This window comes from Pinus tabuliformis, chromosome 5_1, assembly GCF_031772625.1.
Source record: "Pinus tabuliformis cultivar Carrire ecotype Pingquan chromosome 5_1, CPIR1, whole genome shotgun sequence".
In the NCBI taxonomy this organism is placed as follows: Eukaryota; Viridiplantae; Streptophyta; class Pinopsida; order Pinales; family Pinaceae; genus Pinus; species Pinus tabuliformis.
In genome coordinates this window covers 629773373-629899761 of record NC_142305.1, presented here as the reverse complement: position 1 = coordinate 629899761, position 126389 = coordinate 629773373, and the positions used below count along the sequence as shown (strand labels likewise).

General features: G+C 40.2%; 2 protein-coding genes across 10 annotated transcripts; one reads left to right on the top strand and one right to left on the bottom strand.

Annotated features, from left to right (window-relative positions):
- Positions 1-25262: 25262 nt before the first annotated feature.
- LOC149166526 (1-acyl-sn-glycerol-3-phosphate acyltransferase-like) lies at positions 25263-115130 on the top strand. Of its 9 annotated transcripts, none has more exons than XM_089432651.1 (7): positions 25265-25489; positions 25684-25755; positions 26132-26957; positions 32913-33062; positions 114061-114186; positions 114299-114391; positions 114525-115130. In XM_089432651.1, exons 3-7 carry the CDS (start codon positions 26553-26555, stop codon positions 114756-114758), a joined length of 1008 nt encoding a protein of 335 aa, XP_089288777.1. In that variant the 5' UTR covers positions 25265-25489; positions 25684-25755; positions 26132-26552; the 3' UTR covers positions 114759-115130. The 9 variants fall into 9 exon arrangements, with proteins under 9 accessions (XP_089288779.1, XP_089288777.1, XP_089288773.1 ...); XM_089432647.1 differs by having other exon boundaries at positions 25684-25861; XM_089432649.1 differs by having other exon boundaries at positions 25644-25755.
- On the bottom strand, positions 102369-105202 carry LOC149166527 (uncharacterized). The gene is made up of 2 exons (XM_089431359.1): positions 103373-105202; positions 102369-103262 (listed from the first exon to the last, which is right to left on the bottom strand). Exons 1-2 carry the CDS (start codon positions 105162-105164, stop codon positions 102829-102831), a joined length of 2226 nt encoding a protein of 741 aa, XP_089287485.1. The 5' UTR covers positions 105165-105202; the 3' UTR covers positions 102369-102828.
- Positions 115131-126389: the final 11259 nt, after the last annotated feature.

Below are 126389 nucleotides of genomic sequence, written 5' to 3'. Positions count from 1 at the left end.
GCTGTTGCCCCAATTTACTTTGTTTTTGTAAGTGAATTCGTAAGTCTAGGTAATTCATCATTCCTACATTCATCATAAACTGCTACATATTGTTCTCTTTCATACATTCATGAATCAATGTAAGTATGTGACATAATTTTGAGAAAAATCCATACTAAGCATATCATCAAAAGGTTCATTAACTGCTTCCATGCCCCCTAATTTACACAAACCATTAATTAATGTAAAATAGGTGATGACTGATAGCTTGATACCTTTCCTTATTAATTTATCTTGCAATTTGGAGGTCTTTTCCATGTCACTTTTGTGGATCATTTCCCAAACTAAGTGCTTTGTTATCATTTCATCATGGCAAAAATGCATAACATTGATGAGCTCCCTTAATTCAAATTTGGATGATTTTTTGTCTTTGGTTCTACTTGCTTTCTTCTCCAAACTTTTGTAGGATTTTAGATGAATTTTGTTCTTTGACTTGCTTAGGAGCCCACTTCATTCCACTTATGTAGTCTCGCACCATGTGTCAAAAATTGTTGCATTAATAACATTCTAAATTGAACCTCAATAGTGGTGCAACTAAATAGTAATAACCATTGGGGATTTTGTCTTGCCTACTTGCAATCTTCTTCTGAGGGCTTTGATGATAACCTTTCCAATCACCCTTGCAGTATGCTCTACAATTTCTAGCTTTATAACCAAAATTAGTGCATGAATAATAATAACCAGAAAATATTCTTATGTATCTAGATGAATAACACTCCTGAAGATCTTTTGAAGTTGCTCTTTCTTGGAGGAGGATCAGCCCTTTACTGATCCTTACAACTATTTGCATTGTATATGAATCCCTTGAAATCATCTGCATAAATTCTTGGTGAAGTGGTTCTTCCAAATCCATCTTGATTTCCTCTCTTGCTTTCACTGGTATTAGAAATATGAAGGATATGGTTTTCAAACTTAGGGTTTTGGCATGAAGTCTCACCTATATAACCTACACTTGATTTGTCAAATGATTACCTTTGGCAAATGAGGATGTTATCTAATTCTTGAGAACTTTTCAAGTTCTTATTGAGCTTTTCCTCTTCATTTATCAAAGGAAAGGATCTCTTCTTCAAGTCTTTCACAATCTTCTTCTTTCTTCATTAGTTGGATCTTCATCACCTCTTCTACTCTCTTTGCTTCTCCTGGCTGAATTTTTAGGGAGTTGACTTCTTCTTCATGTCTCATTTCTTGTTGATGCAAATTTGCTTCAAGCTTTCTAAAGTCCTTAGATCTTTCTTCTTCTTGGAGCCTTAGGAAAACAACTTCTTCCTTTGTATGGTCAAGGCCTTGATTCTTTTCTTCAAGCTCTTTATTTTCTTTTCTTAATTAATTTATTTCTTCTAGAGCAGCCTTAGTTTCACTTCAAGGTTTACTTCATCCTTTTCTTGAAAGTCTTTTCATCTTCATTGTCTTTTATTGTTTTGGTGTCTTCATTTATTTCCATTAATTTATGATCATCCTTGTGCTCTTATTATGGTTCAACAAGCACATAGCTAGATTCTTCTTCGAGTTTTTGTAGTTTTTCCATGTCTTTTAGCTAAAAAGCATTGACCTACCTTGATTTTTACACAATTTTATAGACTAGTCAAGATTGTATCCATTGCTTTTGTATTGTATTCCTTTGACTCCTTGGTAGTGTCTCCATTAACAACTGATTCCCATACCTGATATCCTAGGGCCATCAAATAGAACTCCATTCTTTTGCTCCATAGTACATAGTTCATTCCATCGAACAATGGAGTTTTTCTAACTTGATTTACATATGTTTTCATGACTGGGGAGGAGATATCTTCATAAGTTTTGGATCCTTTCCTTCTTGACTTTTCCATTTGTTTTCATAATATCTACCTTTTAGTTGTCAGGTTGTGCTTGAAGGAACTGACTATGATACCAATTGTTGGAAATACCAATAGGGGGAGGGTGAATCAATATGCTTTACAATTGTTATATTATTCTAGTTAAGATCATTAATTAAATAAGAACACAAGATGTACAACAAGAAAATAATTTTATCAATAACAATGATGAGGAATCTAATCCTCTACAAATAAGTAGCTCCAACCTGTACAAAAAATTTCTAACTCACTCAAGTATCCAACCTTGATCACAATGAGGCTCATGCCTCTTATGAGGACTCTAATCCTCAAAGACAATGTAGGCTCCAACCTATTTTTCTACAAGACTCTAACCTTGTATGAGGACTCCAATCCTCTAGGGCTCCAACCCTCTCAATTTATTTCAATCCTTCAAGGTGGCTTCAATACTACTTCAATTCTTCTAAAATAAACTTCAACAAGACTTGAAATATCTCTTCATCAATACTCCAACAATGCCTCAAGGATGTATCCAATACTACTCTAGCAATGCTTCACATACTACTCCAAGATATACTTCAATAAATGCTTCTAGCGCCACTATAATTGGCCTCCAAGATACTTCAAAATTAGGTTCAATTCAAGGTCAACTTTAGAAAGGCTTCAAGATTCATTTAAAGTGTCCCCAAGGCTCTTCATGTTTCAATAGTTCCCAACAATACTCCAACAAAGTCTTCAACAATGCTTTACCAAGGCGTTCTTCAACAATGTTCAATGCTATAAGAATACCTTCAATAATGCTCCAAGAATGTATTCAATGATGCTCCAAATAGAGAAAAGGATGTCTGTTATGAAACTAGCTCACAAAAAGATAGAAAAGATAGATCAACAACTTAGAAATCAGCCTCTTCGAGGGGGCAACCTCCTTTACATTACACAAATGAACAATTCTTGGATGATTCAAATGAAAAAACCCCCTTTCTATATATAGGAGTCTAAGGGGTCACAATATGACCAAAGGCGACCTAAGAATAATAATATAAAGACACAAAAATAACAATAGTGGGCTTCTATGGGGCACAATAATAACTGTTGAGATTGCAATAAGATGATGGAGCTTAGTGAAAAGAGTCGCCTTCACTAAGTGGGCCCACAGGAAAATTATGGCGCAAGTTCTATTTTTGATCCCAGCAGGGATGATCACAGTGTGGGTGACCACAGTATGAGTGATCACAGTGTGGGTGACCACAGTGTGAGTGATCACAGTGTGAGTGATCAAAGTCTATTTTTAGACTAGCTTTCAAAAATAGAAAAGTCAAATATTATTGTCTCATAATAATATTTGGACTATAAACTTGATCTTATTCTCTTGGAGCACTTCAGGATGAGCTACGGATGTGGTACATGCAGATCCTAGAGGGAAATACATGGTTACCTATGGGATGACTAATATTTGCATGCAGGACTTCAGTTAGAACTCAAGTGAGTTAAGTTTAGTGGACTGGAGGTGCAGTTGATGGAGTTGTGTTCAGTTTAGCTTTGTTAAACTGGTTTTATTTAGTCTAACTGGCAAATAGACTAGAGATGAGTTGGGTGAATTAGTTATTAATTAATTCACAAGTTATTAACTCATAATGCAACTATAGAATACATTAGTTAACTCAGTTGCATGTCAGTGCATGTTCAGTTCAGCAGGGACAGGTGTTAGAGGATCAGATTGCTATCAGTTGTGACTATAGTTGTGCATGATGATTTGCACAATCAGAGGGATTGAGTATGCCAATGAATTGGCCAATATCAAGAATTGTAGCCTATGCTCACGTCCAACAGAGTGTGAGTGATTCTTTGCAGGTGAAATACGAGTTTGGTAAACCATTCTCATCAGTTCTTGAGCAGGTATTGAGCTGGAGAGGCAGGCAAGCAGTGGAATAGATTTCGAGATCAGATCTGAGTTGTATTGTGTGTAACAGGTGGAGCTGGTACTGGATTGCTTGTGATAAGCATTGTACTTTGTAATGTTACATTTTCTCAATCATTAATATACAGATAATGTGGGGTTTTTAGCGAGATGCTTTCCCCGGGTTACATACTGTGTTAATGTGTGAATGCTCTTGATGTTTTATTGTTATTGATGCTGCTATATTGATGATCAACATAGAGGAGCTTATGTATTGTGTATGTATTCCGCAATAGTACATGATCAAGATAATCTCTGTTGAATATGTGTTAAATTATTCAAAATTTCTACATGGTATCAGAGCTGTTGATCATCAGATCTACTATTCAGGAAGTGTTTACATTCTATTTCTTCAGGCAGAGTTTGTAATCGAGCCAGGTAGCCTCTGGATTCATCCTTCCTTTGGAAGGTGAGATATCCGGTGAATGCCCATACAGTCAATCTCTGTACGAGAAATATTGTGTTCTCACGAATCTTAGATCTAAGGCGGTTGAGTTGGTTGCTGGTGGAATTCGAATTTACAACAGTGTTTTCTTGGTGACAACGCAACAATGTCTTTCAACGGATTGCGATTGGAGTATGCTCTTGAGGGCAGCTCAAACTATATTGCATGGAAGGATAGGATGGAGGCAGTATTGGATGATAATGGGCTGAAGGAGTTCATAGAGACGGATGTCCCAAAGCCTATTGATGCTACTCAAGCTAATGCTTGGCAAAAGAAGACCGCAAAATGTCGAAGGATTCTGTTGGAGGGCGTGAAGGATCACATTGTGTCCAGCCTCCATGGAAAGGCCACTCCATATTTGATGTGGAAATCATTAACAAAATTATTCTAAAGCAAGAGCGATCAGAGGAAGCTGGCGCTCAAAGATAAACTCAGAAACATCAAATGCGAGAAGGGTGACAATATTCCCAAGTATCTCACGAAGTTCACTCAGTGTCGAGATGAGCTGGGAAGTGTGGGGGTTACTGTCGATGATGAGGACTTGGTGAGCTTATCTCTCCTTGGTCTTCGGAAGAGTTGGCATTCCTATCAGGACTCTGTCAATGGTCGGGAGAAATTGCCAGGATGGGAAAGACCATGGTCAGATCTTGTGCAAGAGGAGATCAGGCGGAGTACTAGGGACGGATCTTCGTCAAAGGGAGCTGATGAAGAGAATTATGCTTTGGCTGCCAAAGCAAAGAAAGGGAAGAGCAAGAAAGCTTCTCAGTCTGGTGCGAAAGGCAAGAAGCAGGATATGTCCAAGGTGAAGTGTTTTCATTGTCACCAGCACAGACACTATGCCACTAATTGTCTGCAGAAGAAGAAGAATAAGCAGGCTGCTGGATCTTTAGCAGGAGAGGCTCTAGCCTCACAGTTTGAGCTTGATTTTTCATTGATCGCATGCTTGGTTTCAAGTGTGATGGGATCAGTGTGATTCTTGGACAGTGGTGCATCTTTTCACATGACGGGAGATAGAGATTTGTTCTCTGATCTGGAGGACAAAGATCTTGGAGTGCACATCGAGATGGGCGATGATGGTAGATACAGTGCGACCGGTATCGGTACCATTTCCTTTGAGAGGGAGTCTGGTAAACCCTTCGTATTGAAGGAAGTCATGCATGTTCTAGGATTGAAGAAGAATCTTATCTCAGTGGCGATGTTAGAAGACAAGGGGTATGATGTTGTTTTCAGCGAGGGAAAGGCTTTCTTACGTAGCAAGACAACTGGTGAGACCTGGAAGATAGGGGTTCGAGTGAGGAACCTTTATCAGTTGCATGTAGATGGATGCGCAGCAATGGCGGGCAAGGCAGAAGGATTGGTGAGCCGGGATGATGGCGAGTTGTGGCACAGGAGATTGGGTCACCTTCACCATGGAGCCTTGAAGATACTGCAACAGATCACTACAGGGCTTCCTAAAGGCACACTTGCGCAGTCAGATCAGTGCAAGGGGTGTACTTTGGGGAAGTTTGTGAAAGCCACCTTTCACGAGAAGGATAGTTGCGCCACGACGATCCTTGAGAGAATTCACACAGACGTGTGTGGACCTTTATCAGTTGCTTCGAAAGCAAAACACATGTATTATGTGATTTTTGTTGATGATTTCTCTCGTAAGTGCTGGATCTTCTTCATGCAGAAGAAGAGCGAGACATATTCAAAGTTCTGTGAATTCAAAGCACTGGTCGAGAAGGAGTCGGGGAAGAAGGTGAAGGCTGTTAGGAGCGATAATGGTGGTGAATACATCTCGGACGAGTTCAAGGATTTCTGCAAGGCAGAAGGGATTCATAGAGAGCTCATAGCTCACCATAACCCACAGCAGAACAGGGTAGCTGAGCGGAAGAACAGAACGATTGTGGGTGCTGCACGGGAAATGTTGCATGATCAGGGCCTACCCCTTCACTTGTGGGCGGAAGCATGCAATACAACAATTTATGTGCAGAACCGTTGTCCTCATAGGATACTTGGCATGAGTACACTCGAGGAGGCTTATTCTGGTAAGAAGCCTGATCTTTCTCATTTGAGGATTTTTGGTGCTAACGTTTACATGCATGTGACGAAGGATGCCAGGAAGAAGTTGGAACCGACCGCAGAGGTTGGGATATTTGTGGGGTACACTGATACGCCCCACAACTATCGTGTGTATTTGCCAGACAGTGGTAAAATTGTTGTGCGACGGGATATAAAATTTCAGGAGGAGAAAGCCATGAAGTGTTCGCTTGAGAGGGAGCTACACTTGCATGCAGATGAGGAGCTATTAGTTCCTAAGGATGAGCTTCAGGACGTGGATCAGCCACAGGATGAGGTTCATGGAGTGGAAGAGACCACTCATGCAGCGCCAACCATCAGAGGGCGAAAGCGCTTGACAGAAGCTGAGCGACTGGCTCAAGATGCAGAGAAAGTTGTAGGACCACCTACAGCCCAACGCAGGTAGAGACAGTCACCTGATCGGTACACTGGATACATGGCTCTTATGAGCAAGTGTGTTGTGATTGAGCCATCCTCTTTCGAGGAAGCTGTGGAGGATCCCGCATGGGTAGACACCATGGTGGAAGAGTATGATTCTATTGTCAGAAACAGTGCATGGGAGATTGTTCCTAGACCGGAAGGGAAATCAGTGGTGGGTTCGAGATGGATCTACAAAGTTAAGCAGGCCGCTGACGGGAGTGTGGAGAAGTACAAGGTAAGATTTGTTGCCCGAGGCTTTTCACAGATAGAGGGGATTGATTACGAGGAGACCTTTGCACCTGTCGCAAGGTATTCCTCCATACAGACAATTCTTGCTCTCTCAGCGCAGATGGGATGGCACATTCATCAGATGGATGTGAAGACTGCGTTCCTCAACGGAGTCATTGAGGAGGAGGTGTACATTGAGCAACCCGAAGGCTTTGAGGTCTTCAGCAGCGAGTCGCATGTGTGCAGGCTCAAGAGAGCGTTGTATGGGTTGAAGCAAGCACCACGTGCTTGGTACACACGGATAGACAGCTATTTCACAGGACTTGGATTCTCCAAGAGCGAGGTGGATCCTAACCTATACCAGATTGTGGTGGAGGGTAAGTTTCTTATCATTGTACTGTATGTTGATGATTTGATTCTAACGGGTGATGAGCTGTTGATACTGTCATGCAAGAAGGATCTTGCTACAGAGTTTGATATGAAGGACTTGGGCCTCCTTCACTATTTCCTAGGATTGGAAATATGGTAGAGCAGTGGTGGACTGTTTGTTTCTCAGAGCAAGTATGCTCGGGAGATATTGGAGAAGTTCAACATGCATGGCTGCAAGCCTGTCGATACTCCTCTTCCTGGAGGTTGGAGGAAGGAGGATGCCACTTCGGGAGAAGAAGCGGATGCCATTGTTTATCGACAGTTGGTGGGGTCGCTGATGTATTTGGTCAATACACGACTTGATATATGCTATGCAGTTAACCAACTTTCACAAGCTATGGTTAAGCCTACCAAGCTCTTCTGGAAGGCGGGCAAGCATGTATTGTGCTACTTGAGAGGCACATCGGGATATGGAGATTGGTACAGACAGGAGGATGCAGATTGGGCAGGGAGCTCAACGGACGACATTAGGTACTATCATATCAGAGATTGTGTGCAGCGGAGGATCATGTTGCTTTCATACATTCCAACGAAGGATCAGGATGCTGATATTCTGACGAAGGCTCTCACCAGGAGCAAATTCGAGTACCACCGAGGCAGGATAGGGGTTGTTGATAATCCATATCTTGTTGAGAGGGAGTGTTGAGATTGCAACAAGATGATGGAACTTAGTGAAAAGAGTCGCCTTCACTAAGTGGGCCCGCAGGCAAATTATGGCGCAAGTTCTATTTTTTATCCCAGCAGGGATGATCACAGTGTGGGTGACCACAATATGAGTGATCACAGTGTGAGTGACCACAGTGTGAGTGATCACAGTGTGAGTGATCAAAGTCTATTTTTAGACTGGCTGTCAAAAATAGAAAATTCAAATATTATTGTCTCATAATAATATTTGGACTATAAACTTGATCTTATTCTCTTGGAGCACTTCAGGATGAGCTACAGATGTGGTACATGCAGATCCCAAAGGGAAATACATGGTTACCTATGGGATGACTAATATTTGCATGCAGGACTTCAGTTAGAACTCAAGTGAGTTGAGTTTAGTGGACTGGAGGTGCAGTTGATGGAGTTGTGTTCAGTTTAGCTTTGTTAAACTGGTTGTATTTAGTCTAACTGGCAAATAGACTAGAGATGAGTTGGGTGAATTAGTTATTAATTAATTCACAAGTTATTAACTCATAATGCAACTATAGAATACATCAGTTAACTCAGTTGCATGTCAGTGCATGTTCAGTTCAGCAGGGACAGGTGTTAGAGGATCATATTACTATCAGTTGTGACTATAGTTGTGCATGATGATTTGCACAATCAGAGGGATTGAGTATGCTAATGAATTGGCCAATATCAAGAATTGTAGCCTGTGCTCACGTCCAACAGAGTGTGAGTGATTCTTTGCAGGTGAAATACGATTTTGGTAAACCATTCTCATCAGTTCTTGAGCAGGTATTGAGCTGGAGAGGCAGGGAAGCAGTGGAATAGATTTGGAGATCAGATCTGAGCTGTATTGTGTGTAACAGGTGGAGCTTCTAAGCATTGTACTTTGTAATGTTACATGTTCTCAATCATTAATATACAGATAGTGTGGGGTTTTTAGCGAGATGCTTTCCCCGGGTTACATACTGTGTAAATGTGTGAATGCTCTTGATGTTTTATTGTTATTGATGCTGCTATATTGATGATCAACATAGATGAGCTTATGTATTGTGTATGTATTCTGCAATAGTACATGATCAGGATAATCTCTGTTGAATATGTGTTAAATTATTCAAAATTTCTACAATAACAATATGGAGACAATAGGGGCACAACAATGACAATAAGGGTTACAATGACAATAGTAATGGGGGAATCACTAGTATTATAGGGACCTAACATGCCCCTCTCCTTCAAAAAAGTGTTGTCCTCAACACTTGAGCAGTTCTAGATGCTTTTGTATAAAATTCTCATCCTCCCATGTGGAATCTTCAACGGGTAAGTTCTTCCACTTGATGAGATACTCTGAAATTGATCGGTTTTGTAACTGTCAAGTTTTTGTTTCTTTGAATGCTTCAGGTTCCAATATGATTTTTCCTTCCTCATCAAGTTCTTGAAATATTGTTTGAACTGGGAGCTTGTCACCTATAACCTTCTTAAAGCATGACACATGGAAAACTGGGTGCACTCGGGAAGCTGCAGGAAGCTCAAATTTGTATGAGGGACATTTGTTGATATGGTTGTAGCCATAGGAATACCCAATCACCTACATCAAAACTTCTTTCACTGTGATGTTGATATGCTTGCTGTTTCATTCTATTCAACGCCAAGGTGAGGTTATCCTTTAAGAGTAACTGGAGAACTTGTTGTTGATGCTCGATGTGATCTTCCACTGCTTGAACCTTAGAATTTTCTCTTAAATATGATGTGATGGATGGCGGATGATATCCATAAAGTGCCATAAATGGGGTCATTTTTGTTGCAGTATGGAAGGAAGTGTTATACCACCATTCATACAGAGGCAACCATTTGACCCATTGTATCTATTTATCAGATACAAAGCAACGAAGATATCCTTCCAAACATTTGTTTACTATCTCCATTTTCCCATCAGATTGAGGACAATAAGATGAGCTATGAGCTAACTGAGTACCAAGACAAGAAAATAATTATGTCCAAAAGTGAAAATTGGATCTCTGTCGCTTACAATAATCTTTGGGTTTCCATGTAGCTTTTGAATTGTTTCCATAAGTGCAGTAGAAACTGTACTCGTTTTAAATGGATGAGATAATGCACAAAAGTGTGCATACTTGGTAAATCTGTCAACTACCACCATGATAACACTCTCTCCTTCGAACTTGGGTGAACCTTTGATAAAATCCATTGAAACCTCCTCCCAACGTTGGCTTGGAATGGATAAAGGTTGTAATAGACCTGGGGTCTTAATTGTTTCAACTTTACTTTGTTGGAAAACCAAACATTCCGCCACAAATTTTTGAATATCTGATTTAAGGCCATCCCAAAAAAAAATCCTTCTTAACCCTGTGGTAAGTTTTTAGAAATCTTGAATGCCCTCCTAAGGGAGAGTTGTGCAATTCCCTAAGAATATTTTGTTTGAGTTGAGAATTCTTACATAGGTATAACCAATCTTTGTACCATAACAGATTATTTTTCCAGCTAAATCTATCAGATGTACTGGGATCTTGTTGTATCTTTTGACTGAGTGCCCACACTTCTTCATCATTCTTCCATTCATCCCTTGCTTCATTTATCCAATCTGGTTGGATAATAGAAATGGCGCAAAGAAATGCTTCCACATCCTCATCCTTTCTTTAGAGTGCATCTGCCACAACATTTTGCTTCCCTTTTTTGTAGATGATTTCAAAGTCATAACCCAACATATTTGTGACCCATTTTTGTTGCTCTTCTGAAGATAATCCTTGTTCTAAAAAGTATTTAAGACTATCATGATCTGTTTTTACCTTGAAGTGTCTTCCCATTAGGTAGGGTCGCCATTTCTTAAGTGCGTGTAGTATTGCCAACATTTTCTTCTCATAAATAGCTTTGTGTAAATACTTTCCTTTGATTGGACGACTTTCGAAAGTAATGGGTCTTTCTTCTTGCACTAAAACAACACCAATTCCATTTCCTGAGGCATCACATTCCACAATAAAGGTTTTTGTGAAGTCCGATGTAGCTAAGACCAGTGCTTGGCACATTGCCTCTTTAAGATGTTCAAAGGCCTTCGTTGCTTTTGGATTCCATGAAAATGCATCTTTCTTCAATAATGTTGTTAGAGGTGCTGCTATTCTCCCATAATTGTTAACAAAATTGTGATAATACCATGTCAACCCGATAAATCCTCGTAGATGCTTTATGGATGTGAGGATTTTTCATTCCTTAATGGTTTAATTTTGCTACGGTCTACCTTAACACCTTCATGAGATACAATATGACCCAGATATTCCACCTCTTGTACTCCAAAGAAACATTTGGAGTTTTTTGCATATAATTGTTTCTCCTCCAATATTTTGAGCACCCTATCAACGTGTTGAACATGATCCTTCCAAGACTTGTTGTAGATTAGTATATCATCAAAAAAATAAACAAATTTTCTAAGGAAGGGTTTGAAAATGGAATTCATCAAACCTTGAAATGTAGAAGGTGCATTGGTAAGGCCAAAAGGCATGACCAAAAATTCATAATGACCCTCGTGAGTTCTAAATGTTGTTTTTGGAATGTCTTTAGTCTTCATTTTGATTTGATGATATCCTAAACAAAGATCCAACTTGGTGAAGTAAATTGATCCATGCAATTCATCCAATAATTCATCAATGACAAGAATGGTAAATTTATCTTTAATAGTGAGCTTGTTGAGCTCCCTATAATATGGACACATGTGCCATGATCCATCCTTCTTGTGAACCAATACTATTGGAGCAGAGAAAGAACTTTGACTAGGTTGAATTATACCAACCTCTAGCATTTCTACAATCGTATGTTCAATTTCAATCTTTTGGGCATAGGGATATCTGTAAGGCCTGATGTTTGGAGGAACACTTCCTGGAATCAAATGAATAGCATGATCATGATCACGAATAGGTGGGAGGCCTTTGAGTGATCCAGGTGGATGTTGGTGGCCACCCACCTATCCCACTTGGACCCTCACAACTGTCTCTTTCAGCTTTTCAGTTTCCGTAATTGTAGCACAATTTACTATTTTTGGGTCCTGAATTTCTGGAGCCGTTTTGAGGCCCTAAACGATGTTTTTTGGGAAGTCTGGGAGCAACATGCATCCATAGACCATGTTTCTCTTCTCGAATAGATCTTTCTAACGAGCTATTGTACGCGTCAAACGAAGATCGGGTGCCAAAGTTACGACCCCGGGAAGTTGATGTACCAATTTACCCAAAACGAGGCCCACAATTTGGCGTTTCATCTTCTAGGGTCAGGTTTTTCGATATTTAGGGTTTTCCATTGTTTCTCAACAATAAATAGGCCTTCGAGCCTCATTGTGACACAGTTCAGAGGCATGTAGCCGCACATCTCTTCTTAGAGATAAGCTACCATCGCCCTAGCTGGTTTATTTCCATTGTTGTTTGTAAGCATATTTCAGTATTTTACATTAATGAAATGAAGTTTTATTTCTGTGGCATGTCTCTGTTCATGGTTATCTCTGTAATTTTTTGCGTTCCTGTTTAAATCCAGATCAAGGGTATCAGAGCGGTCTGCTTTTTTCTCTATTTTTATTTGCATGTCCCCAACGAGGTCGGGATATAAGGAGTTAGGGCTTGAGCTGGTCGAACCTTTCCAAGACCGGCATCGCAAATCTCGACGGCCTCCCATGGCGGATGAAAAGAAAGACGAGGGGGCAGTAAATCCTATCAAAATCTTGCTCGAAGAAGCCCTCGAGTGATAAAGGAACGCGATGATGGAAAACTTTGCCTAGATCCTTCAACATGTACCCAGAGGCGATGCATCGGCTTCCAACAGCTACTCTGGAAATGCCACACCCTTTAAGGTACAAGTTAATTTTGAAATCCCCATCTTCAAGGGTCAAATAGATTCAGATGTCGTAGATAAATGGTTAAATCTGCTAGAAGGATATTTTTCTGTTCATGAATTTTCGAGTCGAGAAAAGATCATTTTCGCTCTTCTCAATGCAGCCCCCCATGTCAAGGACTGGTGGGAAACCTATTGCGAGCAGAAGGATGTAAATACAGGATCACTATTTTCAGCCGCACCCACTTGGAATTCATTCCGAGATGCCATCAAGGAAAAGTACTACCCTATCAAAAGCTATGAGGACAAATCATAAAGTGGACCACGCTGCGGCAGGGATGGGACCAAGATGTGCCGGAGTTCACAAACATTTTTCATACCCTTTGCACACAATTGGGTATCAAGGATTTTGAGTTACATTTGGTACTCAAATATTGTGGCTACCTACACAAGTACATCTAGGAAGAGATGGAGTTCCTGAACATCTCCTCGCTCGGCACAGCGTACTGATACGCTGTCAAAATCAAGCAAAAGTTCAAACAGAAGAAGCAAGACTTTGGATCTGCAAATCTGAAGACCAAAGGACAAAGCCAAGGCGGGGTGACCCAAGACAACCCGTCGAAACTGCAAGAAAATAAAAACACCACAAAGTCGAAGAAGGACACGGGAAAGTGGTGTGAGTTCCACAAGAGCCCCACTCACAACACAAGTGGGTGTCAGACCAAGGAGTCGCTCATGGCTAAGTTGAAGGCTTCATAATCATATGCATGTTCCAACCCTGAGTTAGAACCTGACAAGGGGAATGGCAAAGGGAAGCAGATCATTGATGCGGAGCCCAGCGTCACTGTTGCCACCGCCAAGATCCAGAAGAATGAGCCTGAAGATCTACAGGAGGGGGAGCGCCTTTTCCACTCACAGATGTGTGTGAAGGGTTTGCTGCTACAATTCATTGTCGACAGTGGTAGCCAAAAGAACCTCATTTCAGCAGAGGTCATGAAGTGGTTGTGCCTACCGACTACTCCACACTCGCAGCCGTACAGTATCGGGTGGCTTCACGAAGGACGAGATCTCCGAGTTCGCCAGCAGTGTCGCCTGCCCTATAGCATCAAACCCTTCACCAACGAGGTATTATGTGATGTTGCACCTCTGGATGTTTGTGATGTATTATTAGGCCAGCCATACTTATGAAGGTGACATGTTGTGTATGAGTCAAGGCCTTGCGCTGTTATTATTACTTTGGGTAATTCATTATACAGGATACCGGAGGTAGCCCCACCTACCGCCACCTCTTTGATCTCTGCTAAGAAATGCAGCAAGATCATCTCCCAGACTAGGAAATTCATTTTCTATCTGGTTCGCTCCCAAAGTAAGGGGAAGATCGTCACCACATCCATGACCTCCACGAAGGGTTCCTCCACGCAACAACAGCAACAGAGGGATACGGTCACGAAAGAACACAAGAACAACTTCTCCTCACCCACAGGGGTACCACACAAGCTTCAAGTGGGCAACAAAGTCTGGTTGCATCTGCAGAAAGAACAGCTTACAAGAGCCCATCAGAAACTCCAACCAGGTCGACATGGTCCTTACACCATTACCAAGGCTGTGGGAAATAATGCTTTGGAACACATCATTCCTCCATTCCTTCACCTGCACCAAGTGTTCAATGTGTACCGCCCTCGACCATGCTTCCCACCATTACTGGACACATCCGAGATTGCAGAACAGTTCACCAGGGACCAAGTTCAGCAGATGGAGGAACTCAACGCAATGGGGACCATTGCTTCCTAAGGGGGGAGGAATGATCCAGGTGGATGTTGGTGGTCACCCACCTATCCCACTTGGACCCTCGCAACTGTCTCTTTCAGCTTTTCAATTTCTGTAATTGTAGCACAATTTACTATTTTTAGCAGTTTTTGGGGTCTTGAATTTTCGGAGCCGTTTTGAGGCCCTAAACGACGTTTTTTTGGAAATCTACGAGCAACATGGGTCCATGGACCAACATGGACCCATGTCGCTCTTTTGAAAGTTATAATTCTCGGATAGATCTTTCTAACGAGCTATTGTACGTGTCAAAGGGAGATTGGGTGCCAAAGTTACGACCCCGAGAAGTTGATGTACCAATTTACCTAAAATGTGGTCCACAATTTGTCGTGTCATCTTCTAGGGTTAGGTTTTTGGATCTTTAGGGTTTTCCATTGTTTCTCAACCATAAATATGCCTTCAAGCCTCATTGTAACACAATTCAGAGGCATGTAGCCGCCACATCTCTTCTCAGAGATAAGCTACCATCGCCCTAGCTGGTTTATTTCCATTGTTGTTTGTAAGCATATTTCAGTATTTTACATTAATGAAATGAAGTATTATTTCCGTTGCATCTCTGTGTTCATGCTTATCTCTGTAATTTGTTGCATTCTTGTTTAAATCAGATCATTGGGAGTCTCAAATACCCTGGAATGATTATCCAAAACTTTTTGGAGATTTGGAGAAATAGATGATTTCGATGTGGGAACCTCTAGTGAACATAATTATGCAATTATTCCTCGTTGTTCTTTCCTTAGAATCTTTGTCATTCCGTTAGAGCTGATTATCCTTCCCGGTTTCCCTACAATACCCCTTAATTCAACTTCCTTTTCTTCTGAAGAAAATTTCATGAAAAGTTCTTGAAAATTAAAAGCTATTGTACCCAAGGATTGTAGCCATTGGACTCCTAGTACAACATCAACACCACCCATTGGAATGGAAAGCATTGGGCTATTCAATACATATCCTCCCATGGATATCTTGATATTATGACACTTTACTGAGCAAGTTATGGTTCCTCCACTTGCAACCATCACTTGACACTCTGGTGCTGGATATAGGAAGAAATTCAATTCTTTGGCTATCTTACAATGAATAAAATTATGGGTACTGCCTGAATCAATCAACACTATTACCTTTTTCTTCTTGATATGCCCTTCTATCTTGATAGTTTGAGGAGTGGTAATTCCAGCCAATGCATTACAAGATATGTTCAGATTCATTTATTCTTTCTCTAGGGTTTGTTCCTGGTGTATATCCTGTTCTTTTGACATTTCTTGTTCCTTTTCTTCCTCCTCTTCACAATCGATGTAAAATAATTTCTTCTCAGCACACTTATGACCTTTAGTGTATTTTCTATCACAACTGTAACAAAGCCCTTTTGCTCTTTTTTCTTCCAATTGTTGTGGTGTCAACCTTGTAGGTTGTGGATGGCTAGGGCCAACAACACTTCCATCTTTATGATTGTGAGTGACAGGCTTCCTTGTTGCCATAATTTTGCTTTCCATTTTTCTTGCCAACCTGAACGCCTTCTCCAATGAATCAGGTTCCCAAAGGCGAACCTCATGTTGGATGTTATCCTTTAAATTCCCTATGAACACATCAATCCTATACTCCTCTGGAATATCTTTTACCCTTATATTCAATTTTTGGAAGTCCTCAACGTGCTCCATCATTGAACCCTTTTGTTTGAGATTTATTAATTGGCTAAAAAAAGTATTGTTTTTTGTATCCTCATAATGTGCTATCATTTCATTCGTAAAAATAGCCTAAGTGACAAATTGTTTACGAGAGCAAAGCCATCGATACCATACAAACCGATCTGGTTCCAAATATAAATTTGCAATTCGTACCTTTTGTGTGTTTTGGACATTATGGAGATCGAAAAGTTGCTCCATCTATAGTATCCATGTTGCGCGATCCTTCCCCATCAAACTTCCTCATATCGATCTTTGGAACATGGTGGTTCTTCGATCCCACGTTAGAGTCTATGAAATCATGATTAACATATGTTTTGTTCTCATCATGAGTTTCATTTACTACCCTTTCGCCATTAGTAAGCATTTCTTGTAGAATTTTTTTCAAATCTGTCTTCAAATCTTCCATCTTAGCTTCCACGCCATCCATCTTAGCTTCCACATCATTCATCTTAGCTTTTATGCCTTTTTTTAAAACATCCATCTTAGCTTCTACACCTTTCTTTAAACCATCCACCCTAGCTTTCACACCATACATCTTAGCTTCTACGTCTTTCTTTAAACCATCTATCTTAGCTTCTGTTACTTTTTGTGCAAGTGAAATTTGTTGCACTTGGTCTCGTAATTTTGATATATCATGTTGCATTTCTTCCTCTTCTTCATGAGTCATGCTAGATCTTTCAAGTTGCTTACTAGGTGTTTCCATTTTCTTTCTTCGGGGCATCAATTACTGATAATAATGCTTCACTATTCCCTTTGAATTCCTTCAAACTAATTTTTCAAACCAAACTTATGCAAAAATTTAAAAAGAAACTACACACCTTTTTTCACTTTGTAGGAGCTCGATATTGAAACGACTATAACTCTGTAATTTCAGATCTCCAAGGTCTGAAATTGCGACCTCCAGTATCCCTCTGTGCCCTCTTTCCAATGCCACCAGTTTGATCGAAATTGGATTCTCCAAGAAAGAGTTATGCCCCACCTCCCAAGATGACCTACTTATATACTTTTTCAGTAGAGCGAGCTTGTACGAAGTGCCACATGTTATTGTTTCAACCTTCGGACCTAAAAACAATACATAGAAAATTACAGTCCGTCCTCTTTTTGTAGCTTCTTACGAAATTTCAATCTGATGCTTAGAGAGAAAGTTATGACGATTTTCCCAAGGTCACCTGTTTAGAATGTAATTTGGGAGTCTGCAAAAACCCTAACTTCCTCAGATTATATCTCCAAAACTATAGTGATACAAGATCTGAAATTTGAACCCAAACTTCACCAAGATTTTAGCTCAAATGGGTTTTAATTTCAGAGTCTGAACCTTCGTAGAAAAACAATTATAGCGAAACTTCCACAATGACCTGTTTGAGATGAAATTCTGGAGCTTCTAAAAACCCTAACTTCCTCAGATCATATCTTCGAAAATATAGCGAGAAAATATTTGAAATTCGGACCCGAGGTACATACTAATCTCTTATCAAATGGTTTTTTTTAGCTTTTGAAACTTTGTAGCTAAAACGTTATAGTGAAAATTCCACGATGACCTGTTTGGAGCAGCGAAACCCTAGAATCCAAAGCTCTGATTCCAAATGTTATGAAACCAACTCACAAAAAGATAGAAAAGATAGATCAACGACTTAGAAACCAACCTCTTCGAGGGGGCAACCTCCTTTACATTACACAAATGAACAATTCTTAGATGATTCAAATGATAAAACCTCCTTTCTATAAATAGGAGTCTAAGGGGTCACAATATAACTAAAGCCGACCTAACAATAATAATATAAGGACACAAAAATAACAATAGTGGGATTCTATGGGGCACAAAAATAACAATATGGGGACAATATGGGCACAAAAATAACAATAAGGGTTACAATGACAATAGTAATGGGGTAATCACTAGTATTATAAGGGCCTAACAATCTCTGCTCCAACAGGTGATCTATATCAACTCAACAAGTCTGCTTCAATAAGGGTTTGAGGTCTTCACAATACGTATGCTCCAAAACTATCTTCAAGTCTTCAACAAAGCATCCAATAACAAATCCAACAATGCTTCAACTTAGCTCCAAAGGATCAACTTCAAGAACCAAATCCATTCTCTAAAAGATGAAAAAGGTATCACCCTCAAAAATTTGTTCCAAAAGTGTTTCAGGGTTGTTCCACAAGTGGCTGATTAAGTCTGCTCCAAGACAGAAATTCACCTTTTTGTGAGCTACAGAAAGTCACCTTTCTTTGATCCGCAAGCTACAAAATTTCTCCTTTATTTGAGGTATGCAATCTATAGAAAGTCGCCTTTCTCTGAGGTCTACAAGCTACATAAAGTATCCTTTCTCTAAGGTATGTGAGCTATAGGAAATCACCTTTCTCTAAGGTCTGTGAGCTACAAAAAAATTCCTTTCTGTGAGGCTTGTGAGCTACAAAAAAACATATTTCTCTAAGGCCTACAAGCTACAGAAAATCACCTTTCTATGAGCTACAAAAAATCACCTTTCTACGAGGTCTGCAATTTGTTCAAAGGGGGGCCAAGAATCTACTCCAAAATGTATGTTAACAATAGAGAACTTTTGATCCAAAAGGAGGCTAAAAAATCATCCAACACATGGGATATTTAAAAAGAGAAACCAAAATTCTTCTAGAAAAAATCAGATCCAACTCCAAAAAAAAATTCTTCTTTTAGCTTGCCACCAAGTTCATGAGTTATGAACTTCTTCTTCTTCACTTCAGATCTAATGCTTGTCTTACTTTTCTTGGCCAAGCTAGATGGTTGAATGGAGGATGTATTGCTTCTATTTATAATCGTTTGAACATAATTTGAACAAACATGTCTCTTAGGGAGGCCGACTTCAGCTCATGTGAGTCGACGTGAATGGAAACAAAAAAATATGGTTCTTTAACGTAGAAATTCAATATCTCTTCAACAAATAGGAGTTAAAGGGTGAGTCAATACTCGTTGGAAAGGGCTTGAAGTCCTTTATAAGCCTATGCCACAATATTCTCAATATGGTGTCTCCTTTGACATCAATAACAATAATTCTTCCAACATAGAGAGTTAAGATGGATTTATGTTGATTTTAATTTCAATTGTTTTTTATTAAAAGTTAGAGGCATTGAAATATTTATTATGATTTACATTAAAATATACTTTTTGTTATTAATTTTTTTCTTGAATGTCATATGTTAACTCATGTTGATTATGTAAGGAATTACACATCTTCCTCATACTATATTATAAAAAGTGCATCTCCGAATAATAATAAAAAAAATATTTTACTTTCAATAATTTTTATATATAAAAAGTTGATTTTGAAATATTTTATTTATGACAAACATTTTTTTTTATTAATATATTTTTAATGTGATATATGTCAACTCCATATTAAGCACTTCTAAAGTTACATATCACCCTAATACTAAGATATAGAAAACACCTACACCCATTTAGGAATAATAATTTTTTACCTTCAATTAAATGTTATATGTGTGTGTGTGTGTGTTTTACCTACATATATATATATATATATATATATATATATATATATATATATATATATATATATATATATATATATATATATATATATATATATATATATATATAAGTGTATAACAGAATATTTTATTGTTATTAATATTTTTTTAAATGTCATATGCCAACTCCATGTTGAGCATGAAGGGAATTACATGTGTCTCTCATACTAAGTATTATACTATTAAAATGTTATAACATATTCTATTACATTTCTATTAAAATATATGGTCAAAACATATAGCTAAAGTACATAGGACAAAATGCTACAAGGAAGATACCTTCAGAGGTTTTAAACCGAAGAGGGCTAAAAAACCATCCTCCTACCAGATCCAACAATGAACCTTCTAAAATTTGAATGCAATACTTCCTAGGATTTCTAAGTTTAGAGTGAGATATTAAAACAAAAAAATTGTAAGATTAGAGCGAGATCAAGCTCCCACTAGATCCAAGGGAATCAAGAGAGCGTTGGGTGCCACATTTTGGAGATTTCTTTCTGCGATCTTTTCTACTTCTGTTAGAGGAGGAGAGGAGTGAAATTTTTTTTAAACATCTAAATAAGAAGGGGAGGAAGAGGAAAGAGTAGCATCCTCCTTCCTTTCCAAATATTGATTTCATCTTTTCTAAAATTGAGTTTTTGGCTTATAAGGGTTCTAGATTTTCCCATGATGGAATCTCTTTCGCGATGTGAGAATTGATGTTCTCTAACTACACTTGATCTATAGTTGTCAGGTCAGAATGGAGTGTTGGATGAGGTCCTAGATGGACTTATGAATCCTCATCTTCTTCCCCCAAATATTTCAATTCTCCTAGGTGGTGTTACTTAGGTTTGATGATTGATTGAGTCTTCCTATATTGATGTTTATTTTTCTTTCTTGAAACTTATTTGAATGATCCTTACTCATCATTATTTTGATAAGATGACATTGGCTTATAAGTGGATGAGATGCTTGAGCATTGAGACAAATTTTCACAAAGTGCCCATACTCATGGAAAACATTGCATTTAATAGGAATTTTCTCATAATCCAGGGCTTGGAGATGGCTCCAACCTTCTATGTCAATCTGAATTTCCTTAAAATACTCTTTGCAAATTCCATCTCTACAACCCAACTTGTCTCCAATATCTTTAAGGATATTATCACCCCAACACGGGTGGGACTATTGCAAATCAATTCCAAACACCAAAACTCCAGAGGGGTAGATATGGAAATCTAATCTAGATAGGTATAGAAGAAATTTCCATGTTGGGGTTAAAGTTTAGAGTCCAATGAGAGAGAAGAATTCCCTTGGTGCCCATGAAGTATGGTCCAAATATGAAGATTTGAACCCTATCCTCTTTCAAAATAAAAGCATAAAAACCTTTTCCACAATACAAAATACTAGATGGCTCATGAGCTACCAAATTTTTAGAGATCCAATCCAAAATTGAGCTAGGAATGGGCCAAAGGCCAAGAAACTTACCAATTAATATTTTTCTTAAATGATAATGATGTTATTTTTCACCAAAGAGAGCCCCAAGTTAAGGGAAGGGATTGCTTTCATCAATTTTGCAAATTTGCTTTGCTCAAGACACAACCAACCCATTGAAAAAGTACCACTGAGCAGAGAGGCATGGCCTGCAACAATGGGATTAGCAAGATCCCCCATTAAGAGACAATAATGTCAGGAGTTCTTCAAAACTTGATTATTCTGGAGCGACAACCAACTCTTGTACCACAAGCTTGCAAAGCAACTTGGCAACACTATCAATTTAGATCAAGCTAGAGTCCACATGCTTTTGAATTGATGGTGAATAAGTGCACTATTAAGGCATTCCATGTGAAAATGTCATCGTTTCAAAACCCTTGTGGGTGTTTATCCCACAAAAAAAAATTAGATCAAGATAGCAACAACCAAATCCAACTACATGCAAGCATGAAAAGTCAAAACTCACAAAGAAGAAACCGTAGATCCAAACTTATAGAGCAAAGATCAACCCAATGTTTGCACATTTGAACTACAAAGTCATGGTTCTATGCAACTCTCAACCGAGGCGGAGCGACAATGGCTAGGAAACCCAAGCCACACATGATGTGAGACACCAACTCTCCATATCCAAATTATAACAATAATAAAATTTTGACTTTTAATTACTTTAAAATTTACCACGCAATTGCCATATAAAATTGATATTGAAATATTTTTACTAATGTGAATGTTGAAATATGTTATTATTTCAAAATATCTTTTTGTTATTATATTAAGGAAGGAATTACACATCTCCCACTTGGGGAGATGTGTAATTCCTTCCTTAATATACCCTTATTATGGATTATTGAATATACTCTTGGTGTTATATGGCAGCTAGAAGGTTTGATCTTGGCCTTTGTTGAGATGACTCCAACAAGTTAACCATGAAAAAAATATGTTTTTTAAATGTTATTTGTGAACTCCATGCTAAACATAAATGTAACTAGCCTAGCCATATAAGGACTCTTACAAAAACTTTGATCTTGGGTCTTGTCTAGATTACTCTAACGAGTTACCGATTAACTATGGTTAAAATAAAAATATTTTTTAAATGTTATCTATCAACTTCATGCTAAGCATTCGTTTAACTAGCCTAGATAAACTTAAGACACTAGTGCAAGTAAAAAATAGAACTATAGTTTAGCAAGAATTCAAATCCTAGGATTTGATTTTTTTATTAAATATTAATCACATACATAGACTTAATTAGATAGTGTATGACATATTGTTGATTCAATTGGCTACGATGTGTAAATGAAGATCAAATGAAGAACCTCATAATATTTTACATAACATGATTTTACTATTTTATGAAGTGAGTGGCATCTATAAAAACTAGAATTTTATTTTTTCTCAATTACTCTTTCTATATAAATTAAATTACTTTCATTTTACTTATATATTTGAATGAGCAATAAAATATTATATATAATTAATATTGAAATATTTTTTTCATTATTAATAATAAATTTTTAATTATCAAATATTAAAATAGAAGAAAATATATATCTTTTTATATTAAAAACTAATTAACATTTAAATGTACTATTAATATTTAATATATATAGAATTACTCTTAAAATTTATATTAATTTATAAAAATATAAATGATTTGAAAATAATAATATCCTAACACTCTGATTTGAAAAGTTTTTGTATTTTGTAAAGTATTAAGAGTTACAAGTTATGGTTAGGAAATGGAGGATTGGTTGGGTGAAATTTTTTTGTTTGATTCGAAATGGAGTTATATTTAAAAGAAATTTTAATTTAAAAAAAATGTTATAATTTAAAGTCATTTTTTAAGTTTGAATTAAAGATGGTTTTTTTAATAAAATAAAATTTTAAAGGATATCGATTATTTTTTATTTTTTATTTTTAAATTAAAAAAATGAATATCTCAAATCAATAAAAATTAATAATCATCCATTTTTATTTAATATATAAAATATTATTTTAACATTTCATTGAAAATTAAATATTTTTTTTAAAATAACAATAAAGGTTAATAATTATCATCATCAATTTTTATTTAATAAATAAAATTTCATTTTAATATTTTATAATTGAAAATTAAATATTTTTTAAATTGCAATTTAAATATTTTTGAATTTGTTTTGTTTTCTACTATTTATATTAATTTAAATAGAAATATATGTAAATTTCAAAAAAGTTAATTATTTTATTTTGAATTTGTTTTCTAATTATTTATATTAATATAAAATTAATAATAATAATAATAATAATAATTTAATGTGAAATTAGGAGAAAATTATTTCAAATTGATTAAATATACAAAGATAATAAATTTATTTTTATATTATAGAAAACCAATTTATCATTACAAAATTGTAAGATTTATATGTTAATTAGGTTTATTTTTCGTGGTTGAGTAGAATGGTAGTTATTTTTTTACCCATGTTCAATTTCTTGCAAGTGACATGATGATGAGAAATATTGTTATAATAGCTATGTGAATTATTGTATTGACCTTCATTCTTGCTCTCTCAGGTTGAGAGAAAATAATTTCCCTTCAAAAAAGGATATAACTAATTTATAAATATTAAATAACAAAAATGAGAGAGGATAATTTCCATTAAAAAATTATGGTGATGATGACGATGGTGATGGTTAATGTCCATAAAGACCAATATGGGCTATCCTACCTTAAGAAAATATGCAATTAACTTACGCTCTTTAATATTTTATTTCTATGATCATATAGTTTTGTTGGCTTAACGAGTCATGAAGGCTGGTAGTGTGGGTAGTGTTGCAAATGTTTTGAAAAAGAGAACAGATGTGACTAAGGATCGGCACTCCAAGAGAAAGTGCTTTCATCTTCAACTTTCTAAGTATTGTAAAGTGGGCAAATTCTTTCAGTTCAAGGTATTTTGGGAATAGACTAACACCTAGTTTCACTTAGAAGATCATGAGAATTAGTTCTTATCTTTGGAATGTTCATTTTCTTCTTAGCATTGGTCAAGACAGAAAGATAATTCTAGTTAGCAAGAATGAGGTTGATCACCTCCTTATAATATCTTAGCTTTCTTTTTCTCTCAACTCCTTTTCATCCCACAACTTATCCTTAAATCTAGAAGTAATGGTATTTTTAATTTCATTCTTATTCATCAATATGATCTCCTCTTTTATCCTTATGCTAACCTTGCTTGTTTCAAAGGTGGTGGTTTTGACTAGAGTTGAAAGCAATTTTGGGGAGCCTTTTCGCATTGATGTTGTACATCTTCTTCTTGTACATCAGATACCTAAACATAGCCATGCTTTTAATGGGGGAGAGGCTAGCTTCAATCAAAAGAATATAGTAAAGAGTATTTCCATTAATCTTGAGATTGTAAATTATAAATTGCTTTTAGAACATTTCAATCTTTCTGTACAGTTCTCTAAATATATTACAACCCCAAACTTCACTCCCATATAAAATAACATAAATAACAAGAATATGTAAAAAAACATCTTTTATTCCAAACAAATTTATAAAAATTATATAACAAAAATTACATTAAAACATATTTCAATTAATATTTATTCAAAATCAAAATTCAACTTTATCGTTTATGAAAATTTCAAATATATATCACTTAATTTATTTAAAAATTATATTTTCATAATTTAATATTTATATTTAAGATTTATTTTATTAACATAATTTTATAAATAAAAATTTATTAAAATCTAAATGTACATATGAAACACGTGCATTTTTATGTAGTGATCATAAAAACTTATTAAAAAACACTGCCATACCCGGGAAATTTAATGAACATGCTAAGAAAAATTGAACCACACAACCAAGATTTCTTTAAAAACACAACCCTTTTTCAACACTACTGAGCCAAGAACCTTCTGGTCCCAGGACAAAATTAGAACCCCAATTCCATACAAATCTCCAAGGAAGTGACCAAACATCGTCATGTGCGCTCCCAATGGTCCAGATTGCGCCACTCTGTTATGTTATCTTGCGCCCCTCTATTAAATTATAATCCGAAACCCTCGTCACCGACCAAAAACTTCATTGGTCATTACACGGAAACGTGCTCTGTTCAAACTTCAACTGGAGTGGCCAAAGGTTGCGAGGTTTTCATGAATTCCTTTCAAAAATTTCAGTGCCTTCGAAGATTAGTATTTATTTTTTACTAGATTTCTGTGCTTTTAAGGATTTAACAAATTTTTAAAAAGATTTCAATGCTTTTGAGGATTTGACAAATTTTAAAATATTACAGTGCATTTGGTAACGCATGACGCTGAGAGACGTTTCTGCAGTTCCGAAGGAAAGCATATTTAGGTGATTTTCAGCTGGGAAGAGCAAACTCGATGCCAAAGGATTCCGACGAGGTTTGGTTCAAGAAATTTGAGTTGATAACAGCTTTTCTGCGAGAAAAACCGTAACAAATATTGGTCCATTAACCAGTTGTGACCGCTCACAGTATGAATATTTGAGGTTTCAACGCTTTTGCCAGAAGTTTTTCCCGCAGAGTTTGAAATTTTTGATAATTTTTATTTGCGAAAGTTTTCTTTAAAGATGTATTACGTGCGTTTTTGAGATTTCGACGCTTTTGCCCGATTTTTTCCGCATATTTTGAAATGTTTGGATTTTTTTTTTCACCGCAAATGTTTTCATTAAAGATTTGCGTATTTCATTAAAGATTATAATGATGCAAAGTATTTGCACAAAATCTTAATGTTTTGCTCTGGAAATTTTGATTGTCAGGGAGCTCTCTTTACAGGTCCGTGCGCCGGATGTGAAGAGTATTCGCCATTGAATGAGGTGCAGAGGAGAGTATTTTGGGTCCATTGAGGAGGCAGGTTCTTTGAAGCATTCAGACGGGGAATTGATTATGTTTTGAGCTTAGTACATTTTTTTTTTCAAAAAGAAAAAAACTTGTGGCCATTGAGATTCTCTGATTACGGGGATTAACGGAGCGCTAATCGTTCCCACTTATTTCCGGCTGCTTTAATTGAACTTTAAAGTAGTCGGAACAGTGATCAAGCTCGGAATAGGAACTAAATCCGTGTGTCGCGGATTCGCCTGTAAATTTCATGCGTAGTAACCGGCCCGGCAAGCGAGTACATTTTGTTTATCCGAGTAGTAAAATCTTTGTCGAGTTCGATTCTATCGGAAAGAATTTTTCATGGCGAATTCTGGGGTCGCAAGACGGAGAGGCTACAGCCGATCATTCAATTTTCTTCATACTGCCGATGCCTTTAAGGATTTATATACTGATCGTTTCTCGAAGGAGTTACTATCTGCATACGTAGAAAAACTTGCCAATCTCCTGCCCAAGGCCTCCTCATTTAGGGGAACGGAGAAGTCAAAAAATAGTAGCTGTCCAGATGGATGCGTCTCACAGCCGTCTTATCATGAAGACAACAGCTGGGGAGCTGTGGCTTTGTCCATTGTTAAGATTGTGGCATGCTTTCTCGCGATGATGATTACGACTTTCTTCTGGGCGATAGTAATGCTAATACTGCTTCCCTGGCCTTACGAGAGAATCAAGCAAGGAAATGCCTATGGCCACGTTACGGGTAGAATGCTGGTAGGCTTCTTTTCCCTTGTTATGTTTAGGTTCTTCTCCAAACTTTCCATTTGCTTTCATTCTTAAATTACTATTTCCCTGTCCTTCCGTCACCGTGTCCTGATAATCTTGAAAGTTTTATTAATGAACATATAAAACTTTTTGTTACCCTCGACTGGTTTGAGACTACTCTCCATTTATGACTTTGGGAATTTTGATTTGAGAAGGGATTCTTGAAATGAAACAAATATCTGTTCATGATTTGTACAAAAAGATGCAATTACGGGAAGTTTTTTTAATCATGTATCAGGAAATTTTTGCCAAGCGACAAGAAGGGACGATTTCTATAGTTTGCTTTTGGTTGGAAAACTGTGAAGAAACGGCTCATTGCGATGAATAAAACCTTAGGAGCTTTCCATTTCCACCTGAGATCGTACCGTTGTGAAGATGTGGCTCCGAAGTTCATTAATTTTGGTCCCCTGTTCCATGGCTTTTGTTGATAATCAGTACTTGTCTTGATCGCACTTCATAATCTCTAATATCGGATTTCAAATTTGCTAGGTTAGGGTCTGATGTAATATTTGCATTATTACACACTATTTGTTTCGAGGAAACAATAATGGTCTACCTGTTATTAGGAAGCGTTTACGAACTTGAGGTCATTCCCCAAATGATTCTCTTTCAAGCTTGCACAAATACCAGAAATGCCAATGATTATAGCTGACTGAGACCCATAGGGGCACAGAGAAGTATAGATCTTGGCATGCAATGGTTTATTGAGTATTTTAATTTAATCTTTATAATTATGTTCATATAGAGATCGATTTTATTTTTTTCAAGTCTGTAACTTTTTATAATTATGGCACTGACAGAATTTCTGTTAACAAGAAACAGAATATAAATTGTAAAGTAAAAAAGCTCCTAACAGTGAACCCAATAGGCATAAGCACAAGGAGTGCTTTAATACTATTTAACATCCACAAACATTAAAATGTGAGAAGACTGTACAGTTTCAAAGCACAGTTTTATACAACAAATGAACAAACAACATTATTGAAATGAAACTCCAAATACGAAGAACAGACCCAGCAGTCTACTCATTAAAACCTATATCCTTAAGAGCTCTAGTACAAGTCATGCCAATCAGAGATCTATTTAGCGGACCATGACAGGTATCTCCGTGCAAGTTGCTTGCCCATCTTTCCCATCCAAGTCTAACAACTTTCAATTTTGGCTAGGCAGATTTTCTGATGCAGGAGCATCCTTCGCTGACTTACTATCCTGCACACTCATTAAAAAACCGTTTATAAATATGGTTGATTTCTTTTATTTTCTAATCTATATTACGATGCTTGTAGTTGATTTTTCTCTTTTCAAAAGTCTGGTTTACATGACTATGTTTGCTTCCACTTAATTCAATCACGCCTTGAAAGGAGCACTATCTTATTTTCTTGGCATATCTGGCATGGCAGGGAGGTTGAGCAGTCCATTTCTTTCATTGAACCTTCAATTATTGTAACCAAGTATATGATGTTGTAGGACCGCCGTGAGGATTCATACGGATCTTAACAGGATATGCGAGTCTGATGAATGGTAATCATACACTGCATTTGGATTGAACGAAATCGTTGCCATTGAGTTGACTGATGAACTCCCACGCTGAAAACAAAATGGAGTAATGACAAACCAAAAACAAAAGAAGAAAAAGATAAAAGACAAAGGTGCAGCGAATGAATGATAATAGCTGGGTTGGATCATAGACAGCTGGGCTGTTGGTGACTGTTTTGTCCTTTTCATTGCTGAATTAATAAAACCAACGGCGAAAAATAAATCGGTTGTGGTGACTGTTTGTCCTCTTCTTTCCTGAATTAATAAAACCAGCGTGGAGAAAATCGCATGTCAAAAGGAAAAGGACAGCTTATGCTCAAGAAACCAATTCACTGGTCGCAAGTGGCTATGTGAGAGATATAGGCGTTTTCTGTGTCCTGCACAGAGTGGTATTTATGAACTGTTTGAAGCACGCATCAATTACGAAAGAGAAATCATGTTATTAATTATCCATTGCTGTGCGAGTGGAGCTAGGCTTGTAAATTTTAATTATCGGATTGGAAGGTTGCAATAAAATTAAGATTTTGATTGTTGTTGAATCCAGTATCCTAGGTGCCTTAAATTGCCTCCACATTTAACATTCCATTGTTGATGCAAACAAAAAATATTGTTGAGAATAATGGATTATTAGTCGCTTCCTTTTACCAAGGCTGATTTTGGTGAATATGCTGTCGATGGATTTGTAGGCAGAAAATCCTGTGGGTTTTACTGCTTACGTCATCCTCTTCCAACTGGCCACTTTCCTCAACGTCCCTTTATATCTGGTCAATAATGTCGGGGGTGTCTTCCAATTGTGGGATTAAGTCTTCCAGAATCATGAATAAAGCATGCCCTTCATCAAAATCTTCCCGCCCTTCTCCGTTCCATCAGAGCCTCAGTGTAGTGTTTCTTTGAGTTAACTATACTGGCTTAAATGGTCGCCGTACTGGACACAGGAAAGCCATCCTGGAAATCTAACAGAGAAGTCTTCCCCATAATATAAACTGAGAAAATGATAACATAGGTTTTCTTTCTCATGGCAAAGCTAGTTTTGCAAGTCTAGACGCTCAGGGTTTAACCTGCTCTTGTAACTCAGACCTCCATACCGCACATTTCTTTCTTTTGTTTGTTATCAGAAAACTGCATGAACTCCTACAACAGATTGCTACCTAGTTATTTGTCCAACGGACAGAAGATCCCATCCTTGCTTTGGCCCCACGAGGAGCCTTGCTTAGGCCCCATGAGGAGCCTTACTTATTTCCATTGCTATTTTAAGGAGTGTCTTGTACTATGCGACCATCATTCATGGATTTCCTTTCGTTTTTATTAACTTTGGGAAAGATTCTGATCGCTGTTCAAGTCCTCTTCAGACTTGAGTCAATTGTGCTATTAGCTATGTCACATGACAGTGGGTCGGATTAGGTGGATTTCCCTTTGTTATTGTTAAAATTGTGCTATTAGCTATACGCTAGATGATTCCATTCCCTTTGTTTTTGTTGAGTGTGATCGTGGGAAGGGTTCTGACCACTTTTTCGGACTTGACTCAATTGTGCTATTAGCTACGTCACATGACAGTAGCACAGGAAATCGGTCGATTCCAGAATGGGACACAGAGCACACATTTTGTAAATTAAAACGAATTTTAATATAATTAATAATTATAAATAAAAAATAAACATAAAAAACGAATTTTAATATAATTAATAATTATAAATAAAAAATAAACATAAAAATCATATTGGTATAAGTTTTTTTTATAAATAAATACCCATGGGATTTGAACCAGTGACCTATCACAAGGAGTGCTTTAATAGTACACTCATTCACCATTAATCTAAAGCCCATTGGTATAGTTAATTATACATATAATATACATATTTTATTAAATAATAATTTAAAGAATATCGTTATAAATTATTAAATATTATAGATTTAATTAGATTTAAGCAAAATTTATATTGTAAATAAATGTCTTTCGAATTAATCACATCATTTAAATATAACTAATAAGAAAGACATTTATTACAAATTTAAATTAAAAAATTTAATAAAAAATATTTTATAATAATAATAATAATAATAAATTATCAAATATTATAAATTTAAATTAAAAAAAAAAAACAAATAATAAATAGTTATTACAATAATTGTATATATTTTTTTATTGTGATAATTATTTAAATCAGTAACCTATATTTTGAATCTTGGCCTATTAACTTATTTTTTAATATTTAAGAAAATTAAATTTTTAATTAAATAAAAGCATGGGGGTTTAGGCAGTGCATTATATTAGATATCATTTTTGAGATTCAACTGCTTTAAGTAAGTCATTCATGTATGATAAATAAAAGCAATTTTACTTGTTTTATTATATATTTAATTATATTTACAAATAAATTTTGAAAAAATAGACATCGTAAGTTGTAACCATAAAAAACTTTAATACTAATTTATTAAAATTTAAATTAACTAAATATCATTGAAAAAACACTTTTTAAACCTCTGTTCCCACCTTAATGTCCGAAAAATATCCTAGCATATCACTCTGATCCACAAAATATAAACATGAGACGCCCAAAAAAACGTACCGTGACTTAGATTATGAGTTGAAATGTCTCTCGCAATGTTAATGTGTTGGTTTTTTATTTATCCAATTGAAACATGTGTTAGTTTATAATGGCACAGACCGGCTGAAGTTCATTGTGCTACATCGTTTGTGTCATGGCCATATGGTCCATTTGGTACCCAGAAGCTTTATCGCAATCAATGTATGCGGTGTTAACTTGGCGACAGATCTCTTTCATACGCGAGGTTGTGATTTGAACTTAACATCAATTAAGAGATTAAACATGTAAGTTGTCAATTTGAAGAGAATTTCTCAATAGCACTTACATCATAAGTATTTTTTGTTTATCATTAATATATTTGATTATGAATAATTTGTAATTAACATTAAAGGTAAAAGTATTTATTTGGTTTGTAGGAACTTTAACCAATTTTAATATATATTAAATTTTTTTTACATTATAAGAATATTAGTACTAACTTTATCAACAGCCAAGCTCCTCATTATTTATCCACTATCATTATAGTAACGTTCACAAACATAACTAAACAGGGATTAATTTACCTCTGATCTATCTGTCCAAAGATAAGGTAAACAACCTTTATACACAGAGATGCTAATCTTCATAAGCTATGCTTAACCGCTAGTCTTATAATTAGCATAAACCGAAAATACAAAACGCAACCTAAAAGTAATGTAAGAAAAAGGTCACGAAAAGAGGATTCTTTTTGGGTTGTCTTTCACATCCATATCCACTCGCAGTGTTTTACACTCAATGTTTATCGATACCATGCTCCTAATCATTTCATTTATGATATTTCTACTGTGATCACTTTTGCTGTAGTCACTCCTGTTGTGATCATCTTTGCTGTGGTCACTCCTCCTGTGATCATCCTGTTGGGATCCAAAAATAGAACTTGCCCCATAATTTGCCTGCGGGCTCACTTAGTGAAGCGACTCTTTTCACTAAGCTCCATCTTGTTGCATTGTCAACAAGCATTTCTTGTTGCACACTTTTCAACAGGTTAGTCTTATGCTTCCAATCCCCCAAGACTATTTGAAGACATTATTCTTCCAATCCCCCAGACTATTTGAAGACATTATGTCTCTTTCATGCTCTCTGTAGTGACTTTGGCTGCTCCCTGCCTTAAGATTACTGATTGCCTAGGTTACCGTGTATGTCTAAAACAATAAACGAAACCACCTTTAGCAGGCCTACTGTGCTATGCTGAAGAAACGGCTACCCATGTAATTAAATATCATACAAATAACAAGACCATCATTAGTAAGCCTAATGTGCCATGCCTATCGAACTGCATGTCCCGTAACTAGATAATAAGAAAGCCAAAACCGGAAAAGGACTTTATTCACACAAAGACTCTTGGTAAAGGATTCCTGTTTAGCAAGTAATACTGCTCTGTTCCTTCACCTCACCTTGAAGTATTGGTCTCTTACGTTCTTCACCTTCTCTTATCCCCTTTATTTACAATATTTCATGGTCATATTGTTAATCTCATATTTCAGATCTTATACACTATATTAGCAGATATTGTTCTGCATCTTCTAGACTATTGGAGATATGTTTATGCAACTTATACTGTCTTTGTGTTGTATCCTTTTTCCTTTCTGGTAACTGGTACAGTAATTTTCCCTGTTGGATGCGGATCTTTGCGTAGCAAGCTTTTTGTCTTTCGTTGGCAATTGATACTTTGAATTTTTCTATTCTGGCTTTAAATTATTCTTTTGAAATACTCTGATTTATTGCAGTTAATACCTCAACTTAAATGACAAACAATATTTCTAATTTGAAGCTTGGCTATCAGATGTGGATTTTAGGAAACCCAATTGAAATAAGAGGAGCAGAGTACTCAAATTTGAAGGCTATTTATGTCAGTAACCACGCATCACCTCTTGATATTTTCCTTATCATGTGGCTTACACCCATAGGCACTGTTGGAATTGCCAAGAAGGAGGTGATATACTAAAATGCCTACTATGTTTTAATTTCTGCTTTTATGTTCCACTGTATTAGCAAGAAGGTTGCGACAGTTTTATGTGATAATCACATTATTGCTGCTGTGTTTGCCTTTTTTTTAGAAGGAACTCAAAACTATTTATATAGACAGTTGGCTGAGGTCTCGTATTTTGCATTCGGATTTTGAAATTAGGAGCATGGTCTTAAGTATCTTTGGTATTTTATCAGGGTATTGTGATCTAATGTAAAGTTGGCACGATTAGGAGGCCATAATGCTTACATTTTGCTGTTATGTTTCAAACTGTATTTGTGTTAGCAGCAAAGGGGGGGCACAAGTTTTCCATGGTTATTATACTATTGTAGTTGTCTTTGCCCATCTGTTAGCAGAAATACAAAACAATGATATTTGTCAAGATAATTTTTCTGTAAATGACATTATTTTGTAGATGGAGTCGACATTGAGTATTCTAGGTTATTTAAATAGATTTTTAGTTTAAAGTTGAGGTCAGCATTAGGAGACCATCACAGTTTACATGATAATCCAAATGTCGTGTGAGTGAAACTTGTGAAAAACGATTTTATAATCATTAGTCTCCCATAGCGTTCGTGCAATAGCAGATATCCATTGAACACTTGGTACATCTAAGTGGTTAAATTATATTGCATTTCAAAATCTTAGTGAAGTAGAGAAGGGGAGAATTCTCCAGGTTACCTGACTGTAATAGCAGCAGACTTGTTTTTTTCTACGAGTCCCAACAAAAGGAGAGATTCAGATATGTAACTGGCTCTCTGAGTAACTTCTTGTCTGGGAGCATTATGCTATTCTCCGAGAACTTACGTTTAGCTTGAAAATGTTTTAAAAACAAACCAATTGCATAGAGGTTTTAAAAACAAACATGCAAGAATTCCGCTCTTTCAAAGTAAAACTCTTCTCATCCAAGTATGATTCGCAATGGGCCCCTATGCCAAGGCTTACCAGATGGACAAGATTGGATCATTTCAAGATAGAGAAGACAAGTGAACATTTGAAGGTAATGAGTTTTTGTTGCTCATTATATATTCTATTCTTTATCTGACCACTTGCGTTCTTTGCATGAAAGATGAATGGAATGTAGGGTGAGCAGGTAATCTTTGTTTTTTTGAAAGCATATATATTTTTAAATTTATTGTGAGATATAATTAAAGAAGACATTGAGGTGAAGATGTATGGTAGCAGTGCAGTAGAGCAAGCTTGAAGATGAAGAAGATGAAGGAACACATAACATGTTCATGATGGAGAAGCGGTAGTGGCAAGAAGGGTTGATGCTGTAGAGTAGAGAAATGAAAAAGAGCAACATGTAATGCCCCTACCTTATACGTGTTGATATGTTGAATGAGTCTAAAGATGACTCAGGATGATGGATAAGTTGGCATTAAAAGAGAGTGATGAGATGCTTAAACAACAAAGGTTTGTGATGTCGAGTTAGGAATCATAGGCATTGATTTAGAATTACAAAGGAAATTGATGATGGTGCATGGGAGGAACGAAATAGAGGCAATAACCACCATAGGGCTTGAGTTGCAACCAGTGATAGAGAAGTTGATGATGCTAAAGAGAAGTTGGCAACATTGAACGTGGGCATGTGGAGTTGTCTATGGTTGAACGATGAAAAGTTAAAAAGAGAAGGGAAGGAGAAGATGAACGATGGATGAGGAGTAGATAAAATGGAGTATAATATGCCAGAGGAGTTAAAAGAAGAAAAAAGAAAGAAGATTACAAGGCATCCAACAAATTCTAAATTGTTAGATCTAAGACTTTTGTAATCCATAATGTAGAAATCAGTGTTTCGGATTAATCACATCGTTAGGATTAGGTCGACCTTTCAAACCAACTAATGTGGTTCATCCTCAGGACAAGGTGAAAAATCAATCGATCTGAGAGAATAAATAATAGGGATGCATCATTGTTTAGGTTTAGCCATTTAAAATTAGGGGTAAGTGAAATTATTACTGAGGAGAGAAAATTCTTTAAGAATACATGATAAAGAGATGTTTGTTAAATTATTTAATAGCTAGTTTCTAACTAAATATTAAATAATTTAATAAACATAACATATTCTTAAATAACTTTTTCTCTCCTCAGCAATAATTTCACCAACGGCTAACCTTGAACAATGATGCATCCCTGCTATTTATTCTCTCACTCTGTCCTGAGGATGAACCACATTAGTTGGTTTGAAAGTCCTGAGGATGAACCACATTAGTTGGTTTGAAACGTGACCCAATCCTAACGATGTGATTATTCAGAAACACTGATTTCAACTTTTGAATTGTAGACAACTTTTGAGCTAGATGTTCAATTTTTTGAAGCAAGGGAGTTTGATCCAATAGCATTCCTAGTCGAGTAAACTATCCTGTTTACATTTTTTGTAATATTCCATTTTTTGGATATGGTCAAAATGGATGGAATCTACTATTCAGAAACACTGATTTCAACTTTTGAATTGTAGACAACCTTTTGAGCTAGATGTTCAATTTTTTTGAAGCAAGGGAGTTTGATCCAATAGCATTCCTAGTCGAGTAAACTATCTTGTTTACATTTTTTGTAATATTCCATTTTTTGGATATGGTCAAAATGGATGGAATCTACCCGTGGTATTTGCCCACGGTATTTTTCTTCGTTTTTTGAGGGAAAACAATAAAATAAAGTTTCTAGAGAGTCCATCATGCTTATAAAATGGGATAGGAGCTAGGCATTGGGATCATCCTGAGTTGTCTATCTTATTGTGTGTTTGTTGAGAATTTGGCGTGCCCAGGTCTAGCTTGATCTGGGGACGAAAACTCAGCGGTGTCATTTGTGTGGTGGATCCATCCAAAATTCACAAGTGGACTTCAGTGTCTTAGATTAGTCATTGTTGAGCAGCCGTACATGCCATTGGTAGGGACTTCAGTGTGACTTATATGAGCATGTATCTTTGTTTTAGTTATTAATATAAATAAAAGGCTGCAATTTTAGAGCCCTTTGTGTTCGATGTTTTGATTGCAAGTATTTTTAATGAGCACACTCGAGTGTGTTAGAGCTATTAAAAATTTTGACGTTTGAGACCTTACATTGGTATCCGAACTAATTTTCCTGTCAGCCTAAGGGTTTATCACAGAATAATTTTGAGACCGATCGAGGATTCCAAAAGAGACTATTTTTCGGTGATCCGCCGTAATCACCGTAGCTAGTTATCTATCAATTTCATGGCTTATTCACGTCCACCCTGGTTGATATTTACAGAAAGATTGCCATATCCATCAATCGGTTTAATTGTGACTTAACATTGAAGATTTTGCAGGCTTACGGGGCAGATAGATATATTTATTAAAGGTTGAGATCTATAGCCCCTTTCAGAGATCAAGCTTATTTTCAATCCAAGAGGTTGAGATCTATCATTCACTTCAAAGATCGAGCTTATTCCAGTACAGATCTGTGGCCACTCGTAATGGTTTAGAAGCTGAGGGTTTTATCTTGCAGATTGAAGTTTTGTGGAGGTCGATTTTTGCCAGATCTGAGGTTAGCTAAATCGTTCAGAAACTTTGAACACCTCAGAGCTCAAATATTAACACAGAAGTCGGAGAACTAGTTAGATCAACCTCAAATATGAGAGTGAGAATCCCTCATTTGTGAATAATATTCCAAATTAATAAAAGAGGCCATGGGATTTATGCTGAGAATTGACGGCCCTTAATCTACAAGGACGGATTCTACCATTAAAAAGGGGAGGCCAAGACCTGAGTATTTAGGGAGATCGAGCACCTCACCTTTGAAGAAATAAAAATCGTTGATGTGTTATAAGTAGCTGGTTTGGTTGATTGGTTAATTGGGTTAAATGCGAGGTGCGACTGGTGCAATTTGCAGAGCCAGTGTGTTAGCTATTGCAGAGATGATGTCATGCGTGGAGAAGGAGGTGTGATTTGTAAATTAATGTGTCACATATAGTTGAAGCCGAGATTTGTGGTTGTTGGCAGAGCCATTATATAGTTGAATACAGTGTTCGTGGGAGCCATATCGACTCACTGTATGCGCTAGGGATCTTAATCCTCGCGTTACGTCATAGTTTGGAGAGCTCGTTGAAGCGGACCGTCCATCTGCACAAGTTAAATTTAACCACGCTCACCTCCATCCTGCCCCGACCAAACATCTGCTAATGAGCGATTTCCCTGTTTCCGCCCTTAATGAAAGTTGTCTTGGTGGAACTGCTTCCTGCGGATGATCTCCCACCATAAACTTTGACCTGGGATTGGACTTCACCACGTGCTGGATCCAGTTGGCGTGAGCCCGATACAACTTTACTATGCCAGCCATCCAAAATGAATGGCTACGTCAATAGCGCCACCACACATTGGAATCAGCGTTGCAAAATAATTCCAGTTCCTCTGAGGGGTTAAATTTGACGGGTCCCCTGCCTATCAGTGAAATTTTTTTATGACAGTTTTATTTTTAAACGGCTCGTAATTTGACTTTTAATAATTATTTTTACTAGTTTTATCTTAACCGAGTACGAGGTTTCATTAAGAGAGTAAGCAGTGAGAGACTAGGATTATTGCCATTTTTGCGTGATTGGTGGCTTATTGAATCAAATGTAATGAAGGTATGCTCAGGGGTGCCTTTGCTTCACTGGCGTATGAAACCTAATAGTATATCAAATCATTCTACGTTGGTTTCCCTCTGAGACATAAGTTTTTGTGTCCTCAAGAGTCAAGCCTATTGTCTTATGGTTCAAAATTCAAATATTGTAATTATTCGTTCAAAATTCAAATATAATAATCATTGTTCAAATCTATGTTCAATGATTTCCCTTTTATCATCCTAAAATGTTACAAGGATTTATGGCTCAAATTTAAGATCATGAATCTCTGCTCAGTGACTTGGCTTATATCATCCTAGTGGTACATGGATCTACAGGTGAAGAAGCCAAGCACCCACAGGCGGGTTACCAAATTTCTCATTTTCCACAATATTGACCAACATCTCCCAAGGTTCGAAAGCCAATTTAAGTGCCATTAGAGTAATTAGCTGCATATCCACCATTTCAATATCCAATAGCAAGGGTACCCACCTCTGAGCAAGCAGCCGTAACAAAGTGAGCCCCACCACCTGAATGAGGGCAGAGAAAGTGTTGGTTCACTAAAGAGCAACTCCTGTGCAAATTTAAGATTCTGCCTCAATTGTAAATTGATATTGAAATGTATCCAATGTGTTTGTAGTAAATAGATTGGTTCTGGTAATGATGAGTGAGAACAAATCAACAGCAGTGGGAAAACAAATCAGGGGTAGTTAAGTTATTCGACACTCATACTCGTTGACTGTAGTTCGACATTGTAGTCAAGCTTACACTCCTATCCATAATCTTAGTGGTTTGTGTGCAAGTCAAAGACATGGAGTTGTGGGTTGCTCCTTTAAACTTTAGTGTTTCTATTTCACACCATGACCTTCGTATTTTAATTTTATAACTGTATCTTAACCATCACACCTCTAAACACAAAACAATCCATGGCTTCAAAATAGGAGTTATGGAATTGAAAGTATAGGCCGGAGATTTTAATCATGCTTTCACAACAACTACATATTTACTGTGAATAGAAAATTAACCGTTCCCGAAATAAAAAACTCTAATTATCAGAAGCGCAAAGGAATCAGGGAAATAAAATATAAAACCACATTTATAGCGCTTTAATCCAAGGATAAGTTTTATGATTTTTCAAGCAACAACGGCATTTCTAACAAGAGAATCTAAGATGACATGCCTGCTTTTGTGAAGAAGTTGAATGAATACCATAGCGGATCTCCGTTACCAATTTCGAATCTTAAACAAACTTTTTTAAATCTTGTGATTTTGCTCACTATTAAAGCAAAATTTTCACGGCCGGTTTCAGCTGTATGTACTGAAACAAACGATTTTGAACTTTCTTTTAAATTTTTTAAAACGAGCGGCTTTCACCCAATTTTTTTTGGCATTTTTGGGGTTACATAGTGAAAGAGGTCTAAGGCATTCCTCTAAGAAATGCATTTCATTAGAGCCAGACTATGCTCGTCCATCAAAATCCATAGTACAAATATTGTGAGGCCATTTATCTTAACCATTATGTATTCACATCAACTTGATTTGATTGACTCGCAACACTTGAGCAGCGGGTCAATTCGTATCTTGAACACTATCGTTACAAATTTTCAATAGGATCGTTACAGAGATATAAAATATATATGTAGTATATATAATTGAAACTTGTCATTTTATGATATGCCAGTGATTATGACGTTTTTTAAAATTATTAGCAAGTTGATAATGACGTGTTTATTTTAAATTAAACAGTATTTTAAAAACCGTGAAAACGTGTATACGGGCGTCAATTTTAAAGGCTCTGGTACCGAATGCCGAACATCACATGGTTTCGTTGACTGCCAGGCTTGAGAATCGAGAGAGGCAGCATTGAATATTTGATCCAACCTGGAGCCGTGCCTTTCGTCGACGGTTTTCTCTTCATTTTAAAGGTGGTAAGACCGACAGGTCATTTCTTCGTGCGCGGCATTGGGTACGCAAAGCCTTCCTTACAACCTAACTTCTTGGAGTCAACATTATCTGCTGAACAACTACATAGCCACCGAGGACGTAGATGTAAGTTGCCGCTGTCGTGGAGCAGATGCAAACGATTGCTGCAGGGCCCATGTCAAGAGGTGAAGCCCAGGCACGGTGCACCTATATTCACTCCTAAAATTATTTGTTAAGGTCATAGCGCCAACGCTGGGAGGAAGAAGTTTTAAATAATATTTTAATCCAAATATCTACCTCGATATGAACCATGGCATAGACGGTGAGAGATTCAAAGTTATGCCCTTTGTTAGTGTTATGACAACGTGGACCTTATATTGTGACACACACTAGGTTGGGAACAAGGAGTGTGCCAAGGAGCGAAAATTAAATCCATTGATTTATTGCGGTGGCAAATGAGACTAGACCATTCTGAATTTTACGCTGTGGCTAATGAAATTGATTTTGGAGAGCATCGTTCTTGTTGAAGCAGTGACGCTAGAGCACCCGGTGCGAAGTCAATCGTCTTTGTACATGGGCAGAAGGGCCATAGGGAGCGCAAAGGGCCATACGTACATCAAGATCTGAAGTCATCTTGTTATGAGGCGGCATCAAGAGGAGGAGGGAGTTGGAGTCAAAGCCAACCGTATTGCAAACCGTATTTACATCTTCAAGTTTGTCATATTTGAAGGGTATATATATATATATGTTGCATTAATTGTTATCGGGATTAAATCGGCGTGCGAAAAAATTGTAAAAATCAGGAGAAAATCGGGAAAAAATCATAACATACAAAAATACTCATTTTTTAACAATTTTTTTAATATCTAAAATATCTACAACATAAAATAAACACATTGACACATAAATATGATAAAAGAACTAATATATAAGATGTTTAATATCATTTCTAGTCCCACATCACACATAACAGTGAATCATGTCCTGAATAGTAAGTCCTGACTCATGACTCCCAACTCAGCCTCAAAATATCAACAAAAAATATAATAATGTATCTCATATCATGAGTCATAATATCATATAGAATGAAATAAACCAAATAACTAAAGTCTAATACTACTGATTTCCTTTGCCCCTCTAGATGTAGATGTCGGTGGAGTTGGCAATGGACTCTGCTGTGTTCTAGAAGCTGAAGAACTAGGAGCTACAGGAGGTAGACCACACCCTCCACTAGTGACACAGGTAGCTTGGGTAGGTTGTGTCACCTCCTCCTCCTCATTTAAAAATCAAAATAAAATAATAATAAATAAATATATATATATTTTCCGCGATTTTAACGAAAAAATCGCCGAAAAAAATACATGTATTTATCAGCCGATAATATCGCCGATTTTAAAAACTCGTGATTTTACGATATAATTGTTATTAGTGCAACATTGATATATATATATATATATATATATATATATATATATATATATATATATATATATTTGTTTGACATCTTTAATTTAGCAGAGTTTGTATAGTTGTGCTATAAAAAATAAAAATAAAAATAACAAAATAAAAAAGAGAGAGAAAACAATGTGGGGAAATACTCTAGACATTAAAATAATCATCATGTCTTGGGCAAAGATCTAGTGAATATCACAGTAATTTGCATATTTCCCTGCTTTGGTATGTGGGGAGATATGACCTTCTTTACAAAATGCCCATAAAATTCTAGATGAAATAGAAGAAGCATGGGGACCTTTCCACAGTAATACCACTTTAGACTAGAACAACAAGGCTTTCTCGAAAAGAGTCTATGCCATTTTGCAGCAAAAGCACGTTACCGCTCAAACTAGCACGGTCCTAGGGGGGGATCCTATAGGGAAACTACTAAGTCAAGGGCAACAATGGAGCGATAGTCCACTATCACCTTAACTAAGGCTCTCTACTCTTTATGGACTTTCAATGATGGGAGGAGATCTGGTATAATGGGAATCATAATAATGAGTATGTCAATTAGAGGAATAAAAGGTGATTCCAATGGCCTATTCACAAGAGGGGCTCAAATGTATGGCTTTCTTGCTTGAGAAGCAAGGTGTACAACTCTCTAGGAAGGGCCAAGGAGATTTTAAGGGATAGGGTTTGACAATAAGATGTGTAAAGGAGATACCTAGTCCTAGAAATCCTTGTGAAAACCTGGTTTCCAAGTGGTCTTTGTGAAATTGGTTTCAATAAGTTGCGGGACCAAGTGGGCCCAAAAGTAGGTCAAGGGTATGGAGTTGAGCACCCAAAGAGGGGCTTGACCTAATTAGGGAGGAGAAGAGGATCAAGGAAGAAATTTTCTTTTGAGGGTTTGAATTCAATGATCTTTTAATGAGTACACTACCCAAGGGAAAGCTAGGGCAAGAAATGGTCTTTGAGCTAGGGCTTGCTATATTTCGAGATACCAACATTGAATTTGATTCAAATTTGGAGGGCGCTTAAAGAAAACCTTAGCGCAGTTGTGGACAAAAAATCGAAGTGTTTGGATGGCCAAATTGTAAGATAATTGATGCCCTAGATGACCTATGTAGGCTAGGCCTAGAAAAAGAGGGAGGAGGTAAGAAAGATATGCTTTAAAGTGATTACCAGTGGGGGATTAGTGCCTAATCCTTTGGGAGAGATGGAGTCAAAGAGATTCCAATGGTTGGGAGATATTCACTTAGTTAAGGAGGCCTCTAAAACAATTCCGCATGGAAATTAGGGCATGTGAACAATTGCTTCAAGGTCTTTACACTTCGATTTGCAATATATGATGACTTATCAAGATAAAATTTCAACAAGATATCTCTAGGAATATTCACTCATTCATACATGGCCCATGACATGATGCAACACTATAAAAAGACAAATTTCCACAATTTTGCATAAGAAAAACAATAAATTTCAGCCTAGTATAGCGAAAATCTCAACAACATGCATGTGACATAAGAAAAAGAACAAAATAGCATTAAAAGAGTACTTACATGTAAGAAAGAGTATATCCAATCATCATTATATGCCAATAGTGAAGCTCCAAGACAAAAATGAAGAGATCCAAACATCAAAATTCATCCATTCATCGAACTTCATCCACCAAGAAGGGTAGTGAAAATATCACAAGAGAGAAAGATCTAATTCAAGTGATGATGATCAAAATGATTCATCACACTTGCATTTATACACTTCCTAATGAATTTGATTTAGCTAATTAGGCCTAATTTAGCCTCTAAAATAAAATTATATGCATAATAACAAAATTTTTAGTGACAAGCCCACCAAATAGCTCAATAATATGTAAAGCTAAGCCTCTCAAGAGAGTCAAATAATTAACAAAGTGAGTCGTTGGGCCTTTGAAGAGCCCTGATGAGGTCCAAGGGGTGCCATGATGAAGAAATGGTTTCCAAACATAGTGGACAAGGGGTTGGCCCCTTGTTATCTAACCAAGAACCTGTGGAGCTCCCAAGTGGGTGTGGGGGCACAAGAACATTCTCATGGGTCTCCAAAAGGATAAAATATGCCTATAGACCATCTGTAAGGGTTGAAGCAATGATATAAGCCCTCCCTCTGTAGCGGGAGGCATCTTGGAACATCTGCCAAGTGTTGGTGTAACTATGGAGTTGGTTGGGCATGGTGGACCAGGTGTATCATCTTCATCCAAAAGGTGGAACACAACCAATCAATGAACGTTGCTAGGGATCCACGAAGTAATATCTGCTATGGTGGAGGGCCATGGATCTCAACGCTCACCCTACGAGTGCCAATGTGGCCCTCTGAAGGGCCAAGACCCCGTATAAGGAGACCAAGCCCTAAATGAAAACCCACTTGCAATCCTGCATAAGATCCAATGCACCCCCTTGCTCTCCAATACAAAAAAATTATTAGAATAATTAAGTAATAATGCTTATAGATCATGGGATGAATGGGGCACTTCATGGTGGCATGCCCTTTCATAGTGGACTTTGGCATATACAAGTGTCTCCAAGCTTAATAGGGGGTTAACTAAGGACCCTATTAAGTGGTTTCAACCTCTAAAGGGGGTGGCATGTCCATAGTACATCCTGGAAGAGGTAGGTGGCAAATGATATAATGATGGAATGGAGTGGGGTTCAGGGGAATCATCCAGACCACATGTCAAGGTGCATTTGGTAGCTATAATGAGGGAAGCCCACACCTGGGTATATGAGTGTAGGAGGGAGAAAATCGTGGTGCATGAGTTACCCCGACCTTTGTTTTTCCACCCTTCTTCATATGCCTTTTGCCTTTTTTTTTTTTGGAACTATTAGGGGCTCTAGGGAATGGAGAGCATGATGTGTAATATGTAGCAGTGGATACCCCCTTGAGGTGGGGCAGTTCATTGCCCACCAGGGGTTGGGACAATCATGGATCCCTTAATGATGGAGGGGGCTCATAGGAACCAGGGTGATGGTCATGAATAAGGGGTTAAGAGCTCATGTTTGGCTTTTGCCCACATGCTAAATTTGTATGTCCCGACCATCTTTCGCATTTTTGTTGTACATTTCCTATTGAGGGTGGCCAAATTATGCTTTTTACTTTCTTTTTAGCTACATCAACCTCCGGGGCATCGTTCTAGGCTCGACCCAAGGTGTGGACAAGGGGAGGGGGAGGCTAACCCTATGCGGACCCAGTGGACACATGTGGACTTGGACGGGAAAAGAGATGAATGGGGCTCAAATAAGTGGAAATGGAGTAATGTAGGTGGTGTCGGGAAGCGGGACCATGCAACAAAAATCGGGATTTCCCATGTAGTGCCAACCCTAAAGCTAATGGCCAGTAAGGGAGATTCCACAGGACTAGGATACAAGGGTAACCACAAAATCGAGCAATGGAGACAAAAATACAAACCTAATCCACTCTTTTTGCCGAATCCCCCCACCAGTTCATGCCCAAAAGTGCCCATGACAGGTAAGGAAAACTACTCAACAATACCAATGAAAAGCCATACCTTCGAGGTCGGGAGGACCACCTTCAAACATACATTCATAGTAGATGGGCGAGGGACAACATGGTTGGTTCAGGTGGCGGAGAAAATGGCACATCGAGCTACCTAGCGGCTGCAAGGGATTGTTGGGTGCCAGTTAAGGACCATCTAGGAGAAAAAATTCTTCTATATACACTACCCATAGGTGATGGGTAACATCTGGCTCCAACTAGGACATGAGCTATCGGGAAAGTGCGCAAAGCCACTCGAACAAGAGGTCATCATAACACCAACAATCTCTTGGTTACCGTAGACATGTCATCTGCACATATCAAAGATCAAGCACATGGGGCAGCGTGTCTTTGTGGTGTCTTATGATCACCTATGCTTAGTATTAAGCCATATAAATCAACAAGAAAGAAAAATATTTTTCAATGCAAGCTTAATCTACATGTAGCTAATCTACCATGATAATATCATATAATGTTAGTTCTAATGAAAAAATCAGTATGCAATGCATCCTACCCTAACACGCATATGGTAAGGCTAATACCAAGTGTAATCATAAAGCCAGTGCAACCAACATATCATCATATTAATATACATATGCCTGCCCTAGTATGATTACTCATGTAACAAATCCCATAGCGAATGCGGACACAATCACATGGAGGATGAGGCGGGTGGGAGGTGGGAAGATATGATCTCCACTTGAGGTAAAAGGAAGCCCTAGGAAAACGAAAATAAGTCAATCTAGAAGAGCAAGGCTCTCCCTCTAAGTACACCATGGTGGAATGAATGATCAATCTCAAGAACTCCCTATCACAATCATTGCTCATAACATAATGCATTGTGGATGCCACAAGGACATGATCGGAGGGGAACAGAGGGTGAGGGAAAGGAGGAGTGCAACAAACAGGGTGTTCAAGGTGATGTTCAAATTGGAGAGGGGAAGTTTGGACCCTGAGGGTGTGTCCAAGGAGATAAAGTATAGTCAATGAAAGGCTCGTCCTTGACACTATACTCAAAGGGGGAAAGGGCTCATGGTCACTTGGGATCATATGACAAGGGGTGAGTGAATCAATTGAGGAAGACTCAAGATGATGAACAAGAGAAAAAGGCAAAGGGGAGGGTGAAGTGTCATATTCAACGGGTTTTTCTTCCCTAAAATCATAATCCAAAGGCTCAAGAGATTTGAATATAGAATCATAAGGAGGATAGGTAGAAGCCTTATCAATTTCCTCATCATTAGCATCAAAGGTTGGGTTTTCCCTAAAAGGAGAATCAATTACTTCCAATTGCCCCTCTTTATGCAAGGGAAAGTAATAATTCTCCTTCCCAAGGGTATCGATGGATATGTCATCACAAATAATGCTCGAGGAAAAGGGAAAACCAATCTCAGCCTCATCCTCCTTGTTGGTGTCGTAAATGGGAGCACAATCAAACTAAGGACCAACAATTTCCCATTTCTCCTTTTCAATGTGGAAGTAATCTTCCAAGGGACTAATGGGATCACTTTCCTCCAAGTTCACAAAAGAGTAGTCATCGAGAGTGATATCCTTGAGAAAGGTAAGGTTAGTCTCAACTTCGCTTTCCATAGACTCATCCTTCCCAACACGTGTTCTCAAAATCATCTTGTTCATCATGTGGACCCAACGAGGCCTCATCTTCTTGCTCATCACCTAGATCCTCAAGGTTATCTTCATCTTGGTTAGTCGACAAGTGAGACCTCTCTTCTTCCCTCTTCTCTTGAAGAACAATAGCTAAGGTATTTGTTACATGATTTTGGTAAAATGCTTCTAGGAGGAGAGCAAGGGTAGGGTTTTCTTTATATTCACACTTCATCTTATGAAGCTTCACCTCTTCCTCGTGTAAATGGAAGAATACTTCATTATCATTACATTCCCTTACTAACCCCTTGCATGACCTACTATATTCATCCACCTTTTCTTGCATGATCTGGAGGCTTTCAGGATCAATCTCTTTGTCATCTTCAGAGGAGATGTTCCCCACCTCATTGCTATTGGCTTCCAATTCTATCACTGACATTTGCTCATCATCCCACTTTCTCGATCATCTTGGTCGCCCTGATCATCCAACTAATCACATTCTACGAGGCTTTGTGGTTGACTATAATATTTTTCATTGACAAGATCAATTAGGATGTCAAAGGTACGAGCATGGTAAGCAAGTTGAAAGAGACGACCGGGATGCCAGTTATAGGCACACTGCACATTGTATAACTCATTTCTCTTCCACTCACAATATTGAGACATGAAATCCCTATCCTTGTGCTTTATCAAATATTCATAATACTTAGCACATTGGTCCAGGCTTTCCTATAGATTTTCAAGATCTTCATGGCTAGGTTTGTTGAAAGGAAAACAAAGAGGAATCTCTTTTTCACAATAAGCCATTTTTCATGCTTTGCATCTTAGGATTTTAAATGGAGTCGCCAGGGTGAATCAAAGTGCCATGATAGATGCTTGCTTCACCCCACAAGCATTAACTTTGAAGTTCAATGAAGAACTAGGGCTTTGTTTTTCCAATGGAGTCGCCAAAATGATATGTCAATAATTTCGTATGAGGAACAAGAGACACGTCTCGTGTCCCCAGCGACAATGCCAAAATGTTATCGCTTAAACTAACAGGGGTCATAGGAGGGGATCCTATAGGGCAACTACTAGGTCAATGGCAATAATGGAGTGATAGCCCACTGTTACCTTAGCTAAGGCTCCCTACTCTTTACAGATTTTCACCGATGGGAGGAGACCCGATATAATGGGAATCACAATGATGAGTATGTCAATGAGAGGAATAAAAGGTGATTCCAATGGCCTATTCACAATAGGGGCTCAAATGTATGGCTTTCTTGCTTGAGAAGCAAGGTGTAAGGCTCTCTAGGAAGGGCCAAGGGGATTTTAAGGGCTAGGTTTTGAGGATAAGACGTGTAAAGGAGATACCTAGTCCTCGAAATCCTTGTGAGAACTTGGATTCCAAATGGTCTTTGTGAAATTGGCTTCAATAAGTTGCGACACCATACGGGACCAAGTGGGCCCAAAATTAGGTCAAGGGTACGAAGTTGATCACTCAAAGAGGGGTTGGCTTGACCTAATTAGGGAGGAGAAGATGATCAAGGGACAAATTTTCTTTGAGGGTTTGAATTCAATGATCCCGAGGACACTAGCCAAGGAAAACTTGGGCAAGAAATGGTCCCCGAGCTAGGGCTTGCTATATCTCGAGATCCCACCGTTGGATTTGCTTCAAATTTTGAGGGCCTCTAGAGAATACCCCAATGCAGTTGTGGACCACAAATCGAAGTGTTTAGATTGATAGATTGTGAGATAATTACTGCCCTAGGTGACCTATGTAGGCTAAGCCTAGAAAAAGAGGGAGGAGGTGAGAAAGATATGCTTTAGAGTGATCACTAGTGGAGGATCAGTGCCTAATCCTTTGGGAGAAATGGAGTCAAGGAGATTCCAATGGTTGGGATAGATTCACTTAGTCAAGGAGACATCTAGAACAATTTCGCATGACAATTAGGGCATGTGAACAATTGCTTCAAGGTATTTACACTTCGATTTGCAATTATGATGACTTATCAAGATAAAATTTCGACAATATATCTCTAGGAAAATTCGCTCTTTCATACATGGCCCATGACATGATGCAATGCTATAAAAAAGACAAATTTCCACAATTTCGCATAAGAAAAGCAGTGAATTTCAGGCTAGTATAGCAAAAATCCCCGACAACATGCATGTGATATAAGAAAAATAACAAAATAGCATTAAAAAATTACTTACATGTAAGGAATAGTCTATCCAATCATTATTATATGCCAATAGTGAAGCTCGAAGACAAAAATGAAGAGATCCAAACATCAAAATTCATCCATTCGTCCAACTTTGTCCACCAAGAAGGATAGCAAAAATCTCACAAGAGAGAAAGATCCAATCCAAGTGATGATGATCAAAATGATTCATCACACTTGTGTTTATACACTTCCTAATGAATTCAATTTAGTAATTAGTCTAATTTAGCCCCTAAAATAAAATAATATGCATAATAACAAAAGTTTTGGACAAGCCCACCAAAAGTTCAATAATGTAAAGGTACCCCTCTCAAGAGAGTTGAATAATAAAAAAAGTGAGACGTTGGGCCTTTGAAGAGGCTCGATGAAGTCCAAGGGGTGCCATGATGAAGAAATGGTCTCCAAACATCATGGACAAGGGGTTGGCCCCTTGTTATCTAACCAAGAACCTATGGTGCTCCCAAGTGGGTGTGGGGGCACAAGGACATCCTCAAGGGTCTCCAAAAGGATCAAATATGCCTACAGACCATTTGTAAGGGCTAAAGCAATGATATAAGCCCTCCCTCTACAGTGGGAGGCATTTTGGAACATCTGCCAAGTGTATGGTGCAACTGTGGAGTTGGCTGGGCATGGTGGACCAAATGCATCATCCTCATCCAAAAGGTGGAACACGAGCAATCAATGGACACTGCTAAGGATCCACGAAGTAATATCTGCTATGGTGGAGGCCCATGGATCTCAACGCCCACCCTACGAGTGCCAATGTAGCCCTCTTATAGATCATGGGATCAATGGGGCACTTCATAGTGGCACGTCCTTCCATAGTAGGCTTTGGCATGTACAAGTGTCTCCAAGCTCAATAGGGGGTTAACCAAGGACCCTATTAGGTGGTTTCAACCTCTAAAGGGGGTGGCATGTCCATAGTACATCCTTTAAGAGGTAGGTGGCAAATGATATAATGATGGAATGGAGTGGGGATTAGGGGAATCATCTAGACCACATGTCAAGGTGCATTTGGTAGCTATAATGAGGGAAGTCCACACCTGGGTCTATGAGTGTAGGAGGGAGAAAATCACGGTACATGAGTTACCTCGACCTTTGTTTTTCCACCCTTCTTCATATGCCTTTTGCCTTTGATTGAATTTTCTTTATAATTGCTCGGGGATCCAGGGGATGGAGAGCATGATGTGTAATATGTAGCAGTGGATACCCCCTTTAGGTGGGGCAGTTCATTTCCCACCAGGGGTTGGGACAATCATGGGTTCCTTAATGATGGAGGGGACTCATCTAGGGCGCATAGGAACCAAGGTGATGGCTATGAATAAGGGGTTAGAGCTCATGTTCGACTTTTACCCACGTGCTAAATTTGTATGTCCCCACGATCTTTTGCATTTTATGGTACATTTCCTGTTGAGAGTGGCCAAATTATGCTTTTTACTTTATTTTTAGCCACATCAACCTCCGGGGCATCGTTCTAGGCTCGACTGAAGGTGTGGACAAGGGGAGGAGGAGGCTAACCCTATGCGGACCCAGTGGACACATGTGTACCCGGATGGGAAAAGAGATGAATGGGGCTCAAATGAGTGGAAAGGGAGTAATGTAGGTGGTGTCGGGAAGCGGGACCACGTAGCCAAAATCAAGATTCCCATGTAGTGCCAATCCTAAAGCTAATGGTCAGTATGGGAGATTCCACGGGACTAGGATACTGGGTAACCATGAAATCGAGCAATGGAGACAAGAATGCAAAACTAACCCACTCTTTCTGTTGACTTCCTCCACCAATTCATGCCCAAAAGTGCCCATGACAAGTAAGGAAAACTACTCAACTATACCAATGAAAAGCCATACCTTCGGGGTCGGGAGGTCCCCCTTCAAACATACATTCATAGCAGACGGGCAAGGGACCACATGGCTGGCTTAGGCGGCAGAGAAAATGGCACATTGAGCTATTTGGGGGTTGTTGGCTGCCGGCTAAGGACCTTCTAGGAGAAATTTTTTCTCCTATATACACTACCCATAGGTGGTGGTTAACAGCGCCCACGGGAAGTGACAGAAGGACAAGGAAGAGGGGCTAAGCTCTTCACACTTGGATCCGAGCTACAACAAATGAAGTCAGTCATAGAACTTCGTAAGTTGGAGGAATTAGACACATGTCTGTCCAGGGTGGGGTAGCCAGAATGGAAGAAACTCAGTAGGGCTCTCAAGCCATCCATGCTTGCATTGAAACAACACAAACCTTGGGAACATCCTTGTGAAGAGGTCATGCTCACAGTTGCTTCTTGTCTCAGCAGGATCATACCTTTAACATCACCACTACTGCCCTACAATAACGATATCATGAGGGAGATATCGCAGTTGATAGTATAAGCCCTTCAAGGGTTGAACAACATCATGCTTCTTACCTTTCGGAAGCGACGTAGAATCTTAGAATTCATGGCAGAGTTCAGCTTAGGCACATTTATGCTGAATCTGGAATATGACGACTTAATCTTTCAGGTGTTCCAAAAATTTTACACTAGCATGACATCAGCTCATCTAGACTGTGTCAGAACAAGCATGCAAAAGTTTGTGTCCTTGTTCCTAGAAGGAGATGCCGACATCTGCAAGATACTAAGATCCAAATTGTTGACCATTTGGAGGAAGGAACTAATTGTATCACCAACTGCCTATGATATAGTGAAGAAGTTGGTCATGCAAAACATAAAATTGCTCAGGAGGATGTTGACTAAGAAGGAGCTTAAAACGATTGATGGAAGAAGCAAGAACAAAGGTACTAAAACCTGTAGCAAGAATGAACTAAGAAGGAGAGGACTATGCTTTATCTGCCAGGGACCTTGGGCACCTAATCATTCATGTCCAGGTGATAGAAAGGAGTCAACAAGGACAAAACAAAAGGAGATTCCTTTGGATCATGGGGATTCTTCTATAGTTGGGTCTATTGATTTTTAGGATAATGAACAACAACGTGATATTATTCAGGGATACTTGCAGAATGATAAGCATTCAGAAGTGCATGAGAAAATTCCACCTAATGGTGTTGATGAAGTAGACTCCTATACAATTGAGTCCATAGGTCTCCCAGAGGATGCCCATAAAGAATATGAGCAGTCAAGTATAGATAGCATTCCACCAGTGCATCTATGTTCGACAACTGGAGAGATTGTCTTCATAGATGGAGGAGGCCAAGGAGGCTCGAGTGAGTAGCCAACAATAGTGAACCAACATGATGAGCATGATCATGAAGGGGAGCATGACAGGCATAGTGTGCAGGATGAACCATTCCCAGAGAGTCGGTCAAAGGCTTAAGTTGAAGTTGTGATCGTTGGGCATCCGGTGCAAACAAGTATAGAGACATTTAACATGGAACTAGAATCGCCAATAGAAGACTTTCGAGAAAATATCAAGCATTTCAAGACAGATCTTATGATGTTGAAGCAGAGAGTCCGGATAGCCCGAGACACTGTCTTACAGAAGAACAAAAAAATTGAGGAGCTCATAGGGGTATGTGTCGAGTTAGCGGCCAAGCTGTCTAGTGTAGAGGAATGTCTCAAGTCCCTCAGAAGGCAACAAGAGGAGTACAGTTGGAGTACCAGAGCAACCCTCTACAAGAGTACATAGATAGGGCTTGCAACACTACCAACCCACCTTTATACATTAGGGCGAGCAAGGCAGAGTTCTCCAAATGGATCATGTTGGGTGACCGAGTGGAGCATCAGGGAGTATCAGCATAGTAGACTTACTCCATGTGCAAACATTCATGCATTAGGTCCTTCCCACGGGATGGATTGGCAAGAGATTATGAGTTGGAACTCTATTGTTGGGATGATTCCTAGGAGGACACTCTTAGCGAAGGGCATATTGCAGCTTGGGCTCTTAGGCATGGACAGTGATGGAAGCACACTCATGCATTAGATCCTTCCCATGGGCTCTTGGGCATGGACAGTGATGGATGCCTGAGATGGTATCATAACCCATAGGTTCCAGGACTTAGGTGGCATTGGGATCCAGGTGGGTCTATAGAAGGCAAGATTGTTTGGGGTCCAGGTACTAATGGAGTTGTTCAGGATCATTTGGCATGGAGTCATGGGATAGCACGGGATCTTGGTATCAATGTACAAATGCTTCTATTGTGGATAGAAGTGGATTGCTTGAGGGCAAGCAATCTTTGGGTAGGAGGATTTGTAATATTCCCTTTTTTGGATATGGTCAAAATATACGGAATCTACCCATGGTATTTACGTGGTGTTTGCCCATGGTATCTGCCCATCGGTATTTTTCTTCGTTTTTAGAGGGAAAACAATAAAATAAGTTTTTTAGAGCATCCATCAAGCCTATAAAAGGGGATAGGAGCTAGGCATTGAGATTGTCCTAAGTTGTCTATCTTATTGTGTGTTTGTTGAGAACTTGGCGTGGCCAGTTCTAGCTTGATTCCGGGACAAAAACCCCTTGGTGTCATTTGTATGGTGTATCCATCCAGGATTCACAAGTGGGCTTCAGTGTCTTAGATTAGTCATTGTTGAGCAGCCGTACATGCCATTGGTAGGGACTTCAGTATGACTTGTATGAGCATGTATCTTTGTTTTCAGTTATTAATATAAATAAGAGGCTGCAATTTCAGATCCCCTTTATGTTCGATGTTTTGATTGCAAACATTTTTAATTAGAACACTCAAGTGTGTCAGACCTATTAAAATTTTGGATGTTTGGGATCTTACATTTTCCTTGTTTTTGAAGATTAAGGAAATTATTTTCTTTAAAGAATTGTAGAGTTCAGGGACATAATTAAGGCATGACGTGAAAAGGGTTTGTAGATAATTGAAGAAGGAATCTAAAACATCTAGCATAATATAATTTGGATTTTTTCTGAGCGGTTGGACTGCACTTTAATAATATTTGCTTGCATTTTCTGGAAAGTGCAAAATTAGTGAAAAAGATATTGATGGATTTAGATCTTGGAAATGGTGAAAGTTTAGTGAATTTTTGAAACCTGCCAAAGTCCATTTTTCAGAGGCACTCAAGACTGATTTGCACTTCTTTGACAGTAGAGCAGATTTTTCATGTTTTGCTACAGGAGCAACTATTTGGATTGCGATTGCAAATATAATCATATGGGAAGGCTAGGTATGTCATAAGGAACACTTAGCAACTTGAAAGTCCAAATTTGGAATTGTAATCAAGCTTGGCAGTGGGTTTTAGTAAAACCAGTCAAAATTGTCAAAACAATGAAAGCACTGATTTTGTGGATCCATTGAGTTCATCTAGAAAAATGATTTTGAAAATAAAAGATATGGGTTTTCTGTGTAATGTTGCTGAATTTAACCTAGCACTCTTGGATTCTATATGGTATGCTCTTTGTATGGATTGGTATGCATTTCCCTGAGCCACCTAATGCTGATTTGCATTCTGATTTTAATTCCTAGATTTCATTTTTTCCAAAATTTGTATATATTTGGATTATGAGAGTTGCAATCGTTTTGAGTCAAATATTCTTTTTTCATACCCATAAAAGGTTCAATTCATATGTATACAGTATCCAATTGGAGACGAAAGGATTGGGTACCCATGTTTTGTTTTAAAATGTTGAGAATTAGGAAAAGGAGTATCTGGTCATCTAAATGTGGACGTGTGAAAAGGCCTTTTGCAAAAGCTGTAGATGCCTATGAGAGTGTAGGAGTGCAGACTTAGACTTTTCTATAAGATGTAATCAGTTTCAAATGGTTTTACAACCTCTATGTTTATAATCAATGAAGCAGAGTTGCCGACACAAATTTTTGTTGTTTGAATTTTAAATTACAGTTATGTTGTGAATGACTGTTTCCAGTGTATTTTGATGTACAAGCCATAGGCTCTACATCAAACAACGTGCAAAATTCAAATGCAAAAAGGACCATGTCAAGAGGAACATGTTGTTAGTCACGGATTCTATTGTTATTGCTATAGCTTTATTATCATGCTCATTTTAATTGACAACGTTATGCACTTCTTAGTGCCAAAAGATTAGTGTTCCACAATCATAACCAAGTTGGAGCTTTTAGCATATCAATATTCAAAGCAAGAGGGACTAGTTGCTTTGCATATTTTCCCTTGTTCTGTTTTACCCAATGTTCCACCAAATTTCTGGGATATGGAGATGTATAAGTGGGAAAACACATCTAGGGAATATTTAGAAGCACCCTCCAAATTTTAGGGAATGGCATAGCGGACACCAAGGTCTCCAACATAATGGACCCCACCCAAAATACTAAAAATTTTAAATTAGAACATACAAAAGCTTGAAACATAAACGATAAATCATTGAAATTTTATATTCTTATAAATATAACATAATAATTCATAATTATTAAGTCATTTGTAGACTATCACCTTTGTATTTCTCATCATACTTAGAAAATTGAAAAATTAGAAGATAGGACAGCCTTTCCATGTTTAGAGGCAAAATTATATTTTACCTGGTACATTTTTGTGAAAATTTCACTACTAAAATTCTATTGCAGCAACTGGAATTAATACTTGTAACTATTAATTTCTTTAGTAGTTTATTGCTATGGAAACAACAAATTAATCACACTGCAATCTTCACAAAAAAATACTGCGGGAAAATGAATTGGAAACTAAGAAAATACTGGCTCACACACACAAAATATAACAATGTTTTTTTGGACAAAAGTCTATGGAAAAACCCAATGTGGGAAAACCGGTGCAACAACTGAGGGTTTTTATTATTAAGCAACAGTAAGAAAATTATGAGTACAACTAGATGCCGAAACTGACAATCCACTACAGGAAAACTGACCACAAAAATTAGTGAGACAAATTTTGTCTCACCCGACACTGACCGAGCTCCAAAACAGGAAACACTGGGCTCCACAAAACCCCTATGTCAAATCTGCGTAGACACTTGTACACTTTGCCTGGAACTGCAACTCATCAAGTTGTCTGCCCAATTCGACCTCTGAGAGTGACTCGGTGGCCCCTTTTGGAAAATCTCTTAGCCTCCAGCCACATAATCGAACTCTGCCTCTGAAGCTTCTACACCAGCACTGCACAACCTCACTGAGGAAACTCAACCCTCCTGTAGCTAACTCTCCGAAACTGGAAGACTTCCTCCAAACTCATTGCCTCTGCCCCTCTCTGTCTCTGCGTCCCCTCTCTGGCTTGAAATCTTCCGACAGAATGTTGCTGCTCTCTAGAAAGTCGAACTGCCCTAGGAAATCAACATCCAATATGTTCCTCCATCTTACCTATCGACTTCTTATAATCTCACTGTCGGACTCCAACAGCCAAGATTAAATCTTAATTAATGGATGAGATTATTTCCTTGTTGATTCGTGTGAGTTTCTAGAGAAATCTCACTTTCCTCAATTAATTCCTGTTAATTAAACATTTTTCCTAAGTTAGTCTTAAGAAAAATTTAATTATTGATTAATTAACTTAATTAAGGCATTTCTAGGTGGATTTTCCTGAAACCTTTTCTGGGTTATGGAGTCCTAGTGTTTCTTAGCCTCTCTGACAACTGTTGAGACTAGAAAACCACCTGATGATACAAAAACTAACACTCCCTCTTAGCGAGGAAGGTGTTCTAGTGCTGAACTGCTCCAACACCCTGTCTCTGCATCATCCTCTATACATGTTGTTGATGTCTGGCCATTGTGACTGCCTGCCACTGCCCACCAACCACTGCGCAACTTTGATGTTGCATCTGTGCTGCTGCTGACACTACTATACTGTTGCCAACTCTACATCTGCACTGCAACTCCCTCTCACTGTTGCTGCGGCTACTACAATTACTGCAATTGAGAAGCATCTGAAATATTGAATCAACTATCTCTGTGCTGCATATGTCTGTTGAGCATTTGACTACTACTAGCCTTTGCATTGCACTAAAGAATCTGCACTGCTGCTAACTTTAGAGTCTACACCTAGCCACCTCCTCTACTGTCAACACTGCATCTGCGCTCCTCAGCACCTGACTGCAACTAGTCTGCAACTGTCACTCGGGAATCTAATTGCATCAACTGGCACTAATCCATCCTGCTACTGAATACTATGGGCCCTTGTAGCAAAGTAATGATCAATGAGGAAGACACCTCAATGGACCTTTGCCTAAACCTCTGGGCAACTCTGCGACTATAGCTCCATATCGCCCCACCTCACTCCTGGAGGTATAGTTGTCAACATGACGAAGTATTCCTCAACCCTAGAGGACAATTTGTCTATCTCTACGTATGTTGCTGCCTTCCCCTGCTTCTCCTGCTTGTCCTTCTCCCTTTGGGGACACTGAGTACTATGGTGGCCAAACTTGCCACACCTGAAGCACTTGACCTTAGATAGGTCCTTCTTCTTCTTCTTCTCGCCTGTCTTTGACTGGGACCCTTTGATGCAAGGGCCACATTCTCCTCCTCCTTTTCACTCTTCGAACCCTAATTGTTGTTTCCGTCGATGGAGCTCTTTATTAGAGCTCACCTCATCTTCTCCTGCTACAAGTCTGACCACATTTTGTTCCACCCTAGTAAAGTATCTCGTCCCAAGATGCTTTGGACAAAGACTTGTCATTCCTTTTAGACATTTTTTAGGGCCAAACGCACAAGCTTTGTAGGTTGAGGCGCCTCTCCAACCGCCGAAAGCTGATCCCAGATTTCCTGAATTTTGGCGAGGAAGAGATTTATGCCTTCACCCTTTTGCATCCTGATGCTTCTCAACTTCTCTTGCACGAACATCTTCCATTGCTCAGAAGGATTCTGATATAGATGAGCGAGAGCATCCCACATCCCCTTGGTTGTATTATTGGCCGATATATGCAGGACTATATGTTGATTTGGGGTAGCATCAGATGTGCTCTAGCCACGAAATTTGGTGGAGAGGTTAGGGCACACGAGATCTCCAATACCCAGAAAGGGTCTGGGCAGATTCTAGACAGATCAGGAGATATTAAAATAATTAATATTTTTAATGGAGTCCCTAAGTCTAAACTTAGGGAAAATAAAATATTAATGTGTATTAATATGAATCTATGTTAGAATGGTCCAAAAGACATGGATCAAGCCAGATCTAATCTTAGCCATTGATTAGGGACTTAATCTTGGCCGTTGAGATGTCAACAGGAAAAGTATAAGAGGAGGCTTGAGGGTCACTTGGAGAAAACACCAGAGTGATCAGTCATTCTATTCTCTAGAGCGGGGTTTGCTAAGAGAGATAGAATCTGTGATCGGGAGAGCAACTGAGGGGCATTGAGTATAGAGAGATAGAGAAGCAGAGATAGTGACGGGATAGCAGAAGAGCAGCCAGAGAAAGAAACACAAGAGCAGCTAGTGCTCACGCAGGGCCACGCAGAGGCAGCTAAGTGCTGCACAGAGCACCAGAGGGGCCAACGTAGCTGATGCAGAGGCACAGAGAGCTGACGCAGGCCAAGATAGGCTGACGTAGTGCTAGCGCTGGGCTAGGAGAGGCTGACGCAGTCCAGATTGGGCAAACGCTGGGGTTTCTGGGGTAGATTGGTGCTGAGTAGCTGTCGGAAGGATTATTTGGGGTTTCAGCCAGTAGATTTGTCAGAAACCTAGAGGTATTACTGCTAAGGAAATTCTCTATTGGGTAGGTCAGTTTCGGCACCCGGATTGTACTATGATATTGCTTAATAAGAAAACCCTTAGATAGCTGCATTGGTTTTCCCACATTGGGTTTTTCCGGGGACATTAGTCCAAAAATAATGGTTTCATGTGGTGTGTTTGTTTTTGTTTCTTTTAGTTGCTGATCTGTAATATGTTGAACATGCACTGGTGCTTATTTTCAGTATTTACTTTGTAAATAACTTGTTAAGGAAAAATAACAAGTAGGTAGGAATAAATCAGAAAAAGTGCATGAAGGGTTTCTAACTAAGTAAACTTAGAAACTTCAACATGGTATCGGAGCGTGATTGCAGATCAAAGGAGGACTAAGAGACATCAGCCGAACAACGCAATAGCAGTAGAAAACAGTTGTCCCGAGGTGACAGACGCTGTTTCCAGCAGTGCAGAAGCCAAGAAGTGTGACACAAAGCCAGCCAGAGCGACGCAGAGGACGTCGGGAGCTGCACAAAGCCTAAGAGAGGCCAGTGTTGCTAACGCAGAGGGCCAGAGGGCTGACACAGACCCATCCGGGGTGACGCAGGAGTAGTGTGAGGCAGAGAGGGGCTGACGCAGTTCATAGAGAGGCAGCTGCTGGGGTCTAGAAGGTTGTAGGAATATTGCAGAGTGAAGATGGTGAGGTACTATAGTTAGAACAGTACCTGATAGAGTAGGGCCAGAGGAGTTGTTACCGAGGGTTTCTAGCCGAGGAACCCAGATCAGAAGTGCAGTTGCACAAGTCAATCAGGGTAGGGGGGCATCTCGACAAGCGGCAGAAGGATTTCCAGGAGGGAAATCAGGACTCTAAGGGAGTCCAGAAGAGAACTTCCAGACGGGAAGTAGAGACTTAGAGGAGTCGAATAGAGAACTTCCAAGAGGGAAGTAGAGGAGCATCATGGCACTAAACGAGGTAAGAGACCAGGATAGACTGGACGGAGCATCGAACTTCACAGTCTGGAAGGCCAAAATCTTATCAGTGCTTGGCAGGAATCATGTCAAGAACTTTGCCTTGAAGGTAATAGCTGTCCCAGTCAACCCCAATGATAATGACAGGTACAAAGAGGCGATGGCGAGGGCCAAGTGCATTATCCTTGACGGGGTCAAGGATCATGTGGTACCACATATAGCCGAGAAGGAAACGACATTTGAGATGTGGGAGGCTCTCAAGAAGTTGTACCAGCATACTTTTGTGCAGAGAAGAATGCCGCTCGAGAACCAGATGAGGTCGTATCAGATGGAGAAGGGTCAATTGGTTGACACCTTCCTCGGAGGGTTGAATGAGATCTTAGACCAGTTGACTGCTATAGGAGCGACACCGGATCAGGAGCTTACGGTGAGGCCAACCCTGAATGTTGTCTTAGAAGATTGGGAGGTATTTGTCCAAAGTATCCTATGCAGAGGGACTCTCCCACCTTGGGACGAGATGTGGGCAACTCTTCGCCAGGAAGAGATAAGACGGCAGTCGAAGACAGGTAGCAGCAACAAAGGGATCAAGGTCAAGCAGGAGGAGGAGGATGTGGCCCTAGCATCTGAGGGGAAGCAGGAAAAGCAGAAGAAGAAAGATCTCTCCAAGATCAAGTGCTTCCACTGTGGGCAACTGGGTCACTATGCGACCCAGTGTCCAACGAAGAAGAGTAAGGGAGAGTCTTCCGAGACTAAGGTAGCACCAGCACGAGCAGAGAAGGAAGTTTTGACAGACGATGACTGTGCCATGAGTGCACACACGCCACTTCAGCAGAAATGGGGAGACATCGAGCTGTAGTCAGGCGGACTATAGGCGATGAGGGGTAGGATCCTCGAGGTACCCAGCCTCTTGGATTAGACCTTGCTACGAGAGCCCTGTCGAGTAGTAGGACTGGTTGAGTCGGGTAGAGACAGATGCGGATGGAGCGGCAAAGAGAGCTGCAGTGCAGGAGTCCCAAGACAGCGCAAGGCTAGTAGGCTGCAGCAGTGCGAGAGGCACGAGAGTGTTGCACCAGTGTAGGATGGCACAGAGAGGTGTGAAACGGTGCGAGATGCAGGAGAGTTGTTGCAGCAGTGCAAAGGTCAGAGAGGGAGCACTTGTCAACGGCAGAGGGAGCTTCAACATCAGTGGGTGTCTCTAGCCCAACAGGGAGGTCAGTTGGGAGATCAGTTACTTACTTCTCAGTAACTGAGTTGTAGTGCAACAGTGGGTGGCACGATGCAACATGATGACAGGAGGTGCAGTGCGGATGCAGTGCTGGAAGAAAGGACCAACAACAGCACGGATGCAGTGCTAGGAGAAAGGACCAACAACAACATGGATGCAGAGGGAGCTGTCGTACAGATGCAACAATGGCAGTGGCAGAACCATGGGCAGCAGTACAGGAGTAACAGTGCAAAGGATGTTGGGCAGAAAGGCCTAGCATTAGCACAGGTACCGATGCCAGATGATCAAAGTAATACTCAGTGAGGAGTATTGCTAGAGCACAGTCTTCGCTAAGAGGGAGTGTTGATTTGGGGTAGCATCAGATGTGCTCTAGCCACAAAATTTGGTGGAGAGGTTAGGGCACATGAGATATCCAATACCCAGAAATGGTTTGGGTAGATTCTAAATAGATAAGGAGATATTAAAATAATTAATATTTTTAATGGAGTCCCTAAGCCTAAACTTAGGGAAAATAAAATATTAATGTGTATTAATATGAATCTGTGTTAGAATGGTCCAAAAGACATGGATCAAGCCAGATCTAATCTTAGCCATTGATTAGGGACTTAATCTCGGCCATTGAGATGTCAACAGGAAAAGTATAAGAGGAGGCTTGAGGGTCACTTGGAGAATACACCAGAGTGATCAGTCATTCTATTCTCTAGAGCGGGGTTTGCTAAGAGAGATAGAATCAGTGATCAGGAGAGCAGCTGAGGGGCATTGAGTACAGAGAGACAGAAAGGCAGAGATAATGCCAGGATAGCAGGAGAGCAACCATAGAAAGAGACACAGGAGCAGCTAGTGCTCACGCAGGGCCACGCAGAGGCAGCTAAGTGCTGCGCAGAGCACCAGAGGGGCCAGCGTAGCTGACGCAGAGGCTCAGAGAGCTGACGTAGGGCCTCCTGGGGCTGACATAGGCCAAGATAGGCTGACGCAATGCTAGCGCTAGGCTAGGAGAGGCTGACGCAGTCCAGATTGGGCAGACGATGGGGTTTCTGGGGCAGATTGGTGCTGAGTAGCTGCCAGAAGGATTATACGGGGTTTCAGCCAGTAGATTTGTTAGAAACCTAGAGGTATTACTACTAAGGACATTCTTTGTTGGGTAGGCCAGTTTTGACACCCAGATTGTACTCTGATATTGCTTAATAAGAAAACCCTCAGATCGCTGCACTGGTTTTCCCACATTGGGTTTTTCCGGGGACATTAGTCCAAAAATAATGGTGTCATGTGGTGTGTTTGTTCTTGTTTCTTTTAGTTGCTGATTTGTAATATGTTGAGCATGTGGTGTTTATTTTCAGTATTTACTTAGTAAATAACTTGTTAAGGAAAAATAACAAGTAGGTAGGAATAAATCAGAAAAAGTGCATGAAGGGTTTCTAACTAAGTAAACTTAGAAACTTCAACATTATATGGTCCCAAACTCCATCCAAGATTATCTGCTTCGCCTTTTCCATCTCTTTCTTGTATTCCTTTAGCTGATCTACATTGTTTGGTACTGAAAATTTCATCTATTGCAGCAACTGGAAATTATTCTCCTAGCTGTAAATTAAATTATGCAATTTATTTGCTATGACAAACAATGAATAAAATCACAACTGCAATTTTCACCATAAAAATACTATGGAAAATAAAATACTGGAAAGTGGAAGCTGAGAAATTCTAGCGCAAACATAAGAATTTGACACAGTTATTTTTGGACAATTGTCCCAGGAAAAACCCAATGCGAGAAAACCGGTGCAACAAAAGAGGGTTTTGTTATTATTCTTCAGCAACAATTCTGAGTACAATAATTTAGATGGTCTACTGGCAATCTAATCTAAGGAAAATACTGGCAAAATTATTGTGAGAATTTTCTCTCACCCCACAACTAATTTCTGCCACTAAAATTGCCTCCCTAGCCACACATTGAACCTTCTGCATCACCCTTTGTGCAGTGCTTGTGCAGAACCTCTGGGGATTTCGGCTTTCCTCTTACTACCTCCTCCCGTGACTAGAATATTTCCTTTTGGAATGCTGCTAACCTCCTCTACCACTTGCTACTCACCCTTTGGCTCTATCTTCTCTGCTGAATCTCTGCCATTGAGAAAATCAAACTACCTGAGTATCTGCACTGGTGTATTTTCCATCACCACATCAATCTCTTCTTATATCTTCTTGTTGGGACTCCAACGGCCAAGATTAAATCTTAATCAATGGCTTCGATCAATTCTGGATCAATCCATTTGAGTTTCTAGATGATTCTCGCCTTATCTCAATTAATATTGATTAATTAACCATATTCCCTAAGTTTATACTTGGGAAATATTTAAAAGTCGACTAATAATCTAATTGAGACACTTCTAGGTGGAATTTCCGAAAATGATTTTTGGGTTTTGGAGGTCTCATGTATTCTAGTCTCTCCACCAAATTTTGTGGCTAAAACACATCCGATGCTACAAAAACTAACAACATTATCTACATAGGTCTTTAGGCAGAATTCATACAGTAGGAAGGACATCTTGGCCTTCCAGATGACCTAGTTGAAGGATCCCTCCAACCTATCCTAATCTCTAAACCTAGTTGTGGCCATCTCTGAGACTGGAATGGAAAACTCCCTCTTTTACTTGCTCGACTGCTGAATTTTCTATTCACACTCCCTTCTGGAGTGGGACAATCTGCTTGTAGCTACTGCCAACTGCAATTGGAAATTTGGATTTCTATGCTAGAAACCCTCAAAGAGAAATTTCCCTCTGTGTGTGCACTTCCTCTTCCACCCAGCGTTGATTTTGCTTCTGCAAACTGCTGCAAAACCCTCCTGCGCCCAAACAAGGAATTTGCTCAGCAAAAATTTAAGCTACTGCTGTTCCCTCTGTCTGGGCCACTCAATCTGGCAAGCTGAATTTTTCTGCCAAACTGCACTGAAAAATCGAATTGCCTAGCATAGGCTCTACACAACCCTCAAAAAATTCGTCCAGTTTCTCCCTCTGAATAGCGAATTTCTGCTTCCGCTTCTGAGCTTTCCCATTTGATCAAAATCACTTTGATACCAAGTGAAAATTTCATTATTGAAATTCTATTGCAGCAAATGGAATTAATTCTTCTAACTATTAATTTATTTAGTAGTTTGTTGCTATGACAACAATGAATTAATCACACTACAATCTTCACAAAAAAATACTGCGGAAGATAAATTGGAAACTGAGAAAATACTGGCACACACACACAAAAATATAACACCGTTGTTTTTGGACAAAAGTGCCCAGAAAAACCCAATGTGGGAAAACTGGTGAAACAATTGAGGGTTTTTATTATCAAGCAACAGTGAGAAAATTTTGAGTACAACTGGATGCCCAAACTAGCAATCAACTATAGGAAAATTGGCTAGTGAGGCAAATTTTGTCTCACCTAGCACTGATCCAGCTCCAAAACTGGCAAATAATGCCCTCCACAAAACCCATGCGTCGGCCTCTGCATCAAATCTGCACGGACACTTATACGTTCTACCTGGAATTGCAATTGATCAAGCCATCTGCCTAATTTGACCTCTGAGAATGATTCACTGGCCCCTTTCGGAAATTCTCCCGATCTTCAGCAACTAAATCGACCCTCTGACTAGCTAAATCGAACTCCGCCTCTGAAGCTTCTGCTCCAGCACTGGGCAACCTCACTGAGAAAACTCAACCCTCTGGTAGCTAACTCTCCAGAACTGGAAGAATTCCTCTGGACTCACTGTCTGTGCATCCCCTCTCTGTCTCGAACTCTTCTGGCAGAATGTTGGTGCTCTCTGGAAAGTCGAACTACCCAAGGAAATCGACCTTTGGTATGTTCCTCCATCTACCCATCAAATTCTTCTTATAATCTCACTGTGGGACTCCAACGACCAAGATTAAATCTTAATCAATGGTTGAGATTATTTCCTAGTTGATCTGTGTGAGTTTCTAGAAAAATCTCACCTTAATTAATTCTTGTTAATGAATAATTTTTCCTAAGTTAGACTTGGGAAAAAATTAATTATTGATTAGTTAACTTAATTAAGGCATTTGTAGGAGGATTTTCCTGAAACCTTTTCTAGGTTATGGAGTCCCAGTGTTTCTTAGCCTCTCTGACAACTGTCAAGACTAGAACACCATCCGATGCTACAAGAACTAACAATTTTTGCTAATATGATGACAAAAGAGATCAATAATCAACACCACCAACATTAGGTTACAACGAGGGTTTGATACTCTTGATTAAACGTCAATTCCATAACCTCATACATGATAGAATCCAATGGAAATGCTTCAATCTCACTAAGTCTTGAAATCTTGAAAACTGTTAAGTCCATTGAATTCTGAATAGAACATGGAATTCTACTTTCTCCATATGAAATCCAATGAGGTTGGAAGTCAAACATCTTGAAACAGTTAATGGTAATGTTATAAATAAGCAAAAGTTGAGATTCTCCCTTATCTTTCCTTTCCTATCTTTTTACTTTAGAATTTTAATATTGTCAATAATTACGAAGGAAGGGGTTCAAAACAACAAAGAAAGAGTGATAACATCTTATTTCATAAGGAATAACTTCCCCTAACACATTTCCTAGTATCCCTAAAACCGGGACATGAGAAACGTTTCCCTTAGAGTACCCACATCTCAGGGCATTGGTTTTAGTTATTATATATGGTGAATGAGTCATTAGAACCTTTTTCTTTACTATGTTATGCTTGGACTTTTTTTAACAGTCCAATTCACCTTATATATATATATATATTATCTACTTGTAGAGAAATCTGGGAAAAATCCATACATAAGTAACCTTTGATGAAGGAAGGAAAGTTGTATCATTTTTTGTTATCTTTGAAATAGCACAAGAAGATGAAAATCAGAGTTCAGTTCCCAAGGAAACTTCAAAAACAAATGGCCTATTGGGTCAAATATAGCTATCCCTGCTCCTACCATTCTTGGAGTGCCTTTGGTGCTTTGCCAAAAAATAAGAGGAAGCACCTCCGCTCTAATATCCATCTATAGATTTCCTTGTCTTGAAGGTCCATGTTCCAGTCCTTGCAATATTTGGGTTTGGGCAAAGATCTAAATGTTGATGCTCTAGTGTCTTCGTCATTATCTCGATATCTAGCCATTTCCTCAACTTTCGAGTAATTTCCCTTCTGAGAGACTTCTCAGAGGTTGATAGAGATACTTTCTGCTATCAAAGCAAGAGATGTTAATGCAATATCCTAATCGTTCACTTCCTGCTATTGAAGATGACTTTATTCTAGGAATTCCAAACTTAGATAGGAGATTTTAGACATTAGCTAGGATTGGCTTCCCTCTCAGAGGAGAAGGATTTCTAGACTCCAATTGAGAATTACATCCACTCATTTTTGTTTTAGTTTTTTTTTATTCACCAATGGGGAATTCTTGTTCTAGACAACAATGTGCCATTACAGCTAACACAATATCTTCCCCCTAAGTAACAGCATAATCTAGTCCATTTTCTCTTGCCACTAGAATTGGTTCTACACTAAGCAATACGTAGAGTAACTCCCAATGTAACAGTAAAAGCAAGACTATGTGATTGATAAGTGACATCAATAACTCGTCCAAGTTATTTCAAGTAATGATTCTAGTCTTCTACTAAGGGAAGACTCTAGATTAATCTTTGGAATGTTGCTTTCCATGTAGGTTGAAGTTCCATAAATAACTCTCTTTTGGATATTTTATGTTGTAAGAAGTTGTTTTGGTAGAGAAACCAGATGAAACAATTGATTTTTGGAAAGTTTCCCTCATCCCAAATAAATTGTCATAAGTGCTAAGCCCTGTTGGATCCTCCAGCGTCTCCTAGGAGGGCCTATTTATTTTTCTTCCCCTAGCAAACCAACATTTAGTTTTGCGCAGATTTACTTCTACTAAATAAATGCTCCAGCTAGGGTATTAACCAAATAATTCATTGGAAAAGCAAATTTACTAACCTCAAACACGAAAAAGACACAACAAATTCTTCCCAATCAGAGTTCTTCATTAAATTCTAAACTTACTTGGGCTCCCTTCCTAGCAAAATGGCCCAATTGAGGAATTACACACAACACTATATCTGATCCACCTTATGAAACCCTCCTTAGATGATTTGGATCTCCTTCCTACCCCTTCCTCAGACCCAACACATTCACTGAGATGCCTCTCTCAATCTTGTGTTGCTATATGGTGTCTTCTCCCTTCTCCCTAGCCTTGGTTTTATAACATTATATTGAGCTAAATCCCTGACCCTAATCTCTAAAGTGATTGACGATTGAGATTAGATCTCGCCACACTTGAGATCAAGAGCCGATATTAAAACATAATCACTAAATTAATTTACTTTACTTTTCCTAAGTTTACTTTAGCAGCTAGCTTAATAAGCCAACATAATACTTATGTGCTTTTCCTAAGTCAACTCAGGCTAAGTTGAAAAAACAACTTGCTCACACTAGAGCAAGTATCTGAGGAGACTATGGGTAACTTCTACATGCTTAGAGACGCCTAGACACTCAAGCATGTGCGAAAGTACCCGCCTAAGCTACAAACATCAACAATCCCTCTTAGCGAGGGAGATACTTATGCCACCTGGAACCGACATTGGTCCTGGAACAACATCTACTACCTTGGTTGCTCCCTTTGAATTGGAAGCCTTCCTTGCCATCTGGTTTGGAAACATCCTCAAAATCTTGTTGTCCTTGGCTTGCTTCTTAGAAGCCTCCTACTTCTGAACATCCCATAAGGTCATTTCGTACCAAGAGACCTTCTTGATAGACTTGGGGAAATTTGCCAACTACTCCTCCCTTACTGAACCCGAAGTCGGACTCCCTCTGAGTTGCTCAACCTTCATAGCTTCTGCTCCTTGCCCTCTATAATTGATCTGCTCCTCCCTATGCTAAGTCCTTTTAGCACCCTTGGGAAATCTATTGGTTTATAGTGTAGGTTTTAACCCTGTACATATAATACTTGCAAACGAATTCTTAAAAAACAGGGAATATACAATGGTGAGAACATAAAATATGCATAGAGATTTTTCTATTGGAACCCAAAACTGGGAAACCAGATTGATTTTTCATTATATTCCTTTCAATGTTACAATACATTATATACATGTCAAAACATTCATAAACCCTCAATCCATTAACCTTGCATTAGAACATAATTGTAGTTCCTTTGACCGAATCTACAAAACCATGGGCACCATCATGTGTAAAACCATGCACAGAACCACCCAAAAGATTTCTTTTTGGGCATTGCCCCAAACCCCAAACAAGGGGGGCTAACACAAGCCCCCCTGGTATATATAATTTGTGCAAAAAATATAGCACACACCCAACATATAGATCCACTAGGATATCCCTTGTGGATTTGTCTTGGTCCTTTGAGACATCCATGAAATCTACTACCATACCCCTGATTGGTATGATCTCCCTCTCCCTCTAAGGGTTGACCTCTTCCAGTCTTACTAGCAAACCTTGCTGTACTGTCCTTTGTACCTTGCTCTGCTGCCCACTACTCGTTGGTGCCTGTCATGGCAAATCTCCCACCAAACAACATCCTACAACTACTTGATCATGCCCAATGTGACACTACCCACGACACGATCCTCAACACTGCTCTATCGCACTACTTGCACCGGATCTTGCCGCTCCCTCTGCGACTAGCTTATCCATAGCCCGACTACACTTTGCATTGTGCAACCCTTTCTTGATGGCTCCTCATGCATGGCCCCAACACCCCCTTTGCATATCCCTCACATGATGCGACAACTATCTAGCCATGTCTTATTGTAGACGACCCTTCTTCCAACTTTCCAACTCTGTTGAGGGCCTCGTCTATTGTCTCTGCCTCGTCCAACGCCTTCTGCCTTCTGTCAGCAACCGACCAGTGGTAGCTCCACACTATCCAACCCTCATCTGAGGTCTACACACTGCATTTCCCATGCGGACTCGAGGATGACCCTCCATGGCTTAACACCACTCGACAACTCTGCTTGGCGATCCTTATGAAATTTTGTCCTCGACCTGTGTTCTTGTTTGGTTGGCTGCAACCTCGACTAACAGTTGGTGGCTACCACAGTCACTGACCTCTTCCTCGAGCGCTAGCTCGCTATGCCCATGACGCAATCCTTGTTGGTGGCTTGTGACGAAGTTGGCTACCGCGGTGGGGGCTCCTTTTAAGCCTGTATTTGTTACTTTGGAGTCCCTTTGCGGTTGTATTTGTCCTCATGTGTGTGTTGCCTCTACCTTGCCCCCAACTGTCTATTGATTCCTCTGTCTCGACCAAATTTGTTGGTCCTCTCTGCATTTGTAGTCGACCACTATGGTCCTAGCAGCTATCGGCTTGCTTGACCAGCAACCGACTCTTCCCGACAACTTCCTCTGTGCCCCCCTGCGATGACTGCTAGTCTCTGCCTATCTGTGCCGCCCTCGCAAGCTGTCACCTTTGGTTTTCATTGTTGTCATCCTCCACCCTGTCGGCCATCCCCATCCAAACTTGTTGGCAGCTAGGCAGTTGTCGGCCACCAAGCCCTACCCCTTAGGCACCCTTTTTTATTTTTATTTATTTATTTATTTTTTAAAACATACATTCTAAAAAAAAGTTAGGCCCCGTCACTGATTTTTTTTCTCTTTTGTAATACAGTCATTTGATTGATTTACTTTGGACCTTTGCAAAAAAAATTCACTCGTATGATCACAATCAAGCTTGGCCTCGACGATCCAATATGAACTTGGCACTCGTCATTCAGAGATTGGTATCTTACAGTTTATGCTCTAATACCATGTTAATTTTCTTACCCTAGCAAACCAACAATTAGTTTTGATCAGATTTACTTCTATTGAATAAAAGCACAAGCTAGGGTATTAGCCAAATAAATTCAGCAGAAAGCAAATTTACCAATTGTAAGATCCCAAACTTTAAAAAGTTTAACAGATCTAACGCCTTTAGTGTTCTGATTAAAAAGAAACTTTCAACAAGAACAAGAACACAAAGGGATCTAAAAACGCAACCACTTTATTTAATCAATAACTACAAATAATACATGCCAGAATGATTAACATAAAAACCCTTGCTAATGGCATGCAAGGCTGCTCATCAACAAACTCGACCAACTGAACTCTGAAGCACACTTGTGGACCCTGGATGGATCCACCAGACAAATTACACCCACGGGGTTTTTGTCCCTGGGATCAAACTAGCGCTGGCCTTTGCCAAGTTCTCAACAAAGACAAAATAGATAGATAACTCAGGATGATACCAATGCCTAGCTCCTATCACCTTTTATAGGCCTAATGGACTCTCTAGAAACTTTATTTTATCGTTTTCCCTTGAAAAACAAGGGAAAATACCACGGTAAATACCATGGATAGATTTTGTCCATTTTGACCATATTGAAAAAAGAGAATATTACAAATCCTCCTGCTCAAAGATTGCTCGCCCTCAAGCAATCCTCTTCTATCCATAGTAGAAGCATATGTACATTGATACCAGGATCCCGTACAAACCAATGTGTTATCCTGTGTTTCCATGCTAAATGACCCTGAATGGATCCTTCGATACCTGGATCCCAAACAATCCTCCGACCAATCCTGCCCTCAATAGATCCACCTGGATCCCAATGCCACCTAAATCTTGGGACCTGTGGGTTATGATACCATCTCGGCCCTCCATCATTGTCTGTACCTAAGAGCCCAAGCTGCAATATGCCCTTGGCTAATAGTATCCTCCTAAGAATCATCCCATCAATAGAGTCCCAACTCATAATCTCTCGCCAATCCATCCCATGGGAATGATCTAATGCATGAATGTTTGCACATGGAATAAGTCTAGTGTCCTGATACTGCTCGATGCTTAACTTATGCTGCTCCACTTGGTCACCCAACATGATCCATTTGGAGAACAATGCCTTGCTCGCCCTGATGTATAAAGGTGGGTTGGTAGTGCCGCAAACCCTATCTATGTATTCCTGTAGAGGGTTGCTCTAGAACGAGTGTTGACGGCTGATTCGGCACATACCCCTATGAGCTCCTCAATTCTCTTATTCTCCTGTAAGACAGTGTCTCGGACTGTCCAGACTCTCTGCTTCAACATCATAAGATCTATCTTGAGATGCTTGATCTTTTCCCGAAAGTCCTCTACTGGCAATCCTGGTAGTGGCGATGTTAAAGCTATGATCCTGCTGAGACGAGAAGTAACTATGAGTCTAACCTTTTTACAAAAATGCTCCAAGAACATGAGCTGTATCAAACCAAGCATGGATGGCTTTAAGGCCCAACTTGACCTTCCCCAATCGGATTGCTCTGTCAGGGACAAAGCCATATCTAATGTGTCCAATTGTAGGAGTACATCTTCAGATTTTGTATATTGCAATTTGGATCCAAGTTCAAAGAGACGCTTTCTTTTTACATCATCCTTTCGGATATCCTTTGACCTTTGAAGGATAACATGGACTTTCTGAGAGAAAGGCCTGTTGTTCTGCTCTTGCTTATGATCTGTAATTTGTTGCCATTTTTTATCCACGGAAGTATTGTAGCCCAAAGAATCAATTGGCGTATTACTATGTTGATTCCTACAACGTTTCCAAAAGTAAAGTAATGACATTATGGCTTGGCATCAATGGATTTCAATATTTAGCCTTCCTTCTCTCTCCCCAACTTTCTTCAATAAAATCGATTTACCCCTTTTGAGAAATTGATCTATACTGGGCTTGAATTCTCACTAATAATAGAGAAACAATTTGTTGCAATAAAAATAATAACCCAATGGAAGAAATTCTTCTGCAATAATAACTGGGAAGACACTCTGCAAAATCGATCCCTGTAATAGCCCGTGGATTTTATTTTATTATTTAATTTAATTCCAATTTCAATATAGAACTTTATTTATTCACCCCACATGCAAAAACTTGGAGTGGCATAAGCTTCATATAATATCCCATAATCCTTATTTGATTAAATAGTCCCCTTAATAACCATGACCATAAGATGCAATGAGTGAGCATGGGACTTATTTGACCATGGCGAACCATGGAGTCAACCACACTTGAATCATTGCTCTACCCCTTTTGCAATAGATGGGAGACTTGGAAGTTGAATGGCCTCTCGGCCCTTGGTTCTAGTATATCAATATGTGATTTTTGTCGACTGCGTGGACTGGCCCAGGGCATGGTTAATGACTTTGGTCCTACATTGTCGATCTGCAAGATCGCCCCAAATCCTCCATTGTCACCCAATTGTGTGGATCCCGTACGCTATTTCAACTCTTGTAATCCACTGGAACAACCTCTGCGCCCTCATCACAACGTCCCCTCTTTGTGCAGTCAACAGGTGGATCGGTCCTAGCATGCAAGGAATCTCCACAACTTCAGTGCCTACGCATGACGTAAATCCCTATGTTCAGCAAGTTCCCTTGTTAGGTGTGATGGTCTAGTGATCTTCCAAGGGCACCCCCTCTACTGTTCTTGCTCGACATTTCAAGGAAAATTGAGATCCGCTCCCTTTGATCTTGGCTCTCTTGTCTTTGCATTGTACATACTTCAGATAACCCTGCCTCTCAGGTGCATTACATATTCAAAGTGCTCGTTCAAGTTGATACGGCTCCGAATAAATCCAAAATGGATATTAAAACTAAAACTCAGTACTGTCCTCACTAAATTCGTCGTATACCCAACCTCACTTCAGATATGAAACAAATATTCCAGTCACAGTTCCCATGATACTCCGTCATTAAAGATTTCATTGAAATTTCACTCCACTCCATTTCAGAAGTGATTGTCCTCCTTCTATTTACTTAAATTCAAACCAAATTTGTGACTAGGGAGATCTGACACCCACGACACTCCTACAATGGGTGCCTCATTCCAAACAAATTTGGGATATTAGAGGCGACGAGCAATGACAGATGCCCTCCTTTGCCACTATCAATTGCAAGAGGAAGTGATCAGCAGAGGCAGATTTAGAGTGATCTAGAGATGTTTCGACAAACGAAGTGGGCAACAGGCCGCCTACAAGACCATCACAAAGTAAATATGCAGGATTCTATAAATTCAAAATGCATTTAAGAGCTTCAATGGGCTTTGTTTAAGATGTGTTCAGACCCCTCCCGCCAAATAAAGATCACAACTTTCTATGGTGGGTTAACGCTCGTCATATAAGCACGATGGTACCTGGTAACTGATAAAAGTGGCCCTAAACTCGGCGATATATAATGGCCTCGCAACCTTTCAAGAGCGTGTCCTCCACCTATTACAAATTGGCCTTTCGATGTTCCTGTGATCTCCTTGCTGTAGTTGGGATCGGTGCGAATATAACCTTGACTTATATTGGTTCCATATCAACCATATGGATGTCGATGCCTCAAATATTACCCAATAACCCTGCTATTCCATCTACGTGAGGAGGGAGCGCTCTTCTACCCGTTGATCTGGAACTCAACAATTACCTCGTGCATCCTGATCCCTTAATAAGCGATCGTCAAATTGAGGGCATTGTCGACTTTATCTCCCCAACAGATAGATTGCCTGTTAGCCTTGATAACTTGGATTCAACTCCCTTCAAGCGTTGCGATTTTCATCAAAACCTGTAGGCGTAAACAGTTAATGTGGGTGTCTAGAGAAACTTTCCTATAATCACTTATGCGTGATCGTCGCCCTCCTTGCCTCAGAAAACCTTGCCCCTGTCGACTGTGAGGCAACTCGACCCTGGTGAGCCCTAGACGATCCTCATGTGGCCCAATGACTGGTAAACTGCTACGGTGTTGTACGTGTGCCCCATCGACAAATCTCGGTGATATTTGTTAGCTCCGCGACCACTGCAGGTCTGCAGATCGTCGACCTTTCCTTCAATTATGGAAAAACATTGTAGAAACGTTCGTTACAACCTTGATCCTTCTCCTCTCAATTGTATGATGATATGATCCCTTGACCCTCAACTTCAACACGAACAATCGCAAACGGTCCTTAGATCTGGTAAGGGTTCGATGGCCATGGATGATCATATCTTGTGCAATAGTCTTAAATCCAATTTGGAATCACTTCCACGAACCAAATGAGGTATTTAATCGACCAACTAAAGTGGTATCTCGTACCACCGAAGTTGGGTAAACGTCGGCTAGGGTGTAGAGAAATCTCATTGAAGTTACGGCATGAATTTTCAACCTTGGAAATAAAACTTTGATTTATTTACTAAAACGCTCAGGCTGGTAGGATGCACAGCTCTGATACCCCTGTAAGATCCCAAACTTTAAAAATTTTAATAAATCTAACACATTTTAGTGTTCTGATTAAAACTAAACTTTCAGCAAGAATAAGAACACAAAGGGATCTGAAAACACAACCACTTTATTTAATTAATAACTGCAAATAATACATGCCAGAATGATTAACATAGAAACCCTTTCCAATGGCATGCAAGGCTGCTCATCAACAAACTTGACCAACTGAACTCTGAAGCACACTTGTGGACCCTGGATGGATCCACTAGACAAATTACACCCACGGGGTTTTCATCCCTGGGATCAAACTAGAACTGGCCTCGCCAAGTTCTCAACAAAGACAAAATAGATAGATAACTCAGGATGATCCCAATGCCTAGCTCCTATCCCCTTTTATAGGCTTGATGGACTCTCTAGAAACTTTATTTTATTGTTTTTGTTCACACCTAATCTTCAACGGTTGGGTAACCTGGAACGTGAACAGTCATCAAGAAGACGAACTGATCCGTCCATTTTATGTATATAAACAATAGCTGTCTAATGAAATAATAAATCAATTTCTTCTGCCCATTCTGGAGTTACCCTAGCCTGACATGGTATCGGAGCACAGGTCCCAGGTTCTAAAAATAGTTGTAACTCCTATCTTTGTCCTGAGCGCTCCTCTGTCCTGAGCGCCTCTGTCCTGCGTCTCAATGATGTTGATTCTCTGCGCTCTCTGACTAACATGAACGCCTGAGACTGCGCACTGCCTGGTTTGAACGCCTGCGCTATTTGATATTTTTCTGTCCCATTTCTTGTAAAACTATACAAAGACTGCGAATTGTTTTTATCATACCGTTTTAGCGTCCATGTTGAATTAAGCATTGAGCTATTCAGCGTTAATGCATATCTTACTGGTTACCGTTGAACGCACTCCTAGCCGAGTCTTTTGTCATCTCATTTCATTCTCCACCATTACCACATCCCCATCCCTTTCAAACGTTACACATACTATCGCCTCAATTGTTTAGCTGAAACATTGGGCGGATATCTTTGTGAAAAACGTATTGCAGGACGATCCCTTGATCTCCTCCGAACGATTACACACCTTGTACTTCCATCTGGATCTATGAACTTTACTGTGCCACGATACATCATAGCGATTGCTATTAATGGATTCTTGTGAAACGATGGAAAGGTTATCGATGGATGGTCTTTGTCATGGCGTGTTTTGATAGCTGATGCTTCGGTCCGTGGGGTGCGTTCCAGAAAACGGTGGGGATGCGCTGGTAAATGTGCTTGTGGACACATGGTTACGTTAGCTGTGGAGCTCGCTTACCAAACGGGTGCTCTTGGATGCTCGAGACAGTAATGGTTGGGGTGAGACCTGAACAAGCGATATTGAGATTTACATTTTATACACCATTTTAATTTATCGTTATTTTGTTGCGCTGGCCTGCCACATTGTTTTTGCAGAGCCGAACGGATGTGGATCATATTTCATAGTGACGTAGTCATTACGCTCAAAGAAGAGACGATAATGAATAGTTTCAAGACAATTGATGTAGATGCACATTGCACACAGTACTGGTGACCATCATTATCATCTATGGTGTTAGCATCCATGACTGCTTTCAAGCAGATAACGCCACTTTCCCTGAGAACGGTGTCTGTCGGCGATGGTCGAACCTAGTATTGCAAGAAGCTGGACTGAATAATATTTTGTCTCTTTTAAAAAGTCTGGTCAATATACAGAGGTGTGAAAATACTATATGGTGAATGGTATCATCGGCGCAAGAGGAGGAAATGCATACTGTCTCTGCAATCTGCTAAATCAGTGAAGATTAAAACGCGCAGTATCATCCAAAAGTTTTACATATTGCGCTGCTTTCATAATAGTTTTGCATTGATATATATTGAAGTAATATATCCCTTATGCGTTTTGCATTGATATATATTGAAGTAATATATCCCTTATGCGTTTTGCATTGATATATATATTGAAGTGATATATCCCTTGCGCATTTTTTTTCAATTGCATAATATATTGATATATTGAAGTGATATATTAATAGAATGAAGTGATATATTGAAGTGATCCATTGCGCATTTCTCAAAACATAGTAGTATTGCAGTGATAAGTACAATGAAATGCTGATGCTTTTAGCAAATATTAGAGGGATTTGAAGGCTGTAACGTAAGGTTTTTTTTTAGCAGAAGTAATTTTTTACAGAATGCATTCAATCATCTCTATGGTCGGAATAGTTCTCACTGGCAAGGAGAACTATTCTGAATGGTCTCGGATGGTAAAACACACCCTCATCTACAATGAGTTGTGGAAAGGAGTGTGTGTCGGAGAAGAAGACAAAGACCCTGTGCAGCCTACATCAGATAAAGAACTTGTCATTTGGGAAAACAAGAACAGCAAAGCCTATGCATTGATCGCAGCATCTGTAAATGAAGAAGTAAGTCGTCATATTTCATCCTATTCCACTGCCTTTGAAGCTTTACAAAAGCTGAAAGAACTCTATGATACACATTCTGCACTTGAAGTTGTTCAGCTCATGATTAAACTCTTCACTCTTGAACTGAAAAATAATGATCCTCTTGCTCTTGCATCTGAAATAAAGTCTATAATGCATGATATTAAATCCACTAAGGTTGAGCTGGATATCTCTCTTATTACCTTTCTCAAAGCACTCTATCCTACCTACTCCAATTATCTTGAGTCATTACAAGCAAATGGAAATCTTAAAGATATAACCTTTGACTCTCTTGTGAAAAAGTTTGCTGAAAGAGAAAGCCTTTGGAAAGAAGACAGTCCCTGAATCTTCTGAAGAGACTGTTTGCCTTGCTCATAAAGAAAAGCATCCTGCTCAAGATTCTACAAGAGGAAGAGGTGGACGAAGAGGAAGAGGAAGATACTTCAGAGGCAGGGAGGCAGACATTCTCAAGCAGAAAAGGCAAATCTGCATTGCATTCGCTGCAAACGAAATGGATCACATGATGCTTCTACATGCAAGCTACCATGGGACAAAATTGAGCAGAGAAGAAACCAGCAGAAAGGTAAAACTGATGACACAGACAAAGGTAAAGCACCTGAATCCGCTCACTATATTGAGGCACAATGTAACATTGGAGTAAATGAAGATTTGTTTAATGCTTCACTTGCTTCTTCGAAAAATGATTGGTTGCTTGATTCAAGAGCAACCTGTCATATGACTCATAGGAAAGATTTTTTTGAAGATTTCACTGACAATGTTGATGGAGCAGTATACTTTGCAGATCAGTCAAAAATCAAGCCATCAGGGCTTGGCACAATCAGGCTTAAACTGCCTGGTCTTCCAGACTTTCTTCTGGATCATGTTCTATATCTCCCACAGCTCAAGAGAAACTTGCTGTCCTTGGTCCACATCCGTCAGCAAGGTCACTCCATTCATATGTTTGATGGAAAGCTTGAGGTAAGAAAGGCATCTGACCACTCACTTGTCATGAGGGGTATAGAAGAAGAAAGACTTCTTAAACTGCAAGGAACCTCTGCTCATGCACAACATTTTCATATATTTCTCATCATGAAGAAGGTACACTTCCGTCAAGTTTATTATGGCATGCTAGATTTGGACATTTAGACTATGATAGTCTCCGCTTGTTGAAGAAAAATGGTGTTGCTGGTTTGCCTACAATTCCTAGAAAACATAAGCAATGTGATGCTTGCATTCTAGGAAAGCATAGCAAACACTCTTTTCATGATTCACATTCAAGAGCACATAGGAAGCTTGAACTCATTCATTCAGATTTATGTGGTCCAATGCCTGTTCCTTCTGCAAATGGAAATAAATATATCATGACATTTATTGATGATTACACCAGAATGTGTTGGGTTTATTTATTGAAGAACAAATCTGATGCTTTTCAAACATTCAAGAATTTTCATAAGTGGATTGAAAATGATGCACAATCTCATATTGGGTCTATTCGCACTGATAATGGAAAAGAATATACATCAAATGAATTTGAAAACTATCTTCGCCAACATGGGATCAAACATCAAACAACTGTACCTTATAATCCCCAACAGAATGGTGTAGCAGAAAGAATGAATAGAACAATTTTGAATATGGTACGATCCATGCTTTTCTTCAAAAATGTAAAGATAATGTTTTGGGCTGATGATGTTCTATGTGCTGCATATATAAAGAATAGATGTCCATCTAGTGCTATAAGAAACAAGACTCCTTATGAATTGTGGTATGGACATGTTCCTTCGGTAAAACATCTCAGGATTTTTGGTTCCACCTGTTATGCTTTAATACCAAAGGTACATAGAAACAAACTTGGTGCTAGAAGTCGTAAGTGTATCTTCCTGGGGTATTCAAACACCTCTAAAGCATACCGTCTCTATGATGAAGTAAATAAAAAGTTTGTTGTATCTAGAGATGTCATTTTTCTTGAATCATCCAAATCTGACAGTGTTGTTGAGCGGCAACTTGATCGCTTGGATAGATTCACAAAAACGAAATCATTTCAAGAGTTTGAGAATCAAATTCCACATCTTGAAGGGGGGATTCCTATACTAGATCAACATGTGAAATCTTCTTCTGAAGAACAATCTCCCTTGCATGAAACTCCAACACCGGATGATCCTTTAAGTGATGTAATTGATAGAATTGGGAGACTCAATCTTGATTCAGTCCCAACTCAATCAACAGAGCAGCCTGGACCATCTCAGAAAGGTCCCCCAAAGTGGCTGACAAAGACACTTGAAAGTGTTCATCTTGATGAAATTGGAAAAACAGGAACCAGAAATACAAACCGACAAGATGGAGGTGATGTAGATAACTCTAATTCACCTGTTGATATGGATGTTACTTATGATTGTGAATTGAACTTGTCTACAGATTTTGAACCAACTTCCTTCAAAGAAGCTGCTTCTCATGATGAATGGAAAGAAGCGATGCAGAAGGAGTATGATGCCCTCATAAAGAATGGCACTTGGAAGCTGGTTGATCCTCCATTTGGAACCAAACCAATTGGCTGCAAGTGGGTCTACAAGAACAAGTACAAAGCTGATGGCTCACTTGACAAGCACAAAGCTAGGCTTGTGGCAAAAGGTTTTGCACAGAAGGAAGGGGTCGATTATGAGGAAACTTTTGCCCCCACAGCAAAATGGGCCACCATCCGGACACTCTTTACACTAGCTGCCCAGAACGGTTGGAAAGTCCATCAAATGGATGTAAAAACTGCATTCTTGAATGGAGATCTAAAAGAGAATGTTTTTATGTCCCAGCCTGAAGGATTTGCTGTGAAAGGACATGAACATAAAGTATGCAAACTTGTGAAGTCCTTGTATGGCCTCAAACAAGCACCACGAGCCTGGTATGAAAAACTAACTGAGCATCTTTTGAAACTCAACTTCAAACATTTTGATCTTGATGATGCAACTTTATTTGTCAAGAAAGTTGGCAAAACAGTTGTATATCTTGTGGTATATGTAGATGATCTTTTAATGACAGAGAACAATGAAAGCTATATTGCATCCATAAAGAAAGAATTAGGAAAAAGTTTTGAAATGACTGATTTGGGCTATGTTCATTACTATCTTGGCATTGAAGTAACCCAACATCCAAAATCCATATTTCTTTTTCAAAAGAAATACATTGGAGATTTGTTAAACAGATTTGGCATGACAGAGTGCAATCCTCTTTCTACTCCAATGGAACAAAACTTGAAGCTCACATCTATTGAAGGAAAGGAATTTGAGGATGCAACAAAGTATAGACAGCTTGTAGGAAGTCTCATCTACCTCACTACTACCAGACCAGACATTTCATTTGCTGTTGGAATCCTCTCCAGGTTTATGCAAAAGCCTTGTGAGGGACATTGGTCTGCTGCAAAAAGAGTTCTAAGGTACTTGAAGGGAACTCAAAACCTTGGAATCAAGTATACACAAGTGGACGACTTCAGCTTGATTGGATACTCTGATTCAGACTTCGATGGAGACAAAGAAACTGGGGTATCTACTTCAGGATATGATATGAGTCTTGGATCAGGAGCTGTCTCCTGGAGATCACGCAAACAATCAGTTCCAGCAGATTCCACAACAGAAGCAGAATACGTGGCAGCAGCTGAAGCAACGAAAGAAATTGTGTGGCTCAGGAAAATTCTTGAAGATTTGCAGGTAAAACAAGTACAATCAACTCCACTCATGATTGATAACACCTCTGCAATAAAGTTGGCCAAGAACCCAAAGTTCCATGATCGTACCAAGCACATCAATACTAAATATCATCTGATCCGACATCATGTTGAGGCCAAAACAATCCATCTCCGTCATTGTTCCACAAATGAGCAAATTGCAGACATCTTCACCAAAGCGCTTGGAAGATAAAAGCTTGAAAGATTCAGAACGATGCTTGGACTCACCAACATCCCTTCAGATTAAGGGGGGAATGTTCACACCTAATCTTCAACGGTTGGGTAACCTGGAACGTGAACAGTCATCAAGAAGATGAACTGATCCGTCCATTTTATGTATATAAACAATCGCTGTCTAATGAAATAATAAATCAATTTCTTCTGCCCATTCTGGAGTTACCCTGGCCTGACAGTTTTCCCTCGAAAAATGAAGGAAAATGCCATGGGCAGATACCATGGGCAAATTCCACAGTAAATACCATAAATAGATTCCATCCATTTTGACCATATTGAAAAAAAGGGAATATTACACCAATCTCAAGCACAAAAATAACACAACGAATTCTGCCCAATAAGCATTCTTCATTAAGTTTTGAATTAACTTAGGCTTCCCTTTTGGGAAAATGGCCCAACTAAGGAATTACATACAATCAAATCCTCCTTGGCTGATTTGGATCTCCTTGCTTCCCATTCCTCAGACCCAACACACTCATTGAGATGCCTCTCTCAATCTTGTGTTGTTATATGGTGTCCTCTCATTTACCATAGCCTTGCTTTTATAACTTTACCTTGAGCTAAATCCCTAACCCTAATCTCCAAATTGATTGACGACTGAGATTAGATCTTGCCTCACTTGAGATCAAGCGCTGAGATTAAAACATAATCACTAAAGTAGTTTACTTTACTCTTCCTAAGTTTACTTTAACTCAATAAACCAAGATAATACTTATGTGTTTTTCCTAAGTCTAACTTAAGCTAAGTTATGAAAACAACTTGCTCACACTAGAGCAAATATCTAAGGAAATTGTGGGTAACTTCTTCATGATCCAGATTTAAACAGGAATGCAACAAATTACATATATAACTATAAATACATAGATACAACAGAAATAATATTTCATTTCATTAATGTAAAATACTGAAATATGCCTAGTAACGGAAGTGGAAATAAACTAGCTTGGGTAATGGTAGCTTATCCCTAAGAAGAGATGTGGTGGCTACATGCCTCTGAACTACCTTACAATGAGGCTCAAGGGCCTTTTTATTATTGAACAATAAGAGCAAACCCTAAACAACCAAAACCCTAATCTGAGGAGATGTAACACCAAGAGTTTATGGGCTTCTTGGGGTTAGTTGGACAACCAACTTCCCAGGGTTGTGACTTGGTCATATTATCTCCGTTTGACGCGCATGATACCCTGTTGGAAAGATCTCTAAGAGGACTACGACGAAAAAGACGATTTTATCAAAAAATTGTTGGCAGTAGATTGCCAAAAAAACGTCATTTAGGGCCTCAAAACGACTCTGGAAGTTTAGGACCCGAAAAACTACTAAAAATAATAAACTATGCTACAATTAAGGAAACTGAAAGAAACAATGGTGGGGGTCCAAGTGGAATTGGCGGGTGGCCACCAATATACACCTGGATCATTCCTCCCCCCTTAGGAAGCAATGGTCCCCATTGCGTTGAGTTCCTCCATGAGATGAGCAAACTTCTGCTGAACTTGGTCCCTGGTGAGCCACTTGCCCTGGTGAAGGAGTTGGCCTGCTTTGACAACTCAATACAGTTGGATATTTTGCTGGCGAGTGTGCTTGATTTGCTTGTCCATGGTTCGATCAGTTGCAGCTTGTTCCATGCAATCTGGGTTTAACACTGTTGGTGTGAGTTGTTCTGCAATGTCGGATGTGTCGAGTAATGGTGGAAAGTATGGCCGAAGGCAGTCCACATTGAACACTGGGTGCAGGCCAAGGAATGGGGGAATGCTGAGCTCAAATGCAGTGTCTCCCACAACCTTGGTAATGGTGTAAGGACCATATCGGAGTGGTCTGAGTTTCTGATAGACTCTGCTAAGGCGTTCCTTTTGCAAATGCAACAAGACTTTGTCGCCCACCAGAAACTTGTGTGGCACCCGATGTTGATCATGTCGCTTTGTACTTGGCATTTGATTTCTCGAGTGTCGTGGACCTGCTGGTGGATATGTTGGATGTGTTCAATGAAGTTGTTTGCCTTATCTATTTCAGACTGGACATGAGCCGAATCTGCCTGAGTAGCTACAAATGGCATGGCCACATCAATGGGACATAGCGGCTAGAATCCCAAGCCCACCTGAAAAGGGCTGTGGAGAGCCCGATTATAGCTGTGCTGAACATAGGGAAGGCTCTCATCCCATGTGCATGGATGCTTTGAGTTGTACATGCGCAGAATGTGTACGATCATCCTGTTGACAACCTCTGTTTGGCCATCAGTTTGGGGATGGAAGGCTGTGGACTGAGTGAGTTTGGTCTCCAGCATCGACCAAACACTGGACCAAAATGTACTGAGGAACCTGCTGTCCCAATCTAAGATGATAGATTGTGGGATCCAAAAGTGTACCCACACTCGTTCAAAGAAAAGTTTAGCAATGGCTTCTGCTGTGATATTTTTCTTGCAGGCCGCCATAATGGCCATCTTCGAGAACCTGTCAACGGCCATAAAAACACAGTGGTTTGGTTAATTTTAGGTATGTTCTATGCTAGAGCAATTTATTTAAATTTTTCACAATTAGCAATCACATTAGCATTAAGATAAACTGCAGATAGAACATGAATATAAATTGCAGAAGACAAGCCAAGACAAGAGGACACAAAATGTGGCGCTAGCGAGGGACAAACCCCACAATGTGGGGAAACCCTTGATCAATTCTTCTTTTATGTTCTTCAAAGTTCAGCAAAGAAAGTGAGAGAGATAGTACATTTACAATAAAACTCAATACTTTGACTTTTGATATCTACAGAGACCAGTTGAAGACATATTGCTTCAACTGATTCTCTAAGGTGACTTCTTCACCTATCATAGTGCTGCACTTTGTATATTTGCTGCACCTTACCATGTAGCACCATCATGCTGCTCATGATCACTATGCTGCCCATACATCATGTCATCATTTATTATCATGCTGCCCCATTCTCGTATCATCATGCTGCTCTTGCAATGTGCCCATCATGCAGTTGTCCTTCTGTTGCTTCATCATTTAGATCATATACATATCAGCCTTAGCTGCTTGCTATGGCTTGCAGCCTAGCAAAGCAGCTAGGCTATAGTTCCAGAATCCTCTACACAAACATGTTGTCATTAGCTTCCTTACAGTTCTATCATGCCCAAACAGTCCTTGAATAGGCTACGCTGTCACCTACAATAATGTGATAACAGGTTTCTTAGGGCTGCGTGTTACAGTAGCTCTAATACCTTTTCATACAGCGTTACTATGTCTCATTGACCAGCGTATATATATGTCTTCATACACAGAATATCATAGTCTTATTGACCAGGGTATATATATGTCTTTATCCACAGCGTACCATTGTCTTATTGACCAGCGCATATATATGTCTTCATCCACAATGTATCATTGTCTTATTGGCCAGCGTATATATGATTTCATACACAGCGTATCATTGTCTTATTGACCAGGGTATATATATGTCTTCATCCATAGCGTATCATTGTCTTATTGACCAGCGCATATATATGTCTTCATACACAGTGTATCATCCAGCGTATATGTGATTTTATACACAGCGTATCATCTAGCGTATATATTTCTATTGACTGTGGATATATATATATATATTGCAATTGCCAGCGACAGCGTATAAGTGCTTCATGAACAGCGTTAAGATATTACCATGACTGCGTTATACTGTAGCTTACCTCTTCATCACTGCGGCTTGATGACTGTGGCACCCTTGACTACGTATGAGTCTTCATGACCAGCGTATATATAACCATCAACAACGTATAGTGTATAGGGTTTCCTTGAACAGCATATAGAGATTCATCATTTGCCAGCGGATAGATGTCTTCTTGACCTATGTTGGATTAGGGCATCATCTTGCAGCTAGAGCTCTTTCTAGGCCAACGTATTCTTAGTGATTCTCCTTCTCCAAAAACCCAAGACGTGGAGAGGAGATCACCTTGAGAGTGTGTCTAAATGGCATCAAATACACTTCAATTTATACCAAAAACGTATAGGTTGAATAGACATGACGTTTGGGCTTCTTGAGCCTACATAAGTTGCTGGTCGGCTTGATAATAATTCCATAATCAAAATAAATTCATATCTCCATAAATACTTATCGGAATCGGATGATCTTTAGATCAATCCTACACCTCTCGACGAGAGGGATCCAATAAAAATATCAACTGCCATAAATAAGTTGACCCACATGGGGTTTGGCCCTAGTTTCCAATTTTAACACTCCCTCTCAACTAGGGAGAACTCCATCCATTGATCCATTTGACCGGCTGTACTATCTCTGCCATCAGTGCCCTACACTGCTCTACCTAGCTCTGCTTGGCTTTGCTCAGCTCTGTTGGCTCTGCTCAGCTCTACTGACTCTACTCAGCTCAGCTCTGCTCTGCTCAGCTTTGCTGGATCTGCTCTTCTCTACTTTGCTCTGCTCTGCTCGGCTGGCTCTGCTCTGCTCTGCCTAGCTCTGCTCTGCTTTGCTCAGTTGGCTCTGCTGAACTATGAAGAAGAAGAATTGGTCGAGAATGTCTCATACCATTCTCCACTGACCCAAAGTCAGTCTCAAAGTATGTACCACTAGTCTCAGACCAGTCTCAATCGACCCGAAGTCAGCGTCATAGTGGGTACCACTCCTACCACTGGTCCCAGACCAGTATTGCAGTCTCAGAGAGTGTATCGCTGGTCCCAAACCAGTCTCAACCGACCCGAAGTCAGCGTCATAGTATGTACCACTCTCACTGGTCCCAGACCAGTTCTGCACTGACCCGAGGTCAATCTCAGAGTATGTACCACTAGTCCCAGACCAGTCTCAACCAACCCGAAGTCAGCGTCATAGTAGGTACAACTCCTACCACTAGTCCCAAACCAGTATTATTGATCCCAAATCAATGAAGGTCATCCTAGTGTAGGGAGGACGATAGATACAGCGATGCGTCCATCAGTACTACTATGGTCCCTATCTTCATTTCCCTACTCATTGATCAAATGACAAGTACTTCCCATGAGTCCCTGACTGCATGGGTAGGATGCCTCGACAGGAGAACTTAATCAATCCCGTCCTCACAGGAGAACTAATCATCCTGCTACACTTTGTCTTGGAGAACACATCATCCAGACCTCACAGGAGAACTAATCATCCTGCTACACAGGAGAGCGAATCATCCTGTCCCACAAGAGAGCGAATCATCTTGTCCCACAAGAGAGCGAATCATCTTGTTCCAGTGCGCATCATCAAGGGAGGGTGAGTCACCCTGTGGCCGTATGTTGTTCTAGTAAGAATCGTAAGCCCCCAAAGCTCCCAGAGCTCAATGTATGCAACATGCAGGACCCTTTTACAAGGGTCGCTCGATGACTCCAAGTCGTACAGGAAAATCACAGATTTGATCTTTCCCTGGGGCTTTGTCAAAATGTCAGCGACCTGTACATCAGTTTCAATGCGACGGAGCCTCCTTGCTCATCAACTTGCCATATCCCAGATAAGGCAACATCTGATGCTTATCTGTTGGACCAATCATCAAATACAGGATTCCTCTATAATCGAATCCCACCTCTGGTTGTCATAGAGAATCACAGTGGTATTCATCACGTGTATAAACAGCTCACTGAAGAGCTTCCGCAACTAGACTGCCTCTCAGGTAGCCATGCTAGCAGCAATATACTCTGCCTCGGCGATGCTCAAAGCCACCGACTTCTGCTTCCTGCTCAACCAGGATATCGAAGCAGATCCCAAGGAGAACCAGCACTGAGAAGTGCTCTAGTGATCCTCCACACTGTTTGCCCACTCAACATTTGAAATATTTTTGTAGTGTATCTCAATCCATGAGAGATTGTGCCCTGAAGATATCTCAAAAGATTCTAGGCACCTCCAGTGAAGCTCAACCAAATATGAGCTCACCATACTAACTGCAAAACATATGTCCGGACGGAGGTTCACCAAGAACATCAACGCGAATGAGTTTATGAAACTCAGTTGCATTCCCCAAATCTGGTCCAACATCACTACCATGTAACTTCTGAAAGTTAAGATCCTCGAGGTAGTCACAGGCTTGCAGTTTATCTTTCCACATTCGAAATCCAACTCCCTCTATCTCCTACAAATGAGAGGGTCTGCACTTGTCAGACATAGGTGCTAGTATGAGAGGTCTATCATCCACAACCTTTGAGTAATGGTTTGGATCGGTTTCACTCCTAGTGAATCTTAGCTTCATCAGTGTTGAAATTTGGTACCGGAGGACAGGTGGTTCCCTAAGGCTTTGATTTTTGGCCTAGGGAAAAGTGTCTAAAAGAATTTAATTTTTCTCCTAAAGTGACTTTATAATTTTTATAAAGTCAAATCTAATTTAAAAGTGACTTTAAGTGATAAAGTTACTAAAGTCTAATTTTAAAGTGACTTTAATAAAGTCAATGTAAAATTAGAAAGGAAAAGTGACTTTGGAAATAAATAACTAAGTGGGTCTTTATTAAAGTGGGGTGAATTAAAAAATAGAAAGTGAAATTTAAATGAACATTTAATCTCAACCCTAGATTTCAATCTATTTCAGCCATTGAATTTAGAGATCACCCAAAAGTCACTTAGGGTTAGATTAAAGGAAGAAAAGGTCATTCATTTTTTCATGAGCAAATTGGGAGAAGGAGAGCAAGAGAGCAAGGGAGAATTCTGGACAAGGAGGAGAAGGAGGCAGCAGCTTGGCACACATTCCAAGGCAATATTCCAGCAAGTCCGTACAGCTGAGTTAGCATACAATGAAAGGCAGATTTTTGGGCACGATTTTCAAGGAGGCCGTACAGCAGTTTGCACAGAAATTGAGGAGCAGAAATTTGAGTTTGCTGGCATGATTTTCAAGGAGGCTGTACAACAATTTTCAGCACAGAAATCGAGGAAATCGTACATCAGAATTTCTGGCAACTTGCACGATTTTCTAGGCAGGCCATACAGCAGAATTTAAGGCTGAAAATTGGCACAGAAATCGAGGAGGACGTACAGCATTTATTGCTGTTCAGATTTTGCTGTTTGCAAGTTTTTCCAGTTGGCTGAGGCACGGAAAACGAGATAAGTTGTAAAAGTTTACTTGCTGATTTTTTGCTAAATATTTCTCACTGTAAAAAGCATTTTTCAGAAATAAGGAGGAGCTCTCGAACTGGTTTTCCCCAAGAGTTGTAGGGGGTTTTTCCAGGGTCACCTTGACAAAAAATTACTGTGTTTAAATGTGTTGAATGGTTGTTTATATGCGCTGATTTTTATATTTCTGCATTTTCCAGCATTCTGTAAAATTTCCAGAATTTGTGTTTTCAGCAAAATTTATTTTTCAGTTGTTAAATGTATGGATATGGGAAAGGGCATTTAACTATTTTGGAGAAATAAGATGAAACTGAAAACCGGGGTGGGAAATGAGAAATTTTTACATAGTATCAGAGCTTGAGTGTTGAAGTGCAATTTGGGACAACAAGGAGGAAAATTACAGCCTGCTGATTTTTCACTCAAAAAATTCCAGCAAGCTGATTTTTCACAAACAACAGTTTTATCTTTACTACAGCAGTGCTATTTTTCAGTTTTAGGACAACAGGATGTCATTGGGATTGAGGGTGGAGGATAGGCTGGATGGGCATACAAATTACAGCGTTTGGAAGGAGAGAATGCAGAGTATCTTTGAGGAGGCAGAAGTCTGGGACATCATGGTGCATACCACACAGAACCCTGTTGTTGTGCCTACTGATGCTACTCAGTTGGCTGAGTATAATAAAAAAAACAACAAGGGTAAGAGACTGATTCTAGACGGAGTCAAAGACCATTGCATTCCTCATGTGAGAGGAAAGAGAAATGCCCATGAGATGTGGACAACATTGTCCAATCTCTACCAGAGTACCAATGAGAACCGGAAAATGGTCCTGAAGGAGAAGCTAAAGACCATTAAGATGGGTAATGACAGTGCAGCTGGATATCTCACAAAGATTACTAATGTGAGAGATGAGTTGACAGTAGTTGGAGAGGACATTCCACCCACTGAGTTGGTGCGGATTGCAGTGAATGGCCTCCCCCGTTCATGGATGAACTTTGTTGATGGGGTTTGTGCACGTGAGACCCTTCCCACATGGGAGAGGTTTTGGGATGATTGCATTCAGACAGAGATCAGGAAAGGTCAGCTTGGGGCAACCAAGCCAGTTGAGCAGGATGAGGATGTAGCACTGTTGGCAGGAGGCAAGAAAGGCAAAAGGAAAAAGCAGGCTTCCACAAGCAATGGTGGGGGCAAAGGCAAAGGTAAAGGTAAACAGGGTAACACACAAAAGGACTATTCCAAGGTGAAGTGTTGGAATTGTCAAAAGATGGGACACTATGTAGTTGTGTGTCCGGAGAAGAAGAAGAAGAAGGGGAAGAACCAGAGCGTTGCAGCTTCAGCGGAGGTTGAGGACTTTGTAGTTCGTTTTCACTGAGAGTTTGGGTTCACTACATATGAGTCCTCTAGTGCAGGATCACCTGCCACACAGGTTCAGAGAGAGCATGCTTTTCCCTCGATTAGCGGAGCATCTTCGGGTATCTGGTATGTGGACAGTGGGGCTTCACGTCACATGACAGGAGTCCATGAGTACTTCTCAGAGCTTTCAGAGAGTGGCACTGATATAGAGGTAGTACTCGGTGATGACAGAGTTGTTAGAGCAATCGGGGTGGGGACACTGACATTTCAAAGGGAGTCCAAACCTCCCTTGAAGGTGACAGATGTTCTTTATGTGCCAGGGATGAGGAAGAACCTCATATCTGTCTCAGCTTTGGAGGACAAAGGATATGAGGTACTGTTCAGGGGAGAACAGGTGTTGATGTATCCCAGGGGCACTCCAGCTGATTCAGCTAGAGTGATAGGTGTACGCCATGCAAAGGTGTACAAGTTTGCATTCCAGCCCCTTTTGACATTGAGCAGTAGTACCGACAGCAGAGCTAGCAGTTCTGAGCTGTGTGAGATTTGGCACCGCAGGATGGGGCATATGTATCATGGAGCCTTGAGGACATTGCGGGAGATCACTACAGGTGTGCCAAATTTCAGTACCGATCACTTTGATACTTGCAGAGGATGTGCGATGGGCAAGTTTGCCAAATCCCCTTTTCCCAGCAGTGACAGCAAAGCGACTGGGATACTTGATTTGATTCATTCCGATGTGAGCGGTCGAATGTCTCATGTTTCCTCGAGTGGATATGAGTACTATGTTTTATTCATTGATGATCACTCCAAGAGGACCTGGATTTATTTCTTGAAGACCAAGAGTGAGGTCTTCAAGCGGTTTCAGGAGTTTAGAGCTCTTGTGGAGACACAGACAGGTCGGAAGATCAAGTCCCTGAGGTCGGACAATGGGGGAGAGTACACCCTTGGAGAGTTTGTTGACTATTGTGCGGAAGCAAGCATTAGGAGGGACTGTTCCTTACAACCCCCAACAGAACGGGGTTGCGGAGAGGAAGAACAGATCCATCATAGGGGCTGCCAAAGCCATGTTACATGATGAAGGGTTGCCATTGTTCTTGTGGGCAGAGGCTTGCAACACAGCGGTTTATTTGCAGAACAGGAGTCCGCATCGTGCCTTGGGGCACATGACTCCGAAGGAGGATTTTTCTGGGAAGAAGCCTGATATTGGTCTTCTTCATATCTTTGGATGCATTACATACTCCTACATACCCAAGGAGAAGAGGAGCAAACTAGAGCCCACCGCAGAGAAGGGTATCTTTGTGGGCTACAGTGAGACCTCAAAGGCCTTTCGGATTTACATTCCTACACAGAGGAAAGTTGTTGTCAAGCGGGATGTGAAGTTCGAGGAGGACAGGGCCTTTAGGAGGTCACGGGAGTTAGAGTATCTGGATCAGCGAGACCCTCAGCAGCAATTGAGTCAGTCGCAGGGATCCAATGGGTAGGGATCAGGAGGATCCAGAGGTACATCTATGAGAATGTCAGGTCCGTCAGTGAGCAGTGGCTCGCCGAGCCAGAGGAGTGGTGCTCCAGGCAGCATGCAGAGCAGTCCACAGAGCAGTTCACTAGGGAGTCCACTGATGGACAGTTCACACGGTACCTCAGCTTCTACAGGTTCAGGTGCAGGCAGGAGGACAGCAGACAGACAGTCAGGAGTTCAGGCTCCTGATGATGATGAGGAGGAGTTTCATTCTCCAATGGGAGAAGTACGCTCAGGGAAGAGGAAGCCCAAGTGGCTTCAAGACACCTTGAGAGATGCCACATCTGTTGCTGAGCCTAAGAGGCCGGTCAGAGAGAGTAGACCACCTGAGAGGTTTTGTAGCTATATGGCAATGGCTACCAGCATCCTTGACTCTGAGCCTTCTAGCTATGAGGAGGCAGCTAGCCAGCAGGTCTGGAGAGAGGCCATGCAGGAGGAGTATTCTTCTATCATGAAGAATGATGTTTGGGAGGTGGTGCCGAGGCCTGAGGGCAAATTCGTGGTTACTTCCAAATGGCTTTACAAGGTAAAGCATGTTGCAGATGGCAGCATTGAGAAATTCAAAGCGAGGTTTGTGGCTAGAGGGTTCTCCCAGGTAGAGGGAGTTGATTATGAAGAGACCTTCGCTCCCGTGGCTCGATATACTTCGATCCGCTCCATTATATCGATAGCAGCAGAGATGGGTTGGAAGATCCACTAGATGGATGTGAAGACTGCATTTCTCAATGGCTTCATACAGGAGGAGGTGTACATTGAGCAGCGACAGGGCTTTGAGGTGCATGGGAAGGAGTCCCATGTGTGCAGACTGAAGAAGGCCCTTTATGGCCTGAAGCAAGCTCCCAGAGCTTGGTACTCCAAGATAGATACATACTTGCAGGGGATGGGTTTCACAAAGAGTGAGGCAGATCCGAACCTTTACTTTATTGTGATAGGTGAGGAGCCTCTCATTCTGGTGCTGTATGTGGATGACTTAGTCATTACAGGTGCAGAGAGACTCATAGAGCACTGCAAAAGAGATCTTGCGGTGGAGTTTGAGATGAAGGACATCGGCTTGATGCATTACTTTTTGGGTTTGGAGGTGTGGCAGGAGGAGGGGCATTTCTTCCTCTGGGGCAGGGGAAGTATATTGTGGACATCCTTAGCAGATTCCACATGGAGGATTGTAGACCCATGTCGACACCGATGATCACCAACTGGAAGAAGCTTCATGCTTCGGATTCCGAGTTGGTGGATCCCACATTGTACAGGCAGCTGATTGGTTCCTTGATGTATTTGGTCAACACTAGACCAGATATTTGTTTTGCAGTCAATACGACGAGTCAGTTTATGTGTGAGCCTAGGAAGGTTCACTGGGTGGCTGAAAAACACATTTTGCGGTACTTGCAGGGGACAGTGGATAATGGTCTGGACTACAGGCAGGGGTGAGATTGGCAGGTTATATTGATTCTGATTGGGCAGGTTGTGCTTCTGATAGGAAGAGCACTTCAGGGTGATGTTTTGGGTTGGGTTCAGCAGTAGTGTCATGGTTCAGCGGGAAGCAGCAGTCAGTAGCATTGAGTTCAACGGAAGCAGAGTATATGGCAGCCAGTCTAGCTAGTTGTGAGGCCATCTGGCTTCGCAAGATGTTGTTTGGCTTATTTGGTCAGCTGTTGAGACCTTCAGTGATTTACTGTGATAATCAGAGTTGCATTAAACTCACGGAGAATCCAGTATTTCATGACAGGTCAAAGCATATCGGGATCAAATATCATTTCATCAGAGACTGTGTTCAGAAGGGCGCTGTGAAGCTTGAGTATATTCCCACTGATGAGCAAGTTGCAGATATTCTTACCAAAGCCTTACCACGGGGCAAGCATGACTACTTCAGAGAAAAGATGGGTGTGGTGAGGAACACCTTCCTTGGTAAGAGAGAGTGTTGAAATTTGGTACCAGAGGACAGGTGGTTCCCGAAGGCTTTGATCTTTGGCCTAGGGAAAAGTGTCCAAAAGAATTTAATTTTTCTCCTAAAGTGACTTTATAATTTTTATAAAGTCAAATCTAATTTAAAAGTGACTTTAAGTGATAAAGTTACTAAAGTCTAATTTTAAAGTGACTTTAATAAAGTCAATGTAAAATTAGAAAGGAAAAGTGACTTTGGAAATAATGACTAAGTGGTTCTTTATTAAAGTGGGGTGAATTAAAAAATAGAAAGTGAGATTTAAATGAGCATTTAATCTCAGCCCTAGATTTCAATCTATTTCAGCCATTGGATTTAGGGATCATACAAAAGTCACTTAGGGTTAGATTAAAGGAGGAAAAGGAGGAAAAGGCCATTCATTCTTTCATGAGCAGATTGGGAGAAGGAGAACAAGAGAGGAAGAGAGATTTCTGAACAGGGAGGAGAAGGAGGCAGCAGCTTGGCACACATTCCAACGCAGCATTCCAGCAAGTCCGTACAGCTGAGTTAGCATATAGTGAAAGGCAGATTTTTCGGCACAATTTTCAAGGAGGCCGTACAACAGATTTTCAAGGAGGCAGTACAGCAGTTTTCAGCACAGAAATCGAGGAAATCGTACAACAGAATTTCTGGCAGCTTGCACGATTTTCTAGGCAGGCCGTACAGCAGAATTTAAGGCTGAAAATTGGCACAGAAATCGAGGAGGACATACAACATTTATTGCTGTTCAGATTTTGCTATTTGCAAGTTTTTCCAGTTGGCTGTGAGGCACGGAAAACGAGATAAGTTGTAAAAGTTTACTTGCTGATTTTTTGCTAAATATTTCTCACTGTAAAAAGCATTTTTCAGAAATAAGGAGGAGCTCTCGAACTGGTTTTCCCCAAGAGTTGTAGGGGGTTTTTCCAGGGTCACCTTGACAAAAAATTACTGTGTTTAAATGTGTTGAATGGCTGTTTATATGTGCTGATTTTTATATTTGTGCATTTTCCAGCATTCTGTAAAATTTCCAGAATTTGTGTTTTCAGCAAAATTTATTTTTCAGTTCTTAAATGTATGGATATGGGAAATGGCATTTAACTATTTTGGAGAAATAAGGTGACACTGAAAACGGGGGTGGGAAATGAGAAATTTTTACAATCAGACAGCTATCAATCCTCTCAACTACACCCGAGGTGTTTTTCTTTAAGCCATAGAGGGCTTTCTTCCACCTATTTACATGAGATTCCCGATCATGAATCTCAAACTCCTTGGGTTGTTTCAAATCTGTGAACTTGCTGCATGAGGGGAATGGTCCCCCTCATAAGATTTTCCTTTGGTACATTTCATACATGTATCTTCATGCTCCTTTTGAATTCAGGCATCCCTGTCATCATCTGACACACAAACCTCCGGTGTTGTGTCAATGGACATGGTCCGTAGTGGACTTCTTGCAACTTGATACAACCCTGAACTCAAAAACATCTTTAAAAAATCTATGTAACTTTTCATCGATGAGTGCCACCTTGAGACCTTTGACTTCCATTTCCAAGATGGACACCAGGTTCTTCTAGCGATCACGTACATAAAAGAGATTTTGTAAATGAATCGAGTTACCCTCATTCAATTGAGAGGTAACATTCCCTACACCCTTTCCGGGATAGGTGGCATTGGTTCCAAGTATAATTTCACGATTGTTTCCATCTCTATTAAATTAGAGAGTGCACCCATCTATCCGATGAAGTGCCTGGGGTTCCTTGCTTTCTTTGAAGGGTCGACCATTTCTCCTTGATGAACTGTATTACCTGTCATTCCCTTGACCCTGGAATGATTTGTTTATCTTCATCAAGAGAAGTGTCTCTGCCATTCAGACACTCCTTCGCATAATGACCAAACTTTTTGTAACCAAGGCATCTGTCTTTCTTTCCACCCTTAGATCCGAACTTCCCAATGAAGTGATCTTTAGGTAGGTCATCAGAACCTTCCACTGCGCCATTCTGATAATATTCTCTGCTTCGACTTCACCCTGGGTGAATTATGAGGAACTCATTGATCCTTTTGTCTTTGGTGATTTCTCTTTCACTCTTGCTTGGGCATTGTCTTCACCTCAGCTTCAATACCATGTTAATTTTAGGTATGTTCTATGCTAGAGCAATTTATTTAAATTTTCACAGTTAGCAATCACATCAGCATTAAGATAAACTGCAGATAGAACATGAATATAAATCGCAGAAGACAAGCCAAGATAAGAGGACACAAGATGTGGTGCTAGCCAAGGACAAACCCCACAATGTGGGGAAACCCTTGATCAATTCTTCTTTTATGTTCTTCAAAGTTCAGCAGAGAAAGTGAGAGATATAGTACATTTACAATAGAAGTCAATACTTTGACTTTTGATATCTACGAAGATCAATTGAAGACATATTGCTTCAACTGATTCTCTAAGGTGACTTCTTCACCTATCATAGTGATGCACCTTGTATATTTGCTGCACCTTACCGTGTAGCACCATCATGCTGCATCATGCATCATCATGCTGCTCATGATCACTATGCTGCCCATACATCATGTCATCATTTATTATCATGCTGCCCCATTCTCGTATCATCATGTTGCCCTTGCAATGTGCCCATCATGCAGCTGTCCTTCTGTTGCTTCATCATTTAGATCATATACATATCAGCCTTAGCTGCTTGCTCTAGCTTGCAGCCTAACAAAGCAGCTAGGCTATAGTTCCATAATCCTCTACACAAACATGCTGTCATCAGCTTCCTTACAGTTCTATCATGCCCAAACAGTCCTTGAATAGGCTACGCTGTCACCTACAACAATGTGATAACAGGTTTCTTAGGGTTGTGTGTTACAGTAGCTCTAATACCTTTTCATGACAGCGTTACTATGTCTCATTAACTAGTGTATATATATGTCTTCATACACAGCATATCATTGTCTTATTGACCAAGGTATATATATGTCTTCATCCACAGCGTATCATTGTCTTGTTGACCAACGCATATATATGTCTTCATCCATAGCATATCATTGTCTTATTGACCAGCATATATATGATTTCATACACAGCATATCATTGTCTTATGGACGAGGGTATATATATGTCTTCATCCACAGCGTATCATTGTCTTATTGACCAGCACATATATATGTCTTCATACACAGCGTATCATCCAGCATATATATGATTTCATACACAGCGTATCATCCAGCGTATATATTTCTATTGACTGTGGATATATACATATTGCAATTGCCAGAGACAGCGTATAAGTGCTTCATGAACAGCGTTAAGATATTACCATGACTGCGTTATACTGCGGCTTACCTCTTTATCACTGCGGCTTGATGACTGTGGCACCCTTGACTGCGTACGAGTCTTCATGACCAATGTATATATATATAACCATGAACAACGTATAGTGTATAGGGTTTCCTTGAACAACATATAGAGATTCATCATTTGCCAACGGATAGATGTCTTCTTGACCTGCGTTGGATTAGGGCATCATCTTGCAGCTAGAGCTCTTTCTAGGTCAGCATATTCTTAGTGATTATCCTTCTCCAAAAACCCAAGACGTGGAGAGGGGATCACCTTGAGAGTGTGTCTAAATGGCATCAAATCCTCTTCAATTTATACCAAAAACATATAGGTTGAATAGACATGACGTTTGGGCTTCTTGAGCCTACATAAGTTGCTAGTCAGCTTGATAATAATTCCATAATCAAAATAAATTCATATCTCCATAAATACTTATCAGAATCGGATGATATTTAAATCAATCCTACACCTCTCGACGAGAGGGATCCAATAAAAATATCAGGTTTCAGCTGCCATAAATAAGCTGACCCACATGGAGTTTGGCCCTAGTTTCTAATTTTAACACTCCCTCTCAACTAGGGAGAACTCCATTCGTTGATCCATACGACCGGCTGTACTATCTCTGCCATCAGTGCCCTGCACTGCTCTGCCCAGCTCTGCTCGGCTCTGCTTAGCTCTGCTGGCTCTGCTCAGCTCTGTTGGCTCAGCTCAGCTGGCTCTGCTCAGCGTTGCTCAGCTCTGCTGGCTCTTCTCTGCTCAGATGGCTCTGCTCTACTCTGCTTAGCTCTACTCTGCTCTGCTTAGCTCTGCTCTGCTCTGCTGAACTATGAAGAAGAAGAATTAATCGAGAATGTCTCATACCATTCTCCACTGACCCGAAGTCAGTCTGAGTATGTACCACTGGTCCCAGACTAGTCTCAACCGACCCAAAGTCAGCGTCATAGTGGGTACCACTCCTACCATTAGTCCCAGATCAGTATCAAAATCTCAGAGAGTGTACCACTAGTCCCAAACTAGTATCGCGGACTCAGAGAGTGTACCATTGGTCCCAGACCAATCTCAACCGACCCGAAGTCAGCGTCATAGTATGTACCACTCTCACTGGTCCCAGACCATTTCTGCACTGACCCGAGGTCAGTCTCAGAGTATGTACCACTGGTCCCAGACCAGTCTCAACATACTCGAAGTCGACGTCATAGTATGTACGACTCCTACCACTGGTCCCAGACCAGTATCATTGATCCCAGATCAATGAAGGTCATCCTAGCGTAGGGAGTACGCTAGATACAGCGATGCGTCCATCGGTACTACTATGGTCCCTATCTTCATTTCCTTGCTCATTGATCAGATGACAAGTACTTCCCATGAGTCCCTGACTGCATGGGTAGGATGCCTCGACAGGAGAACTTAATCAATCCCGTCCTCACAGGAGAACTAGTCATCCTGCTACAATGTCTTGGAGAACACATCATCCAAACCTCACAGGAGAACTAATCATCCTGCTACACAGGAGAGCGAATCATCCTATCCCACAAGAGGGCAAATCATCTTATTCTAGTGCGCATCATCAGGGGAGGGTGAGTCACCCTTGTTGGAAATAATACTGAGAGGGGGGGTGAATCAGTATTATCAAATCAATTATTTTTCATTTCACAATCAGATTTGGATACGCTACTTCAGTTATGGGAAACCATGTATATACGCTACTGTGTCTAAAGCAACCAGCGTATATCAGAAAACTTAAGATTAATTAAATGTTGATCTTTAATCAGTGCATCAGAACTTCATTAATCACAAGAACAGTAAACAGGAGCAGTAAAACAGAACAGATCATCACACACATGGACACAAGATATAAGGTGGAAACCCAATGTGGGTACTGCTGCAATTCGTCTCTATCTTCCTTCAATAAGAAACTTATTTTTACAATATTTTTGTACTGGTGCAGTCTTATACCAGTACGCAGGCTTCTACCTGCGGAAGGCTACAACCTTCTCTCGTTCTCTAGTGTCTCCTGGAAGGGAGCTACAACCCCCTTAGCTCTTGTACTAGCTGATGTACTAGTACGTAGGTGCTGACCAACAGAAGGCTACAACCTTCTCTTTCTTCTAGGGACCACCTTTCATAAATTTTCAGACTGGATCCATCAATAACATTAATCAAACATCAAATATATTTGCATCAACCAATCTCCTTTTCTTCAATTGAATCAAACAATTACTTCTCTGAATGTTGTAACCATAATACATTAACGATAACCAGAAACCAATCCTAAACCCAGAACACTGCAGCAATAAACAAAAGTAGCTAAAACATATTTCATGAGACGTACGCTACTTAAATATGTAGAAATCTGCGTGCATACGCTTCTGTATTAAGGCCAACCAGTGTATACGCTGTTTTGACATACTGAACCACTGTGTATACGCGCCTCTGATGTACCGAACTTGCGTACAGATCTATAAAAGATAATTTACCCCTTATCACTTATTCAGACATCAGTTATACTCAAATTATCAGATTTATAGATCAAATTATGCGCCAAATATAACAGATCAAAATCACACAAAGATACTACTATTCAAGCCTTAAGATCTTGACCCATCAATAGAACTTATCCATCTTTTAGTGCTCAGGTTCCTCCTTGGTTCAGATCCAGCTATGCACCATAACCCAATTCTAGATCTTGCTCTTCATAAGATATTCAATGCTTGAGTGAATGCCTTTGCCTAATGATCTCCTTCCCCTTTTATAGTCTTAGGCCTTACTCAATACCATGGTCCAAAACCATAGAGAATCAATACCATGGACCCAATACCTGGGTTCAACACTTCAAACGAGATACCATGGTCCAAAACCATAGGTCCAAATACCAAGGACTAAATACCATGGACCAAAAATAAGTTTTCCCACATGTACACGCTTTTCCTTGCATGAAAGTGCGTGCATATGTATACGCGCTTTTTGATCGTTGAACCCGCGTGTATACGCGACTTGGTTAAGAGGAACCTACGTATATCTCTTTTTCTTTCATTCTGAGAGCCTGAACTGAGATCTTCCATCTGAGTGAGTTGCCATCAAGGACAACACTTGTGCCATAGTGCCAAACCTGTGACATAATGCCAACAACCCTGTGGCTGTATGTTGTTCCAGTAAGAATCGTAAGCCCCAAGAGCTCAATGTATGCAACATGCAGGACCCTTTTACAAGGGTCGCTCGACAACTCCAAGTCATACGGGAAAATCACAGATTTGATCTTTCCTTGTAGCTTTGTTAAAATGTCAGCGACCTGTACATCAGTCTCAATGCGATGGAGCCTCCTTGCTCATCGACTTACCATATCCCAGATAAGGCAGCATCTGATGTTTATCTGTTGGAGCAATCATCGAATACAGGATTCCTCTATAATCGAATCCCACCTCTGGTTGTCACAGAGAATCACAGTGGTATTCATCATGTGTACAAACAGCTCACTGAAGAGCTTCCGCAACCAGACTGCCTCTCAGGTAGCCATGCTAGCAGCAATATACTCTGCCTCGGCGGTGCTCAAAGCCACCAACTTCTGCTTCCTGCTCAACCAGGATATCGAAGCAAATCCCAAGGAGAACCGGCACTGAGAAGTGCTCTAGTGATCCTCCACACTGTCTGCCCACTCAGCATTTGAAATATTTTTGCAGTGTATCTCAATCCATGAGAGATTGTGCCCTGAAGATATCTCAGAAGATTCTAGGCACCTCCAGTGAAGCTCAACCAAATATGAGCTCACCATACTAACTGCAAAACATATGTCCGGACGGAGGTTCACCAAGAACATCAACGCGAATGAGTTTATGAAACTTAGAGGCATTTCCCAAATCTGGTCTGACATCACTACCATGTAACTTTTGAAATTTAAGATCCTCGAGGTAGTCACAGGCTTGCAGTGTATCTTTCCACATTCGGAATCCAACTCCCTCTGTCTCCTACAAATGAGAGGTTCTGCACCTGTCAGACATAGGTGCTAGTATGAGAGGTCTATCATCCACAACCTTTGAGTAATGGTTTGGATCGGTTTCACTCCTAGTGAATCTCAGTTTCATCAGACAGCTATCAATCCTCTCATACTACGCCCGAGGTGTTTTGCTTCAAGCCATAGAGGGCTTTCTTCCACCTGTTTACATGAGATTCCTGATCATGAATCTCAAACTCCTTGGGTTGTTTCAAATCTGTGAACCTGTTGCATGAGGGGAATGGTCCCCCTCATAAGATTTTCCTTTGGTACATTTCAGACATGTATCTTCATGCTTCTTTTGAATTCATGCATCCCTGTCATCATCTGACACACAGACCTCCGGTGTTGTGTCAATGGACATGGTCCCCAGTGGACTTCCTGCAACTTGATACAACCCTGAACTCAACATCTTTAAAAAATCTACATACCTTTTCATCGATGAGTGCCACCCTGAGACCTTTGACTTCCATTTCCGAGATGGACGCCAGGTTCTTCTAGCGATCAGGTACATAAAAGAGATTCTGTAAATGAATCGAGTTACCCTCATTCAATTGAGAGGTAACATTCCCTACACCCTTTCCAGGATAGGTGGCATTGGTTCCAAGTATATTTCCACGATTGTTTCCATCTCTATTAAATTAGAGAGTGCACCCATCTATCCGATGAAGTCCCTAGGGTTCCTTGCTTTCTTTGAAGAGTCGACCATTTCTCCTTGATGAACTGTATTACCTGTCATTCCCTTGACCCTAGAATGATTTGTTTATCTTCATCAAGAGAAGTGTCTCTGCCATTCAGATACTCCTTTGCATAATGACCGAACTTTTTGTAACCAAGGCATCTGTCTTTCCTTCCACCCTTAGATCCGAACTTCCTAATGAAGTGATCTTTAGTTAGGTCATTAGAACCTTCCGCTGCGCCATTCTGATAATATTCTCTGCTTCAACTTCACCCTGGGTGAATTATGAGGAACTCATTGATCCTTTTGTCTTTGGTGATTGCTCTTTCACTCTTGCTTGGGCATTGTCTTCACCTCAACTCCGATACCATGTTAATTTTAGGTATGTTCTAGGCTAGAGCAATTTATTTAAATTTTCACAGTTAGCAATCACATCAGCATTAAGATAAACTACAGTAGAACATGAATATAAATCGCAGAAGACAAGCCAAGACAAGAGGACACAAGATGTGTTGCTAGCCGGGACAAACCCCACAATGTGGGGAAACCCTTGATCAATTCTTCTTTTATGTTCTTCAAAGTTTAGCAGAGAAAGTGAGAGAGATAGTACATTTACAATAGAAGTCAATACTTTGACTTTTGATATCTACAGAGATCAGTTGAAGACATATTGCTTCAACTAATTCTCTAAGGTGACTTCTTCACCTATCATAGTGCTGCACCTCGTATATTTGCTGCACCTTACCATGTAGCGCCATCATGCTGCATCATGCATCATCATGCTGCTCATGATCACTATGCTGCCCATACATCATGTCATCATTTATTATCATGCTGCCCCATTCTCATATCATCATGTTGCCCTTGCAATGTGCCCATCATGCAGTTGTCCTTCTGTTGCTTCATCATTTAGATCATATACATATCAGCCTTAGCTGCTTGTTATGGCTTGTAGCCTAGCAAAGCAGCTCGGCTATAGTTCCAGAATCCTCTACACAAACATGTTGTCATAGCTTCCTTACAGTTCTATCATGCCCAAACAGTCCTTGAATAGGCTACGCTGTCACCTACAGCAATGTGATAACAGGTTTCTTAGGGCTGCGTGTTACAGTAGCTCTAATACCTTTTCATGATAGCGTTACTATGTCTCATTGACCAACGTATATATATGTCTTCATACACAGCATATCATTGTCTTATTGACTAGGGTATATATATGTCTTCATCCACAGCGTATCATTGTCTTATTGACCAACGCATATATATGTCTTCATCCACAGTGTATCATTGTCTTATTGACCAGCGTATATATGATTTCATACACAGCGTATCAATGTCTTATTGACCAGGGTATATATATGTCTTCATCCACAGCGTATCATTGTCTTATTGACCAGCGCATATATATGTCTTCATACACAGCATATCATCTAACGTATATATGATTTCATACACAACGTATCATCCTGCGTATATATTTCTATTGACTGTGGATATATACATATTGCAATTGCCAGCGACAGCGTATAAGTGCTTCATGAACAGCGTTAAGATATTACCATGATTGCATTATACTGCGGCTTACCTCTTCATCACTGCGGCTTGATGACTGTGGCACCCTTGACTGCGTATGAGTCTTCATGACCAACGTATATATATATATATATATATATATATATATATAACCATGAACAGCGTATAGTGTATAGGGTTTCCTTGAATAGCATATAGAGATCCATCATTTGCCAGCGGATAGATGTCTTCTTGACCTGCGTTGGATTAGGGCATCATCTTGCAGCTAGAGCTCTTTCTAGGCCAGCGTATTCTTAGTGATTCTCTTTCTCCAAAAACCCAAGACATGGAGAGGAGATCACCTTGAGAGTGTGTCTAAATGGCATCAAATCCTCTTCAATTTATACCACAAACGTATAGGTTGAATAGACATGACGTTTGGGCTTCTTGAGCCTACATAAGTTGCTGGTCGACTTGATAATAATTCCATAATCAAAATAAACTCATATCTCCATAAATACTTATCGGAATCGGATGATCTTTAGATCAATCCTACACCTCTCGACGAGAGGGATCCAATAAAAATATCAGCTGCCATAAATAAGCTGACCCACATGGTGTTTGGCCTTAGTTGCCAATTTTAACACGTTTCCATGCTTAGTAGAAGAAAGGCCCGACATGTAATCCATGGAAATGGATTCCCAAGGTCAACTAGGGTTAGGTAGTGGAGTATAGAGGCCTTGCTTCTTAATGGTCGGTTTGGCAATGGCGCAGGCAGTGTAGGATCTGATGTACTTTTCGAGTGAAGATTCGACCAACAGAAATACGTCTGCAGTACTGCCACCGTTTTCTCGACCCCGAAATGCCCAGCAGTCCGACTGTAGTGTGTTTCCCAAATCATCTTGGCACGCTCGCTTGAAGGAACACAAAGGTGACCCAAGTGGCATAACAAGGCATCTTGGAGGTGAAAATCTGGAACATGTTGACCCTCCAAGAGTGTCTAGTATGTGTGGCCAAATTCTAGGTTGCTTTTGTAGAGAAGTGGCCAATCAGAAGTCTCGTGCCCACAAGAGTTGAGCACGGTGGTTAACGCCATGATTGGTGGTCGACTGAAGCAATCTGTAACATTATTGGTGTTGTCCTTCTTATACTTGATATTCAATGGAACTGTTGCAGGTATGTGGACCACTTCTGATGTCAATCATTCTGCAACTTCCCTTGTGTCTGTATCAGTGTTTTTAAAACCGGAACCGGTGACCGAACCGGTCCACCTAGCTAACCGGTTTACCGACCGGAACCGGTCTAACCGGGACTGGTTTGGTCTAAACGAACCGGTTTTTAAAAAATACATTAAATAATTAATTTTTAATGAAAAAAAACTATTTTTAAGATGTAAAACCATGATTCCAAGCCAATAGAGACAAAATATGCAAAGTTTGCTCATTTATATACCATGCAAAGGTGAATATATCAAAATGGCACCGAGTGCAATACATATCATCGACAAAATAGCAAAATACATAAGAAATGAGGCTCTAAATGGCCTATAGAGTCCAAAAACCATGCTGCAAGCTATGAGGCCATTGGCCTACTACAAGTCTACAGTGTACACATGATCAATCATCAAGATCATCACCACTACTAGACACATGATCATCATCAGGAGCTACATAGACATCATCTGGTTCAGAGTCTGAGGATGCCTCTGCCTCATCTGCAACATCAGTATCAATGCCACCAATGACAATAGAAGTGGACCTAGTGGAAGCACGAGTTTGTCAACCTGCACGACTAGTGCCTTCCATTGGTTCCTTGCCTTTCCTTGATGCCGCTACTGATCCTGGTTCTGATGCCGCCACATAATCTGCCTCATCCTCCGCTAAAGCCATGTCGATATCAAAATCAGCCTCAAACACAGGATCTTCAGTCTCCTCCACCCATTTTGATGTTGGATCAATATCGTCCAACACAATGGGATCTAGATCAGGTGATTTGCTCATCATTTGGTTCCTCCTCAGTCGAAGGTTGTATTGCACAAAAACAAGATCATTTAACCGTTTTTGTTCCAAACGGTTTCTCTTCTTCGTGTGTATGCGCTCAAAAACAGACCAATTGCGCTCACAACCTGAAGCACTGCAAGTTTGACTGAGGACTCTAATTGCAAACCTTTGCAATTGAGGACACTGGCCACCAAATGACTCCCACCAATGTGCTGCAAAGAAAAAGACAATAATTAGTAACTTAGTTTATAATTTGAATTGTAAAGAACGTAAACAATTTTAACTTGAAATGAAAAACAAAATGGAAATTGGAATTGCTTACCTGGTTGGTCCACATCTCTTGCCATCTTTGCCAAGTTTTTGCCAAAAGTACCACTTGCTTGATTGAAAATAGTAAGCTGTCTATGTATATCCAACTGGTCTACATGGTTAGGGACCATGCGCTCCAAGCAATCAATCAATCCAGCTCTGACCTCCCCATCATGCTGATCTCCTAGCCGATTTTTATAGTGATACCTTGGGTTCAAAAAATACCCGGCTGCATGTATAGGACGATGGAGTTGATTGTTCCATCTGTTATCAATGATCTCCCATATACGGCCATATTTAGCTAACCTGTCATTGTAAGCTGCCCGTATCTGCTCCTTTGCCTGATCCATAGCTTCATAAATGTAGCCCATGGCCAATCTTTCCCCATCCACCAACCTTAGCACCTTAACAAGGGGCTCGGTAATTTTCACAAGCTCTACAGACCTTTTCCAAAAATAAGTGTCTAACACTTTCTTTTTGGTGTCTTTTCCATCTGGTCTACGAGCCCACCGAGATTCAGACCATTCATCAGAGGAAAACATTTTCTGCAAGTTTCTATGTTGACCATTGAGACATTGCAACGTGAGGAAGTGAGTTGCAAATCTCGTAATTGCAGGCCTAACAAGCTCTTTGCCTCCAGTGTGTTTCCTCATTAGGCTCAATACCCATGAGTGGTTGTAAATGTATTTTGTAATGCACTTGGCATGCTCTACAGTGTTTTTTACCCACTCCACCTTGCCTATATCCTCAAGCATGAGGTCTATGCAATGTGCAGCACATGGAGTCCAAAATATGGTCTTATATTTGGCCTCAAGCATCTTTCCAGCAAGAACATAGTTTGAGGCATTATCAGTGATGACCTGCACAACATGCTGCTCCCCAACTTCCTGAATAATGTTATCCAAAAGCTCAAATAGAAGGCTTGCATCCTTTACCCTATCAGATGCATCAACTGATTTCAAAAACATGGTTCCTTGAGGGCAAGAAACAAGGAAATTAATGATAGTGCGGTTCTTTCCATCGGTCCATCCATCTGACATAATGGAACAACCTGTTTTGACCCATGACTCTCTAAACTCAGTCAAATACTCATCAATGGAAGATATCTCTTTTTGCAAAAGAGCTCCCCTCAAGTCATGCATACTAGGGCCTTTGAAGCCCTTTCCTGCAGCTATAACAGAGTCCCACATAGCTTGGTAATAAGGTGAGCGAGCAGCATTAAATGGGATATCTGAATCATACCACCATCTAGCAATGTATTGGTGAGAAGTTTCTTTGCATTGTTTTTTCCAATGCTGATCCAAAGTGGGTTGAGAACTTGGCTGGGAGGAAGTGGGATTAGATTTAGAAGAAGCAATGGTGGCAGAAGATGAGAAATAACTTTGGATGTTTTGTCTCTTTGGTCCTCTTGATGGTTGGCCAACTCCAACAGAAGGATGAACATAGTGAAAGGGGTCATTGGTGGAAGGGATAGAAGTGGAGTCTTGAATCTCAGAGTCATCATACCCACTCTCTTTCATGGCTTCTAATAATTCCCTCTTCCTTGCAATTTCATCTTGGATGGCCTTCTCCCTAGCCTTATCCTCATAAAATTTTTCAAGCTTGGCAATGTATTCTGCCCTAATAGGACCTAACAGTGCATTTGGTGCATCACATGGCTTTACTTGGCCTCTTACCCCAGCCAAGTGTTGTTTCAACCTAAGAATACCCCCACCTCCAATAGATTTATGGCATAATTTGCATATCATTTTTCCCTCAACTACATCACAATGAGCCCATGCACTGTCCTTTCCTTTTGGAGCCATGTTTGCTTGAAATAATAACAATTTGCAAATAAATCTGCCATTTAAAAAAAAAATTGCAACTAAGGAACATGGAAAACCAATGATAAATGTAGGAAAAAAAATGCACATGCAAGCTAAAAAATTTGATAGCATAGAGCTAGAGAGTTCATAGGCTTAGCATAGATGATAGATCATTGAAATGAGAAGTTTATAGCACAAAAAAATTAATTCATGGACATCAGACCCAAATGAGGAATTATCAAGTGCAAATCCTTACCTGGAAATGCAAAGTAGCTCCCTTAGCCTCCTCTTGATGATGGCAACTCCACTGACAGCTACACACTATCTCCAAAATAGCTCCAACTCCAACTCCAAGATGACTACTTCAGCAAAAACTCCACACTCTCCAAGCTCACAAACAAACTCACAAACACTCACAAACACTCCAAATCAGTTGTGTGAGACAAATGAGGGTGAGAGGGGTGTCTTATAGCAATTGTGAGGGTCTTTTTGGAGGGAAAATCCCTTTCCCTCACCCCCAAAAACCCTAAACCGCCCTCAGCTGCCATAAACCGTCCGCTTTTTACCTTTACCGGCGGCCTGTCCCTAAACCGGCCGGTTTAGGACGGAACCGGCCGGTTAGCAAAAAACCGGCCGGTTAGGACCTAAACCGGCCGGTTTTGACCGGTTAGGTCAAAAATCTGGGCAAATTAGGGTGCTGACCGGGTTTTTTCACCGGTTCTGACCGGTGGGCCTCCTAACCGGCCGGTTAGGCCGGTAACCGGTCAGACCGGAATGGTTTTGAAAACTATGGTCTGTATGAACTACAAGGGTCGGTGGTCTGTGTGGATGACCGTTTCCTTCCCCAAAATGTAATGCTTCCATTGTCGACAGGCCTACACAATGGAATACATCTCTTCGTCATAAGTGGGATACTTCCAGACTGTGTCTGAAAGTATCTCACAGTGATATGCCACTGGATGCCCGTGTTGAGTAAGCACTGCCCAATAGCATAGTCAGAGGCATCTGTCTCGATCTCAAATGGTTGTTGCAAGTCTGGTAATGCGAGCACTGGTGCTGAGTAGAGGCGATGTTTCAACTCTGTGAATGCCTTCTGTTGAGATTCATACCAAAAGAATTTTGCTTTTGCTCCTCCCTTGGTGGCTTGACTCAAGGGCCAAGTGATATGAGAAAATCCCAACACGAACCTGCGGTAGAAATTGGCAAGACCCAGAAAGTTGCGGAGCTCTGTCATAGTGGTTGGAGATGGCCAATCCCGAATGACTTGGGTCTTGGCTGGATCCACATGCACCCCCATTCATCAATAATGTATCCCAAATACTGAACTTAGGTCATGCCAAAAGTGCATTTCTCCAAATTGGCACATAGCTTGTGTTGCTGCAGTGTTTGGAGAACCTGTCAGATGTGGTGGAGGTGCTCTTCCCAACTCTGGCTGAAGATCAGGATGTCATCCAAGTATACCACTACAAATGAGTTGGTGAATGGCCGCAAGATGTCATCCATTAGCCTCATGAAGGTTGTAGGAGCATTCGTCAACCCTAAAGGCATAACCAACCATTCGAAAAGGCCCTCTTTAGCTTTGAAGGCAGTCTTCCACACATCAGAGGGTTCGATTGGTACCTGGTGATATCCTGACTTTAAGTCGATCTTGCTGAAATATTTTTCCCCCTTCATTTGGTCCAAAAGGTCATCAATTCATGGGATCGGGTACCTATTCCGGACAGTGATCTTGTTCAGCACCCAATAGTTAATACAGAGTCTCCAAGTCCCATCCTTCTTCTATACCAACATGATCGGGCTCCCACAGGGTGATGAACCTGGTCGGATGTTACTTTTCTGCAGCAGCTTCTAAATCTACCTCTTGATTTCGTCGTTCTCCAGAACGGAGCACTAATAGATTGGTCCATTGGGCAACAGCGCACCTGGGGTCAGATCAATGGAGTGCTTGACTTGGCAGTGCAGAGGAACCCCTGCGGGGGAGGTGAAGATGTCCTCGTACTCCTCCACGACCTTGTCCATCTGTAGTTGTCGTGTAGAGGGGCCCTGTCTGGAGGTCGTGGCCATCATCTTCTTCTTTCCCTGAGGGCGTATCATCAGGAAAACAAATTTCCCAGTTTTGGAAATGAGCTTACTGCATTGTTTTGTAGTAACCAAAGAGATGGTGGTAGGTGGTGCTACCTCCGATATCCTGTACAATTTATTTCCCAAAGTAACAATAACAACATGAGGCCTTGATTCATACACAACATGTTGCTTCCACAAGTATGGTTGGCCTAACAATACATCACAAACATCAAGGGGAGCAACGTCACATAATACCTCATTTGTGAAGGGCTTGATGTTGTATGGAAGGTGACACTGCTGGCTCACGCGAAGATCCCGTCCTTGGTGAAGCCACCCGATGCTGTACAGTTGGGGATGTGTTGTGGTCGATAAGCCTAGTCGCTTCACGAACTCTGCCGAAATGAAGTTCTTTTGGCTCCCACTGTCGACAATGAACTGTAGCGAGGAACCCTTTACCCACATCTGGGAGTGGAAGAGGCGCTCCTCCTCTGGATCTTCGGGTTCCTCCTTCTGGATCTTCGTGGTGGCAACGGTGGCGTTGGGCTCCGCATCGATAATCTGCTTCCCTTTGTCATTCCCCTTGTCGGGTTCTGACTTGGAGTTGAAACATGCATCTGATTCTAAAGCCTTTAGCTCGGCCACCAGTGACTTCTTGGCCCGACACTCACTTGTATTGTGAGTGGAGCTCTTATGGAACTCACACCACTTTCCCATGTCCTTCTTCGGCTTCACGGTGTTGTTCTTTGCTTGCGGCTTTGGCGGGTTGTCCTAGGCCACCCCACCTTGGCTTTGTCCTTTGTTCTGCGGTTTGGGGGCACCTTTCCCTTGCTTTGGATTCGCAAATCCAAAGTCTCGCTTCTTCTGTTTAAACTTTTGCTCGATCTTGACAGCGTATCGATATGCTGTGCCAAGCGAGATGTCCCGGAACTCCATCTCGTCCTGGATGTACTTGTGTAGGCAGCCGCGGTATTTGAGTACCAAATGCTACTCAGTATCCTTGATACCCAACTTTGTGCGAAGGGTATGAAAAATATTGGTAAACTCCGGCACGTCTTGGTCCCTTCCCTGCCGCAGCGTGGTCCACTTTATGTATTTATCCTCATAGCTTTTGACAGGGTAGTACTGCTCCTTGATGGCATCTGGAATGAATTCCAAGTGGGTGTGGCTGAAAACAGTGAGGTCGTACTTTCATCCTTCTGCTCGCAGTAGGTTTCCCACCAGTCCTTGACGTGGGGGGTGGCTTTGAGAAGAGTGAAAGTAATCTTTTCCTGTCCAGAAAAATCATGAACAGAAAAATACCCTTCTAGCAGATTTAACCATTTATCTACAGCGTCTGCATCTATCTGACCCTCAAATGTGGGAATGTCAAAGTTAACTTGTACCTTAAAGGGTGTGGCGCTTCCAGAGTAGCTGCTGGAAGTAGATGTGTCGCCCCTAGGTAGCCACTGAAGGATCTGGGCAAAGTTTTCCATCATTGCGTTCCTTTGTCGCTCGAGGGCCTCTTCGAGCAAGATTTTGATAGGATCTCCTGCCCCCTCGTCTTTCTTTTCATTTACCATGGAAGGTCGTCGGGATTTGCGAAGCTAGTCTTGCAAAGGTTCGACCAGTTCAAGCCCTAACTCCTTATATCCTGACCTCGTTGGGGACAAGCAAAGAAAAACAAAGAAAGAGCAGACCGCTCTGATACGACTGATCGGATTTAAACAGGAACGCAACAAATTACAAATATAACCATAAATACAAAGATGCGGCAGAAATAATACTTCATTTCATTAACGTAAAATACTAAAATAAGCCTAGTAACAGAAATGGAAATAAACTAGCTCGGGCGATGGTAGCTTATCCTTAAGAAGAGATGTGATGGCTACATGCCTCTGAACTACATTACAATGAAGCTCAAGGGCCCTTTTATTATTGAACAATAAGAGCAAACCCTAAACAACCAAAACCCTAACCCGAGGAGATGTAACACCAAGAGTTTATGGGCCCTGTTGGGGTTAGTTGGACAGCCAACTTCCCGGGGTCGTGACTCGGTCATATTATTTCCGTTTGACGCACATGATACCCCATTGGAATATCTCTCCGAGGACTATGACGAAAAAGACGATTTTATAAGAAAATCATTGGTAGATTGCCAAAAAAACGTCGTTTAGGACCTCAAAACGGCTCTGGAAGTTTAGGACCCAAAAAATTGCTAAAAATTGTAAATTGTGCTACAATTAAGGAAACTGAAAGAAACAATGGTGGGGTCCAAGTGGAATTGGCGGGTGGCCACCAATATCCACCTGGATCACTTCAGGCCTAGACAATTAAGCCCATGCAGAAGTACTTGTCCAAACTACAAACATCAACATGGCCTGGTACCTTGCGTTGACAAAATAAATCATGTCCTTTCCTCCAAAGCTCAGCTATCTTGCATTTCTTGGGATATCAAGGCTTTCCCTCTTAGATGTTTTATCAGAAATTACTAGTCACTTTCAAGATTGGGTGGAACCTATGTGGGTGGAGAAAAGTTTTGAAAGAGTTTTAGTCCCTTGTTCATTCAACCAATTAGGCTAGGGAAGAGTGGCTCTTTAAAGATTCATCTTCCTTGAATCTTAGTTCCACGCTGTTGCCCTAAGGCCAAGAGACTTGCAGGGAGATTTTAATTTGTGTCCAGATGGGTGAGCCTCCTCCAAGGAATCGAGTCTAAATTTCTTCTCTTATCCTCACCTGGGAGGTATCTCTTGAGAAGATATTCTTCTGAAGTGCTGGCTCACCTGTTGTTAATTTGCAGACTAGTTTTGCTCCTGGGGTTTGTCCTACATCAACAATTAATGTTGGACATTACTTGTGATTTACATAAGTTTTCCAATGAATCACTTATCTGTTAGTCAACATCAGTAACGAAGTAATTTTGTCACCCTATCTTATATTTTAGAGGTAAATTTTTAGTAACAGAAACAGAGCAGCTTTCTGTTTGCGTTATTTATGTTCTAATCAATGTTATGGCCCAATTAGGAGGCAGTGTTGGTAGGTGCATAAGTTTTTTGTCGATCCATTTTCTCTAGATGCACTACAGAATCAGGTTCAGATTGTTAAGTAATTGTTCTTTGCCTGAATGCCTGTTATTCTTATATCCCTTTTTGAGGATGATTTAGATCATAAAAGTAAGTTTACACATTGGTATTATTATAATAGGGCGTACTGATATTATTTTCACTTTTTCATGAATTATAGGACTGATCATTCCTTGCCGATAAAAATAAAAACTAGTTGTCAACTGAGAATTATTTTCTTTGCAAATTCAACCTTTTAAATTACTTTCTTCCAGCTTCTAAATTAGTGTAGCGCACGTGCTCCTCATGCTTAGCAAGACGTTTTGCTATGTTTAAGATACAAGAAAAGGAAAACACCATTGTCAAAAAAATCAGATGTCACTTTGTTCTCTTTTGATCAAAGTTTGTTATTTTAAAGTGACCTTTTTGATAATTATCTGTAATATTATATTTTTAAATAAAATTGATTTTTTTTATTAATTTGATATTTTGTTTAAAATTTAGTAAATTTAATAATATTTCAGATTTTCGGATTACTTAAATCACAGTATTTTATTGGATTCTATCATGAATGAGCATATAGGATTAGTTACTAATCAAGAATACTGAGCTAGAATGAGCATATAGGATTAGCTATTAATCAAGAATACTGAGCTAGAGCACTAACTTTTATACATCAAGACGTTGATGATGCGGATGGTTAAACCCCATTATCATTATTTTAGCTAACAATTATTAAATTTGAAAACTTTTTTCACTTTTTTGAGAAATACCATGCTGTTTATTGATACATGATTTATCAATTATCATGTTATATTGTTATGTAGAAAAGTATAAAATTTTAATGATTTATCATTTATATTTCAAATCTTATATATTTTAATTTAGATTTTTAATATTTTTTTTAGCTAAGTCTACCATGTTGAAGACTAAGTTTCTAGAATATTTCCTAAAATATGGGGTACATATGTCCTAAATGCATCTCAGTGTTCCTGCATCACCATATCTTGGAAATTTGGTGGCACATTGGTTTAAATGTGTAAACATAAAATGAGGATAATGACTTATGAAATTATTGATGCACCTCTCTTCATTTCAAAGATGGTATCTAAGATAAAGCTTAAAAAACCAAAGATGGTATCTAAGATAAAGCTTAAAAAAATAAAGATGGTATCTAAGATGAAGCTTAATTTTTTTAATGTACAAAACCAGGTCAACATCAGAAGTTAAAATATGAGGCTTGAATTTGAAAAAATTATCATTAAACTGTCCCACTCAATTGGCTCACTTGATAAATTAAAACTTGAGGAAATGAGTCCTCTTAACAACCAAAACTTAACCCTGGACATCGATTATAAATCCATAAATGAAACTTAATTTATAGTATGAAAACAAGGTTCAGATATACTACAAAGGTTGGCGAGAAAGACGATTGATTCAAGCACACCTATAAGAGCTGGAACAAATCTTTGCCAGTGAAGCAGTCGGAAGCACAATTGACCCCTTCTACTGTTTTAAGATGAACGATGAGTATTTTCTTTGCAATTATGACTTTTGAGATTGCTCTCTTCTAACATTACATTTCCAGCTTGTCTCTTTTGTAAATATCCATTCTTATGTGAAGTAGCGGAGACAAACTTACCTGGATGGCAAGAAGGTTTGAAAGCTTTTCTTCGAGTGTTTCAGAGTTTAAATCTGTAAACACAAAATCAGAATAACGGATTAGGGATCTATAGATAAAGCTTTAATAAATAATACGAAAACAAGGTACAGGCATGCTACATCACTTGGTGAGAAAAAATGTTGACTCAGGCATTACTAAAAGCGCTGGAACAAATCTTCGTCAGCGAAGCAGTCAGCAGCGCAATTGAGAACGAGCCCCTACCAGCTTTAGTTTGTTTCGAGATTGGAGAGACCAAAACCCATCGGAAAGAAAAAGAACATCTAAAATCTGCTATTCTAGAAAAGTAAAAAATTAAAAAGCGCCGTACTTTAGGGCACAATTGAATTATGTGATTCTGAAGTTTGAAGAAGATAAAATCGTGTACTTTCTATATGCCTCCGTGCTGTTTACAATTTTTATTTTTTATTTTATGGGGATTTTTTATATATTTTATAAGATTAATATATATGTTTTGGTTTTCAAGGGATTGCAAATTTAACAATAAGGTTCGAAGCCATTATAACAAAAATTATCATGTTAGTTGCTGAAACTGAACATGGCTGGGAGGATAACATTCATTGCTTCCAATAGGCTGAGATAAACCCAATTGACCTTTTAAAAAGGACATGGGGGTGGGCTTTGATCCACTTATGTGTGCACTAGTCATGAGACCATGTCACTTGTGGATGGGTGGGGAGGATAACAATCATTCCTCCTAACTACCTGAGATAAACCCACCATTTAATATAATCTCCTTGGGTACAACCAAAAGTTTGACCACTACCTCAAGGTACCCCATGGCTCTAGACTAGGTCCTCATAGGGATTGAACCTCGCCCATGGTGAAAAATTCCTCTCTTTACACCCTTCAATCGAAGCCTTTTGGCATGTTCAGAAAAAGTTATGTGCTTTGTTGTAATACCCCTTGTTAAGAAAGTGGAACTATGTTCGGTTTACATGCCACTACTTGTAGTATACTGAACCCTTTATCATTTGTGTTTATATAGCAACACATTCGCGAACCTTTTGAATGACCACAACCGTTTTCGTAGATACATGCTATTGAAATTAATGTAGATGTATTTCTTCATAAGAGGTTATAGGTTCAAATCAGATGGTTAGAGTATGTACATCTTTGTAGACATTGGTAGTCAAATCATCGAGTGAAGAGCTCCCTTACCCCACAAACAAATAAAGAGTCTCATACACCAATTTAGTTTTTGGCTTGGACAACTAGCACTGTTTACATTGCAAAACAAAGACATTAGCAATTACGAGTAGCATATTTCTCATCTTCATACTATTGTCTACGATGCTATCCTGGGCCTTTAAGACACACTCTTAGCCTGGTGCATTGACCTACATTTTTTGATGTAGATTTGCCGTTAATTGTTTTCCAATAATCTAGGTCACTTTGCTTGATCTTAGACTTGTGTGATCCATATTGATTATGAGATGGTTTTGTCTGATCCATATTGATTATGAGATGGTCTTTTGGATTAATCACATCATTAAGTTTTGGTCCACGTTCCGAACCATCTAATGTGCTTCATCCTCATGAAAAAAGTGAAAAAATCTATCTATCAATATGTTTAAATAGCGGAGATACACGAGGTTCCAGAATTAGCTGTTAAGAAAAATAAATAATTAAATTAAAATTTGTAAACGTTAGGATAGAGTCTAGGTCATTTTATAAAACTAGGGCATTTTGATGAAGATCTGTGACTGATTTGGATTGTTATAGTTGAAAAAATACCATTATTCTAGAGTTTAGGTTATTTTATAAAACTAGGGCATTTTGATGAAGATCTGTGACTGATTTGGATTGTTATAGTTGAAAAAATACCATTATTCTAGAGTTTAGTGTACATGTATACAATGGCAGCCTACAGACAATGGGCTTTTTAAACAAAGATGCGATAAAATAATTCATTTCTGTTGTTGCCTGTTTCTCTATTTGGATTAGTAAACTGTAATATAACTCATGGCTGAAATTTCATCATGCTTCATACATCCGGCGAAAATAGTCTGGTATTAACTACCAGACCATTTCTCTGATTCATAGTTTGACCGAATGTGTATGCTTCTTTCTTGTTTATAAGATTCTGATGATTTTTACTGTCTGGAAAAAGGATTCTGACCAGACTCTTTATGGCCAGATAATATGGTATCCTTTGTTTGGACAATTATACGTTTTAGCAAATCACCTGCGCATTGATCGATCGAATCCAAGTGCAGCTATTGAATCCATGAAACAGGTATATTTACTGTATCATTAGCAGGGATTCTTAAATCATATTTGATTTTCTAAACTCAATTTTTTTTTTGGTCACTACACCAACATCATCGGTATTACCTTTATGTGCAAAGGCAGCAAGGGCTGTGGTGGATAAGAACTTGTCATTGATCATCTTTCCTGAGGGCACACGTTCAAAAACAGGGAGATTGTTGCCATTCAAAAAGGTGCTTAACAATCTGTTTAAAGTTTGCCTGACTTCATCTTCTTATATTATGGTTCTTTGTCATGTTTTAACTCCTCTTGTGGATAGCTATGAAACTCATTTGTCTTAAAACTATCAATCTCACATACATGCAGGGATTTGTGCATCTAGCCATTCAATCCAGGCGACCTATAGTCCCCATTGTCCTGACTGGTACGCATCTTGCATGGAAAAAAAACAGTTTGCATGTTCGACCAGCACCATTAACAGTCACATACTTGCCTCCGATACGTACAGATGATTGGACCATAGACAAAGTTGATGATTATGTGGAAATGTTGCATTCAATATATGTTGAAAATCTCCCAGATTCACAGAGACCTCTGTAATCAGCAACATTAATTTCCCATTGATTCTTTTTCCTCTTAAAATATCCTATATCTGCATCAATTATTGCAATAAGCAGTGCTACGGGAAGGGAAGAAGGTTGAGGATCCAGAAGCTGAGGCGCTGCTAGTATTGTCAAGTTTTTTGGAGAATTGTCTGCCAGGAAAATATTGCAACATAAATCAATTACTCACATTAATGCTTTTTCAAGTCAAACAATGGAATTCATATGTTTCTTGGAACCTTGATATTGCTTGAAAACCATTTTCAGCATTTGAATATCTGAAGCTTTGATTCAGCTTCAAAACCGGTTCAGCCTCTGGTTAAAGGCATTTTTTCTTGATTCTAATATGTGACATGAGAGAAATTATTTAGTTTCTTGTTTGTATTATTTAAGCATTAACTTCCTTTGAAGTAAAAGGGAATCGATATGTAATGGCGTCTGAAAAATCGGGTTTTGAGAGAAAATTACCTTTACTGCTGTGTTTTTAATGTGGGCCTTAAACTTCTGTATGCCTGTTGAGTATTTCAATGTAATCACATCAGAGATATAGTAATCTTTCAGCTGCTATTATAGTAAAAAGGGTACACGATTTCATGTATTTTTTGTTCGGGCTATGCAAGGGCTTATTCATCCTTTTCTTTCATAGAGTTGGTTATTCTACCCATGAGATGTATACCAGTTGGTTTGTGTGCAGTATAGTGACGATCAGGTAAATCTCATGGAGAGGGGTTGAGTGGAAGAAGTAAGAACCAGCTGTGGGGATATAAACTGTCCCACATGATGTCCAAACTTGACTGAGCCTTGCACAATCCTGATGACAGCATCCTATGGTTTGGCAGACCATTCTTCCATCTAACATTGGGGCTGGCCTTAACCTAGCTTAGGGAAAAAGGAAGAATTAGCTATTCTATGGGTGGTATTGTTTTAATTCAAAATATTTGGTTCATGAAAGAGACGTCATTGTTAGAATACTGCAAGTTGGTAGTAACTAATAATAATGAAAACAACAAAATAGCTCTGGTTCCATGGTCCTTTGCTATCTCTGTCCCGGAACATGTATCTTCCTTGCACCATTTGAAACTGGACTTCACATTTCATCCACGGAGAGATCTGATTGTATTTGTGATATGTGTAGTAATCTGCATAAGTGGATAAACATTTACATAAGAAAGCACCTGGTTGGCTTGAGCTTATAATGTTGATTCTTAAATCACCTTTTTCCAAGTGTAATTAAACCTTATTGCTAATCTAAATGTATTGGTACATGAAGCTAGTGATAAGGGATTTGTACTTGGCTCGAATTTGTTGGACCAACACAGGAACTCATACAATTAGCATCATTATTGGAAATGATGGTAAGTGGAATATTAAACTGATTCCAACATGTTGAAAGAACAAATTTGTTGCTTTTGAAGAATTTATAAAGTTATTACAATGAAATTATGAATACAAATTGCCAGTATGGAAATTTGCATTCTTTTAAAAAAATACAGGGATTTTTCTTTTAAATAGCGAGCAAACTACCTATGAAATCTATGGGGATGGATTCTCATGGTCTAGAGGGCACAAGCAAAGGCTGGTGTAGTCCAAGCTTCTATTAGAAGGCTTGGCTTAGTCTCAAGGTGAGTAACTCCAAACGTAGTCTTCTACTTGTTTATGCATGGATAACCAATAAAGTACCATTGCAAGTATTGTGACACTTTTTCAACACCAAAATGGCCTTTATAAAAGGGGTAAGCTTCCTTGAGAAGAAGAAGAAGATGGGTTGTATTGTTAAAATGCAAAGTTTATTCAACTTATATAACAACACATCTTTGATGGTGTAGTCTAAGAAAAGAGATTTGATTGACTATTGTAAGTTGTTGTGTTGACAATGTTGGACCCACCAACATTTAGGGGATCTCCCACGTATAAAGTCCCAGCTAGACCTCACACCGTTTGGTGTAGGAGTCTCATCTAGTACGATGGCCCAGTCACCATTATCTTAAAGATATGCCTTAGCTCTTGATTTTCAGCACATGAGAGTGGTATACTTAGTCTTCAAACAACGAGGTTCATGTGCCTGGTGAGTGCATAGTGTAACTTGTGTCTAAGTTCTTTCACTGCAGAGGGAGAGGGTGAGAGTGAGTCTCAAGTTGAAAGGGAATAGTCCCAACTCAGTTAGAGGCACACAACATAGCACGATCTGCACAGCTTCTGGCGAAGTAGTCCACACAGATGCGGCAGTCATAAACACAAAGCGAACAGATAACACATTCAACACCCAACGGAGTAGTCCACACGAGTGCGATGATCGTTATAGCAAGTTTACAAGAATGAATCTGTCTAATCTCCGGTGGAGTAGTCTACACGAGCGAGACAGTGCTAACAACTGATACAACACATTTCCAACAACATATGCACTAAAACAACCAAAATAGTTCAACTATCTTAGTACAGGTTAAAGCAACATGCATTACAAGCGTCCGAAGAATAGTCTTACAAACGAATACAATACATGTGTGAAAATGTGTTGGTTGTTAACAGGCTTCTGAATTAAGCAAAAGTTCCAAGACACATTCGTACACCATACATCACTAACCCCAATAGTGGGGCGTTGGAGCCACTACTTGCTTCTCAAAGAAAAGACTACAGACTCCCAAGGCTATGTGGGAGGAGCCAAGGTGAAAAATATTTTGCATGTACAAATAAGGGGTATATGTCGCCAAGGGTGAAACTGACCCTTGTGACTATTCGGCTTCCCTCATAACTGTTCGACTTACATGACTCTTTGACTTCATCCGTGGGTCTCTTGGACTTCCACATTACATTACATCAATTACAACAAGTATGACCCAAAGTAGTGATGTGGCCGAGGCAACTCATGACACAACTCGACATGACACTGCTGGTATGCACATGTTGGTTATGATGTTCATGTCGAGCTGTTGTGCTGCTGAGTGATGAGTGTGCTCGTGGTGTACCATAGCTTCACCTCTGCGTGGAAAAGTGTGCGGAGTCTTCAACGGTCTTGGTGTTCACTTGATGGTTCATGCATGTGCATGTGTCTCCTTCACTTGCTACTTAGTATGCTTCATGTGTTCGTCCAAACACGACCAAGTCTTCTAAAATGCACTCCTTGTTCATCCCATTCGCCGTCACACCATGTCTCATCCATGTACTTGTTTCTACATTCACTCATGACGAGACGACACCAATTCCAGAAATCCCCTAGTCTACCATGATGCATTGTCTTTCGTTTCCGGGTGCAAGTGACCAGGAGAGAGGACAAGGCTTTGAAACAACGTAGAGCACAGGTTAGGCCGGGATGGAGGGTTTGAGACACTGTCGGGAAAAACTGCGCAGAGGTCACTAGGAGGCTGGGATGAGCGGTTCGGGACATCAATGACATCTGCAGGATATGGCTCAGTTGGGAGGCGATTTTTCCGAGGAAGGTAGTGTGGGCAGCAGGAGGCACTAGCAGTGAAAACTGCGCAATTTTCCAGAGGAGGCCAGGATTGGGCTGTAGAAGCCTACTGGTTAGAACTTCACAGATCTGGGAGGCAGTCAAGCAGGACATGTCTACGCAGTTTTCGGGCTAAGCAGGGTGTCGGGCAGTAGATGGACTGTCCATGACAGCTGCGCAATTTTCAGGAGTGGCAAGTAGGTCAGCAGGGGGATTGCCTGACAAAACTGCCAATTCCTTGGGACAATGCAGTGACAGGCAGTGGGTGCCTATCCCTCATGTCTGTGCAATTTCTTCAGGTAGTGCATGTAGGCAGGCTGACAACTTCTACGCAGTGTTGGGGATGAGTGCAGCCCTGGGTCACTGCTTAAGTCAAATTCTCCAGTTGACCAGTGGGAGGCTTGATGGATAGGCTTGTTGGAAGCACAGACTGAGGTGGCTTCTTGGGCAACTTCTGCGATGTCTCGGTTGTCATTCAGCTAGGTTGATTCCAGAATTGTGCAGTGCAGACTGCCTAGAGGGCAGCCTCAAGCTCTGTGCAGTTCTGGGCAATAGTGCTTGGTCACTGAGGGATGAGACTGCACGGTGCATCTCAGTGGAGGTTTGATTGATGGAGAGTGGTCTGGTCGACAGATTTTCGGAAAAATGGCTGTGTGTGTGAGCGAGTGAACTCGTGTATACATGACCTTGCGAACACACACTCAACATGACTCGATGACCAGACACCTCAAACCAACAAGACAACATGTGCTTAGTGTGACTGACTAGAGGGTGAGAGCGACCGAACACTTGTTTAAGACTTCGTGTGTGAGTGTGATAGATGTTTACATAGCGAACACAACTCATACACAAAGACAAACCTTCAACATCACCAGAACAAGGTCGCAAGCATGACATTGTAATCATCATGTTGAAGACGACAGTTGGTCAAACAAGTGAAAAGGAAGCAGGACATATAGAGGAAACACATGAAATGACTTTTTTTGTTTGCACATGTGCATGTTATTGAAGACCAGATGATATGACAATGGAAATCAGTCTTGCAAACTCAACTAAGAGGTGTACTTCAAAAGGTGTTCTTTACTTACCATACTTACCCTTGAGATGATCATGCATCCGTCGGAGTTTGCATGCGGTCTTGATCTTTTTCCATCACTTGGTCTCTTGGTCCTTCTCCTCAACTCCTTGGGAGTGATCTCAGCATGTTACATTTTCCTGTAGTCACTGAGAGATAGATCATGGTAGTTTCAACGGGCAGTGACTGTTGTTGGGATGAGGCTCATCTGCGCAATTTCTGAATGCAAGATAGATAGGGCAGCTTGGACAACACAACGCAGTTTTTAGGCACAAAGCACTGCTGTGGGATGGGGTCCTCGAGGACACCTCTCTGTAGTTTTTGAGTGCAGTATAGCCTAGGCAACTGAGAGGCAATACTGCGCAATTTCTGGATGCAAGGCACTACTGCGAGATGGGTTTTGCGCAGACACATCTACGCAGTTTTAGGTTGCAAGGCAGACTGTGCAGCTGAGGGACAATACTGCGCAGTTTCTGATGATAGTGGGTTTCGACTAGGAAGGACATTGGAGGAAACCACTGCATAGTTTTGGATGCCAAGGGAGGCTGGGGTTTCTATGCACTACAAAGTTCCAACAGGCAAGGGAGGAAGCTTGAGGGTTGCAAAAGCAAAGTGCACAGTTTTGAGAAGTTGGATGAGGCTAGGTTTCTCGGGATAATGGCGAAGTGTGAGATTAGTGAAACATATGTAAACAATGATAGGACCCAATTATGATCACACACGAACACTTAGTGATACAACGTAGACCATCTAGAATGTATAAAACATACTCTACTCGATGCAACAACCTCCGTGATAAGAGTCTGTGACATTAGTGTGAAACATGTCTATGTGATGATAACAACTCATACGCACACAATCTCCCTTGAAGCGAAACAACATTCCCTTTGCATGACAAACGACAATCCCTATGCCCAAAGATGACACATGCTATAAAGATGAGAGCGTGAACAACTCTTAAGATCAAGGAGGGGAGCTTGAAATCATCAGCTTACCAACAAGTGACCAAGGATGATCGATCACAAGATCCAAGGTAGGCTTTGAAATTTGCATGCGAGCCAAAATTTTGGAGGGTGGTTGTAGCCGCTACAACATTGGCGACACACTAGTAGAACTCCAGCTCTCTGTATGGACCTTGTTTCGTGAAAAGCGAGTCTAACCCTTCCGGAAGTATTGTTTGATTCTTTGATCATGATGGCTTCCGCACTAGCTTGTGTGAAAGATGTAGTCCCTACCATTCTCTTAATCGGTCAGCACACATTCCAAGCCAAGTCAACTTAGTTGTTTCGATTGGGGATGAGGGGTATATTGATGCACAAGTAATATAATTGTCAGAGTTTAAGTTTCATCTCTAGTGTTGCTCCACTGCCAACAGGCCTGGACAGTACCTCGACGGAGTCACGCAGGAACACAAGCATCGCTTCACTGCCAGCGAGCCTGGTCAATACCCCGACGGAGCTACTTGTATCACCTCTCTACGCATGAAGCCTTTCTCTTCTTTTTCCTTATTCATTTTTCAATTTTTTTCAAAGAACTATGCATAGGCACTTATTTATTTCATAGGCGGAAGAGGGATCCCGACTTATTGAGAGCAGAAGAGGTTGTTCCTTCAGAGAAGTATGTTATATATACCTCTGACATACTTGTTAAGGTTTTCCCCCTCACCTTACTCTACTTGACTGAGCTGACAAGGGTTAACCCAAAAGAACTAATTAGAGTAGGCGGTACTAGTTAACAGTGCAAGCGTTGTGTTTTCACCAAGACTTACTCTGAACAGAATGTATTTTCCATCAAGGCATCATCGACTGAAGACAACAAGCTCTTCATAAAGAGAGAGGACAACAAATAACCAAGTGTTGATAGTTGTACAAGTCCTCTTAGATTTTCTCAGCTTGTCTCGAGAGCCAAACACAGTTTCATGAGAGGCTAACCTACGGGTACAAGCAAGCAAAGAAAGAAAAAGCAAAAAGCATAAGAAAAGTGAAAGCAAAACAAGCAAGCAAGCAAACCAAATTAAGTAAGGAAGCAAAGAAAACATGCAAATCAGAAGGCAAAACAAAGCAAGAAAGCAAAGACTACTCCTACTCCTACGCTAAGTAGTGCATGGGCCTACTCACGTAAAGTGATATTTCCAATGCAGCCACTAGTGCATTGGTTGGCCCATGTTGGCGAAGGCATGGTAAACAAGAAAGATATGCATGTAAACCAATGAACAAGAAAGATAGATCAACGAAGACCAACACGCTCCGAGTTCTAAAACATCCACAGAAAAGAAAAGAGCAAATGCACAAGACAAACATTTTGCAGATGTACCATGGTGTTGTGATGTACTATGTGAAGATGGTAAACATACACACTCTTTGGACTGTGACATACAAGCAAACATGAGAAAGACAAACAACTTATGCTTTGCAAGCATGCTCATTGTGTAAGATTCCTCCAAGGCATGAGCGATGGGATCATGTGATTCGAGTGGAGGAAGTGAACTCTGCGTATTAGATTGATCTTCAATGCGAAGCAGAGAGTGATGAGGAGCCTTTGGTGTTTCAAAAATTTTATGATCGGAAGTGGAACTAACCTCAGGACAACGAGGGCCTGACATAACCATCATCTCAAGCTGAAGTGCCTCGACAATCTGCAGGGTTTCCACTTCATCAATAGATAGATCATAGGAGACCAGTGGCTTAAAAATATTAACAACGAGTGAATCAACGTCGCGATCAAATGAAGAAGTACAAAGATCACGACAACCACGACCAGAAAATTCAGGATGTTTGTCAGAATCCTCATGATTTGATGAATCATGCAGAAGGGTAGATGAGAAACAAGGATGTTCACCCTTTGTGTTTTGAGAAATGATAGATGATAGATGGGACAAATTTTCAGAGGAAGATGTGTCTTCTCCGCAATGTAATGACAGGTTGACATCCGGTGTGTCCTGTGAATGATCAGAAGTAGAGACATCTAGAGATGAGTTTTCATAGGGAAAATCAAAAGTGGGAGAATCACAAGAGATGTCAGGATAAAGCTGATGAGGCGCAGATGGAAGGGAGTCATCCTTCACCGCAGGTTCTTCTTCAGATTCTCGCACACACTCATCATGAATGATAGCGCAGGTTGGTTGCACAACACCAACTCCGTCGACAACTTGATCCTCGTTCACAACAAGTGTGGAGTCTGGAACAGAAGAACACAAGACAGTACAATCGGAGGATCAACAGAATGCGGGGATGGAGGTTGAGGTAACAAGTCCACATGACAACTAGCAGGCTTGCAAGCCAAATCTGCGCAGATATCAAGAGCAGGTGGGGTAGGAGGATGTGACAGTTCAACAGATGTGCGCGCACCTTCTCCCACCTCGCACTGCAGAGCTAGAGCTGTTTGATGAGAAGAGGATGGAAAGTCACTTGTGACAACGACCTTGTTCATCTTAGATTTGGCAGCTCTAACACCGAGGTATGTTGGGAGGGGTTCGAATGATTCTAAGAATTGTGGATTTTCGGATATGTAAAGAAGATAGTTAAATCTTCCATCGAGGAATTCCCAATCAATTTCATCTTCAGGAAATCGATATGCAAGATTACGAAAGCGCGTGTGAAATTGTTCAACGAATTCATTAGGTGCTTTCTGTAATTTTAGAATTTCTTTATTGAGTGCTTTACATCAAAATGATGGAAAGTAGGGTCTATCTCTACAATCAACTGAGTGAGAGAGTGAATAGAGTTCTCGAGCGGTGTGGCACACCATAGCAGTGGGTGCCCTCGAAGCATGCATGCGAACATCGAGCAGGTCATGTAATCTTCATGGCTTTTATACTCGTGACAAGTCACTGTAAAGGCAATTTTGTGTTCAAGCCAAGCCATTCTGCCTTCACCTTCATATGTGTGTTGTGACAAGGAATTCCAGAGCTCCTCCGAGATTTCAAAGTCGTTTCCATAAGACATACACTTCGAAGGAGGAATTATGTGTTTAGTCATGATAAGTATGCGAAGATTCAAAATAGATGTGAGGACTCAGCTTGTCATTTGGCCCTCCTTCTAGCGCCAGAAATGTTGACGGTGTTGGACCCGCCAACATTCAGGGGATCTCCCCGGTATGAAGTCCCAACTAGACCTCACACCATTTGGTGTAGGAGTCCCATTTGGTATGATGGCCCGGTTTCCATTATCTTAAAGATATGCCTTAGCTCTTGCTTGTCAGCACATGAGAGTGGTATACTTAGTCTTCAAACAACGAGGTTCGTGTGCTTGGTGAGTGCTTAGTGTAACTTGTGTCTAAGTTCTTTCACTGCAGAGGGAGAGGGTGAGAGTGAGTCTCAAGTCGAAAGGGAATAATCCCAACTCAGTTAGAGACACACAACATAGCACGATCTGCACAGCTTTCAACGGAGTAGTCCACACGGATGTGGCAATCACAAACACAAAGTGAACAGATAACACATACAACACCCAGCGGAGTAGTCCACACGAGTGCGACGGTCATTATAACAAGTTTACAAGAATGAATCTGTCTAGTGTCCAGTGGAGTAGTCCACACGGGTGAGACAACGATAACAACTGATACAACACATTTCCAACAACATATGCACTAAAATAACTGAAATAGTTCAACTATCTTAGTACAGGTTAAAGCAACATGCATTACAAGCGTCCAAAGAATAGTCTTACAAACAAATACAATACATGTGTGAAAACGTGTTGGCCTGTTAACAGGCTTCTGAATTAAGCAAAAGTTCCAAGACACATCCGTACACCATACATCACTAACCCCAATAGTGGGGCGTTGGAGCCACTGCTCACTCCTCAAAGAAAAGACTATAAACTCTCAAGACTATGTGGGAGGAGCCAAGGTGAAAAGTATTTTGCATGTACAAATGAGGGGTATATATAGCCAAGGGTGAAACTGACCCTTGTGATTATTCGACTTCCCTCATGATTGTTCAACTTACATGACTCTTTGACTTCATCCATGGGTCTCTTGGACTTCCACGTTACATTACATCAATTACAGCAAGTATGACCCAAAGTAGTGATGTGGCTGGGGCGACTCATGACACAACTCGACATGACACTGTTGGTATGCACATGTTGGTTGTGTTGTTCGTGTCGAGTTGTTGTGTTGCTGAGTGATGAGTGTGCTTGTGGTGTACCATAGCTTCACTTCCGCGTGGCATAGTGCACGAAGTCTTCACTGGTCTTGGTGTTTTCTTGATGGTTCGTGCATGTGCATGTGTCTCCTTCGCTTTCTACTTGGTATGCTTCGTGTGTTCATCCAAACGTGAGCAAGTCTTCTAGCATGGACTCCTTGTTCATCTTGTTCCTCATCGCACCATGTCTCGTCCATGTCTCTGTTTCTGCAATAACTCATGACAAGACATCAAATCCAGAAATCCCCTAATCTACCATGATGCATTGTCTTTCATTTTCGGGTCCACATGACCAGGAGAGAGGACAAGGCTCTGAAACAGCACAGAGCACATGTCAGGTCGGGATGCGAGGCTCTGAGACACTGTCGGGAAAAACTATGCAGAGGTCACTAGGAGGCTGGGATGATCAGTTCAGAATAGGAGTGACATCTGTGGGATATGGCTCAGGTGGGAGGCAACATTGCACAGTTTTTTCGGGGAAGGCAGTGCGGGCAGCAGGAGGCACTGGCAGTGAAAACTGTATAATTTTCCAGAGGAGGCTGGGATCAGGCTACGGGAGCCTGCTGGTCAGAACTGCGCAGATCTGGGAGGCAATCAAGAAGGACATGTCTACGTAGTTTCTGGGTTGAGCGAAGTGTTGGGAAACAGATGGATTGTCCATGACAATTGCACAATTTTCAGGAGGAGTGGCAAGCAGGCCGACAAGGGGACTGCCTGACAAAACTGTGCAATTTCTTGGGACAGTGCAGTGACAGGAAGTGGGTGCCTGTCCCTCATGTCTACGCAATTTCTTTAGGCAGTGCAGGCAGGGAGGTTGCCAACTTCTACATGGTTTTGGGGATGAGTGCAGCCCTAGGTCACTACTTAAGTCAAATTCTCTAGTTGACCAGCGGGAGGCTTGATGGATAGGCTTGCAGGAAGTGCAGGCTGAGATGGCTTCTTGGGCAACTTCTGCGTTGTTATGGGTGTCAGTCAGCCAGGTTGATTCCATAATTGTGCAGTGCAGACTGCCTTGAGGGCAGCCTCACACTTCGTGCAGTTCTGGGCAACAATGCTTGGTCACTGAGGGCTGAGACTACACAGTGCAACTCAGTGGAGGTCCCGCTGATGGAGGGTGGTTCAGATGACAAATTTTCAGAAAAATGGCTGTGTGTGAGCGAGTGAACTCGTGTATACATTTCCTTGTGAACACACACTTAACATGACTCAACGACCATACACCTCAAACCAACAAGACAACATGTGCTCAGTGTGACTGACTAAAGGGTGAGAGCGACAAGTGCGACACTTGAGATAGATCATTGAATGACCGTAACGACACTTGCACGACATTGTTTACAACTTCGTGTGTGAGTGCGATAGATGTTTACATAGCGAACACAACTCATACACAAAGAAAAATCTTCAACATCACTAAAACAAAGTCACAAGCATGACATCGCAATCAAAATGATGAAGACGACAATTGGTCAAACAAACGAAAAGGAAGAAAGACATGTAGAGGAAACACATGAAATGAATTTTTGTGTTTGTACACATGCATGTTATTGAAGGCAAGATGATTTGATAATGACAAGCAATCCTACAAACTCAACTAAGAGGTGTACTTCGAAAGGTGTTCTTTACTTACCATACTTACCCTTGAGATGATCATGCATCTGACGGAGTTTGCATGAGGTTTTGATATTTTTCCATCACTTGGTCTCTTGGTCCTTCTCCTCAACTCCTTGGGAGTGATCTCAACATGTCACCTTTTCCTGTATTCATTGATAGATAGGTTAGCGCAGTTTCAGCGAGCAGTGACTGTTGTCGGGATGAGGCCCTAGGAAGTCCATCTGCGCAGTTTCTAAATTCAAGACAAATAGGGTAGCTTGGACAACACTGCACAGTTTTGAGGCACATGACACTACAGCGGGATGGGGTCCTCGGAGGACACCTCTGTGTAGTTTCCGAGTGTAGTGAG

Excerpts from the sequence above, each read along its gene's own strand:
- LOC149166526 (XM_089432651.1), top strand. The coding sequence starts at position 26,553 with ATGGCGAATTCTGGGGTCGCAAGACGGAGAGGCTACAGCCGATCATTC. Across the intron at positions 26,958-32,912 it reads ACGTTACGGGTAGAATGCTG|ATGTGGATTTTAGGAAACCC; the intron begins GTAGGCTTCTTT and ends CTTGGCTATCAG. Across the intron at positions 33,063-114,060 it reads TTGGAATTGCCAAGAAGGAG|GATTCTGACCAGACTCTTTA; the intron begins GTGATATACTAA and ends GTCTGGAAAAAG.
- LOC149166527 (XM_089431359.1), bottom strand. The coding sequence starts at position 105,164 with ATGGCTCCAAAAGGAAAGGACAGTGCATGGGCTCATTGTGATGTAGTT. Across the intron at positions 103,263-103,372 it reads AAGAGATGTGGACCAACCAG|CACATTGGTGGGAGTCATTT; the intron begins GTAAGCAATTCC and ends TTTTCTTTGCAG.